The following is a 144,179-nucleotide window of genomic DNA, read 5'->3' as shown; positions in this document are numbered from 1 at the left end:
CATTTAGACATTTACCACAAACTACTGGCAGTTTGAGCTTCTTGAGTATCATTTAATAAATAAAATAAAAATAATTTCGTATTTTGGAGATTATTTTGAAAAAATTCAGTTTTTTTTACATTTACTCACCCACATGTCGTTTCAAACCTGCATGACTTTCTTTTGCAGAATGTTGGTAACCAAACTGTTTTGGGCTGTAAATATATCTAAATACATATCGATATATATTGTTGTAGCCTAAAAGTTTATGTGTAAGAAGTTCCATGTTCAATTTCTAAAGCTACTTTTTGTAATGTCTATTTGATGCTTTTCTCCATTAACACAATAACGATTTTAAATGATCTTTCGGGGATAATTTCTCTCAGCCAAATCTGGTGCGTGATTAATTAATTGCCATTAATTAATCACTATATAAAACCATTTAACTATTGTTTTTAGTTTTTGATTAAAGTCTGCTCACCCAGTATTATCACGAAATATTAATACAATAAAAACATTATTTTAAATAAAAAAAACAGCAGCCAGTCTTCAGAGTCACATGATCCTTCAGAAATCATTCTTCTAATATGCTGATTTTCTGCTCAAGAAACATTTATTAGTTATTATCAATGTTAAAACTGTTGTGCTGCTTTATAATTTTGTGGAAACAGTCACTAATTCTCTTAATGTAAAATACATTTTTGATCCAATTTATCGCATCCTGTAACACACACACAATATATGCATGTGTATGTTATGGTCGATAACTTACTAGATACTAAAATATTATTACTTTATTATACTCATACTTCATTTTTATTACAATTTTAAATACTACAATTGAAAGTAGACATTACAATATTATAATATACAGTGTGAGAAATATATTCATTTTATAATTGGTTCAGTATCTACAACATGGGATAAATAAATGTCATTCATAAACATTACAAGGCAACCAGTAGTGGTAACGCCCACTAGCGACCTCACAGCCAGCCACTGACAACAAACATCAACAAAACCACTGGCAGTGTGAATGCAGCTTGATAACAGATCTTATATTACTGAATAAATGAAAGAATACTTACAGGGAAAGCAGTTTGACTCTTCGTTTCCAATGTGTCCGATGCTTTTTTGAGCCCCTCGCCAGTGATCTGATTGGCTGATATGTCTAAAATCCTGAGTCTGGGCATAGTGGCAGCAGCAGACATCAGTTCTGGAAGCAGGTCGTCGTTCAGACGGTTGGCGGTGATGCGCAGCTCCGTGAGGGTGGCCTGCAGCTTCAGCGCTCGGAGGAGAGGAGTCAGAGACGCTGGAGGCAAACTGAGTCCACAGACGTTCACACAGGAGCTGCTGTCCTGCACCTCACACAGCCGGGACACACGCCGGTTCTCCTCTGAAACACACATAACATGAAAAATATCAGACAAGCGTGTTTTGTAAGAAAGATCCCTGACTTCTTTGAGGCTGAGAAGAAGTTTAGGAACACAGAGAGTCACTCACCCACTCCCAGACTCTGGCAGGCTTTCCTGTAGCGCTCAGGGAGAGGAGGAAGATCCCATGAACACACCTCAGCAAGAACCTGCAGCAGGTACATTGACCCAAAGATGAAAAAAGAAAAGCTTGGGGTGAAAATTAGCCTACTTTTAGCCTGTTTACCACACAAAGCTACTGTATGGATTCAGAAGACTTATAATAAAGCACTCTAGTTGTATGGACTACTTTTGTGGAATTTTAATTTTAAATTTTGGATCTTGGCTCACTTTTGTTCAAAGGTGAAAATCAGCCTGGGCAATACTGTTAATATATACCATAGATCAATAATAAAAAAAAGAAAAAGAAAAAGAGAGCAGCCAGGCCCTTTCACACTTCAAACGCATCCAGTAATATTAATAATGCATTACTGAGACTTTCTTCTTTTGAGTCTTTTGTTTTTAATATGATGGTGAAACTTCACTACCAGACTAAATCATATGTTGTGAATAATATTATATTTTGGTTTTGGGTCCATGAACTTTTCAAATAAATAAGAAAACCAAATGAGATTAAGTACAATGAAGTAAAGTATTTAAATTACTAGACTATATCATCATGATTTTGGTATGTAAGCTTGTTTCCGCCGTGGAATACAAAAATGAAAAAAATTAATTGCAACTTTTTATCTCACAATTCTGACTTATTTTTTCAGAATCGCAGGTTTATGTCTCACAATTCGGACATTATATCTCACAATTGTGAGATAAATTCTGAGGAAAAAAGTAACTCAGAATTGCGACTTTATATACTGATTTTATATATCACAATTTTGACTTTTTTCCTCATAATTGTGAGTTATAAATTTGCAATTGCGAATCGTGCAAAATATAAACTATAAAATGCAATTAGAAGAAAAAAAAAGTCAGAATAGTGAGATAAAAAGTCGCAATTACCTTTTTTTTTTTTTATACCCTGGCGGAAAACAGGCTTCCCTATTTCGGCCATAAAATATTTATTTAGTTTTATTGTGACATGGTGGACCATCAGGACCTCAAAATGAAAATATTGCTCTGAAAATGTGGTAAGAAAGAAACTTCAGAATAGTGAGAGACAATAAATTAGTTCAGTTAATATCTGTCTATTATATTATATTATATTATATTATATTATATTATATTATATTGTATATTACATTATGATTTTGATCATACCACCCAAACGAAAAAAAATATTCTTATTTATTGTTTATTATTATTATTATTACTTAATTATTAATTTATTTTCCTGGAAATTCTTTTAATCTCAACTGTGACAGTATGATTTCTTTTGCTACAATCCCAAATAAAAATCTTTTTTATTCGTAAAAAAAAAAAAAGACTTATGTTCTTAAAAGACAATAACACACAAACAACAGAAAACAGTCCACAGAAGTTTTCACACGACCTCTGACCTCTTCATTGGTGTGCAGCACAGCCAGCAGTGGATCTGTGGGTAAGAGCATAGCGCCCTCTTTCTGCAGGGACAGACGTGGCAGTAATCCACACATCTGATAGTAGCGCTGAGAGGCCTGCTCACACAACCACGCCACCGTACAGCAGTCTGCCTCACTGCAAACACAACATCTACAATAACATACACTCAGAACACACCACACACTATCTGATACATACAAAACTAGCATCAGACCTGTGAGGAACTGGAATCAGGAAGACATTGTCCTGAACTCTGACCCTCATCCTGATTGGTGCAGGCACATGGGCTGTTCGGTTCTGGAATGATGCTGAAGACTTAAAAAAAAAATTCTAATCATTGTTCAGCCAATTAATAATGCATTTATTAATCATAGCAGTCTGTAAGTATCAAAAACAATGAGCAGGCATTGTAGTGTAGAAATAGAAGTATTGGATTTCTAACCTCCATTTTAACAGATTTATTTAGTAATTGTTAGATCAAATTTGGATAAAGATGTAGAATAACTGCATTTATTTCCAAAATGATAACTTTTATACTGCAACTGCACACCATTTCACATATCATAAAGAAACATGGCAAGCACTATAAAATATAAAACCAAGTCAAGACCAAGACCAGACGATCTTAAATTCATCTAAAAGATCCACATTTACTGCCTCAGAAATGTCTAATCAATGAATAATATTAGAATAATAGCTGTTATCAATCAAATGAAATCACTAACAACTAAATCTGTCTTTGCACTGCAGAGGTGGCACAGAAACTGCATAAATAATGTTGAGATTAATGTTTTAAAAATACAATTTTGTGGACATTTGTATTAATTCTGTAGTGACATTTTTGACAATTACTCATTCATTTCTGACCCGGCACAACAGTAACAAAAGAAATCAAATTAGACTTAAGTTATTGACTGCATTTGAAGCAGGACGTTTTACATCCAATCACATTAATGATGTTAACACATAATTCTGACAATTTAGTGCAGTTGTGGTCTTGACTGGTCTTAAAATCCCGAGTCGTCTTAGTTTAAGACTGAGACTGAGTACAAATGCCGTCGAGACCTTCAAAAAATTCTCGAGAGCAGAAACACTAGAGTACAGTATGTGTTGCATTCCAAACACATCCAATGATACAGTGAGGTCTATTACCATTGACTGATGGGTCGGAGGTGCAGGGTCATGATCGGGGTCAGATTCTTCGTTCATGATGGGACTATGTGACCTGCTGACCTCTCTCCTGCCCAACATCACCATCCCGGGCAGTTGATTCATCTTCACCTGCCGAGACTTATTAGTGCCCTTCTTCAGAGACAGACCCCTACTGGAGGAACTCTGAACTGCAATGAGGAAAATCTAAGAGTCAGCTGACCTTTATCACAAAATAATTGCCAACATGGTGATTAGGACCCCAAAATGAATCAATACAATTCAATTGTGATGAAAAGAAATAAACTGCAGAAGAGTGAGAGACAAAAAACTAATTAACAAAAGGGAACCAAATATATTTTAGCATTATTAATATCTGTATATTTTTATATATATTATGTTAATATTAAATTATTAAAAACATACAAATATATTATATTATAACATATATTAAGCTGCCCATTATTACAGAATAAATGTCGATATGTTGATCAGGACCTCAAAAATACTGATCTGAAAATGTGATAAGAAAGAAACTGCTAAATAGTGAGAGATTTGACAACGGGCAAAAAAAAAAAAAAAAAAAGTTTAGTGTCATTAATATCCATCTATTAATTATATTAGTGTATTACATCAAATAACACTATATATATATATATATATATCATTCAAAAATATTTGAGTGCAGACAACAGCAACTGACCAATCAGAGTCAAGTATTTCAGAAGCCACTTATTATATGTAAACTTTAGTGTTGGGGATTATGTATGGGAATTATTTTTAAAAGTGTTTCTTGAAATGTTACATTATTGTGTTATCACTATTTTTAGGAAACTAATGTTGTAGTTACTTTTGCATTACTTTATTAAAGTGTTGCATTACTTAAGCCATTAAATAAATGTAAGGGAGTGCAAAAAAATATAAAAATATCAGTTGTTGGACATTAAATGCAGGATTTAACTCATTCACATTGTATATAATGGATGCAAGAATAGAAGAACTAAAAGTGAAGCCCCAATTCAATTAATAAAAAATCTAATCTAATCTCTAAAATCTAATATTCTGAATACATTATTGTGTGTACATTGTAATCCTCATGAAACTAATGACTGGATATGATTGCACCGGTATGGAGAAGCATCACACACCTCTAGGAGAAGCTTCAGCAGAGACTGAGAAATCATTCTGATTTCTGAAAGTTGTTTCCCGTGGGACGTTATGCTCAGAAACTCTCCGCTTCTTCTTAGGCTGCACATCACTCAGGTCATCCTCCAGCCAATCATCTGCCACATACTGCTCCTCTGGGACCAAAGCTGATCTGCTATTGGCCGACACCGCTGGCGTGCTGGTAAAGGCCGGCTCTGATAGGCTCTGAGTGAGGAGGCGGGATTTGGCACTGCCCAGGTTCTGCATGGCCTTCTGGTACTGCAGTCTGCCCGAGTCTGACTGCGGGGGCAACGCGGTCTCTCTGACGGCGTATACAGAGGGAAGATCCTGACTGGGTGGGAATTCCTGCGAGGATTGGGCCGCTGGGGAACGCGGTCTTGACCGAACAGGACGAAGAGGACTGAACGAGCAATCAGAGTCAGAATCACCCGAAGAACTGCTTTTGTTCTAAAGCAACACCAAAAAAAACCCCAAAAAACATGAGTTAAAGGACAGGTTGATGTCAGTCATCCAGATCTTGAGCATCATTGACAAATATCTTATCTTGTAAAATGTGTGGTCAGTACCACCCCTCTCTATACAGAGTACGCGTGATCGCGAATAGGAAAGTGAAAGTAAAAAGCGAGCACGCATTCAAAAGTGATTTCAATACCCCGCATATTGATAGTGGCTCCCTGATTCACGCAAATTATATACAATATAATCACACAACTATTATATATATATATATAACTGAAAGAGATCTCATATTTTTTCCCCATCACCATGTCCCTTTAGGGGCACCGTAGAGTCATTTCCTTTCCGAACATCGTATTCGGCTTCGGGCAAATCCCTAATGATTAGGATCTCAAAACAGAGAAATGGTTTAATTTAGGATTTAGGTAAAGTTTCACTGCAATAAAATGTATTTTGAAGTTGTAAATAAAATGTCGCTTGCCGTTTCTTTGTAACTATTTTTGAAATGTACTAGCAATTTGTGAAAATAGTTTTCAAAGTAAACCCTACACCAATGTTTTTTCTAGTGATGAAAAAATGCGTTTTAAAAAATATCTTTACACTTGGGTTTTCATAACCCAAATTCCCACTGTCTTTAACCAATATAATAGACTATAAAATTATTATTGTGATTATTATTATTTTTTATTTAACAATAATAAATACATTGTAATTAACACTATTTCACTTATTACAATAAAATGATTATTACTCTAATTTTTATTATAAAATCACAATAACAATATTTATGTCTTAATTTTTTCATTTTCAAACGGTAACCCATCGATCTTTTATTTTGATAGGTGGCAGGCTATTTTTACATCTTTTACATCTTACTGAGCATTCCAATATGCAAATATTTTCATAACAACATGAGCCGCCTGAAATTAAGAAAGTGATCAGAATGATTGATATTGAAAATGGTAATGGTTTACGGTTTGTATGTCTGCAGTGTTTTGGTTTCTCCTTTTGAATGACAAATATGCACTCACCTAAAGGATTATTAGGAACACCATACTAATACTGTGTTTGACCCCCTTTCGCCTTCAGAACTGCCTTAATTCTACGTGGCATTGATTCAACAAGGTGCTGAAAGCATTCTTTAGCATTCTGATATAGGATAGCATCTTGCAGTTGATGGAGATTTGTGGGATGCACATCCAGGGCACGAAGATGCTCTATTGGGTTGAGATCTGGTGACTGGGGGCCATTTTAGTACAGTGAACTCATTGTCATGTTCAAGAAACCAATTTGAAATGATTCGAGCTTTGTGACATGGTGCATTATCCTGCTGGAAGTAGCCATCAGAGGATGGGTACATGGTGGCCATAAAGGGATGGACATGGTCAGAAACTGCTCAGGTAGGCCGTGGCATTTAAACGATGCCCAATTGGCACTAAGGGGCCTAAAGTGTGCCAAGAAAACATCCCCCACACCATTACACCACCACCACTAGCCTGCACAGTGGTAACAAGGCATGATGGATCCATGTTCTCATTCTGTTCAAGCCAAATTCTGACTCTACCATCTGAATGTCTCAACAGAAATCGAGACTCATCAGACCAGGCAACATTTTTCCAGTCTTCAACTGTCCAATTTTGGTGAGCTCTTGCAAATTGTAGCCTCCTTTTCCTATTTGTAGTGGAGATGAGTGGTACCCGGTGGGGTCTTCTGCTGTTGTAGCCCATCCGCCTCAAGGTTGTGCGTGTTGTGGCTTCACAAATGCTTTTCTGCATACCTCGGTTGTAACGAGTGGTTATTTCAGTCAAAGTTGCTCTTCTATCAGCTTGAATCAGTCGGCCCATTCTCCTCTGACCTCTAGCATCAACAAGGCATTTTCGCCCACAGGACTGCCGCATACTGGATGTTTTTGCCTTTTCACACCATTCTTTGTAAACCCTAGAAATGGTTGTGCGTGAAAATCCCAGAAACTGAGCAGATTGTGAAATACTCAGACCGCCCCGTCTGGCACCAACAACCATGCCACGCTCAAAATTGCTTAAATCACCTTTCTTTCCCATTCTGACATTCAGTTTGGAGTTCAGGAGATTGTCTTGACCAGGACCACACCCCTAAATGCATTGAAGCAACTGCCATGTGATTGGTTGATTAGATAATTGCATCAATGAGAAATTCAACAGGTGTTCCTAATAATCCTTTAGGTGAGTGTAGACGATTGATACCAGCTAATATAGACAGTTATTTCCTTGAACACAGGCGCAAAACACACATGCTAGTTGACAGTCAGCAGTAGTCTTAAATATTTTCAAGCGCAGTTCTTTGGCCCAGATGAAGCCGACGCAAGGCGACAACAGTCAGCATTCATCACCGCTAGTTCTTTGACGTCGGCTTGTTGTGTCACGGCCTTTGGGTTTTGGGTCACAATTTACAGTAAATAAGCAGAGCCATTTTGAAATGATTGAACTGTGTTTAAGTGTTAAAGGCTTGCTTCATTAAAATCAGTAGTGCATATATTGATTTAAATAGCAGCCAGCGCCCAAGTCATATCACGATATCGATTTTATTTTGATATATTTTGCAGCCTTAGGAAAAACTGTTCAGAAAAGCAACTTTACCCCATACAGAACATCTACTTCCATCCCTCGTGGCCGGCGGGCTGAACCGGAGGTGCCCCTGCGTCTGGGACCCGAGTCTTTTGGAGTAGGGACAGTCGGAGCGGGACGTGGAAGGATGTGCTGGGGTGACGGCGGGGACTCCTGCAACAGTGCTTCTGAATACTCTGCATCAAACAGCTGACTGTCCTGAAGCTCCTTCTGCTGCCGTGAAGCCGTCGATATAACTGAGACTACAGCAGAATAAGAAAATGATTTTTAAGTACTGCTGCGATTTCCTTTTTGAAGTACCAACACTTCCAATTCATCTTCCTTAAATCAAGTGCTCTTGAACTTTCTGTCAATCTAATTTAGGTCAATAAATCAAGCACTGTAGTGAATTTTAAATAAAAGCTTATTTAATTTCAGTAATTTCATGTATGCCTCATTTGTTATTATTAAACGGGTCATGACATGGATTTCATTATTTTAATATGTTCCTTGAGGAACATATTAAAACATATATATATATATATATATATAATGTTCCTTTATATATATATAAACGATTATTTTCATCCTTCATTCTGACCCTCTGTCTGAATTGATGCAGTTTTTAGGGACATAAACATTATTCATATAAAACCAGAATTAACAGACAAAGCATTATGAAATCATTTACTTACAGTTTGTAACGCAGCTGCATTCAGATCCAATACAGTTGTCAACAAATGTTTCTTTGGGAACTCTCTTTATTACACTCTGCCTCCCTGACTAAACAAAATGCTCAGAGCAAACATTTAATCCTCCGGCATGATCCGGGACGCCATTAAAATAAACCACTTGTGTCCGATGCTGGGACCCTTCTGAAGTCTCTAGAGACGCAAATGAGGTGTTTAAACTGGACGAGTCAAAGCAAACGTTCTTTCACTCTTCCATTTGTCCTGTTCTCGGCAGACTCACGTGTGTAGAGTACGCCAGAAACAACAGCAACTGTTGTAAGTGTAGACACAAAGTGTAGAAAGCGTCACTGATTATAATGGGTTCTATTTGCTTTCGACTCAACGCTCACATCCAGAGTAGGCAAATGTCAGCCGTTAAGCGGGCCTATGGTGCGGTGATGTATAACTATTAGTTGATGTCTTGCTCTGGAGGCAGTCACATGTGTTTAACTATGTGACGTCACAGATCCCGCAATATCAAAACAGGCCGTTTTTGGAGCTTGATTAAATAAATGCTTTGTTTTAGGGTTTCATTGCTCAAAATGTCCTCATTATAAACAAAATAATTGATTAATCGAAATGAAACCGCACGCGATTTGGCAAAGGCTGCGATTATCTTTATGTGCAGCTTGTCAGTAACGTACAGCTCTGTGATCCGTTGTAAATGCTTCTCCATTTGAAAGCACTGGGAGTTTGAGTTACTTATAACGTGCATTTGAAAAAGCTGCGCATAAAATAATCGCAGCCTTTGCCAAATCGCATGCGGTTTCATTTCGATTAATCAATTACTATGTTTATAATGAGGACATTTTGAGCTATGAAACCAGCAAGATGTTTTAATGCTACAAAGATCAAGGCAAATATGATTTCTCATGTCATGACCCCTTTAAAACACATTATGCATAGAATCAGCTATAAATCATCGGTAAGCCATTCAAAAAAAAAACCTAGGTTGCATAATACATGAGTATCTTTGATCTCCTCACCGTCTCCTGACAGTGCTCTCTTGATGAGTTTCTCAGTCTCCAAACAATCCTGCTTTGTCTCTTGGTCCAGCTGTCGGCTGTAAGTCTTAAACCACTGACGGAGAGTGTCCAGAGGAGTAAGTCCCTATACATAAATAAATATGTACATAAGACAAATGTGGACAGAATCAGCAAAGACAGATGATGAATCAATCGGTTTTGTTCCTGAAAGGAGGATGAAAATACTAGTGTAAGTAGCCTTATATATGCTCAAAAAGCATTTAATTGATCATATACAGTAAAAACAGTAATTCTATGACACATTTAAATAACAGTTTTCTATTTGAATATATTTTAAAATGTAATTTCTTCCCGTGATGGCAAAAACTGAATTTTCAGCATCATTACTCCAGTCTTCAGTGTCACATGATCCTTCAGAAATCATTCTAAAATGCAGATTTTCTGCTCAAGAAACATTTCTTATTATTATCAATGATGAAAACAGTTGTGCTGCTTAATATTTCTGTGGAAACCATAATAAAAAAAATCAGGATTCTTTGATAAAGAGAAAGTTTAAAAGAACAGCACTTATTTGAAATAGAAATCTTTTGTAATCTTTATTGTTACTTTTGACCAATTTAATGCATCTTTTCTAAATAAAAGTTTTTAAAAAGCTAAACAAGAAAGTATATATAATATATTTACCATATTTATATAAATGCTTGCAATTTGAAATGTTTCACATTTGTGTCTATTTGTTAATAGTCAACATTCAGAAAGGTCCATTCGTGTTTTCCTGACCTTGCCATTGCGAACAGTGACTGACGCCCCTTTCTGCACCAGCAGTCGTGCTACATGGAAGTGGCCGCAGTTCAGCGTGTCATGCAGGGGTGTGACACCATCACAGTCTCGACCCCCGGGGTCATTTATATTTGCTCCACGGTCCAGCAGCAAAGCTACAATCTCTGAAAAAATTTTTTTTTTTAGATTTCAGTCTCTCTGATGAGCTATATAACTATTATGAATGTAAACCTGCAGAATACAGTACCTTGATGACCGTAGTTACAGGCTTCATGCAGAGGAGTCCACCCGCAGTAATCCCTCAAGTTAACAGGGTGACCCTGTCAGAGAACAACAAACAAACATAACAGAGAATGGTCCATTTTATCCATCATCAAATACTTCCTCAAGAAGGTCAAAGCCATTTCACTCTTAAAAAGTGAAGTACCAACACTGCAAAAAGCCAAACCCACCTGATCAATCAAACACTGAACCTGCTTTACGTTTCCCTCTATACAGGCCCTGTGGAGAACCGTCTCGCCCTTCTCATTCCTTCGGTTCCACTGCACAAGCAACACAGAACAAGATGAACAAACAATAAAACACACGAGGATGAAGCACACCATAAACCACAGTCTGTCAGATCTCACCCTCTGCGTCTTCCTCCTGCCCGTGACCATCTTATCATAACCCTCCAGATCATCATCTGCACAAACAGATTATTCACTCACTCAGATATAAATGAACATCCTGATTTATATTTTGCATCATTTAAAAAAAAAACAAAAAAAAAAAACACATTGCACATTTTGTTAATTGAACATAAAACATAGTAAGAATTACAAAGTAAATATTGGGTCCAATAATGTGATACCATGGTACATTGATATATAATATGGCACATATCATGATATTTATGCCAAGGTACTTCAATGGTCTTGCCTGTGATATATGTAAAATCAAGTAACTGTATATGCATAGAAAGTTAACATATCAAAATGGTATTACCATCTGATGCCATCACTGTACTATGGTAGCACTCAGTGTTGTTATTGTTAACAAAACAAACTATTAAAAATTGATTTTGCTAATAAAAGAAAAGCTGAAATAAAATAAAATATAAAAATTAGACTTAAAAAACATCAACGAAAATCAGAAATGTTGCCTTGGCCACAAACTTCAATAAAATGTCAAGTACTAAAATTACTAAAACTCAAATAAATAAAATAAAGCTAAATAGAAATATTAAAAAGCTAATGAAAATGACAAAAACACCCATCAAAATGAGTCAAATTAAAATTAAAAATTATTATACTGTATAAAAATCAAAGCCAACTCAAAATATTAATAAATACTATAATAGTATATAAAATACTTCATTAAGACTGATACCTCTACAGTACTCTATGTATCTTATCTGCATTGCAATAAACCTCATAAAATTCATTGTTGGTAGGTATTAGATTCTATAAACCTCTGTGTGTTATGCGTGTATTACCGGAGTCAGAGTATTGAATGTCACTGTCCTCCAGTGGTTCACTATTCTCCACCTCGTCGTCTTCATCCTCCTCTTCACTATCTTCCAGTCTCAGGCCGTCCCGCTCACACAGCTCCATCAGCCGGCCCTCTGTGTCGTCACACTGCGAGGAACCGCAGCGCCGCTGGGCCTGAACCCACGCTCTCAAAACACGCCTCTGGAATCACATCACAGATGGAATTACATCTCTCTTATCCAAAGTGACATTTCATATTTGATGAAAGGTTCAGTAACGGAGTTAAGTGTCTTCCTCAAGGGCACTATGGTTAGAATTCATGAACCGACCCTTCTGGGGTTCGAACCTCCAACTTTGGCTCAGCAGTCCAGAGTAATCTGTTCATCTCGGATTTATGAATGCAATTGTCTGCAGTCACTGGACACGTACAAAAGAATATCCTACATCGTAAAGCATTTAATCCTACATTTCAAACTTTGGTGCACTATATCCAACTCACTATTTCATATTAATGCCAGATTCCAGTGCATATGATATGTAAAATTAGCTTTATCTGGTCTTTATTTGAGAGAATGTGATTCCCAGGGCACATAGACGATACTCAACCAGAATGTGTTTTTTGCCGCCACGGGTACCGCCAACAGTCAACCATGCCATGGAGATACTATCAATACGATTTTTAAAAATCACAATCACATAACCAAATCTAGTAATCAAAAGCAGTGTTTGTTACTTTCTTTTTACTCAAACACTTATTTATTTATTTATTAATTTGTGAACAAAAATATTTTTAATAGGTTTACAGAACAGAATCAAAGAGTTAAAGAATAAATGTTTTTTTAATTGTATTTTTAAATAAATTATAATAAATGAATGTATATATTTAAATAAATGCACTTAAAAAACACTTTTAACACTTTACAATAAAGTTCCATTAGTTATTAACAATACAATTATTTCTAATGCATTTATTTAGTTACATTTTAACATTTACAAATACGTAATTAAAATCAAAAGTTGTTTAACAGACCTGAGCTAACATTAACTAACAATGAACAGTTGTATTTTTATTATTGTTAACAAAGATTAATAAATACTGTAGCAAATGTATTGCTTAGTGTTAGTTAATGCATTAACTAGCATAAACTAATAGGACCCTATTGTAAAGTAGTAGCAAAAATAAATAAAAATGTAAAAGTAAACAAACATAAATTACTATTTTTAATGTTTTTGAAAGAAGAGTCTTATGCTCATCAAGCCTGCATGTATTTGATAAAAAAAAATATAGAAAAATACTATTACAATTTAAAATAATGGTTTTCTATTTTAATATACTTTAAATTATAATTTATTCCTGTGATGCAAAGCTGAATTTACAGCACCGTTACTCCAGTCTTCAGTGTCACATGATCCTTCAGAAATGTGGAATGTGCTGATTTGATAGTTATCAATGTTGGAAACAGTTGTGCTTCTTAATATTTTGTATTAGCTATTAGCCAGGACCACTGACAAACTAAACATTTTCAGAAAGTACACCTCTTCATGAAATCATGAAAACAGTGCGTCTCCTGCTCATGAAACCAGTGTGTGAACAAGTTATTTGAACAAACCTGTAGTTTGTTTAGTCCTGATCTCTCAGCACAGCTCAGAGCAGCACTAAAACTTTGATCAATGCTCTCCATTGGCTGTCCGATCTCCTCCTGACAACTAGTTATATTTAACCATGTCTCACACTCCTGAAAAACACAATAACAAGATAAACATATTGAAAAGTGAGGATGTTTGTGCAAAGTCACTCTCAGGATGACGTACAAAACAGATTTTTCACGAAACTCTAAGTGTCTGGTAGTTAATTAGTAGGCAACTTAGCAGTTTGTGAGGAGTTCCTCATCTGTGGGGATGTTACCTCTTTAGGGTTGCCCTGCCTCAGCTTTAACTCTTGTCTGTAATGTTCCACGGCCTTGTGGTGCAGTCGCAAATCTGTGTATGTGGCCGCCAGCGACACGTAAATGACGGCTAACTCACGATCAGGCTTCCCTAAAGTCTCTGCACACGCCAGCTAATACACAAACACATGAAGAACTTTAAATACAGGTTATAGTCATATACTGAAAATTCATAAATACATTCAATTACTGTAAAAGCAAATAAAACATTTCATTTCAACTATAAAGAAACTGCTATATTAGAGTGCCCCTATTAAGCCTTTTCGGATATTCCCTTTCATGCAGTGTGTAATATAGCAGTTTGTGAATGTAAAGTGTTGGCAAAGTTTTAAAGATCAAAGTGCACGATAAATGGAGTAATTGTCTCCCAAAATAAAGAAGCGATTCTAAACCGCCTGAAACGAGTCGTGCGTAAATCCAGTCTCGCTCCCTGCACAAAACCTACGTAGATTTGTAACACATTTGCATAATGCCAGCCTATGGTCTTCATTGGCTCCCCCTGAACAACATTTACTCTGACCCGCCCACAAACACTATAGATACAGACGGTTGGTCTGGGAACGCCCCCGGGAACGCCCCGTCACGTGATGTGAATTTACCCCGTGGGGGAAAACATTGCCTTGGCGCTCATTGAAATACACGCGACAATCATGCAGAAGAGTTGTTGTGTCGTTTTCTGTACTGCCAATATAAACAAAAATTATAAATTGAAGTTCTACAAACAACAAACACGTTGGTAAAAAAGGTGTTTGTAATTTTTGAGATTATTGTCTGAGTAGATCCCTGTGTGATATAGTAGTGGGTGTTAAACTCACAAAAAAAAACAGATTTGTCTACTTCCTTTACGAAAAATAACTTTAGTAATCCTATAAGATTTGTATTATAATACTTAATAATTCCTATAAGATTTGTATTATTCTGTGATGTTCTGTAATACTAGTACTTCTATAGTTTGTCCCAAAATACTATAGTATTCCTATAGGATTACTATAATATTTTATCCTAAAATACTACAAGATTCCAATGGTTGTTTTTCATAAGGGATGTCTCATTCATATTAGCGTTATCAGCTGAAGATTGGCTTGATAGGCCAATCGCTGTAGCCGAACCTGTCAGCTCAGTCCCTCTGCAACTTCATACTACTGACTGATCACGTTTTACAAACGCATTATAGTTTGGAGTGAAGCATACGTACAATTGGTAAGTGACAAGGTTTTATGGAGTTATAGTGTGCAACATATGATTGAGTTATAGGCTAATGTTACCGATAAGTTAGCTACCGCGATGTCTTACCTGGAGATTCAACCAGATAGATAACAGAATGTATCTGGAAACGACACCTCCGGCCATTTGGTTGAGGTCATTGACCCAGTTTTTAATTAATAAGGGCAATCATATCGGTCGGCAGGCGTCAATGCCTTGCAATAAGACATTTTTGTCATTCAAATACACACAACGTTCGCGGTGTTTTCCCCCACGCCGACCACGCCCCCCAACTATGACTAGTTGCCGACTGTATGTATAGTTGTAGCTGAGGCCTGGAAGAGTTTGGTTTGTGTTGTCGACTTTACATGCACTTCTAAAGAATGAGGACTCACGCTGGAATTGATACAGTAAAACCGACACCATCATTACTGTTCATATCACTGCGTAACAACAAGTGCTGAGGAAGATCCGGAGCTGGAATTCGGATATATATGGCCGTTTTGTTTTCAACACGCGCTGTAAGCGGTAGACCAATCACAACAGACTGGGAATTCTGACCAATCAGAGCAGAGTAGCTCTCGGAGAGGTGAGGATCCTTTGATCGAACCGTTTCAGACACTGTGAGAAAAGCGGTGATGCTGCAATGTATATTTTTGACCGTGGATGCATGTAAATATTGTAGGAGACCTTCAAAACTAAATTTGGAGCCTATAAAATAGCATAAAGGGGGCACTTTAATTGTTTTTGGGTGTATTGTACATATTCTTACTTGTGTTTGATAAGCTTCCAGAGCTTTGTTATAGCAGCCCACTTTACAGTAAAGATCTCCCAACTGCTCTGACAGATCCATGGCCTCATGGGAAAACTTATCCGTCACTTCTGCTGCCGTCTGCTCCAGCTGACAGCCCCGGATCGCTGCATCAGACACATATTCAGTCAAACGCTATGCTAATACTGTCATGAGAAGCCACAGAGCTTTAACTTAGCATCGTCTAACTGAAAAATCAGCATTCAGCCATAAGCTGTGCAGCTTTAAGAGACAAACCGCTGTTAGATCTCTTGATCTGGCTTAATCTCACCATGTTTGAAATCTTTCTTGACGGCCTCACGTTCAGAAGGCTGCTGGGAGCCCAGACAGAACGCTTTCTTTAGAGAACGCCGCGCCGCCGCAAAGTCACCAAGATGAAGCAATATCTGAAAAGGTGCACAGCAAAAAATAAATATACCTGTCAAAAATCATTAGAAGGGACAGGAAATAACAAACCATGCAGGTACATGTTGATCACATTGCTGTTTGGAGATTATCCAATGGGATTAGTATGGGATCATCACCTTGCCGATACTGTGGAAGCACTCGCTCTCACAGAACTTGTCCTTCATTTTGCGGGCACATTCTTTAGACTGCTCAAAACAGCGCATGGCGCGCGAGTGCTGCCCGTTTCGGAAGTGAATGCTGCCCAGGTTGAAGTTGGCACGATACAGATCCTCTAGGAGGTTGTTTTTCCTAGAAGAAAAGACGTCAGATATCCACAAAATGGTTTTGTACCAAGACGGACGTAATGAGTTCTCTCTCTCAACTACAATATTTTGTTAAGTGGTGAAACTCAGTATTGTATTCATTTGAAAAAAAATAATAATAAAAAGTTTTATAACATTCTTAGCCTAAAAAACAAGGTTTCCCTTTAAATATTTACATGCAACATTATAAGTCACCCGGTAGTCAGTAATTATATATTTTAAACTCATCTTTGATCACCAAAATGACATATTTAAACGTTTTTTACTGTGAAAAAAAATTCTTCCTCATGCCTTTAAATAGCTTGAATTTAACTCTACACCCGTGCTTCATTTAGTATACGCATATCTATGAATATGCTAATTAGCCCCGCCTCCACTCACTCACTCACTCCAGCTCAGAGGTACACTCGCTGCACAATGGTCTCGCTCTTTATACAACGTCGGACACAACGGTAATTAATATGATTAGCCTTTTGCTTGACTACGTTATCAAACAGCTAATAATGTTTTGCTAATGTTACACAAACCATGTTCCCGTACGCCATCTCAGAGTTTCACTGCCTTCTAAAAATGAGTATCCTTAGAAACGCTTTGAACAACTCAGAACATCAGTGGAGAAAGGCATATAGTTCACCAAAACATCGTAATATACATCATTGCTAAATCTACCCGATTTTTCATATCAACAGAAAAATATCCTATAACCTGGGATAACATCTCTCTAGACTCCCCTGCTAGATCGCGGTTAATGATATGCTAAAGCCCGCCGGCACGTTGACGTGATTGGTTACAAGGTAGTTTGTGACGTCAGAAACACTGATGATTTCAAACTGCGTTTTTGAGACTGTCTTTGCAGTTTTAAAGAGAAAATACTCAGCAATGGTGCTTTATGAATTTGCACATGGTTTGTCTTAAAGCATATTAAAAAACACCACATAGACATATAAACAACATTAAAAGCTTGATTTTCCCTTTAAAATAACTTTTTATTTTTATTTTTTATAAACGCTAAATTTAAATTATTTTGAGATTCAGTGATTTGACAAACACAACATTTCATCATACAACTTGTTACTTAGTTTGTTTGTTGGTTTATAATTTAACGCCATGCCAGCTACCATGGCTTTTTCATGGGAAGAAACCGGTTAAATTGTAGCAACAACAAAAAAAGCATTTATCTTCACAAAAAAAATAATCTAAAACTAAATCTGTTGTTGCTTAGTAAAAAGAGAGAATTGGTAAAGCTTCTGAAATAAAATGAACAACATTTATTTGAAATTTTGTAACATTATAAATGTCTTTACTTTTGATCAATTTAGTGTTCTTGCTGAATAAAAGTATTTTGTGTATCACGGTTTCCATAAAAAAACCACAAAGCATTGATAATAATAATAATAAATGTTTCTTGAGCAGCAAATCAGCATATTAGAATGATTTCTGAAGGATCATGTGACACTGAAGACTGGAGTAATGATGCTGAAAATTCAGCTTTGCATCACAGGAATAAATTACATTTTAATATACTCAAATAGAAAACAGTTATTTTAAATTGTAATAATATTTCACAATCCTACTTTTTTTTTTTTTTTACTGTTTTTTAAAATAAATGCAGCTTTACTGATCATAAGAGACTTCTTTCAAAAACATAAAAAAATATTAACTTTAATATTTCCAAACCTTTTAATTCGTTTATAGACAAAAGTTTTCTTACTCTGCGATGTAGATGCTCTGTCGTATGAGGTCACTGCAGCGTTGCGGTTCCTTCATGCCATCATACACACATCCCAGATTCAGCAGGAGACGGGCCTTCATCTCACTGAGCTCTCGCGACGACACTGTACCTGCAGAAACACAGACAAAAACATCAAACGCATGGACAAAAACAACAGGTTATACAGTATACATGCAATGTTTTCTTTTTTAGGAAACTATCTACACAGATTATCACATTTCTAGTAGTATGTCATTCTGAGCAGGTTAACCATGTCATTTTAAATGTATAAAATCATGATTTAACCTTCTAGGCGCTCATCTACAATGGCCAAACTCTTCATGAACGCATCTTCAGCATGCTTCAAGCTGTCCCGTGAATGGTCCGAGTCAAAGAGGAAGAGGTATGTTCTTCCAATAGTGGCCAGTGCCCTCTGCTCCTCTGCTGCATCATGCACAGATCGAGCCAGATTCAGATGAAGCCTCTGGTGCTGTGAGAGAGAGAGAGAGAGAGAGAGAGAGAGAGAGAGAGAGAGAGAGAGAGAGAGAGAGAGTGTGAGAGAGTGTGAGAGAGAGAGAGAGAGAGAGAGAGAGAGAGAGAGAGAGAGAGAGAGAGAGAGAGAGAGAGAGAGAGAGAGAGAGAGAGAGAGAGAGAGAGAGAGAGAGATGTGTGAGTGACTGCACTTAATGCACTGACTTCCCTTCTAGCTAGTATGTATTTGCAAACCTTCAGAGCAGCTTCAATGTTCCCCAGTTCTGCATAGCACTCTCCAATCTTCCTATTGGCTACAGCAGATCCAATCACATCATGCAAAATCTCAGACAGCGCCAATTCCTGCCGATGCTCCTCAATAGCAGCTCGATAGTCACCTAGAAGAAACATGTGCCAGACTGATCATCACATAATACATTCATTCAACGAACATCTGTCGAAATAATGGTCATCATAATCATGATGATGACAGCTCAACCTTCTATGGTTCAAACCATACAGCTTTGAGTCCAGACTAAGCCACTTTTATTATAATTTTCATAATTCATAATTTTCTTCATTGTCTGTTTTACCTGTTTTAGCGTAAACTTCCCCCAGCTGATTGCACAGACTGGCTTCCTCTTTCAGGTTATTGCTGCTCTGGGCTTTACTCTTGGCCTTCTGTAGTACTGCAAACACATGAAATGAATAATGATAGTTTATTATAAGCATTCTGTATTATAGGCATGTGTGTACTGTGTATGTGTAATAACAGTCTATACTAGATCATAATTTAAGTTTAATTCATAAGTTTAAATAAATAACTAAATATACATGTGTGTGTGTGTGTGTATATATGCATCTTGTATTATATATCATATATTAAACTAACATACTAAACCGTAATTATTCAAATAAACAAATACATAATAAATAACTATATATTATAGTAAATTTATATACATGCACGCACAAACACACACACACAAATATATAAAATATAAGTCATTACATTAAAGAAATATATGTATAAATTGTATATATACATAACGTTACACATTTCTAACTGACATGTAGGCTACATATGTAAACAAACAAAAAAGCAAACTAATAAATACGTGGATGGTGTGGTTTACATTAAAATACAAATTTACAAATTTTTATTCTTACATATGACAATAAATCACAGATCTTAAAACAATGGACAGAAAATATATTATTGATGATTTTAAAGGTAATAACTTACGCTTGATTTCTTTTGTAAGGTTAGACGTCATCCTGTCCATTTACCAGGACCTCACAGCGGATTACTACAAACTTACGCGCATCTAATGAATAACCAACACTACCCGCGCGCGAACAGCTGTAATACTATAAACCACGTCCTCATTGATTGCTTTAAATCGGGTATAAAGCAGATCAATACTTATGATCGTCTATTTTCATTAATGTGTTGATTCTTTCAAAGCGGCGCGCCAAAGTTCACGGTAAGGAAACATTGAGAGACGCTGATTGGCTACTGCAAGTGACGTCAGGAGTCTCCCACAATTCTCTTTCTGAAAATGTCCATACCGAGAGGCCATCTTGATAAGGACATTGTCATTCTTTTTTTTTCAGTTAAATGTTTATTAAAAAGCCATTTATGGCGATGAATTACTCGTATAAGGTAAGAAATCTGTTCTTTCCTTTTATTTTGATTACAAGTAGTTTCAACAATATTTATTGAATATTATGAAATACTTAAACCAAGTTTATTTGAGAGTAACAGGTTTATCAATTGATGGGACTAAAGTGTCGATACTCATGTATTTCATTTTCCTTCTTCTTAAAAGTGTTTTTATGATTATAAAATCATGTTTTTTAAGCTTATAGTTTTGGGGTTAAATTTGGGGGAAACATTATTTATATTAAACGTATTTAAATTACAAATAAAATTACACAGGGCTTGCGAAATTATACCAGTTCTAGGCCTAACGTTACAAGTACAATAGTGTTCAAAGGTGATGTCCGGAGGGAATATTTGCACAATATTGGCTTTTAATGACACTTCAGGCTCTATTAAATAATCAAAATATGAGGAGTATGTTATTGGGAAGAAGAATACACTAAACTTAAGGTTAAGGTATTAAAATGACAAAATTATTTGACAAGAAAGGCTAACAGCATAAATATGGGTTTTATTGAATTATGCAAAAAAGGCATAGAAAAACAAAAAGCTCACAGTGGGGGGAAGCATTGACTACAATATAGTTGGCTGGCCAGCATCACACGCATCACACACATCACCAGCGTCGGCCAATAGTGAGCCTACGTTCTGACGCACAACACAGAAGCGCTGCGCTGTTACACTACATGAACTTACTCAGAGGCCCACACAGAAGAAAATGAATAGTTGAATAAAGACTATTTTAACAATGTTTTTACTAACTTTCTGGGCCGGCAAGTTTCAATTACAATAGAAGCCTATGGAGGAGTGAGACAGCTCTCAGATTTAATCAAACATATCTTAATTTGTGTTCCGAAGATGAACGAAAGTGTTACGGGGTTGGAACAACATGAGGGTGAGTATTTACTGACAGAATTTTTTTGGGTGAACTAACCCTTTAAGTTCTTCCCAAAGTTGAGCTTCATTAAAAGACCTGCATGACTTATCACAATTCAGCTTTGTAATTTCCTAATAGGTTTTCAATGGCTTCAAGGCCAGGAGACTGAAGACTTCAAAATGCTGAGCATGGACACTTTCATTGCGTGCAGCTTTGTTTGAGATCGTTATAAAGTTGGAAAATACACATTTGATCTCCAATATTTGGTTAGATTACAATTAGATTTTAATATAGCTAATACCTCCCACATAGTGATTTATTGAATTATAGGCTGGGAATAATGAGAGCAAGATTGGTAAAACCATTTGGCCATAAATGACGTCCACTCAATTCGGTGTTTCATTGCCTCATAACAATGATACAATTTGAATGTGGAGTGTATACATTAGTTTTACACTCCAGGCACAACTTTACAACATGAATAGAAAATATTTAAAGCAGCAGACAATTTTCCTAGGACATCACTTTGTAAACAGTTACGAAAAATCATAACACAGACTTTGAACAGATTTGAAATTTATTGAAGACTTTTAAAAGCCAAGCCATCCCAAATGTTCACAATACTGTATCTGGATAATCACCTGTTGCATTGACATTAGCTAAATTATTGCACTTTTGTTTAAATTGAAAACCTGCATTTTTTTTTTATTTAAATAAAAATCATAAACTTATTTATGCACCAGAAACAGAAAAGCCTGTGAGTGTACTTTCCAATAAAAAGTGTGTAAAACAAAACCACATGTTCACATTTTGTACATATCACCCATCAGCAATAAATATCAGCTCTACAAACAACTGTACAGTTTGTTTATTCTCATAATGATTTCTTTTGATTAAAGAAAAAAAGAAATCATCTAGTTAGAGTCTGTCAACTCTTGTAGGAAGTCCAGCATAATTTGAGCATAAGAAAGGCACTGCTGGTGAGGGTTATAGTTCACATTTTTATACCAGGTCACTTTCCAAAACTACCTGAAACCTTTTTTATATCACTGTGTAAAAGCCTGATTTGTTTTACTCCAAACTGCCGCATGCTTTGCATTAATGAGGTCAGGAAGCTAAAGAGTTCTTGCTCAAACCAGTTGGATTTGATTTTCAAGATGACGATCTTGCTTCATCGCTTCCTGTGGGAGGGTTTAGCTGATCCAGCAGCTCCAGGAAAAGGGAAACCCGCTGGGTGAGCGGGACGGACTTTTCAGCCCGTAGAAGGCAAGAATAGACGTTCTTGTAGATCTTCACCTGCTCCTCTTCTTTACCACTGCATATGAAAACACAAAACCATCACACACAGAATTAAACACTACAAATGCTATTTATTTCTGTATGATCTGTTGCAGTGATTTTAGCATTGACAAAAAAAAAAATTTGTAAAAAAAAATAATTAAAACAAATAATAATAATTTACATTACTTGGAATAAATTAAATGATCAGAAATTAAATATTTAAAAATGTTAAACTTATTTTATTCCAGTTAGTTCCAAAGGGAAAAGTTTTCATTCAAAGTTAAAGTACTAAAATGACTAAAACTGAAAAAAATAAAAAAAATAAAAAAAATTAAACAGACATAAAAAAACTAATAAAAACGACTAAACACAAAAAAATACTAAAATTAAAATGAGTAATGTTAAAATAAAAACTAATTCAAAATATTAACAGATACTAAGATTTATTTATTTTTATTTAGACAGGAAAAAATTAAAGACAATCGGGCCTGACTCAGTATAAAACTGATTTTCAGCAGGTTCCTGTTCTGCAGAACATAAATACCTCATACACAACAGAACTAAGATAGTAATGATATAGTAATGATACAGATAGTAATGATAATAAAACAACACTGATCTGTAGCATAAATTGAGATGGAATATGGTATATTGCTGGAGTATGTATATTTTTGTATCCCTCACCTGAGTTTACGTTTGCTTGCAGTGCTGAGTTTAATCAGTTGCAGCAACAGGAAGGAGAAACTGGGCTCGAAGACGCCAATTAACTTCACAACCTCTTCTGTGTTCAGCTCAGAGGAAGAGCTATCTGAACCCTCATGGAGTTCTACAGGTTTGTCAGAGTCTTCTGCCGTCAATATCTGTCAACATACGTCACAAGAGAACAATGATTATTTATAATCAAAATTATAATTATTATACAAATGAAAATCTTAAAATAATCCAAAGGGAATTACAAATAATAATAATAATAATAGTAAATATAATAATCATTAATTAATAATAATAAAAAACAATCTTAATATAATGCACTTTCATCTAAGGGACTTACAAATGAAAAAGTATTATTGTTATTATAGTAATGATTATAAATATGAACAATCTTCAAGTAATAATCTAACACTTATCTAATGAACTTACAAAGAAATTATTATTATTAATATATATATATATATATATATATATATGTCAAGCGATAAATGTGTAAATAACATGATGTGTCGATTAATTAATCGAATTAATTACAAATTAATCACACATCAATTTTGGCTAAGAAATTACTCCCCAAAACTCATTATTGGTGTTAGAGGATAAAGGCATTGATTAGACATTAGAAAAAGTAGCTTTAGAAAGAAAGATTTTGATTCAACATAGATTTTATTACACATAAACTAAACCATAATAGTAATTAACCATCTTAATATCAGAAACTTTTATCCATGTATTTAAAAATGAGTAATAATAATAATAACAATAATTTGTGTGTATGTTTGTGTATATACTTTTTCCTGTTGCTCCAGCAGCTCTTTATGAATGAGTTTGAATGCGTGACGCGTTTCACTCATGATCTCCAGAGCTCCCGTCAAAGTTTTCAGCTTCACGGCACTGCTGTTCTGACCTGGAACACACAAGAGAACATCCAGTCTGAGGTCCAACCTCTCATGGCTGATATTTCCTGCAGTGTGCGTTTCTTACCCGCCATGGTGAACTCAGCGAAGGCCACTCTCTCCAGAAGTGTGCGGAGCAGCTCACACGGAGCGTCACTCAGACTTACAAAGAGCCGCACAGCCTTACTGTAATGCTGCTCTGCCAGAGCTTTGTGCTGTTTACGAACGCTTTCGTCTCCGACCTGAGGGACAGAGAGAGAAATGGGAGGAACGGTCCATGTGGGAACATGTGTGCTGAAGGCCCGTGTTTGAGGATGATGTACCTGGTTGCGGTAGCAGCTGTGGTACATTGAAGCCAGTCTATGGTGGATGGTGGCAGCTCTGTACTGGTAGAGCGGCTGGCGAGCGGACTCCGTGTGCAGGTCGCAGTACCTCAGAGACTTCATCATGGTCTCTGTGACTTCCCTCTCGATCTGAAACGCATTAGGCTCACGTCAAGTGGATTTCATCATGTCAGCAGTGTGTACAGACTAAATAAAGTGTGTGTGTTCTACCTGTTCCTGTGCTTTACGGGATAGCGGAGCGTAGTCCTGGAGGAGTGTGGCCAACGTGAAATACGTAGTAGAGAGTTCCCAGTTCACCGAGTCCCAGACGGCTGAGTGACTCTCCCTGCAGCCCAGAGACTTCAGCGCCCTCTGATAATAATCTATCGCCTATTGAGGGAGACAGAGAGAAAAATGTTTTTTAAAATGTTCTTTGTCTTATTATGATTATGATTTTATTACATTTACATTAATTCATTTAGGAGACATTTTTAGGTACTTAAAATTATTTGCATTATTATTAATGATAATAGTAAAATTTACAACATAATTATTATTATTTATATAATTATTCTTAATATAAGACATTTTTATCCAAGTGATGTACAAATGAGAAACTATTATAATAATTATTATTAACAATCTTAATATAAGACACTTATTCACTTTTTTTCCATCTACAAGATAAATTATTAATAATTTTCATTTGTAGGCGGATGAAAGTAGATACGTGTCTTATAATTATTGCATTAAGATTACAATTTTATTTATCACAATTATTGTATTAAGATTAATATGTATTATTAGTATTACTATTGTAATATTTGATTAACAATCTTAATATAATAATCTTAACATAATACATTTATTCAAGGGATATACAAACAAGAAGTTTTTATTATTATTAATAATAATAAAATAAAAATGAATGATCTTAATATAATATAAGACACTTGTATCCACTTTTTATCCATCTACAAGATAAATTATTTTTAATAATATGTATAAAAAGTAGATGAAAGTTTTATGTAAAGAAGTAAAAAGTATTATGATTATTATATTAAGATTGTAAACATTTTACAGTATTTTTATTATTATAATATTTTAATAAATATCTTAATATATTAATCTTATTATAAGACACTTGTATCCACTTGTTATTCATGTACAAAATCAATTATTATTGATAATAATCTTAATATAATAACAATTATTATAATATATTTGATTATATATATATATATATATTATTTATTTATTTTTACAATAGGCAAATCATATCATGCATTGCAGAAGCCGTCTCATGCTGTTTTTAAGCCAACACCTGAATTGTTCAAGGCTGTATGCGCGTCTAACCTTGTTGTAGTAGAGAGCCTCTTCAGGTGAGAACTCCCCGCGGCTTTGCTCTGATGTCACGACGCAGTGAGCCTGAGCACAGATCCGCATGAGTCGGCCGATGTTACACAGCAGCAGGGCTGTGTTTATGGAGTCTGAAATCATTTTAAAATCCTGCATGCCCTTCTCAAAACATGAAAAACTCTTCTTCCACAGCTCCTGCTCGGCCACGCACACACTCCTGCGCACTGGAGGAAGAAAAAGCTCTACTTCACACACAACTCTGGGTCAAAGGTTTGTTATTTAAATCTAATAGCAAACAAAGAAGCATTCACCTCCTTCTTTCTCTGCCTGCATGGCCGCGGCCTGGTTCATGTAGAAGACGCCTATCTCGTTGCGGATGTTACCAAGCCGTTTCAGAACCTGACCCAGCTGCTCCTGTCCCAGGTCCTTCAGAACTCCTGAGGTCAAAAGGTCATGGGCGGCCTCATAACACTTGCTGCTGACGACCAGCTGGTACTCTGGGTCTGGGGCCAGGTCAGTGGCCATGCTAAAGGCTGAGAGAGGAAAGAGAAATTTCAGGTCAGTCAATGTCAATATTCAAATATTATAGACAATAACACCGACTCTTCCAGGAGTTTCAGTATCCCATCCACCCCCTGGGCACAGTGAAATCTCATTGTTCCATTAATAACAGCAGCTGTAATTATAATTCACAGGATATTATGATCTTTTCAGTGCAGAGAGTGTGTGATCTAGCGTTCAGACCTTGACAGGAGCTCTCGCGGTGCAGGCAGTGGAGGATCTCCTGGTCTTCTTTAGTCTGGTAGCTGTACTCCTCCAGATACGCAGCTCTGTTTGAGGCATTCTGGGCCAACATGAGCTGAACATCTCCACATAGAGACAGACACTGACAGTGGAACAGAAGCACCTGGGGGTGGAGACAACCACTGATGGAGCAGTACGCGTCTACAGAGAGAGAAAGCACATAGATCAGGTTTGAACGGCTCTAAATAAGCTGTTTCATTACACGCTTTAAACTATATTTTTTTAATTTAAAGGTTAAAGAGAACATATGCACATGCATAGCCTATACAATACCATTCAAAAGTTTGGGTAATATTGTTAAATATTATTACATTTTAAAATAAAAGTTTTCTAATTGAATATATTTCAAAATGTAATTTATTCCTGTGATGCAAAGCTGAATTTTCAGCATCATATCTCTAGTCTTCAGTGTCACATGATCCTTCAGAAATCATTTTAATATGCTGATTTATTATCAATGTTGGAAACAGTTGTGCTGCTTAAATATTTTTGTGGAAACCGTGATACAGTTTTCTCAGGATTCTTTGATGAATAGAAAGTTAAAAAGAACAGCATTTATTTGAAATAGAAATCTTTTGTAACATCATAAATGTCTTTACTGTTACTTTGGATCATAAATGCAGAATAAAAGTATTAATTTCTTTAAAAAAAAAAAAACTTTTGATTGGTAGTGTATGTCCTGAAGTTTCTGACAGTATTGAAAGCGGCATGTTCTAACCGTGGCACTGCAGAGCCAGTTTGATGTAGCGCAGTGCCCGGCCGTGCTTCAGCAGGTTGCTTGCTGCATCTGACAGGACGTAGTACGCTCTAGATGCTTTCAGGAATAGCTGCAGTTTTATTCGATGCTGCCATGTGCCCGGTAACATCCCGGAGCGTGTCGGCATCTTCAGTTCCTTGTTAAACGGACCGACTGTGTAACCAAGATGACGAGTAATTCCGTAAGTGCTGCTCAAATAGTGAAAAATATTTGAGTTTCTGAGTTGATGAAGGGATGGGGATTACTGACCTCTGTCCAGCAGTAGAGCAATCTCTTTCTCCACGTCTCCAGCTCCATTCTGACTTCTCTCCTCATATTTTAGAGGGATGGGTGTGCTGGGGTCGGCCGCAGGAAGGTCACTCTCTTTCTTTATGCTGTTGTCCACTGCTTTTAATCCCTACACACAGAAATGTAAAGTTTTACTTGGACGGACGGACGGACGGACAGATAGACGGATAGATAGATAGATAGATAGAACTACAGACAGACACAGAAAGACGGAACAATAAATAGAACGATAGACAGACAATTATATGGATCAAATGATGTACAGAATGGTAGAAAGAATGGTAGACAGATAGATAGCAGGACAGACAGACAGACACATACATACATACAAACAATGGTAGACAGCAAAGCAGATAGAAAGATAGATCGATGGACAGAATGATCAACAGAACAATAGATAGAAAGATAGACAGATTGATAGACGACAAATAGATAGATCAAATGAAGGACAGAATGATAGATTGAATGGTAGACCGAGATAGCACAACAGACACAGACAGACAGATACATACATACAATGGTAGACAGCAAAGCAGATAGATAGATAGATAGATAGATAGATAGATAGATAGATAGATAGATAGATAGATAGATAGATAGATAGATAGATAGATAGATAGATAGATAGATAGATAGAGATATCCATACAGAAAGTACTTGACAATGGTAGTGAACAAAGTTCCATTCACTGTCCATAGAACTGAAAAAATGAAAACAAATATGAATCTAGCGTTCTCACTTTCAGAACGTAGCTGAGAACCAGTCGGCACTTCTCCTCCTTGTCTTGTGACACAGGAAATGCACAGTTGGGCTGAAAAAGGGAAGAGGAGTGTGGAGTCAGAACATTGTTAACATAATGCTGATGCAAATTCATTAAGCAAATTTGTGCAAGGTGTACAATGACCCTAAATGAACTGTTCTAACTTCTATTCTTCAGACAGCTTATATTCCATAATATCTAACTACAAAAGAGATCTCCTACTCTGATCTGATGTGTGCTCTTATATTTCTCTGGAACCGACAGCTCCCAGACAGACTTGATGACGGCCACAGCTTTAGAGTCGTCCTGTGGCTCAGAGGAGGTCCTGTAGGAGCAGCTCTCGTCTTCATCATCATCATCATCCTCCTCCTCTTCATCACTGTAGCTGTCTTCAGATCCCCCGCCCCTCAGTGACTCCCCGTTCCCCTCGTCTTCACTCACATCGTCCAGCTGAAACAGCTCCGCCAGCATGTAGTGAGCAGACGCGATGATCTACACCAGCAAACAGAAGGAAACGCTCAGAAATCATGCACGACGACACAGGAAATATAATGAAGCTTCATACCTGTGGATGTCTCTCCTCATCCAGCAGTTTAGCACAGTTGAGCAACAGAGTTCTGATGGTCCCATAGTTCTTCCTGTTTTGGCTCTTCTTAAGCATCATGTTGCTGGCCACTCTGTTGAAAAAAACCCCACCAGATTCCTCTCTGATACTGACTGGGAAAATTAGGCAATGGAAACGGAATATGAGAAAGGTAGATATGAAGGTAAATCATACTTGTATAGAAGCACCGCTACAGGAAGCGTGAAGGGATTCTGGCATTTCTCTTCTGCCGCCTCCTCACACAGAGTAGTAAGGTCATACAGCTTCACGATGTCACTTCCGCTAGCTGGATGGAGAAACAGACAGTTTAATATATTGTTTATAAATCGTTAACCTTATATATATGTGTATATATGTGTGTGTGTGTGTGTGTGTGTGTGTGTGTGTGTGTGTGTGTGTGTGTGTGTGTGTGTGTGTGTGTGTGTGTGTGTGTGTGTGTAAAATCAAGAGCATAAGCCACCCACCCTTAAAGAGCCAGTATGTGTGTCCTTCTTTGGTACAGTTGGATTTCAGGAATGACAGGATATTCTGTGCAATGTCTTTCACAACCCGCGTTGAGAACGTAGAATTTTCCAAATCTGGGATGTCCTCTGTCTTTATCATTTCATATTTCTATAAACGAGAGTTGAACCATTAGAAAAATGAACATTATTGTACATCAATATGTGCAAAACTAACAGATGGATTTAATAATCACCAAATCATCTTACCTGCACAATGCCATTGACGTGAAAGCACATGACCAGCTCCGGTACATTACACATCAAATTATCCAGCCAGTAATCAATTCCTGTGAGAACGTTGATTGGTTTGTTGTTGTCCCTGTTAAGACAAAGCGAAATCAGGATAGTTAAACATAGGGATAGTATATATAGTGTACACTACCGTTCAAAAGTTTGGGGTCGGTAAGATTTTTTTTAAATGTTTTTGAAAGAAGTCTCTTATTCTCACCAAGACTGCATTTATTTGTTTAAAAAATATAGTAATAAATACAGTTTAAAATAACTGTTTTCTTTTTCAAAATGTAATTTATCTCTGTGATGCAAAGCTGAATTTTCAGCATCATTACTCCAGTCTTCAGTGTCACATGATCCTTCAGAAATCATTCTAATATGATGATTTGATACTCAAGAAACATTAATTATTATTATCATCAATGTTGAAAACAGTTGTGCTGCTTAATAATATGTGTAAACTATGATACCTTTTTTTCCAGGATTCATTGATGCATAGAAGGTTTTCATATTTTTTGTCATTTTTAATCAATTTAATGCATTCTTGTTGAATAAAAGTATTAAAGAAACTCAAGAAAATCTTACTGACCCCAAACTTGTGAAAGGTAGTGTATATAGAGGGTTTAGCAAAATGTAATTCATTTGTAAATAATTCATAACCAGATAAATATATCCTAAAAATAAATGAGATGACACAAAAAACATATCTAGGACACTAACCTGAGCCGTAAACTGACTGCTGGGTAGCGACCACCTCCAAATATGGGCATATTTGATCCCACAAGCATGTGGATGTCCTCAAATGTCCATAAAATATTCCGGACAAAGTCATTCTTCAAACCCTGAGAGAGTCAGAGAGATAAAGAAAAATGCCAGTTCAAAATACAAATAGATATATATTGTGCTGTACAATGTAATTGTGATGTACTTTTATCAATTGAGTAAAAAAAACAATATATAAAGTAAATGTATTAAGTAAAAGAGAAATTAAATGTTTACACAAAAAGTAAATATCTTGGGATTAATGAACCTGTGAAGTGTGATATAAATAGGAAGAGTAGATTTTTTTCAACAGTGTCATAAAGGCACAACTTGTGGGTCCACGATTTGACTTTGGATGTTAGGGAATGTTGGGTAAATACCATTACCTGGCTGTTTTCTCCTTCATTGAATAGCGTGGGTAGATTCTGTTCTTTAGGAACTGAAGACACATGACCTAAAGTATATGTATCCACCTGCTCCTGAAAGACACGAGTGGACAGGACGATTCAGCCTCAAACACACTGATAACACATGACATGAGAAGTAGAGGAAAGGCTGCCCGAACCTCCTTGGGTATCGCAGACTCCTCTGAATCGGTAGTGGAACTGTTGAAGGTGGCGGGCCAAGACGGCCCATCAGCCGCCGTCCCACAACCCTCCTCTGCCGCCTGATCTGTATCTGATGGCACAGGCACCGCAGTCCCATCACTGTTAATACTGAAACACAGGAGAGTACTGTGGGTGTAAGTCATGGATATCAGTGCTTTCATGAGATGATAACCGTGTAAAGTCAGTTCTCACCTGTAATAGAGAAACTTTGAGAGGATGGCTTTCTCATTCCAGTGCTCTTTACTTTTTTTCTTTCTCTGCCACTTTTGGTCAATGAGACGCTGGTAAAACTCCTTCAGCCACGTCCAGTCACCAGTCTACAGGACGGTTGCAATGTTGGGTTTATTTTATAGAAGTCATCTTAGGATGGCATTAACACTCTTGTCATGAACAGGATAACTAAATGTTTTACTACTATATAATTCAGTATTTAGATTTAGGGTTTGGGGAATTGCCACCAGGTGATGCGTTTAAAGGCTCCTGAACAAAAAACTAGTACAGTAGAGAGAAATAAGGTGACTATTTCCGGTTACCTGTGATGACCTCATAAAGAGTTCCTGAATGTCCAGTTCATCTAGGAGTAAAGTGCTGCCCACTCTGTGAACAGCCATACTGACATGAGACTTACTGTAGGGGATCTTCAGCAACTTCTTGATGTTCTGTAAAAAAAAAAAAAAAAAAAAGTTAAACTAATACATGTATCAATAAATCAATACATTTATTTGATCAAAAATATAGTAAAAGCGAAAAAAGTGCAATATTTCTACAATTTAAAATAACTGTTTTCTATTTTAATATATTTTAAAATGTAATTTATTCCTGTGATGCAAAGCTGAATTTTCAGCATCATTACTCCAGTCTTCAGTGTCACATGATCCTTCAGAAATCATTCTAATGTGCTGATTTTCTGCTCAATAAACTGATTATAATAATATTTTTTAGATATAATCAATGTTGAAAACATCTGTGCTGCTTAATGTTTTTGTGGAAACCGTGATTTAAAAAATGCAGGATTCTTTGATGAACAGAAAATCTTTTGTAACATTATAAAAGTCTTTACTGTCACTATTGATCATTTTAATGCATCCTTGCTGAACAAAGTATTAATTATTTCTTTCATTAAAAAAATAGTACAACATGACCACAAATTATTAAATTGAGGGAACAAATTATTTCACTGTGTGAGAGAAAAAAACGAGAGAATGAATTCTTAATTCATGACCACTATATGTACGTATATGTATATGTACGCATGTCAAGTGTACAATTACATTCTTAACATCATTAAACAAGAATATGTAAATGCCATGATCGACAAATCAGAATCAAGTGTTCTAGAAAGCCATTTAATAATTTATTGTTTCATATAAGAAAAAGAAAAAAAGAGTTTGCATTCACAACAAAACAGACTCACCTCTGAATCAGATACAACATCAACATCATCACCTATACAGTCGATGAAGTCGTACGCCATCCCAAAACTACAATTAACAAAGAAAACACAAAAAGGCATGGAAAGATCAGCTTCACTAACATTTCAATATGCAAACTCGCATTAAATATAAGGTCCTATTTTATATTAAGGCCCGGTTTCACAGACAGGGCTTAGATTGAGCCAGGATTAATTAGGACATTTAAGTTGCTTTTATAAAACGGCCTTAGAAATAAACATGGTGTAAATCTTGAGACAAAACAATGGCACTAACATATTTTAAGATATCTCAGAACAAGTTGCTTTCAGTTAAAACAGCTTAAACATGCATTTTAGTCTGGGACTAGCTTAAACCTTGTCTGTGAAACCAGGGGTAAGTGTCTTTACTATGTACTATGATTTAAAATAATAATTTGATACAATGCACTTACCAGATTGTCTTTTACATTGTACAATACCTGCATATTATTGCATCTGTAATTAATTTCCATAATGAAATCTATAATTACACTACTGACCCTTCCCTTACCCCTTAATTAACCCTTAAACCTATCCAAACCTTACCTGTATCTCACCTCACCTTTTTTTTTTATGTAAGTGTAAGTGCATAGTAGTTAAAGACACCTAATATGAAGTGTGACCAAATAACATGTTGCAGTCATACCTGGAGAAGGGTTTGCTTTTCCTGCTGGTCCCGAGTACGGTGGTCCCCGCAGGGCCCAGGTGAGCGTTCTCTCTCAGCCAGTTTGCTGGTGGGAGCTTGAGGTCGGTCTTCTCCTGCAGTAATGCATAGGAGGTGGGGGGTGGAGCGGCCGAGTACTTCACTACCGCACGACTCTTCACTTCATTGTTGCCCAGACAAATAACCGCCTCCTAGAGAACAAATGACAAATATTTCAAACACAACAATTAGGTTGCAAGTCACCATTCACCTCAATAGGACTAGACTGATTATGTTACAAACCAGCCACATTTCCATAATAAACAATATGCAACCTAAACACACACACACGTGATCAGTGCAACTGGACAGTGTGAAATTCAGCAGTCTGTCATCTTACTGTGATGACAGAGTGTTAGATTATGATGTTACAGTAAGTCTGGACCTGTTTGTTGTCTTCAGTGGCAGTGCTGCTGTGATCCTCCTCATGTCCGGGATCTGAGTCTGCCTTCTTATCCTGAGAGCTCATATTCACCACACTCATCCATCCAGAAACGACGGTTTACACGAAAGCAACGTCCAAAATACAACAATCACCGATTCTTTTCCTTATAGACTGTAAGTGATCATAAATCTGCTTTACTAAGTGCACACATCACATCTACTACAGCACCACACAGCAGACCATGTTGCTTTTTTCATCAAGTCTCTCGCTGTTTTAGCTTAAATATCGATAACACAAACATACAGAAGTCCGTCAGATTAATCGATAACTCTCAGATCACAAAAAAAAATGAAAACAAATGATGTTTTCAAGGTAAAATCTATGTCTATCATCACCTGGCAGCTTCTCAGAGATCACAAGTTACTGTACCTCTCACCCGGAAGTAGACGTGACGTCAGCGAAGCCTCTTTCTAGAAAAGAGTGGAAAGATGTAGAAATGCTCTACAAGAGTGTTTTTGACAATAACACTACATATGCCTTTAAACACAGTAATATAAATATGTTATATTTAGAATATACGGTATATATATATGTAATAAATATTCGCAGTACATATCGATTTATTTGTATTACTTTTTACATAAACAACACATTTTACGTAAACTTACATATTATTAAAATAACTACGTTAAATTTTTTGTTATGTATTCGCCCATAATAAATTATTATTTTAATCCCCGATATTATTATCGAAAGTATTGCATTTTGTATAGTGGGGCAATTAATCAAATATATTATTTTTACGTTACTTATTTTATTACAATGCTATTTTAATCCTCGATATTTCCACATATGCATATATTTGTTGTGGTTTTGATCATGAATAGCGTGTGTGTTCTGTTGCCATGGTTTCAAAATCAGTGCGCTCTCACCTGAGTTCACCTACTGAGTTCGTCTGTCACTGTGGGAATATGTAACTTTTAGTTGAGTGTTTATTTTAAATACTTGCAGTGACAATGGATAAAGGAGGCAAGAGATATTTTAATAAGAACCAGAGCGGAAACTGGGTATGATAATAATAACCACACTTGACTTTACCTCTTTACTATAAATGCGTTTGAGCTAATTTTTTTACATCGGCGACACCGAGATATTTCTTTCTTTCTTTCTTTCTTTCTTTCTTTCTTTCTTTCTTTCTTTCTTTCTTTCTTTCTTTCTTTCTTTCTTTCTTTCTTTCTTTCTTTCTTTCTTTCTTTCTTTCTTTCTTTCTTTCTTTCTTTCTTCAGTCAGTCAGTCAGTTATTCATTTGTCGGTTTTGCTGTTTTCCAGTTCGTTCACGCTGGTTTGTCTCGGACTGGATGTGGACAGTCACGTGATCTGTGTACGAGCACAGGTTCAATGTTGACACATGGAGTTCCTCAACCCCTGACTCAAACACAGGATCGATATCCCAAATTATTCATCAATCCTGAAAAGGTCAGTCATTGCTATTAAAATAGAGTGATGTTTTACACTACAATGACCATCTACAAACTTACTTGCAGATAGCAAATTCTGGAGGAAATGGATTTTTACCTCTACTGTACTCAGTGCCGTGTAATCTGGATTATGTAATCAGATTTCAAAAATATTTGTACTTGTACTTAGATTTTATTACATTTTAAAGTAGCCTACTCGTAATTACTTTTTTATTACATGGTTATTACATGGTATTCTCACAAGGGCATAATTTATTTATTCTAGTCCAGTTCTTTTTTTATCTTATAAATTTTCCTTTTTTTAAGAAGCCTATTTTCCAGGTTTTTGGAATCAAATCAGATCAGCCACTTAAAACTCAGACCCACAGCATTTGATCTCTGGAATTACACAAATCATTTCACATTTACGTAACAAGTGTTTTCTCAACATTGCATATAATCCGCTCCTCCTGCCAAACACATGAATTAGCCTATTATTTGAATTATCACTCAGTGATTCATTTAATGTATTACTTTCTTTTGGAAGGCTCTTGTCATTCAAACACATCAAAATGTACAAATTCACATCATTTCATATTTAGGCCTACATGCAATGCAGGGATTCCCCAACTTTTTTGTCAGCTGAACATCTTTGACCTAATATACTTGAAGCAAGTCATTAGTTTTTATGTTAATAAGTTAGGTCGATTATAAAATTAATTCAATAATAATAATAATAATAATACATAAAATTAGGTCCATGGTTCTCTGATGTCAGTTAATGGTCACATGACATGCAGGTAAACAAATGTTTTTAAGGTTATCTATTTATTTTAATTTGAAATTTTTATGATTTTATTACTTAATAGCTTTTCTCTAAAATCACAAACCCCCTGCAGTTCCTTCTCCTTCACGAACCTCAGTGTAATATTTAATGCACTTCATGTTGTTATGTTGTTGATAAAAAATAATGGAATATACTTTCTTTCTCTTTGTATTTGTATATCAATATTGTACATTATCCTTTACTCAAATCAATGTGGTAAATGAGTTAGGTCTAAAGTAATCTAAAAAGTAGTCAGATTATGTCACCTTAGTGTAACCAGTAACCGACTACAATTAGTATCATGCTGATCAATCCAGTCTTTCTGTTGCAGAAAACAATGGGTAGAGAATATCCATTGTCAGCGCATGATAACCGCACAGCACTGCAAAACACTATACATGTGTATGATCGGGTGAGTTCATCATTACAATAAACAGTGATTCTATCCGTTATATTTCATGTCTTTATACTCATTTCACTTTGCATGTTTTTATGTTGTGTGAAGGGTTTAGGCCGTAAGAAATGTCTTGAAGAGCATCGCCAGCATAACACTCATTACTGCCTGTGCCATCATTATGACACCTTGAGTACGGTTAGTGCAGCGCAGTGGGAGAACTCAGCTTATCGGACCGACTTCCTGCCCAAACAGGAAACAGAGGGCAGAAAGGACCCAATCAGAAGGCGCTTTCCCAGAGATCACTCGGCGAGGTCTCAGATGAACGCTACGGCTCAGGCCGGGGAGAGTTTCATGTGGTTTGGAAGGGACGACTCTAACCAGTACACTCCTCTAAGTGTACTTGCAGCCACCAACCTCTCCTTAACTCCCTAAATAAGACAATCAGAGAAGATCTGACTGTTTATGACACTAAACATGATGCTCTGGGGGAATTTCTGAGAGGCTGCTCACTGCAGAGCCATGGGTGGAGCGTGAAGTCCAGCTCCCCCTCTCTAGATGTAATTTAGGAGCTAGATGGCCAACCACACCACAACCTTACCCATAACTCTTTCCCTCCACCCATTAGATCCACAGAGGTGGAGCTGGACGTCTTTGTCTCTGCAGTGAGCAGCACCATTTTCTGCAAGTGTCATTCTCTGATTTTACCAGCAGAGGTCAGTCTCTCATTTTTCGTCTTTCTGTCTGTCTGTGCCGCTCAACTGGCATCACTCAACTTTATATTTACAGTGTTACAAATTTTGACATGTTTCATTCTGTAAAGAAGAGTATCAGTGTTAAATTCAGCATACCGTATAATAAGAAAAAATAAACATTTTCAACCCAGTCTTATAAAACAGAATTTTATTTTATTTTTTATACAATATTGCAGTATTTATTACAGTATTATAAATTCAAGTCGTAATCTTTGATCAAAATAACTCCCCTCCCGCTTTCAATGAAAATTATCAGAATTTTATCAGATCTGTTTTTTGCCGTAAAGCAATTCGTTACCTCGCGAGACCTGATATCACACGATACTTCCTAACACTGGTCGCCGGCCCAAAGTTGCAAGGGTGGTTTTGCGGCTCACAGGCACCAGGGGGGTGCGAGACGACCACCATTCAACACGAAATCAGTAATATAAACTAGGGCTGTCAAACGATTAAACGCATCCAAAATAAAAGTTTGTGTTTACATAATATATGTGTGTGTACTGTGTATAATTATTTTTAATATAAATACCCACACATGCATGTGTATTTAATAAATATTTGCATGTATATACTGTATATAGACTGAATGTAGCCTATATATAATGTATATTTTATATAAACATTTTATATATAAATAACATATTTTTCTTAAATATATACATGTGTGCATTTATATACAAAATAATTATACACAGTACACAGACACACATATATTATGTAAACACAAACTTTTATTTTGGATGCGATTAATCGTGATTAATCGTTTGACAGCCCTAATATAAACATTACAATGACTCCAAAGCTGTTCGGTTAAGGTAAAAAAGTTACTTAGTTCACCTTTAAATCCCCATGGACAAAATCAAGTCCCGCCCTACATTTTTTTCCTGTTTGAGAAGCCGTTTCACTCATATGTCACAATAGGGAAGAAAAGACTATCACAACTTCCATTTTATGCTGACTTTAACCTTTTCTTAGCCTATAAGAATTAATAATGGCTGCTATGTGAGATTACTGATGTCTCTTTTCGCTTATGACAGAAATGCTAAAGAGATCTCCTTTGTAATTTTTCTTTCTCATGGGAATATTTCAAATTAAACGGCCGTTTAAAGTGGCATCTTATTCACCTGATGTGGTTCAAAGTGAGAAACAGTGGTATTTGTGGGGATATAAGTGTAAAAAGCTCAGTGACGTTTGGGCTAAAGATTAGTATCCTGCCTTTGAAAGAGATTAAACAGTGAGCGGCGTTACATTATCTCAGCTTCAAAGAGAGACCGTAAGATTGCCATCTTGCATTTGAAACGGCAGCTGTGTTGCTATATGTGCGCACCTGGAAAAGAGCAACGAGGAGAATCCTCTGGGCTTTACAGATTTCCTTCAAAAATGTGTCCAGATAGCAGAAACACTTCGAGAGATATTGAGGGAATTGCTCTTGTTTTTAGCCCCCATTCTGAAATGCAATCCAAGAAAATGACATCTAGTAATTACGTATTTATTTATTTGATGGTAATGAAGTTTTACACATTACAGTTCTTTTATAACCTATTCATGAAAGATAAGACATGTTGCCATGGTGATGATGGCACAGAGAATTCTCTTAACATTGTCTGTTCTGTTAATATTATCTGACTTACTCTGGTTCTGGGCAAGCTGATAGCCTTGGTTTTCCAAATGTACATTGATCTTGATATTATTTGTCTCTCTGTTGCTATTTATTGAAAGCTCATTGCAATTCTCTGTTGAAAGACATATTGAAAAATAGATTGCTGGACACAAGCTGATGGATTTGAATTGAATGCAGAATAACCCGGTTGAGATCAAAGAACTGCATCTCATTGAAATTCATCTTTTATTGCACTGCCACTTTAAAGGTCCGTACACACCAACAACCATCTGAGTTGAGCTTAAAAATAAACGTGTTTCCTTCTTAACAGGAACACATTAAAGTTTTCCATATGGTTACATTTCCACTTAAACATACCATGGGAACTAATGTTTTAACGTCAAAGAATTATGAAAGGATAGTCAGGTGTCAAGGTACATTAGAATGCATTATGAGTTAATAGAGTAGATTAATCAGCATAAATCATTTCTGAATAAGAGCCTTAACTTAAGGGCATTCCAACCTAATCACTTCATTTCACTGGCCTCATTATAATTAATTTTGCCAGGTAATGAATTAATGAAACAGTCTGGCATGTTTTACACGAGAGGTCAAGACAAATAACGTGGCCCATACCGTTCTCTCTGATGAAATAATTAGTGCATCTTAACACTCTAATTAGCCTTTTTTCCCCAGACAAGTGGAAACAAATGCTTCTTTGTAATGCAGAAATGAATTCAGTCCGCTGTTACGTTACAATACGTGTGTGATCTGCTGTACACTAATATCAGAAAAAAACGGACTAAAACTATCACTGGGCTGGTACCCTTTCAAAATGTACACCTTTGTACCTATAGAGTGCATAACTCAAAGGGGCATTGGTTCCTGGTACACTGTAAAACAATTATTGTTGGTTTAACTTAAAATTAAAGTCCCCCATGTAGTCAATCATTTTATCCCTTAAAACTCATCTTTGATCACCAAAATTACATATTTAAGCGATTTCTTTTTTCCAGAGATACACTTGTTGATGATCACACGTTGACGTTATTGGTTACAAGGTAGTTTGTGACGTCAAAAACACCGACGATTTCAAACTGCTTTTTTGAGACCTTATTTTGTTCACTGCCGTTTTAAGGAGAAAATACTCAGCAATGGTGTTGACTTGTCAATTTATACATCATGATTTGTCTTAAAGCATATTAAAAACACAACATAGACATATAAACAATATTTTCACCACAGGGGGACTTTAAGTTACCTGGTTGGGTGCATTGAAATAACATTTTTTGAGTTAATACAATGAAGGAGATTGGTGTGATAAATGGAAACTCAATAAATGATGTTTGCACCACTTTAATTATCTAAAGTTTATTTTACAGAAGATAAAAAGTTGTGATAAATCATGTTTTTTTTTTTTTTACAGTGTACATTATTATAACCTTTTTAAAAGGTACCGTCTCTGACAGCTTTTGTTGCATTTTTTTCTGAGAGCGTACTTTTGATTTCCATTCATTATTATTCATATGGCATAATCCGGTTATGTTTTCTCCTAGTCGACAGCATCTTTTCCTTGACACTGTTATTGTGAGATATCACTCACTGTCGCCTCTCAGCCGCACATCCTTGTTTTTCAGCTCGGCCCTGTGATAACTCTGTCTAACCTTGAGAAATGGCTGCAGGAGACCCGGCACACACCAGAATAAACCTTCTTAGAGATGAAATATTCATTCAAATGAGGTGGAGAGGGCTGCTGCATTAGAATAAGTCATTGTTAAAAGATTGCTCACATCCGTAGAGGCGTACAGTGCATCATTGTGAATAGATCAGTCTGAGAGGATGTTATAACACACAGAAAAACTCAGTGTTCTCTGATAAAAGTCGGTACTCTGTGCTGGTTCACTCAAGTGCGTCTCGCATTTTACAATCACTGAGTCATCACTAGTGAAATGAGAAATGAAAACAGCAGTGGACTCAGCCTCTGGAAAATGTTATTGTACCACTGAAACAAATGGAAATGAATGAAGATTTAGCACATTTCACATGAAATGATTTTGTGGTTTCATTTTAGGCTTGTGAGGGTTTTGGGCTTTGTGTTTATAGGCCTTATGTAGCCCCGCCCCTTTTCAGTTTGTATTTCCACTGCATGAAGGCAAGATCTTACAGATTTATGAATGAATCTTCCCGGTCTACTGCATGTGTCATGACATCCGCTTAAAACATGTTCATGATAACTTTCGGTAACTCTATAATAAGTAAATAAACGTCACCAGCTAATTATTCTTCAAGAGCGATGCCATAGAAATATACAGAGCTACAGCAAAAACGGATGGTTTAAAGATGGTTGCGCACTTGTTTCTCTGGCACATAAGGTCTATAGCAAGGACATTTTTTGTTCATTGATCATTTTAGTGTAAGCAATAAGTGTCACACTTTAGATTAGGGTCCAATTCTCACTAGCTATTAACCAGACATCCCAAGTCTCCCGGAAGTTCCGGGAGTCTCCCGCATATCGATAGCGGCTCCCTGATGGCCGCAAATTAGTTAAAATCTCCCGGAATCAAGAGCGCGCGAGCAAGAGCGGTTAGACTGTGCTCCAAACCGTGTAGCGCGCACGACACGACAGAGAGGGAGAGAGCGAGAGACTTTGCGTGTGTGTGTGCCGCGCGTGTGTGCATCAAGAAATGCATGTAAGACAGAGAGCATCCTGATTGGTCTGTTTTGGTAAGTCAACCAATCATTGTCAGTGTGGGCGGGCTTTTATCTCTTCTCCCGCGGAACCTATCAGTTCAGTGTATCTAGACACAGGAGCGGCATCATGGCAGAGGGAGAGTGCCCCAAAAAGCGAAAAAGACACATTTTACGCCAGACTACACGAAAGTGTACCCCTGTCTTATAAGAGTGAAACATAATGACAGTCTTGCACGCTGTACAGTTTGTAACAGTGACTTCAGCATTGCCCATGGCGGGTTAAATGATTGTAAAAGACATGTTGAGGTGAGTTAAACAAGTTTCATTTCATGTGCATATTATTCAGGCCGGCTAGTTACCTAGGCTACATGAAAACAATAAACTCCTTAGACCTGTTTAAAGTTGCAATGGAATATAAATAAAAGCATTTTACATAAATAGTATGAGCAGTTTATATTAAAAGTAATCTACATAATTAACAAATAATTGCATAGACCTATAGCCTAAAGAAATGATATATTATGCTTTTATATCTTTTAGGGACCACAACATGTTAGGGAGGCTAAGCGCAGGGAAGGCTGCTCCAATATATCCCAGTTCTTCCATTCAGATAGGCAAGGTCTCACTGAGAAGGTGACTACAGCTGAGGTGTATTTCACATCTTTTATTGTGGAACATAACCTGCCGTTCCATGTGTGTAGGCACACAGGCAAGTTATTTAAGAAAATGTTTCCAGACTCTGAGATTGCAAAACATTTTGCCTGCTCTTCCACTAAGACGGCAGCTATGATGAACCTGGCACTGGAACCTGAATGTTCAGAGGATTTGTACAAGTTAATCCAGACAGAAAAAAGGCCATACAGTATTATGGTTGATGAAAGCAATGACATCATGTGTGAGAAGGAGTGTGCCATTTTAGTCAGGTACTACAGTGAAGCACAGGATAAGGTGACAGTTGGATTTGTAGACATGCCAGTGTGCAATGATGCCAAAGCTGCCAACATATTCAACTGCATTGCATCATCCATGCATGACAAAGGCCTTGAATGGTCTAATTGCGTAGGATTCAGCAGTGACAACTGCAATGTCATGATTGGTAAAAACAACTCCGTCTTATCAAGAGTGAAAGCACAGGCACCATATATATACAGTGTTGGCTGTCCAAGTCACTTGGTTAACATATGTGCCAAAACTGCTGCTAAAGAGCTCTCAATGTCACCTGAGGAATTGCTAATTGACATCTACTACTACTTTGAGAAAAGTTCAAAAAGAAGAGAAGACCTTAAGCAGTTTCAGGACTTTTGCAATGTAGCCCAGCAGAGAGTACAAAAGCACTGTCCAACACGTTGACTTTCTTTGGGAAAAGGTTTGGACCATCTGCTCAACCAATGGCCAGCCTTTAGTTCTTATTTTGAATCACATAGTGAGAATCAGAAGTCCTGTGACATTCAGAAGAGGTTGACAGACCCCACTATGAAACTTTACACTTGTTTTCTCCACAATGTCACACAGTGCTTTGATAAATTTAATTTGATTTACCTCCCTGAAATGACTTGTTGCAAGTTGGGATGTCTGTATTAACTATGACTTTTGCCTCAATAAACTCCTAATTAATAGTTAATAAGGTATTTGTTAAGTTTAGGAGTAGGATTAAAGGATGTAGAATGTGTTTTATAAGTAATAAACAGACAATATCATAATAATATGCATGCTAGCAACTAGTTAATAGTGAGAATTGGACCCTAAACTAAAGTGTTACCGCAATAGGTTATGTTGTCCTGACAAAATGCCAATAAAAAAGATTGGAAATAAATATCTAAAATAAATTTTTGTTTCACTATAAAGAATTTTGTGCGTTGGAAAGGTTCCATGAATGTTAAAGGTCCTTCATTGAACCACAGATGCCAAAAAAAGAGCATTTATTTTTAAGGGTGTAAGTATGAATCTCTATAGACAAGTTTTTAATGTAACTAAAGCACATTGAGTTATTTTGATGCATTTAATTAACTACATTCATGTATCCACTTGAGCTAATGGATAATGTGACATTAAAAGGTTAGTTCACCCAAAAATGAAAATTATCCTGTAATTGAATCACCCTCAAGCCATCCTAGGTGTATATGACTTTCTTCTTTCAGCCGCACACAATCGTTGTTAAATATATAAAAAAAATGCCCTGGCTCTTTCAAGCTTTACAATTGGATTGAATAGAGCCTGAGATTTTGAAGCCCAAAAAAGTGCATCCATCCATCATAAAAGTAACCCATTCGGCTCCATGGTATTAATAAAGGCCTCCTGAAGCAAAGGAATATGTTTTTGTAAGATATATATACATATATATTTATAATTTTGTAAACTATAATCACTGGCTTCCGGTAACGGCTTTACTCGAGTCAGTTCCGGCGGAAGAGTGACCATTTTTGGATGAACTATTCACATTAGTTAATCAAATAAACTGCTAACTTATGACTGTTGAGCAAAAAATGAAATATCAAACCTGCATCATTCCCAGCGGACATGAGCGCAATTGTTGTGAATTAATTAATTAGCTAAGTTTTTGTGAAAGTGTCATAGTTATTGACGGGCAAATCAGTCTGTATAGGCTATATGCAGGTACTGTAAAGGAAAGGGTTAAAGACAAACCTTAAGAGTAAAATGATTCTGAATTAGCATTTTGAGCTCAGAGAGGCAGAATGTAAAAGTGCTGAATTTGGGAGTTTTTGAGAATAGAGTCTGTGGATAAAACATATGCAACAATAACCCTGACGTAACACATTTGTGTTTTATTATCCAGCTTTGCATATATACATTTTCCCCCCGATGTCACTGTATTTTCATGCCGCATTTTTTTGCCCCTATATTTTTTAATTACAATATTTACACGTGCACTAGACTAGAGTATAAAAACACACATCTGATTTATTGTCAATTTGTGAAAGTGTTTGTGTTTATCGGCTACTAAAAAATGATGTCAAGGTTGCTGTCTTGTAAAATAAACTACTCTGTTTTTGACATATTCATACCTCCAATTGAGTGATGACCACTGACTTACCTCTTGATGACTTCACTGTCAGTCATGAGATGCATATTAACATTTTTAAAAATGTAAAACAAAAAAGTTTAAACAAAATGCAAATATTTCATATTTTGCACTATTTCTCAGTCACTAATCAGCTTGAGTGCTGACTAACAAATGAAGACTAACAAATTCATGTAAATTTTCACTCAAAATATTGCTCAGATATGTACTAAAAATACATATTATAATACAATATTATACTCTCCTTTCACATATATCACAATATTTTGTTAAATAATGTTGATTTAAAGTCATTTTACAGGAAACAACACAATTTTTCAAATTGAATTCAAAATAAATTCAAGTAACGTAGCCTACGGCCTATTTGACAGAAAAGGATGACAAACATTGCTGTCATACAAGTAACAACAATCTGAAAATCAATACCAAGGGTCAAAACGAGATAATTTTGACTACCGAGATAGCAATCAATGCTAGTGGTCGGACTCTGCAGGCCTTCTGTGGTCAAACTGACCAGTGCAAACGCACTCGATGTGGGCGTGGCCCTCGCGCTAACCGCCACGCTATTGGTCGGCTCAGTCCAATGCCCCTCCTCTTTCAAAAAAGATAGAGAGAAAAAAAAAAGAAAAGGAAAACAAGAGACATCTCAATCCTTGCAACTGGGGAAAAGATGAAACGTAGTGCACCATAGTCTCCGAATCACCTCCTCTTTTTTTTTTTTAAACCCAGTAAACCACCTTCTGTCGCTCTGAGCCAAACTGAACCACATCTGTAAGTTATTTCAATCACCTAAAGCCAAACATCATTATCAGATATTCAGTTTTGGGACACGCTGGATTAAGTTTGTAGCATTTTAAAGGTGAGTCATTAATCATGAACGCTTTTACGTGCATTTGAGCAGCGGATTGATTCTTACTGGATATATGAACACGATATCTTCATACACACACACACATATATATAGTCGTTTATCCAGGTAAGATATAAGATGCACTCGCCGGTTGTTGGTTTAAGGAGCCGCCGCGGCTGGTGTTGCGCGGTGTGTCCGTCCATGTGTGTGTTTATTCGCCTGCGACATGGAGGGGATGGGTGGGCTTTTCTCTCGGTGTTTCTAATATCCGAGGACATCTTGAGCCACTCAGCGACCGGAATAGTTGCAAATGGAACGTATTTGGTTGGTTATATTTCGGTTTTTGATCTCTGGCTACATTGTTTCATCTGTTTCTTCGGGGTTTGGTTACATTGTATTCGTTAGATCAAGTGAAAACAATGTTGACCATGTATAAAATAGCTTTATTAAAACTGTTGATACGTGCTATCTTAGCATATTTTCTTAATGTTGAATGTCTTTCAAGGGCACTGTAAGGAAATAGACACCTGGAGACAACATTGAAGGTAATATTTATGTATTTAGTTGGTAACTGTGATAAGGTTCCCCTAAATATGGTTTTGGCCAAGTCAACCACTATTTTGATGTAGTTGAAAAGTTTAGTCTTGTCACTCAACTTATTGCATATACATTTGTGGTGTTTTTTTGATTATCTCCTTTTTAATATCACAGAATTAAAACAAGATCTTAAGAAGTGTAGGTAGTGTGTGTGTGTGTGTTAAGGGAGATGCCCCTTTGTCTGTGTTGGAGGAGAGGGGGTGTGTACAGATGTTCACTACCAGGACATCTGCTGTTTCTAAGGGCTTTGTCAAGGGCCCTTTCAAGAAGACTCCGGGGCCCGAAAGACTTTTCCAAGCTTAACTCCGCAAACTATCAAATACAATGCAATCCTTGCTGGTTAATACCATGCAATGTAAGCATAAATAATGCATAGTGTTACTTGTGTATTCTCAGTAGGTTACATGTTTCGGTTTGATGACTAGAGACCTTGATTTCTGACACGTCCATTACATTCCCCGCTGAGAATTCTCCCTCTCTCTCTGTCTCTCTCTGTCTCTCGCCCAGGAGCGCTCACACACATCACACACTGAATCATAGTGTACATGGCAGCATATGAAGCAGGAAGACATTTATTAGAGTCAGACAGGAAAATGCAAAGGGCTTCTTTAATATTTATGGCATCCTGTTCTTCAGTTCATTTGTACTTCTGATCAGTGCTTCTCAAGTGGTTTTATATTGGATATCAAGTGGATCAAAAGTGTTAACTGTGCAAAAATGTCATTAAAATCAAACTTGGTTGCATGTCATGCCATCTAATTTGACTAGCTGATGAATTCGCCCCAAAATACTATTGAGTTAGATTGGATGCCTAACCTCTGACATCAACAACAAAAGATATGGAAACTTTGGAAATAATTTTCTCTTTCCTTGATAAGTCTATTTATTTTGCTGTCCTAACTATGCACAGGAATATGGGTCGTGAATTCCCACTTGTAAAAAGTAGAAAATGCCTTTTTTTATTCTGCTCAAGTCGTGTAAAAGCATGTTTCAGTGTTACAACCACAAAGTTGTCAGTCATCACTCAGAGATGAGTGTGTCAAATAAATGTCCATATGGTATTAATATATAAGGTAATAAAAGTTACGTGATTAGTAAACATCATTAAACTCTGACCAAATAATTTTACAAATAATTTTGTAAATTCCTTGGAACACCCCTTATGAAAACGTTATGAGATGGATATGTTTGACAACAGTAGACTTTCGTCACACCAAATATTTCACAATTATTGTAGGTGTCATACAACAATTAGGCATGTTTCATGCTATGAATCTGTTTGAAGATATGAGTCATACATGCCCTTTTAAGAAAAAAGCATGTGATGTAATGTTAAATTCTGCACATACAAATTCATACAATATTTTTTGTTCGCTTTGAATTCATTTATTATAATGTTCAAAAGCTTGTGGTCAGTAAAAGTTTTTAATGTTTTTAAAAGAAGTCTCTTCTACTCACCAAGGCTGCATTTATTTAATCAAAAATTCAGTAAAAAAACTGCAATATTTGTGAAATATTATAAAAAATTAAAATAACTTTTCTATTTGAATATACTTTTATTCCAAAGCTGAATTTTGAGCATCATTCCTCCAGTCTTCAGTGACACATGATCATTCAGAAATCATTCTAATATGCTGATTTGATACTCAAGAAACATTTCTGATTATTATCATTGTTAAAAACAATGTATAATTTGTAGAAATTGCGATACATATATATATATTTTTTACAATTCTTTGATGAATAGAAAGTTCAAACTTCAAAATAACAAAATTGATTTGAAATGGACTTTTTTGTAACAATTTTAAAAGTCTTTACTGTGACTTTTGATCATTGTAATGCATCCTTGCTGTAAAACGTATTAATTTCTTTTTAAAAACAACTTTTGAATGGTAGCGTATTTTACACATTTCAGGTAGACCATACCGTAAGTGAATCATGTTTTATTCATATTTTTCATATGAGCTGCCTTCATTGCCTTAGATGTACTGAATTGCTTGATATATGCTGAGCTGTGTGTTTTCCTGCCTTTACTTTGCCTCTGGGAATGAACGCATGCTCGCATGTAAAAGACTCAATGATAAACCAATGTGCAGAAATCCACTGTAGCTTTTTACAGTTGTGTTGAGCCCGGGAATGTTGACATTCCTCCATGAGCGGAGCACAGAAGTGAAATGTGTTTGTTTGAGTGTAGCTTGAATCTTAAACGCAGACGTTCACTTGAGCGATACACAGAGAAGATGAATATTAATGATTTCTCCTCAGTTTAATACCTTGTTTAACACACACACACTATTATGGTCTCTTCTGCGTATATGCTAGTGTAGCATTCCGGTGATTTCTCAACAGTAGGAGTTAGGAAGACTGAGAGGATGTCTGACGGTGCCTGATAGGAAGGTAATTGCTATGAAATTGGAACATGGCATCAGCCTAGAGCCGCAAAATTCAACCTTTTATTTCACTCGCCGCTCGTGTGAGAGTCTCAGGGACGTGTCTGGCTGTCAATCAGAATGTGATGAGATTCAGGCTCAAAATGTCTAAAAGAAAAGATTCATTCACTTCACTACATTTCACTAGATTCCCCTCTTTTCTATTAAAGAGCAAATTTATGAAGAGGTGTTGAAAAGAGTAACGGAATAATGTGATTTCAGGTAAAAGTTTAATAGGTTCTGTTTTCTGTGTTGTTGCTGCTATTGTCAGTGAACCTCTTCCGTTTTTTTTGTGTGTGTGTTGCCCTGCCATAAATGAGCACACACTCTTTCTCCTGCCAGAGTCAGTTGTAGAGGAAATGCTACAGGCTTTGCTTCCTGTTTTCTCTCATACAGACATGAGACCATCCATGTGCTCGGCGAGGGGGGTAATTCCTGGTGTAAAATTCGAATCTACCCCTGCAGAATTAGATTTACCCTCGCAAAATAAAATTAGGTAAAACTGAACAAGCGTTTGTTATAGTTCATTGATTATGATAATTTTGTTTGTGATGAACACATGTATAGACTTTTTGGTCAATATCCCTTTATAGGACGGTGTTGCCATATGGCAACAATTAATTTCGACTCATTTCCTTGTTATTCAGAAAAAACACAATATATTGCACTATGGGAATTAAAAGGGCAGGCCTTAATGTAGCCAATGATGTGCTGTTTTTAAATCACATGACATTTGAATGTCCCTCCAAATCTCTCTTTCCCACTGTCACCCTCATCACCTGTTGAAATGCTCCAGAAATTGCTCTATTAACCTCATTTCTAAACATCTCTTCTCAAGGGGGATTTTTTTTGCAGCATCTTTGATAAGTAAATTAGATATTTTTATTCACAAATCAACTTTATCTAACATAGTTTTATTGAGTTTATTTGAGAAAATATAAATCTTTCCAGGTTGCAACGCTATACCACTGGAAAAATAGGTATGTTGCCGTATGACAATGCTGTACCACAGTGGAATTGTAGTAATGTATTTCCCCATTGGGATTTTTTTAATAGATCATCAACAATATGATTGCAGTTATTTAATTATTTGAAGTGTTTATTGTAGTATAGTTGTATTTGTGTGTAAACAACAAATTTATTTCTTCTTTTCAGACTTTTCAGAATGAATACAGCAATATTTTACGGAAAGGTCAATAGGAAGAGTGCAGAGTTAGTCAAATGATTGGGAATGATAGGTATTACATGAAAGGGATCTACTTATTTTTGGTTTATCGTGAGTTAAAGGTATATAAATCTATCAATTTCTAAAAGAAATGTGCAATTAAATAGAAAAGAAAATCACAATTTTAGAGAAAAACTACTTTTTTGACCATTTTCCATTGTGGCACAGCCCCCCCAAAAATATATTCTTTTCAAAAATATTTTTTTATTTGTGTCATTGAAGCTATTTCATGTAATAAAAACTTATTTGAAGAAATATTTCATGGTTGGAACATAATGGATACCATAGGGATATTGATAAAGATCATGGTGGCAGGTCTATATATCCATACTGTTGTGACATTGCGTACATTGTCTAAATCTCCATTGCAGTGTTCAGATCCAGTGTTCAGATTTGCAATCAATCAAGAATAGATTTCTGCACACTGAAAATTTAAGCTTTATTAGAAAAGAGTTCATTCTTCAACTAGTTGTGTTCATTTTCAGTGTGTGAACATCATCTTTTTAATGTCGTTATTACTTAAATTTAGTTGTGTACCTGTACACAACTTGCTTTTGGATGTTTTTGCGATTTCAATGCAATATGTACATTATATGTACATGCATTATATATACAGACTTGGGTGTTGCTGACACAGAACGCACTTACAACTGCATTGCATTTCCATTATCTTTTTAAACATGCACTAGACAGATGCATTCCACCATTGCACTCACATCTCTTTGTCTTTTGCAGCGTCTCATGCATTATACGCTGTTCTAAAAACTCAACGCTCAAGTTAAAAGTAGTTCAACTTTTAAGTCAAGAAACTATAGGCAAAAGCATTTAGGTTTTTTTTTTTTCATGCACTGTTCAATTTTGAGATTTTTGGCCATTTCACTTCCATAAGAGGGGTTTGTTATTATTTAATTATTCTGGCTTCCCTGTTTTAATTTAAAGTTTGCAACAAAAGTTGCTATAGTCTTTTCTTCCCTATTTGAAGTATATGAAATGGATTGTCGAACAAGAAAAAATGTAGGACAGGACTTGATTTTGTCCATCAGGAATTGATTGGATGGTTGTGGTTTGCTATTGGTGGATCTCATGTGAGTGACAGGTTGTCCCGCCCTCTTGCCAGTAAACACATCATCAGAGAAGAGAAGAGATGACACTGCAAGAGGGAGGGAAAGTTGGGCACATGAATTAAAAAAATGATTGTTCACGTAGGGGTGGGCGATATGACCAAATCTTATATAACCTTTAATACATGCGCTTTCTTTCTCAACTGTTTACATTCACTGAAGACATTATTGACTGTGTTTATGAGGATACTTGCAAAGATGGACATTTTGACGCACAAGTGTGTGAATTTAACTGTTCAAGCCCAAGTATAGGAGGCAAAAAGAACTCAGTAGATACTCAGTAAAAGAACGGTATTTGTCCACCCCTATGTGCACAGATAAATAATTTCTAAAAAATACTGCAATATTCCATAAAAAAAAAGAAAAGAAAAGAATTGTCCATTTTGATTTCATGGTGACTAATTCTACTTCCCTGTGTTGCGTTTGAATCACCGCTTACAGTACAAGAATATACCATTTCCATTATTTTTCCATTTGAAAAATGTTAAAATACTGATGATCCATTGCGCAACTGAGTTTCCCTAAATCGTTTTTATGGATCTTTTCTTTGAGGGCCACAGCTATCTCTGTCAGATAAGGACATATTAACCCCTCACCCTCTCAGGGTGGAGCAGATGTCCCTTTAGTCAGTGTTTGGATACGAGGAAAATGGCCAAAGTGTCTGAAATTGCTGATGATTTTTCAGTATTAATCCCTGAGTTCCCTGAGCTGAAATCATGATGCATGTAGGAGGCGATGTGATCAGCCTCTTCTGCAGGTTATTAGAGTTCGTCTCCAGGAGTGAGAGTCAAAGCAGGGTCATTGAGTTCAGTGTGTTATGAAGGGGTCAGCGGGGCAAGGGGCCCCTTTATTGTGCTCAGACTGAGACGGGTCGGGACACAACGCTTAGCTTATTACAGCTGTGACTATCACAGATCAATACAGCCATCACAGAGGATTCACTCACTGTTTGTGAAGTTATATTACGAATGCCGGTTCACTTGTTTTTGTTTGTTGCAATGTATTGTGGGTTTTTTTGTGACGTATATGAGGAGGTTTCTGTCTTACACAGAGAGGAAAAAAGCAAGAGATATGACTAAGAAAGAAAGCGATGCGTTAAGAGATACAGATGCATGGGTGTGTGGTCAAGTGTTCGAGACATCGCATGAGGAGATTTCGGTCCCAGAGATTGAGATACGGAGCAACAATTTGTTGATGTTGCTCTTTTTTTTTCTTTTTTTTTTTTTAAAGCTGCGGCGACAAACATAAATGCAAAAAATAATGACCATAATGAATACTTCTCTCCTACGGATTAGAAATCTTTGAGTGAATATTAGGATCTCTGACTGGCATGTCTTAATACAGCTTGAGACATTGTTGAGATGTCTTCTGAAACTCCAGAGGAGGCTCAAGGCTAAAAAAAAAAACTTTTTTTCCTGACAAGAATATATAGGCTAGTTGAGGAAAATGAGTGTTGTTAGCATAGGCTGGAAGAATTCAATGAGAAATGTTTGGGTTCATATAGAGATCTCTGACTTTTGAGGGTAGACTTTGGCATCTTTGTAAACATGAGAATAGTTTGAGACATTACAACAATCTAGAGGAGACATGGGTCATTTCTAAGGAGAAACTGAAGATTTTGAAAATGGCTATTTGCTCTCAAACAGTAGAGCAAGAGGGGGGAGGGGGGAGAAAGTAAGATATGACTCAAACAGAAAGTGATATGTTGGGAGATATGGATTCTCACCAGTTTGAGAGCGAGGTCAAGTGTTTATGACACGGTTTCAAAACTCTGCAAAACCTTGTTTAAAACAGTAGACATGGTGGTTTATCTTTTATCACGCTTGAACAGTGACACATTGGGAGCGTTCTCGCTGTTCTTCTAAACACTTCCAGCGCCGCCTCCTCAGATAACCTTCTTGTGTGTTTCGACACTTTACTGAAGTTGATTTAAAACCTGTCTTTTCTCTTTGTGTGCGTTTCAGGAGGTGAGACAGTCCTGCTGCTTTGATGAGCACTGACATTTCTAAAGGTCTCTGGAAAAAACTATTTGTGATTGCTTGAAATTATTCAATGCCACAAATAAGTATGCAGGAAATGATCTGCATATTTAAAATGCCACCTCAACAAAGTGGTCCGGATCCTTTAAAGAATGAAACATCTTTAGAGAGAAATTCAGTGCTCGTTTTGGAGAGGATGTTTAGTTCATGTGGTAAAATAAACACCCTAAAATCAAATGGGGGAAAAATAAATTATATTTTGCCTGAAGAAATTAAAGCATGTTTTTAGGACTAGTTGGTTTTTGTTACATTATTTTCATATGGATTTTGCAGATTTTCCTAATTGCATTGTATTGAAATTCAGTATAAAAAAATAAATTCAGTGCAACAAATATAGAGAATTACAATTGTAAAATTGATGCTCCTGTTGATGGAAATAAATGTTGTTTCCATCAAGAGGTGCATACATTTTTGGTCAAGATCTTGTATTGAGAATGCAAGAGTCCAGCGCTCTGTAAAGTCTCCTTCAGCACATCCTAAAGACTTTCAATGAATTTAAGGTCTGAACTCATGTGATTCATGTGTGAAAATGATTCTTCATTCTTTCACAGTTTGAGCCTTGACATTGTCATCCTGGAATTTGGCCATGATGTGTCTTCCTCCTACATGGTTGTTTAAGAAATGAAAAGCTACACTCTCCATCAATTAGGGTTAGAAGAACTGTTGGCAAACATTATTATAAATAAGAATGCTGTCAAATCGATTAATCGTGATTAATCGCATCTAACATAAAAGTTTGTATACCGGTATATGTATATGCATGCATGTATGTGTATATATATATATACACACCTTTTTCTTTTTATGTATATGCTTTTTAAAAAAATCACAATGCAAAGGAACTTTATTGCTTAAGTTTTTCAATTTTATAGGCTAAAAAAAGTCTTTTTTTTTTTTTTTTAAATATGACCTTGGCATTGCAGTGTTCTCTGTGATTCACACTAATGAATAAACTGAGTTTAGTAGTGGAGAATCGAAACAACGTTTAATTAGTACATTCCCATAACAGCTCAGGTTTGCATAACGCTCAATGAATATTAAAATGAAGTGAGGTCAGTGTAAATGTGTCTATTGTGCAGGATAAACATGAGGGACGAAATGCGCAAACATCAATCACTAGTGAGTGATGTGGCTGTCATAACACACACACACACACACACACACGCACGCACGCGCAGGTGCAGCTGAATCAAAGCAGCAGGTTTGTGAATGGAGCAGATGTAATTCATGCTTTGTGTGAAGGAGTGCTTTTAGAAACACAAGACTTTGAAGTGGATACAGCTGATGTCTTTGTGTCGCTGATAGGTGTTTTCTCTTCCAGTTCTCTATGAACCGTATCAAGATTTACAACTCAAACTGTGTAACCACTTGTACAGCTCTTTAGATGAGTTTTTGTTAATTAAATAGAATTACATATAATAGTCTTTCTGCTTAATACTCATCTGTTGCTAATCATAAATGTATAGGCTACTGTCAGAGTTTGCTTGTGTTTGGGATTGTACTGCTCAGTGTTTCTATGGCAGGTTTGTGTCGTCCTTCTCTCTGACCTGAATACTGGTCGCAGGGAGTGACGGTTGCTTTGGGGACACGATGACCTTGCTTAATTAATAGAGCATTTTTTAACGGAATATGGAATAATGATCTTTTTGTGCTTATGATATTCTGAAATGGCACTTAAAATAATTTATTTTTACTCCAGTCTTCAGTGTCACATGATCCTTCAGGAATCTTTCTAATATGCTGATTTGCTGCTCAAGAAACACATTATCATTATCAATGGTTTCGCTTTCACCTCCTCCTGTGACACCAAAGGCAAAGAAATGTGTTCGTATTCATGCACACACTATTGTTGCTGCCTAAAAGTTCAGATCTTTCAGATTACCCGTTCAGCTGGAAAAAACTCTTTGCTGACCTCTGTGATACACAGAACAGATTGTGTGTGTGTTTAGATTTCTGTTTGTTTGAAAAAATCACAGACAACCAAGGCCAAGGTAGTGCAATGAACGCCACAGTTATGCTTGTGTATTTATAGAGATCATTGAAAGACAGATGGGGGATAAGACGGAGCGGGAGGGAGTGCTCAAAAAGATGAGGATTGTGAAATGCAGGAAGCCTTTCTTTAATTGAGAACGATCTGTTGTGAAAGAGCCTTTATGAAAAGATCCATCATACATTTTTCTCGGGGTCCTCTTCTGTCTGGAGGGTCGATATTTGTCCTTCAGCGGGATTGAAATTGAGTCATGTTTTTGTAGGATGGCTGAGTGTGTGTGTGTGTGTGTATGTGGCGCATACTCTGATCAGTTTCAGGTTGAGTGAGAGGGCACCGGTTCTTAAGTCACTGAAGCGAGATGTGTCTCGGTGAGTTTGTCTCTCAGTGTGGGACTGGAAGTCTGTTTGTGTCTCTTTCTCAGCTCTGAATCTGCTGCCGCTCGGATTGAGGGAGACTTGCAGCCCTGCGCTGACACTTTCTGATTTAAAAGACTTTTTTTTAAACCGCAAAGGGCCAACAAAACCGTAAAGTCGTACTGGTTTGAACTGAAGTTACAGACTCCAGTCACCTAGTTTTTAGAGTCTAGTCAGAATTAAATAAAACAAGAAATTGACCCTATTTTTATAGTTTTTTCTTCAGTTACTCACCCTCATGTCAGTGCAAATCTGTGTGACTTTCGTTCATCTTCGGAACACAAATGAAGATGTTTTTAATGAAGTCTGAGAGATTTCTGTCCCTTCATTGAAAGTCTGTTCACCCAAAACTCTGACGGTTCATAAAGAGATTGTAAAATAAATCTAAATGAATCATGTGATTTATTTAATCCAAGTCTTCTGAAGAGAGACTGACGTTTTCTATGATGAAACGGCTTTAATTTAGTCTATTCATCAAAGAATCCCGAAAAACAATTAACCACGGTTTCCATAAAAATATGAAGCAGCGCAACTGTTTTCAACGTTGATATTAATAAGAAATGTTTCGTGAGCAGAAAACCAGCATATTAGAATGATTCCTGAAGGATCATGTGACACTGAAGACTGGAGTAATGATGAGGATAAAAATTTAGCTTTGCATCACAGGAATAAATGACATTTTACAACATATTCAAATAGAAAACATGTCTTTTAAATTGTTATAATATTTCACAGTATTTAAGTTTTTACAGTATTTTTAATCGAATAATTGCAGCCTTGGTGAGCATAAGAGACTTCTTTTAAAAAATATAAAAAATCTTGCAAATTTTGAAAGGTAGTATTAATACATAAAAAATTTGTCCCTGCGTGCTTTAGTACCATTAATAATATCGTTGTCCAACATTGAATTTTGTGAATATTCACATTATTGAAGTTAAGGGATTTATGAATGCAGCTTTATGTTGTTTTCAAAGCTGGCAAAGAATGCAAAATTCTTTGCAGAATATTGCTTTAATATTTAAGTTATTCATTTGTTGTTTCTCCAGCCAAATGAAAGCTTGAAGCTGATTGTAATTTGAATAGTATCATGGCTCCCTCTAGTGTCTGACATGTCATTTTGCCAGTTGTCCACTGGTTTCATCTTGACTGTGTGTTTCTGTGCAGGTGTACGGTGGCGTTATGCCCACTGGAGGATTCTGGGGGCTGTAGTTTCCTGTTGCTAAGCTCAGTGAACAGCAGACGAGGAGAACAGAACTGGCATGGCTTTGATTGACAAACACAAGGTCAAACGGCAAAGACTGGACAAAATCTGTGAGGGTAAGAAGTCTTGACGTGTCCCCGAAGTACAGTACTGTCTCAGTACCATGGGGCAGTGGCTGTGATACAATGCTGCTTTGCTATATGCCATGAAACTTAATTACCATTCATATACTTACATAACCAATACTGACTTTACCATGGTTAAATAGTATTGCCAGGTACTGGGAATACCATGATTTTTCTTTATAAATAACAGCTTATGATTGGGGTCGGTACGAGTTTGTTATTGTTTTGAAAGGAGTCTCTTATGCTCACCAAGGCTTGATTTTTTTAAAAAAATTTTTTTATCAGAAATACAGTAAAAACAGTAACATTGTGAAATATTATTACAATTTAAAACAACAGTTTTCTATTTGAATTTATTTTACAATATAATTTATTCCTGTGTTGCAAAGCTGAATTTTTAGCATCATTAGTCCAGTCTTCAGCGTCACATGATCCTTAAGAAATTCTTCTAATATGATGATTTGCTGCTCAAGAAACATTTATTATTATTAATGTTGAAAACAGCTGTGCTTAATTTAAAAACATGTTATTACTGTCACTTTTGGTCAATTTAATGCATCCTTGTTGAATAAAAGTAAAAAAACAACAACATTTGATTGGTAGTATATATATACACTCACCTAAAGGATTATTAGGAACACCATACTAATACTGTGTTTGACCCCCTTTCGCCTTCAGAACTGCCTTAATTCTACGTGGCATTGATTCAACAAGGTGCTGAAAGCATTCTTTAGAAATGTTGGCCCATATTGATAGGATAGCATCTCGCAGTTGATGGAGATTTGTGGGATGCACATCCAGGGCACGAAGCTCCCGTTCCACCACATCCCAAAGATGCTCTATTGGGTTGAGATCTGGTGACTGGGGGCCATTTTAGTACAGTGAACTCATTGTCATGTTCAAGAAACCAATTTGAAATGATTCGAGCTTTGTGACATGGTGCATTATCCTGCTGGAAGTAGCCATCAGAGGATGGGTACATGGTGGCCATAAAGGGATGGACATGGTCAGAAACAATGCTCAGGTAGGCCGTGGCATTTAAACGATGCCCATTTGGCACTAAGGGGCCTAAAGTGTGCCAAGAAAACATCCATTACACCACCACCACCCCCACCAGCCTGCACAGTGGTAACAAGGCATGATGGATCCATGTTCTCATTCTGTTTACGCCAAATTCTGACTCTACCATCTGAATGTCTCAACAGAAATCGAGACTCATCAGACCAGGCAACATTTTTCCAGTCTTCAACTGTCCAATTTTGGTGAGCTCTTGCAAATTGTAGCCTCTTTTTCCTATTTGTAGTGGAGATGAGTGGTACCCGGTGGGGTCTTCTGCTGTTGTAGCCCATCCGCCTCAAGATTGTGTGTGTTGTGGCTTCACAAATGCTTTGCTGCATACCTCGGTTGTAACGAGTGGTTATTTCAGTCAAAGTTGCTCTTCTATCAGCTTGAATCAGTCGGCCCATTCTCCTCTGACCTCTAGCATCAACAAGGCATTTTCGCCCACAGGACTGCCGCATACGGGATGTTTTTTCCCTTTTCACACCATTCTTTGTAAACCCTAGAAATGGTTGTGCGTGAAAATCCCAGTAACTGAGCAGATTGTGAAATACTCAGACCATGCTCAAAATTGCTTTAATCACCTTTCTTTCCCATTCTGACATTCAGTTTGGAGTTCAGGAGATTATCTTGACCAGGACCACACCCCTAAATGCATTGAAGCAACTGCCATGTGATTGGTTGATTAGATAATTGCATTAATGAGAAATTGAACAGGTGTTCCTAATAATCCTTTAGGTGATTGTGTGTGTATGTATATATATACGTTTATATTTATACTTTTTTTTTGTTATTAGTGTGTTGTTTCTAAGCTCTACTCAACTTGAAGAACTTTAGTTGTTTGTCGAACGCTGTTAGAATCTGTGTGTTTGCGTGTGGGCATGTGTGATAAATTATGTCATCTCGGGTTTCCTGAGAAAGTTTTTCCAGCTTCCCAAAATGTTCTTATTGGTCCCATTTGAGAGTCATCAGAGGCAGATTAAAAAACCAAAAGAATAACTGGTGAAGCTAATGTACGTTTACTCCGAAACACATGAAGTTGACATCAGTCATGATGATGCAATGCTCCTCTAATGGAGCAAGAACTTAAATGACTGTTTAAACCCCATATCGCATATGCACAGACGCACACATACATGCAATCAATCCATAATCCCCAAACGCTGGGAAAGTTTTCCATCCATTCCATGGTTTGGCATCTCTCGGCTGCATGATGTTATAAGGGTATAAAAGTTTGCATTTGGCTCCCGGACCCCCTCGCTGGGACTCCTGAATGCGGTTGATCTGGCAGGCGTGCGTTTTCTTCCTCGCACATCAATTAGGCCCACAGTTAGGAAACCGAGGAGGGGAATGTGCCTCCGGGGATGTTGTAAACTACACTATGTACAAAGAGGAAGGGCCAGAGAGACATTGGTTTTTAGGTCTATAAGGGTGAAGTTTCTTAGATGTGAGATTGGCTCCACAGACCGCTGAAATGTTGCTCTATTGCTTCATATGTTTATTTGTTTTATGTTATGGTCCTTTTTAGTAGTTCTCGGTGTATAGTAAGTCTGATGTCTTAAAGTCACCATACCTCGCATGTTTCTGGTCTTATTGTTGCTGATTCATCTGTGTGGAGTATTCCAAAGAAAAGTAAAGTAGTTTGCCTTTGAAATCTTTAATCAAAACATCCCTTTGCCGTTAACATCATTGGATAATGTTAGCCAAATACCTAATTAGGCGGTGTATTCGCTCTGTCTCCATTCCGGTAAGGAATGGCCTGTTTTGACAATTGATTCGTCTCGTCCCACATTTTTTTCTTGTTGAATAATCCTGTTTCAGTGGGAAATGCACCACATTGTGCCTTTTTTCAAAGAAGCTAGGGAACAATTGAAATTGAAACACACAACTGAACCTGGAACATTCCTTTAATACTATGCAAGCTGACCTTGTTGCATTTAAAGACAAGTTCTCATGAATACTTGCTTCAGCCAATAAAGTAAGTTTGTTTGTATGTAGACGATCACAGTATGGCTGCACGATTTGGGGGGAAATCCAATTTAGGGCTGTGAAACGATTAATCGCATCCAAAATAAAAGTTTGTGTTTACATAATATATATGTGTGTACTACTTTGTATAATTGTTTTGTATAAAGAAATACACACACATGGATGTATATATATTTAAGAAATATTTGCATGTACAGTATTCTGTATATATATTTGATATTATATATAAATATAAATATTTTATATATAAATAACACATTTTTCTTAAATATATTTATGCATGTGTGTGTATTTATATATACAAAATAATTATACACAGTACACGCACATATATTATGTGAACACAAACTTTTATTTTGGATGCGATTAATCGCTTCACAGCCTTACTGATTGCGATATTTCTGATGAAACATTTCTGATGAAGCTTTTTTTTTTTCACAAATTTTATGATTTAATATATCTGTGATTTTTTTTTTATTATTATTTTTTTAAATAATATTTTTTATTATTACTTATTTTATTACATTAAATAAAATGAGAAATATTATTATGGTACTATTTTCACATTTAGTAACATTAAGCATTTAATACAAAAATATTTTACTGTACTATTGTAAAATGACAATACTAATATTTATCTTAATTTCATAATTTTCAAATATTAAACCATCAAGCTTTTTTGTTTAACAGTGCTGTACTTTACTCTGAAACAAACAGCGCATACATTTATTAAATTAAACCACTTCGCGATTTGATAAATGCACAATTAATGCCATGATTTTTTTTTTTTTTTTCGATTGATTGTGCAGCCCTAGTTCACAGATTGATGAAGTAGAGATTTTCACTAATTTTGACAGACATGCATGTAGAAAAGAGCATGATGTTCATAAAATCCCAGTTTGAGTTTCTTCTGGGAGTTGTTTGAAGATCAGTAAATGATTCTAGGTAGCGTTTCATTGAAGGATTTTTAGCTATTGTGCTGTGGTGTCCCCTATCACAGAAGTTAAACAGTGCTTCCAAGTAGTGCAAGTGTGTGACTTATTAACCACCAGGTAAAGTTTCAAAGAGATAGCTCAAGTCTGAAAGTTCAGGTGTCAGAAACTTGAGTCGTAGTAATATTCCCTCCAGCTCCGGCACAAAGACTGCAGTCATCACATCTGCAGCCGCTGGCTCGTTAAACGCCAGACTCGTTTTCCCAGAGTTGGAAAAGCCGAGTTCTTAAGTATACCTCTTATAATGAAGAAATGTCAAGTCTCCCGCTCTACTTTATAAAAAAGAGCCTTATTACAGCACTGCAATGGGATTCCCCAAGGGAATTCTGCTAGCAGAGGAGAAATCAGCAGAAGGGAGAAATGAGGAAGTCAGGTTGTGAATATGTTCTAGTGAGATGTCTGAATAGAGAGCTGTCAGCTGTCTAAGAAAAAGGCTGCTCTTTTCTGCACTAGCTGTTCAATAGTACAACAGTTTCTGAAGTGGTTATAAATTGGACTGCGCTGTTTTCCAGAATGAATGTTTTAGCTCTGTATGTGTGCATGTACCAAGGTTGCTGTGCTGCTGAGAAGAAAAGAAATACAAGGCTCGTCATCACAATAAGTAGATTTTCTTTGCAGCTCTTGTGATCATAATTGAATAACCTTATCTTCCATTATGAATCATAATGGAAGATAAGGTTATTCAATAAGATTATTACAGTATGGATGACAAGTAAATGCTTAAAGGGTTAGTTCACCCAAAAATGATAATTATCCCATAATTGACTCACCCTCAAGCCATCCTATGTGTATATGACTTTATTCTTTCAGCCGAACACGATCGGATGCATGTAAAAAAATATCCTGGCTCTTCCAAGCTTTATAATGGGAGTGAATAGAGCCTGAGTTTTTGAAGAATAAAAAAACGCATCCATCCATCATAAAAGTAATCCATACGGCTCCAGGGGTTAATAAAGGCCTTCTGAAGTGAATTATCCATATTGATCTTTTTATAAACTATAATCACTGACTTCCGGTAATGGCCGTACGCGAGTCAAGTTCCGGCGGAAGAGTGACCTCCGACCCGACGCGTGACGTATTGACAAACGCGGAAGCACAGAGGAAAGAGCGAAACAAAACACCGGTCACGAATTAGAAGAATTTTTCAAGAGAAATCTCAGAGGAGCTTGAGTTTGTTGTTTGAACCGCGAGAGGCGTCTTCTCTCACCGAAGCTTATGCAAAGCCTACATCCTACGTCATGCGTCGGGTCAGAGGTCACTCTTTCACCGGAACTAGACTCTCGTACCACCGTTACCGGAAGCCAGTGATTATAGTTTATAAAGTTATAAATATGAATATTTTTCTTTTAAAACACGCATCGCTTCGCTTCAGAAGGCCTTTGTTAACCCCTGGAGCCGTATTGATTACTTTTTGGCCTTCAAAATCTCCCATTATAAAGCTTGGAAGAGCCAGGATATTTTTTTATATAACTCCGATTGTATTCGCCTGAAAGAAGAAAGTCATATACACCTAGGATGACTTGAGGGCGAGTAATTTTTGGGTGAACTGACCCTTTAATACTAGACCAAACCAGCTTGCTCAAAAGGGTTTACCTGATCAAACTACTAGATGGTTGTCCAGCTTATCAATTATCTAGACCAGCTCAGACCAGCTAATGGCCATCTAAGACCAGTGTTGTTATTGTTATTGAAATTATCAAAACAGTTTTCTGTAATTAAAATAATTTTGAAATAATATATAAATATTAGATAAAAAAAAAAAAAACGTAAAAAACGTACTAACTGAAATAAATTATTTTACGTAAAAAGTTAAATAAATATACAATTTTATTAATAAAAATAAATTAAAGCTAATAAAAAAAACTAGTGAACTAAAATTAAAAATAAAAACGAATTCACGGAACATTTCTTTTAATCCAGGGTGAGTTGTTCTTGGTGTAACAAATTAAGGTGCATACTTGGAACAATCAGGCTATAAGCAACTTAAAAATATATGCACACAGTAATACCACATTAGGAGCTCCCAGCTGAACAAGAAAGAGAGTAAATTAGTCGAAGTAATGTTTCATTTCATCGCATTCTGCTTTTAATCACTTCATATCCTTTTTTTATGAATTCAAAGAGCTCTTGTATTAGTAGTCATGTATAAAATTGCTTACACATGTATTCCCAGATAGGCAGAGACGCTTGTTGAAGCCAAACATCCCACGGGGTTTTGTATTAGATTAGTCGCAGTCTCTCGGGCACAAAGGATTTATGAAAATTCTCTCTCTTTTCCTTTGTTTTTGTCTCCCGGTCTTTCTCTCTTTTGTTCCTTAAAGTTCTGCAGGAGGATAACTAAAAAGACACTGTTGCCATGATACTGCTCTCCTTGATTTTTCTGTTGTGATGTAACTGTACAGATCCGTGTTGTTTTTCTTTTTGGTTATTGTGTTGCAGTTAGAACCAAATATAATCCTCTCACTGCGTGTGTTAAAGCAAAAGTCACAAAGACAAGGAAAAACTCTTCCAGAGAGATTTGATTTCATTTGGCTGTATTACATACTCTCTGGTGCTCTGTTCCAAAACCAAGTGAACTTGAATGGAATCAACGCAACAAGTTTTGTCTATGTATTTTTATGCTTATTAGAGTATTCGTGCCATTATCTCAGCAACATGATAATTCTGAAATTAGTTATTAGGGTCGAATCTCCCAAGTTTAGCACTTTTTGTGTGTCGTGTCTTTGTAGAGTATACAATTGGGTCACTTATGACAAGGAAGCTATATTGGGTCTTGGGACTTGTTTGGAATCTGGAAATGGTAACGTATACCGGTGTTGTTAATTCTGAACAACAGGCTTAAAGCCAAAGTGAAATTCCCGCCATAGCTGTATTACAGGCACCAAAGTCCGTTTTATAATAGTGAAATGATCAAAACGAGGGCATAGTGCTGGAAAGTCACTTTAAAACTGCACTGCTTTAGACGAATTCAAAATGCAGGATGTATCACAATGACAAAGAATAGTTGGAGAATATGCCCTATTAATTTTATCCTCACAAGTCTTTCTCTCGCCCTCCCTCTCCATCTCTCTTTCTCTGGTGTTTGTGGGGATCAGGAAGGATTTGGGTGGAGTGTTTCAGTGGCAGGTGGGCAAAATCTGTTCACAAAAAAAGCTCTTTCTAAAGCGAAAACTCAAGATTTAACTGTTAGCATTCATATTGTTGGAATGTTTTCCATGAAACACATATTTGCAAGGCTTTTGATAATGTAGTATTATTTGATGTCCCAGATTTTCCCCTTCACCCCCTGTGGGTTTTAGAATGCTTATCTTAATAACATAGCCATGCTTTCTCAGTGGGGAATAGCAAAACATGGGGTGATGATTTCTTTGTTTTTTTAGACATTTATTCAACATAAACAGAGTCATTGTTATATTAAAGGGACATTTCACCCAAAATGCTGTCATAGTTTACGCAGCCTCATGTCATTGTAAACCTGTATGCATTTCTCTCCTTTGCAGAACACAAAAGAAGGTATTTTAAAAGAACGCTGGGGTCCAAATAACATTAGGACCTATTTTCACTTTATGGACAAAAATCCACTGAGACATTTTTTTTTTTTAAATGTCTTCTTTTGTGTTTCACAGAAAAAGAAAGTCATCCAGGTTTGGAACGGCATAAGAGTGAGTAAATTTTGATGTGTTTCTGATGTTTCTAAGAAATTATAGCATCCTTATCATGGATAAATTATATGAAAACAACACTCATTTACAGGGGATGGCAGTAACAATTGTCTATCCCAAATCTCAGAAGAAGAGAAGGCGAGGTGGATGCAGCCAGTAGAAGAGAAGTAAACACACACACACACACACACACACACACACACACACACACACACACACACACACACACACACAAGCCAAGTAGCATTAGCACTGGGACGTCTGGCAACCAAAATGTATCACCGCCCTTCCCGACGGACTATCTTAAATTGTGAAGTAAAATTCCTTCCTTGATTTGTGTTGTTCACTCTCTTGACTTATTTAAGGGAAAAATATGATCACGGAAGTTTATGATCATGGTGATTTGTCCGCAGTGCAAATGCTGCTTGGCTTGTGTGTGTGTGTGTGTGTTTACTTCTCCTCTTCCGGCTGCATCCACCTCGGCTTCTCTTCTTCTGACATTTGGGATAGACAATTGTTACTGCTATCCCCTGTAAATGAGTGTTGTTCTCATATAATTTGCTTTTGCTAAGTGATACAGATTGGATGCGCAATAGAGAAAATTGCAAAAATTGCTGACTGTGTGTGTGTGTGTATATGTTAAGAGGTGCATGGATTTATGCTAGTATTTCAGTTCTACTCAGCCAAAATAGACAGACCAGGATGGAAAAGGGAAAGCCAAAGAAAAGCAGACCGCCATTCCTATCCAAATTTCGACATCATAAATTATCTTTTTTTATTTAGTCTAGTTAAATTCATTTCGGGCTACCAAAAGCTGTGCTTATGTAATGCTCACAGAAAGCGGTATCGTAATTTGCATCAGATCTGATGTAAAGAAGCTGTTGTTTTTTTTGTGTGTGCATCAGTATTGTGATCCATAAGCTTTATGACCTCATTTTTGGTGTGCTGTGCATGGTTTTTGGAGGCAGTGGTTCATATAGCTGTGCTGGTTTCAGCTCGGGTCATAATGTAATAGATGAGTGGTGATCCTGGATCTCTGCATTTGCTTAGCTCTGCAGGCATTGCTGGTCCATCATAGGATTACTGTTCAATCAGGATTTGACGTTTCCTGACAGTGCTACACGATATTGCCCTGCTGTATTAGATCTGTACTAGTTTCACTGGTCCACCTCTTGGAGTCCAGCAAAGACCTCCTGCTCAATGTCAGCTGGCTAGGCTTTTGAATGAAACACAGACCACCTTGACCATTGGCTTCAGGTAAGTGTGTCTGCGGCAGCACGTGTTCCTGACTTCCTGTCCAAAGGGATTTCATTGTGTTCATTATCATCAGGGACACATTTTGTGTGTGTTTGTATGTGACGTCACAAGGGGGAAGAGTGGATTTAAGCTGGCTTTATTTGGTCTGTAATCCCTCATAGCAATCTGAATGAGTAAAATGTTTGGAGTTGGAGCGGATCAGCTTCGCTGGATTATCACAAACCCCTGCCTCCCCCACACCAACCCTCCCCTTGTTAAAATTTTCCTTCCTGTCTCTCCGTTTTCTTTCTTTTTCTTTCCCTCTGTCTGTTCACGCTTGTCGCTTTGCATTGCCAGAATGGAGTAGTCAGGCAGGCTTCACCTACCAACATTATTTGTGCGAGCGCTTGGTGTCCTCTTTCCTGCTTCCATCACCACCAGCAGTATTCCCCAGATTAATTATTCACCGGTCGCCAAGCAAGAGGAGCCATTTGATAGCCAGACCTTGCCACTGTGATAGAGACGGGAGACAGAAATTACAACTGGACCTCAGGTGAAAAGCAATATCTTCTGTTTTAATTTTTTCTTCCATACTCCTTCCTTTCACCACTTGACATCAGCCTGCAACTAGGAACTTAAAGGAAAACCTCTCTCATTTTTCTTCCCTGTGAGTAAGGTATATCTATTCCTCATGTTGCTCTCCAGTAAGCAGTTGCCGATCGGCCGCTCCCAGAGCTGGGACACGCTGGGTGGGAATGAGGGTCATTGGGAGCGCAGTGACAGTGTTTACGAGCAGCAGGCCCGGATGGCTGGTCGACGCAACTCGCTGAGCTATGGAGCAGATACAGGAGGGGGATGGTACGAGCCACCGCCTGGAGTGCGTCCTCCTGACCTCGATTTGAAAAGGGAGCCAGACTCCTACCAGCAATCTCTTTACAACCAAGGTTATTTGGATCGTCCGGACCCACGTAACATAAGAAAAAGCTCCGTTCCTGAGTTGAACAGCCATTATGATCGACATTCCATGGCTAACCGTGGTTCCCTGCCACACCATGACTACTATCAGCAAGACCCAGGCATGCCACCTCGGCCAACAGACGGTTTCTATCGTGGAGAGCAACCTCATTCTCTCAATAGGTCATCAACACATTATGGAATGATGGCAGGTCCTCGGCAACTGTGGGAACAGAGTTCAGGAGGTCGGCCTGGTTCTGCTGCCCCAACACCTGGCATGCCTCCTCCCCCACCTCCAAGTTCTCATGACATGGGTCGTATTTATAGGGAAACATCCCTGCCTGGACCCCCACCTGCTACTCCTGGCACAAAAATGATGCAGGATGGGCAGCGCATTCCAAGCCGAGCACCATCTCCAGCTCGCTATATAATGGAGCCAAATTCTCCCCGTTACGGTACTGAGCCACCTGCCTCTCTCACTAGCCATTACAGTGACGTTAACGGAAGGCCGATTGATCAGCCAGCAGCCACTTGCCTGGTGGTTGATCCAGCTGCTCAAGGAATGGATGGAACTGCCCGAGGTATGGTCATGCATCTGGAAAACCCCTCACCATACACCATACAGCAGCAACAGCAAGTCCAACAACAGGCTCAACAGCAAGCGCAGCAGCAAGCGCAGCAACAAATGCAACAACAAATACAGCAGCAGCAAATGCAGCAGGTTCAGCCAGTGCAGCAAATGCAGCAAGGTCAGCAAATGCAGCAGGTTCAGCCAGTGCAGCAAATGCAGCAAGTTCAGCCAATGCAGCAAATGCAACCAGTGCAGCAAGTTCAGCAAATGCAACCAGTGCAGCAAGTTCAGCAGGTACCACAGGTTCAGCCAGTGCAGCAAGTTCCACATGTGCAACCCATGGCACCTCCAAATCCTGTCTACACTCCAGTTCCCCCTACAGCCCTTGCCCCAGTAACCACTCCTGCTCTGTTACCACAACTTCCTGCTCAGCCTTTTACTCCTGCTCCTCCTCCCACTGTCCCTCAGACCCCAGTGGCTCCTGTAGACCCTAAAAAAAATGCAGACCCTGAGTTTCTGGCATTGCTGCAAAAAGAGGGCCTCTCGGAAAGCACCATCACTTCTCTGCTGCAGCAGGGCTTTGACTCCACTGCAATGTTGGCTGTTATGGAGGAAAATGATGTGCGTTCAGTGGCCCCCAACTTGGGCCAAGCCAGGGTTCTGTCTCGTGTTGTGCTTAGTTGCAAACGACCACCTGAAATCCTTCCTGCTACCCCCCTGCATCCCAGTGCTCCAGTACGTGGCAGATCCAACAGCTTTAGCCATCGTAGTGACATTTATGCGCACCAGCCGCCACCCTTGACTCCGAGCTTGGAGTCCCAATATATGCAGCCACCCTCTACCCCAATGCAGACTGTATCTGCAAGGATGGGTGAGGGCTATAGTCGGAGACCCAGCAGTGCTCCCTCCCAGCAGCTTCTAGACCAGACCAGTGGGTATCCTGGAGCCAGGTCTGCAGGAGCATACAGTGGTTCTGTGGTTCCAGTCCAGCCTCGCCCATTATCAGGCTACAATCCGCATACTGGCTTGTCCATGTCACATATGACTGCAATGTCCCAACACGTAGGCATTCCATCACATCTGCCAGTAATGCCATCACAAATGGCAATCCACGCAATGCCACAGCCTTTGCCTGCACTGCCTGCAGTTCCGCAACCAATGACCATGCCTGCTTTGGCACCCCAGCAAGCTCCGAAGGCATACACAACCAACTATACTGTACCAATGGAGTTGTTAAAGAGGGATCGAAGCTTGGCCACGATGTCTCCCATGCCCAGTCCCCATGTAAGCCCACAAGTAATGCGCAGGGCTGGAGTGTCCTCAGACGGAGCCCTAGTACCTGTTGGTAGTGCCGGTCCAGGTCAAGGTGTGAGTCTGGCTAATCAGAAGCTCAGCCGGCGTACTGGACCTCCGGTCATTGTCTCCACTATGGCATCGCCGGACACAAGTAAATCAAAGCCCTCTTCCATTACCTTTTTCACATTCTCCTATCTTCCCCTTCTCCACCCTCTCTAGTGCTTCAGCTCCTAACTGTGTCAGAGTGAGTGTGTCTGAATCATATGATTGTAGGTTCATTGATTCAAGTTACATTTTTCCCTTTGAACTTGCACTTTTTAGAAGTGCTACACAGATGCACCTCCTTTGAAGAATAAACTGTGCTGTTTGTTTTGTTGCTGAAAAAGTAGTGAATTGAGTTGCTAATGATTTTACCAGACCATCCAGTACTGAGATATCATCTCTGTTCCTTCCTTTGCCTAATGTTGAGCAAGACTCATCTTATATCATTAAATATTATTCTTTCAGATCAAAGCTTTTGTAGCTAGTTTGGCTTTGTTTTGTTCCAGATCAGATGCAGCTTTTTTTGTACATAAAGGATTAGAAAAAAATAATAATTCCCTCATTTTTTTAATACCTTGTCATTGCAGAACCGCATACCACTGAATATTGTATTTTATCTAGCACAAGCTCATTTAAAAGTAAACTTACTTTGGACTTTCTTTTTACAATGAGTGACATAGTAATTGTGCTAGAATGTGCAAGCGTGTTTTCATTATGTTGCCTTGTGGTTCAGTGGCCTGTTAAGTTATTTGTCAGTCACATTTATGCAGTATTAGCCATTATCAGCTTCAGGGTGTCACTGAATGTTAGACTGTTTTTTTTTTATGGCTTGGAATTATATATTACATTGCTTTAATATTATTTATGTTCTCTTGTAGGCGTCTCTAAATGAATTTGGAGTGACATGTCTTATTTTTTATTCTCATGGTTTGTCTTTGCTAGTTTAAACCTCTGTCACTCTCTGCCCGTCGCTGCTGATCTGTTTGACTAAGATACTGTGAGTGAAGTGTAGCCTGTCAGTTAGTGGTAGAGCCACTTGATACATGTTTGATGTGAATTGTCACTTTGAGGTGTATATAGGCAAGATCAGAATGATGGACTGAACCAGCACAAGGGAGAGAGTGACAGTTTACGGTCTTTGCCAAGCACAATCTTGAATGGGAAATTTCAATGTGAGAAATAACTGAACATGTAGTTCATCTACAGTTGAGGGACATTATTTACACGACATTTAAGCAAAGCAATTATCATAATGCAAAAAAATAGCCTTTTCATTATTGAAAAGGCTATTTGCCAAACTGTTATTATTTGCAAAACCGTTATTAAAACCGTTATTAATACGCAAAACCATTATTTTAATTGTATTTTTTTTATGTCTTGATAGTATTTGTCAATCTGCTTTTATGTTCATTTAAATAAATAAATAAATAAACATTGTGAAACAGTCATTTAATCTGAATCTATTGCAAATTTCAGAATTTAAAGGTCCAGATGCATTACATTTAAGCGGGATTTGCTTGACTACAATGAAAATAATGTCACAAAATAAAATGAAGTCTATTTCGGATTTTTGCACTATGCAGTAAATATACAGTATGTTTTGTGGGATTCATTCACATGTTGTTGCAGGACTGATGTTGATGCACATGCATTCTTTGCAGATATTGCTAAAGACTGTAAAGGGTTATGGTGTCATATTTCTGTATTCTTGAATCCCACCTGGTGCCGCTGGTGTTAGAGACAGTTTCCAGCCCACATTGGCTGTTTCAGAACGATGACCAATGACTGCACTGAGGGGGAGGGGAGGCAGCGCAGGGAGTTTTACTTTGAGTCGAAATGGAGATTCAGTGTCAGACCCTGGCAGGAAATTAAACAACACATCACCATAGTCAGGCTAATCACATTGTGGTGATAGTAATCAGAGTGTATGGATATGATTGGAGAGCCTCTGGGGTGGGAGAGAAATGAGCAGTGATAAATATTATTAAAGGCTGACTGGTTCAGTGCCTGGTTAGCAAGCAGCTTCAGTAGGGTTGGGCAGTATGGCCAAAATCTGGGGAGATGTTATTATATTCAAGGATTGACATCAATTCTTTTGCTCACCAGCCACTGTGGCTAGTGGTTTTCCAAAGTTACTAGCCACTCAGCATTTTCACTGGCCATAATTTTGACATTGATGACATGGGGATAATCTGCCATATAGATTTTTTACTGCTGCTTCAAGACCTGATTCACGGATCCATTACTCATGCATTTTATGTGTAACTGTTTATGTTCATTTAAAACATCTGACTGTGTTTACGTGTATACTCACCAAGACCAGCATTTTGACATTATTTTGTGTGTATTCGACTGTTTATGCGCAATAAGCAGCAAAAAAGACCTCAATTTAGTACTGAGAGACGGCTTTATGTGCGCGCACTTTGGGCGTGAGAACAAAATCTGCGGGAATGAGTAAAATTATGAGCAATCCCATGCCAAAATCCAAGCCCTGTAACACCAACAATATTCATCTGAAGCAAATGAAACGAGTGAGTGAAGGGAGGCGGGTTATCTCTGTCGGAGAGATGAGAAAGCGAGAAAGCGTGGTATTCTGTGGAAAATGTATATTGGAAGCGTTTCAAATATTTCAGTGTCGATGTATCAAAAAATTTATATTTTTCTATTGACACCTCTACATTGCACATTTAAAAGACTTCAGTTGAAAAAATGCATATATTATATATAAAATCCAACCAGTCTAAATGGCTAGTAGGAGTGACTGCGTTACACACCACTGCTGAAATACACCCGCATTTGGCGGGTGTTATATGTTAGATATAGCCTGGGGAAAACCCAGACAACTTCCGGCAAATTTAGATTTGCTCTGAAAGTTAGTCTGGCAAAGAGCTCATTCAAGCCCATCTCCAATCCGTCGAAATCGCGGCACCAATCAGAAACGTTGGGGCGGGCTTTACACGATGACGACAGTGCTGGGATTTTGAAGCAGATTTTGTAGCCTACATTACAAAGATGGATGCCGCCGTCGAACATCACTCGTTCGAATCAGCTATCGCGTGTGTTTTAAGCGATTTGAACGTTTACTTTTTGTTAAAAACCGAGCAAAGAACAACACTCGGAGATGTTTCTCCTCCGCTCTGCATACGTCATCTCCTTCATCGCTCTGATTGGGTTTAGGTCTATCCGCGACGTCCGTTGGTGACGCCCTCTGGAAATGATTTGTCTATGACGCTTTGCCAGACCATAACTCAGTTAAAACTGAGAATGGTCTGGTTTTAACCAGGCTATGTTAGATAACCATTATTAAGCTATTTTTTGGGATAATCCAGTGAAATAAAAACTTGGCTGATCTACTACATTATAGCGCACATGTGTTTTTTTGGTATCCATGGGCAAGTCAGTTGTTGGAGGACTGGTTGACCATCCCTAGAATAGAGGACAGATAGCATCATAATCTTTTAACTCTTCTTTTTACGACAGTCTCTAATCCACGGCTTCCTGTCTATCTCATGCATCCTCTCGTTTCGTTTCTCTTTGAAAGGCTTCCATTTTCCCTTTGTGTCTTTTTGCCTCCCTTTGCTTCTGTTACACCTCTGCCGTCTCACTTGAGTTAATGGGTTTAGCTGGCTTTCGTTCCATGTAATGAAACCATTTCTACAGTGCCCCAGTCATCTCTGACTCCAGATGTTTCAGGTTGGATAGAGTCAGAGTACATTGCTCTTGTCCTAAACATCTGTGAAAACCCCCAGTGGGCAAGCGGTCTGGAGCAGAATATGAGCGCTTCTCTTATGCACAACAAAGTCATTTGCATGTGGGTGATGGTTGTTTGTTTAGCCAGTAATTTCGTCTGCTAATGGAAAGGCTGTAGACTGTGGGCTCGCAGGGTATTCCTTAATTGTGTGTTGCTAGGTGACCTGTTTTTGGTAGCAACGACTGCTCTGATTTTTTTATTATAATTATTATTATTGTGCTCTCTCTTTTAGAAAGCATGCACATACACCATAATGTATCGTTCCTTACGGTCTAATACATCTCAATGAACTGATCTGAAAAGAGCCTGCTTCCTTATTCCTTTACCATATATGGTCATTCCAAATGCCCCCAAAGACTAATTGCGTCTATATATGGACATGCTGGGGCGACCCTGGCAAAAGACCTTCCTTTCTAGTAAGAAGGGATTATGTAGCCATGGCGATGGGTGTCACGGTCAGACCATATGACAGTGTTCCAGGTCAGGTGTGTCCATATGTTTGCGTATTGTTGTTTGTGCTTTTTTTTTGTATCTGGTGTATTATTCGATATTGATTCTTGATTCTTTTGAAGTTCTTTTTTGAACAAGAGCTCTTAGGACTGAGGCGTTTTGAGTGATCATCCTGTAGTCTGGGATAAGCCGCTCCTGGTCATGGATCAGAAGTGTTACGCTGAAAGGACGCTTCATGGTACGCTTTACTCTAGTGTAGGCTGTTAAGTTGAATTATTTAATTCTAGGCCACGGTGTTTCTTTATAGTCGCAGTAAGTGTTTATGCTAGTGCATGCTAGATTCTGTGTAATGAAATGTTGAGCCATCTTTGAGAGTCACTTTGTCATCGGCTTGACAATTAGCATGTGATTTGTTTTCAGTCTCTGAAAGAGAATCAACATAATTTCTTCTTTTTTCCCCCAGTGTAAACTAGGTGATGAGATGGTAGATTGAAGGAAATGATCAATCACAATTTAGTATGCAAATATTGTAGTGCTGTTACCACTTTTTTTTGTTTACATTTTGAATGGTCTTTAAACATGAGTCTAGCTCGGTATAACTATAAATAGATGGCACATTTAAGGCTAAAAGGACCAAAAGTTTTAATGAACACTGTGAATTTCATTTTTACTGTTTAAGCTTTTTTTTTTTAAACATGTATAATGATATTACTAAGGTTTACTTGAGTAGCTTTTTGCATATTTTGGTAGACTGATATAGAAATTATTTAGTACCATGGTATTTATCAAATTGTGGTATTTTGCCATATGGTGTATAAAATGTTAAGCAGCAAAAACTATTTTCAACATTGATAATAATCAGAAATGTTCCTTGAGCAGCAAATCGGCATATTAAAATGATTTCTGAAGGATCACGTGACACTGAAGACTGGAGTAATGATGCTGAAAATACAACTTTGCATCACAGGAATAAATTACATTTTTATATTTATTAGAAATGGAAAACAATTATTTTAGATTTTCTATTTATTTTATTTTTGATTAAATAAATGCAGCCCTGGCGATGATAATGGACTTCTTTCAAAAACGTGTGTGTGTGTGTGTGTATATTGTATTCAGTTAAATTCAAATAATCTGAAGTGGCCAAATATCAGTTTATGAATCGCCCTGTTGCTCATGGTATCTGAATTTTTTTTATAAAAATTATATAAATTATTCTCTTTTTATAGTTGCTGAACAAAAAAGGGATTTAACTGGATTTTTGACATCTTGATGTCTGGTAAAGTTTTGTTCATATTACTGGTTTATTTAGTCTTGGCAAGACTGTCCAAGAGAATAAAGGTGGTTGCTTCAACATAAAAAAGACTTGTATGCAGTCGGAGACCATTAATCTGTAGGAATTTGATCAGACTCTAATGGAAATTTGGAGGAAAATCAACATGGAGTTGGGCAAAGAGAGGAAATAATGAATGAGAATTGGGGGGCAAAAGACACTCAAAACCAAAAGTCATTTCAGTGCCCTTTTCTCCAACTCAGCATATTCATTTAATGAGGGTTTTTTAGAAATGAAAAGAGAAGACTGAGAGAGGGAATGAAAGAAAAGAGATTAGAGAGGTAAAATCCCACTAGCCATCTGTGCAGGACGGGCCCAGTGGGAAAGGACGGGGTGGGGGGTTTGGGGTTAGCGGTCTCCATCAGAACATAATCCTGCAGAAATGAATGAATGCGTGTACTGTAATCCCTGTCTGCAGTAGGACAACTCATCTGACCTATCTCTGACGTTTACATCTCTCCCACGTGGCATATTAGCATTAAAGAATCAGAAATTGGTGCGATATTGGTTTGTTTGAACGTATGAATAATCAATTTGCCCTGGTGCAGTGTGTAGACGACGAGAGCTGTATGTAAACAACTAGCGTCTGATATTTCTTCATAAAATGTTAAACAACTTGTGAATGTGAATCACTTATGCTGTTGCTTTGGATAACAACATTTGCTAGGCCTACTTGTAAATGTATACCACACATTGCATGTATGCAGTTTGTTGCAATTTGTCAACGTACTTCTTGCATGTTCAATCTGGCCCTTCCTGTGTGCGTATACTAAATGTTTGCACAAAGTCACAGAGACCAAACGTTGAATGAACAAATGAGTCATGAAAAATGTCATGCTAGTGTTCGGCAATAATGATGTGCTGATGGAGAAAGAGATTCAGGCCAGTTAACATAACGATCACTTGCTCTATTTGGCCAGTGCTGCATTGCCATTGTTTTTATGCATTGCTAATTTAAACATTTGGTTTGCCAATACACTACATTACATTGTTTGCATTGTTGTTGAAATTGCAAGAAAGATTCCCTGATAGTCTTTGAAGCATTAGTTATTGTCAATGCCAGCCATTGTCTTCCAATTGTTTATGAATTAATTGCTCCTATAGCTGTATAATTTCCAGTATTGTTATGTATGTGTGTGTGTGTACAATATATATATATATATATAATTTAATTATTCATATATTATAATATATACATTTATTTATTATCAAGTTATAAATGTAATAAATGGAAATATCATGTTCTAAAGCATAAAAGTTATTATAAATATTATTAAGATCTAAAATTATTGCTATATGATATTATTATTTATTATATTATCAATACAATTATTTAGATATTATGTTACATTAATACATTTATTATACATTAAAAACATGTTCTGAAGCATTAAAAGTAACTAAATTACATAATTTTATAATTCAATGTATTTTTATTTAAAATTCAATTTTTTTTTATATTTATAAATTAAATACAATTATATTATAATTATATATTATGTTAATAATGAATATGTAAATGCTTCAAATATATAATTTTTGTAGTGTGGTCTGAAAATATTGGGATGGCAAAGTATTCTGTAAATGTGAACAGACACTGCATGATACCACAAGAGTTTAGAAACAGAGACTTGTACAATGCAATTGAGATGGGTATCTTTGTAAAGAATGAGAGAACATGTGGATGACTACAGAAGAGAACCCTTGTTCACAATATTCTTTGTGTGTGTGTGTGTGTGTGTGTGTGTGTGTGTGTGTGTGTGTGTGTGTGTGTGTGTGTGTGTGTGTGTGTGTGTGTGTGTGTGTGTGTGTGTGTGTGTGTGTGTGTGTGTGTGTGTGTGTGTGTGTGTGTGTGTGTGTGTGTGTGTGTGTGTGTGTGTGTGTGTGTGTGTGTGTGTGTGTGTGTGTGTGTGTGTGTGTGTGTGTGTGTGTGTGTGTGTGTGTGTGTGTGTGTGTGTGTTTGAGAGAGAGTCAGTGTGAGATAGCAAACAGGTCCCGGTGAATTATTCATTGTGACAAAATGAAAAGGTCACAGAGATTGAGTTTCCTTCGTAGATGGAGAGGCAGATCTCTGTATGGACACAGACACAAGCAGATGCAGATATTGGAAGGACCAGAAATTGTTTAGCACTTCAATTCAATGCAAACTATGCATGACTAAAGACATGAAAGAATCGTCTGATGTATGAATGTCTATATACCTGCAAGGACAGACTTGTATTTGTACAAACATCTGCTCAAAGACACTTGTTCAAGTCATTGTGTAATGATGTTTGCAGCCTGTTTTGCTTCCGTAATGTGATGTCTTAACTAATGAAATGAAATGTTGGGTGGGTCTTGATTTTATCCGTCGGGAAATGATTGGATTGTGAAAAGTGGGCGTTGCATATTATCAGAACAGTGACCGTTTTGTGGTTGAAGGGGAGGAGTTGAACAGGAGCGACTGGTGACAGTAACATGCATCTTTCACGTGCATCATGCTTTCCAATTTTAAAAAAAAATTTTTTTACACTTTAACCATGTGAGTGTGTTTGTTTGTGCACGTGTGTGTGCTTTTGCTGTAACTCTTTCCCTAATGTTAAGCACTATCACCTCATAAAGAGCCTCTTGTCTCTAGTGTAACAAAACACAGCTGTGTGTGTGTGTGTGTGTGTGTGTGTGTGTGTGTGTGTGTGTGTGTGTGTGTGTGTGTGTGCGTGCGCATGCGTGCACATTGTAAACCTCTCATTCCCTGGTCCAATCTCTCGTTCAGAAGGCCAGATGGCTTCTGTCATATAGAGAACTAACAGAATGAGGGAGCGAGAGAATGTGAAACTAATGAATAGAGGGAAAAAAAGTATTTTGGGGAACGAAACGGAGTGAGAGATCACATCTGCTGTGAGTGTGTTCCCTTCAGGAGTGTAAGAATGAAGACTGAACACTGGGCTAATTATCTGTGTTAACGTGTTGTTTGTTTTCTCTTGTCTGGTCACCACAGCAGGTTTACTTACACAGCACTCTTAAGTGATAGTAGAGATTTCATGTCATTGTTTAATAATGTAGGCTACGTAAGGTGAAGGGTGTCGTTTCCGCAGCACCAAATGAAATTGCATTCTAAGTTTTGGCTGGGAGAAGTTTGTCTGAACAATTAAGGCTGGAAGAATGTACAAAACTTGTTTGAAAATGGTCATATTTTGCAATTCGGTTTTGTTTTGCACAGAAGTGACGCATTTCACTCTTAAATCAAAAAAGTATTCGAAAGGATTTAAAGAAGTCATATTGATGAAGCCACTGCATTTTGTGGTGAGAAAATCAAATGTTTTTTTCTGATATCAATTGTATTTATTTATTTATTTGATGTGTTTGTTTGTAGGACTGCACAGTTTCACCAAAAATGTTATATATATATATTAATATGTATGGGGGGGAAAGTGTGTTTTATATATGTGTATATATATATATATATATATATATAATTTCTTTTTTCCCCTATTCATATATATATACGGTATATATATATAACATTTTTGATGAAACTGTGCCGCCCTACAAACAAACACATCAAATAAATAAATACAATTGTTATCAGAAAAATCATTATTTTATATTTTATATATATATAAATATTTAACAAATGAAGAAATATTGGAGTATTTCAATGTAAAATAAAAAAATATTTAAGGAAAAATTAGCGACAATTTTGTTTTACAGTACAATTTCTTCATTTTAAAACGTTAAACCATCAAGCTTTGTTGAGTGCCACAGTGTCAAGTGCCAAGCTTCAACTCACTGCGCTTATATTTATTTCATTAAATTGTAGCCTTTGGAATTTGATAATCGCCCTAAGCCATATTGTAATTTCGGTTTGATTTTGATTCATTGTGCCGCCCTACCATATTCATGCTTTTGTATTTTTCCCCTGAAGTCCACTTATGAGGTCAGTCAAGGTTTCATGCCCCAAAAGCAGAGATAATTTAGTTTTTCATGCCACCCTCTCTCAGATGCTTTTAAAGCACCCCATAGGAAACGGGCTGTTTTTGCTACTTTGCCTGTAAAGCATTATTTAAATTACCTCTGTTATGATTGGCTAACTGGTGTACTTCATACTCTCAATCATCAAGGTGTGGCAAGTTGCTGAATACTAATCGGTAACGATATGTAAATGAGGGTGGTCACGTGTTAATGAGCTCATCAAAACCACAGATTCGTTTTTTATAAATGTTCAGTTTGAACTGGAGGAAGCTTTGTGTTGAGAATATAACAGTATGTCTGTCTGTGTGTGTACACTGTTTTCTGTGGTATGTCCCTTGTAAGGCTGATATTGTGTTATCTCAAACTAATTGTGCTGATCTGGTTCCTCTGGCCAGCTGTGTGTTATATGACCCTCCACTCATGTGGTGACTGTTCAATTCCTTTCTCGGTGTGTATTTTCTGAAAAGTGAAGCGAATGTCTTGACTTTCACTGGAAATCCTGTTAAGTGCTTTGGGACGGTGTGTATTGGCCACTGTGACAGTGTGTTCATATGGACTTAAGTAGCTTAAAATCACTTATTCAACTGTACACAACATGAGCAGCTACACATCTGTGTTGTGTCTGTCTGCACAATCCAGTGTACAATGACCCTTCCTTTCAGTCATTCTTCTTCATTTAGAGTTGATGTTCATTAATACGTTTTTTCATTTGTTGGTATATTTGTTGGTTCAAAACATTAATTTGATATTCTTTTCATTGTTTCGGTCTTGGTTCATTCATTCATTCATTCATGGACAGTAGTTTGTTCATGTTTGCTTTTTATTGTTTGTTTTTTATTTGGGTCTTCTTAGTTCTTTCATTCATTCATTCATTGTTTGGTCATTATTATGTTCTTGTTTTCTTTTTATATTTTGTTCTTTTGTTTGGGTCTTAGTTCTTTCATTCATTCATTGTTTGGTCATTAGTTTGTTGTTGTTTTCTTTTTATAGTTTTTTCGAGTCTTAGTTCGTTCGTTCGTTCGTTCATTCATTCGTCCATTCGTTCATTCATTCGTCCATTCATTCATTCATTCGTTCATTCATTCGTCCGTTCATTCATTCATTCGTCCGTTCATTCATTCATTCGTCCATTCGTTCATTCATTCATTCATTCGTCCGTTCATTCATTCATTCGTCCATTCATTCATTCGTCCATTCATTCATTCATTCGTCCATTCATTCATTCATTCGTCCGTTCATTCATTCATTCGTCCGTTCATTCATTCATTCGTCCGTTCATTCATTCATTCGTCCATTCATTCACTCATTCGTCCATTCATTCATTCATTCGTCCATTCATTCACTCATTCGTCCATTCATTCATTCATTCGTCCATTCATTCATTCATTCGTCCATTCATTCATTCATTGGTCCATTCATTCACTGATTCGTCCATTCATTCATTCATTCATTCATTCATTCATTCGTCCATTCATTCATTCATTCATTCATTCATTCATTCGTCCATTCATTCATTCATTCATTCATTCGTCCATTCATTCATTCGTCCATTCATTCATTGTTTGTTCATGTTTTCTTTTTATAATTTGTTCTTTTGTTTTGGGTCTTAGTTCGTTCATTCATCCATTGTTTGATCATTAGTTTGTTCTTGTTTTCTTTTTATAGTTTGTTCAGGTCTTAGTTCATTCATTCATTCATTCATTCATTTTTTGGTCATTAGTTTGTTTTTTGCAATGATGCTTTTTCTTTAATTATATTATTCAAATTTATGTCTGTTTTTTCTTTCATTAATTTGACGTTTGTTCATTCATTCATACATTCATTTCATTTTCGTTCATTAGTTTGTTGTCAGTGTCATTTTCTTTGATTTATTAGTTTGTTTGTTTGTTGAGGTCTTTGGTTTGTTCAGTTGTTTGTTTTTTGTCTTTGGTTGTTGAATCATTTGTTTGTTCAAACATTATTGTTTATTCATTGTCATTCAATCATTTCTTGTTTATTTTTTGGTCCTTCAGTTTTTTTCCCCCCATTCATTTATTTGTTTAATTTGTTTGTGTATTATGTATTTTCTTTAATTAGTCCATTTATTTTATTACTTTGTTCTTTCATTTGTTCTTTTGTTTGTTTTTCATTTGTTAGTTTGGTAGTTTGTTTGTTTATTTGACAGGTTTTCTTCAACCCTTCATTTTGCTTTTCACAAAGCACACACACACACACACACATACACACACACACGCACACACCACACACACACACATTAGTGTTCACATTACATAAGCCAAATAAATACCATTTTAACAGAATTAAGTGACTGTAATTTTTGAGCATAGAGGGAGGCTGAATAAAAGAGAGGTAGAAAGAGTAAGAGAAAATAAAAGAAAGAAAGGCTAAGCAGATTTGAGTGGAAGGGAGAGGCTGGCAGTCTCTAACCACTGTGGTCTCCAAATCATAAATTTGAGAGCAAGGGAGTGCGGTTGAGAAAAAAAAAGGAGTGGGTCGAAAAAAAGAGCAACAGAAGGGGGAGTGATTGGAAGCGTGAGGAGTGGAACGGCACAACTCGTTTGCACTGGCACTCGTGTGGGAATTTTTGACCCTCTCCCTCTTTCCGTGACTCTCCTCGACTCGGCCAGGCGTAATTATTCCTCTCCTTTTTAACCTTGAGAGGTCTGTTCTAAAATGAGACGAGAGGGGGGGGGATGAAAACGGCAATCAAGATGGACAAGCCGAGAGTGAGAGGCTAGAACGAGGGATGAAAACAACAGGCTCTTCTGTCCGTCTCTGAACGCTTTCCTTCCTGACCGAAGAAGAGCAGATATCTCCGCTTACCCACATATGGGGGAGTGAGCGAGCGACAGACAGGCAGCGAGAGGAGGGATACCCCCAGGACACAATCACAGGAGAACGCTTTTTCTCTGCCGCCTCCCTCCATTTTTATTTCTCCCCTGTTTTTTGGGCTGCTCTTCATGGGAGGAATGTGGAGGCAGCATTTTCCAGGCAAGACGCATGTTTCTGAAATTGGCCAAAATCAAAAGTGTGTGTTGTGTGGTGTGTGTGTGTGTGTGTGTGTGTGTGCGCGCGTATGCACGGTACTTGCTTTTTGATGGTGTCACAAGCGCATGTCTTGGCTGCTGTCTGTGACACATCTGCAAACTAGTTCGGCATGTGTGTGCACAGTGCATTGTGTTCCCGACTCCTTATCGTTAGTGAGTGTGTGTGTGCGTTTGCCAACCAAATCCCTGGCTAATAGATCAGGAGGGGTGGAGAGAAGAAAAAGTGACGCAGCACAGATACACTCTTATTAGACACTCATGCACCTGGTTTATTTCAGGACCTGGACGGTCATTCAGTGATCTGACCATTTTAACTCCTTTCCTGCAAGTGTCTATTAGCTTTGAGGCAAAAAGTGTTTTTTTGTGTGTGTGTGTGTTTGTGTGACGGTGAGAGATGAGGTTGCTTGGTAACCATAAGCAGCAGTTGACAGTGAGGTGAGGCACTTGGCTGCCAGGTTTTTTTTTAAATCCAAGATTGCTTGTAACACACACACACGTACACGTACACGTACACACTTATTAAAATCACAGCGGCACACCTAAGCAAGAAGTGTGGAAACTCACACATACGGTGTGATATACACACTGCCATATTTAACACACACACACACACACACAAGCGCACAGATCCACGTCAACGCAACTCCATGGAAAAATCTCCTCATTTCCTTTTGTTTTTACAGACTTTTATTGTTCATGGGATTTCAAAGAGAGTATTACATTTCTCTCTCTCTCTCGCTCGCTCTCTCGCTCATATTAGTTTCACATACATTAAAGTAATAGTTCACCCAAAACTAGAAATGTCATTATTTATTCACCTTCGCAACGTTACTTTGATTTTATTTAATTTCTTCTGTTGAACATAAATGGAGATGTTTGGTAAAATGTTCACCATCATATACTTTTCCAAAAAGGTCTGCACTAATTGTAAATATTCACATTTATTACGATGGCTTCGTGTGATAATCACGTGTGAATGAACGTGATTATCTTTGGTTCCCTTCCTCTGTAGATCTCAAATGAATTTTATACTTTCCGCATCAATGATTGGTCACATGACATGCAAGAACCAAAAAATATAGTACTTAGTATTTCTGTCTTGTTTTCCAATACAAATATTTGAACATTCTTGAATCTAGAAACGGTTACGTGAGAAGCAAAAGTCTTGTTTCCTGAAACATTTTAATTAAGCGAGTTAAAACAAGAAATATGCTGGTGAGGTAATAAAAATAAACTAATTTCAAAGGGAGAACTGGATTATTTTTCTCATCCCATGGGCAGATATATTATAATTATATATAAAATGTTTAGATATTTGTAATGGAAAACAAGACGAAAAATACAGAGTAAGAAAATCATTCTTTGCACTGTTGATATTACGATGCGCCATATTTGAAAGTATGTGATCGCAAATTCAAGATTCAAACGCTTTCTTCAAAAGCGGAAGAAAATAATATATTTTAAATGACTTATGAACCACATGAACTACATTTTATGATGCTCTTGTTTGTCATATTTGCAGCTTGATGGTCACCATATGTTTACATTGGATGAAAAAACAATGTTAAAATTCTTAGAAATATTACTGTGTTTCAAGGAAGAGAGAAAGTCATATTGGTTTTGAAACAACATGAGGGATATGCAAAAGATTTTCATTTTTTTTAGGTGAATGATCCCTGCTCGGAGAAAACTTCAAAGACTGAGAGAAATTGTGATGGCAAGTCAAATAAAAAGCCTCACATCTCTGAAATCGATGTTTTGTCGGGATCTTTTGTGCACTATGATCATCAGAGTAAATGTGGAGAATGGCTGAAGGGTAGGGCTGAGATTTTCCCCAGCTGCTCTCTGATTGGATAATTCCCCATTCTGGCCTCTGATTGGATAATGGCCGTGTACTGCTGTACTGCTCGGACTCTGTTTGTTTAAAAATCACCGAGTTTAAGTTTGCCTTCACTGTTCATGTCCAAAAAAGCTTTTAGAGCAGGCTGTCTGAGCTCTGAAATTGTTTATGGGTTGGAAAATGAACAGTCGGCACGGTTTCGTGAACATTGATTGGTCGAGCACCTACATGAAGGGGATTGTGTGTGTGTGTGTGTGTGTGTGTGTGAGAGAGCCCCATCAGTCTGTCCTTCCCCCTCTGGTTTCTCCCGCTCTGATGTAGTGATGGCTCCACCATGTCATTTGTGTTTCTGTTTGATGTGTCCACTGCTCATTTAAAGCGTGCCAAACCCCTGATCTCCCGCATCCACTCCGTTTCCCTCGGAGAGACCCAACGCTGCCTTAATATCTCCCACACAATTATTTTTTAATAATACCGTGGTAAATAATTCTCATTTGAAGTCCTTTTTAAATGGATGGTGGAGAGTGAAAAGAGAGAAACAAGAGAACAAGATGTTTCCCCCAAAGGCTATTAAATAAAATGTATTCATAACTCTGCCCAAATGCTGCAATCTCCATGACAACAAGACACATGGCGGGAGGGTGATTGGGAAGTTGACGTTCCTCTCTGTGTTTGGCAGGTATAAGGCCTCAGATCATGAACGGCCCGATGCACCCTCGGCCGCTGGTCGCTCTGCTGGACGGGAGGGACTGTACCGTAGAGATGCCCATCCTGAAGGATTTGGCCACGGTGGCGTTCTGTGATGCGCAGTCAACGCAGGAGATCCATGAGAAGGTCTGTTTGCCCTATTTCCTTTCAACCTTCCTTTCTTCCTTTCTTCCTTCCCTATTTTTTTTTCCTTCCTTCCCTCCTTTTAACCTTCCTTCCTTCCCTCCTTTTAACCTTCCTTCCTTCCCTATTTTTCCTTCTTTCCTTCCCTCCTTTCAACCAACCTTCCTTCCCTCCCTCTTTTTAACCTTCCATTCTTCTTTCCCTATTTTCCTTCCTTCCTTTCATCCTTCCTTTCATCCTTCCTTCCTTCCTTCCTTCCCTATTTTTCCTACCTTCCTTCCCTCCTTTTAACCTTCCTTCCTTCCCTATTTTTCCTACCTTCCTTCCCTCCTTTTAACCTTCCTTCCTTCCCTATTTTTCCTTCCTTCCCTCCTTTTAGCCTTCCTTCCTTCCCTATTTTTCCTTTTTCCTTCCCTCCTTTCAACCAACCTTCCTTTCCTCCCTCTTTTTAACCTTCCGTTCTTCTTTCCCTATTTTCCTTCCTTCCTTCCCTCCATTTAACCTTCCATTCTTTCTTCCCTATTTTCCTTCCTTCCTTCTTTCCCTCCCTCCTTTTAACCTTCCGTTCTTTCTTCCCTATTTTCCTTCCTTCCTTCCTTCCTTTCAACCTTCCTCCTTTCCTTCCTTCCCATTTTTTTCTTTCCATCGTTCCTTCATTCCAACCTTCCTTCTTCCCTTCCCTTCCTTTCCTCTTTTTCCTTCTTCCCTCCCTTCCCTATTTTTCCTTCCTTCCATCCCTCCTTTCAACCTTCCTTCCTTCCTTCCCTCCGAACTTCCGAGGAACCAAATCATTTTAACCAAACAGATTTTGCTGCTTTTATGTACCCAAAATATTCATCTTGTTGAAAATAATGAAGGCTTTTTTTGTTTGTTTTTCACATTTAATTTTTTTTTTTATATTTAATAATTGTCCTTTAATAACAATAAATATCAATTTTATATTTCATTTAACTTAAAAATTGTATATGTAAAATGAATAATTATGAGTGATGACACAAGCTACTTGTTTTGAATTGGTTCACTGAAAAAAATGTTTGCTGCTGATGTTTAAATCAGACAATAAATAAATACATAACAAATATACAGTATAACATGTTTTATTGCATTGTTTTCACTGACTGCATGTCAGTTGTTTTCACAAACTCCTATGATTCACTTTATTTTAATGAATTGATAGAAGACCCACAAATGCACAAGCTATTAAATCAGTTTGAATCAGTCAACAAATTACTTAGTGAATCTGTTACTGACTGACTCACTCACTGACTGGATGTGACAATGTGCTGTCAAAGATTTTGTTGTAATAAATTGTATGCTTGTTTTTTATAAAAAAAGAACATTCAAATATTTTCATAAAAAAGATTTGTTTAGTATGTACAATATGCATGCATAGTAAACAAAAGCAGAATTCTGCCGGAAACACTAGTTCATTTAAAAACACACAGGCTGTGATTCATTTTATAGTGACCCAATTATCAGACCCAGTTACGAAGGTGTAGAATTTCATTGCATTGAATTGAATTACCCTGTTAAGTTTAATATTATGTTTTATAGGGGCAGTCGTGGCCTAACGGTTAGAGTCAGACTGGTAACCCGAAGGTCACAGGTTCGATTCTCAATACCGACAGGAAATGACAGAGGTGCCCTTGAGCAAGGCATCTAACCCCAAATCACTCCCCGGGCGCCACAGCAAAATGGCTGCCCACTGCTCCGGGTGTGTGTGTCCATGGCTTGCAGTGTGTGTGTGTGTGTGTGTGTTCACTACTCACTGCTCCTAATGTGTGTATGCACTAACTTGGATCGGTTAAATGCAGAGGACAAATTCAAAGTATTGGTTACCATACCTGGCCGTCACGTCACTTCAATTTTTGCTATTTGATTCAGAATATGGTTTTGTAAAGAGTAAAAAACAAATAATTATCAAACTGGGAGGAAATGCATTAAATGACATGTACACGAACATGGCAAACTCATCATGAGAAATGCATTACACCCACATACTCCTCCCAGGCCCAGGATGCTACAAAGAAATGATTTATGTGTGCTTAATAAACATCCCCCAGTTTTGTGCCCTGATGTTTATAGTGTGGTGTAAATGTGTCTCTGGCAGGTGTTGAACGAGGCGGTGGGGGCGATGATGTACCACACCATTACTCTGACCAGAGAAGATCTGGAGAAATTTAAAGCCCTCCGAATCATAATCCGCATCGGTAGTGGATATGACAATATCGACATTAAAGCGGCTGGAGAGATGGGTAAGAGCATTGGGCGACAAATGCTAAGACATGTTTCCTGCTCACGACTTTTGGTCTTAATAGACATTGGTAGAATAAGAAGTTGATACCTGACATACAAATGTAGATTTGCCCCATTATTATTATTTTATCTAGATAATGAGAATAATAAGAATAAAAACGTTATCTAAAAATCACATGGACTATGTGACAACACTGTCTTTGTGTTGCTTTCAACAGCTTTCTGGACAATAATATACACCTGAAAAATGAGCAGTGGGAAACTTAAAACATTGATAATATTGTGAAAAGCTGGAGCAAATGAAATGTAGAATGCATAAAGATGTTGAGTTTATATAGTGTGATACTTGGCATCACAGAGAACACACGTCTGACATCGAATACTGCTCAGCTGAGAATCTAGGTTCAATCTTTGTTCAGAAAAACAAAGTTCTCTCCATGTAGTGAGGAAAAGTTGGATGAAGTCTTTCAGAGACAGAAGAAGGTATAGAAGGACTAATTGTTCCTCTGGGACAGACAGTTTATATGGTTAGAGTTAAAGAAAGAAGGTGTTCTGGCTGGATAATGATCTCCATTTCTCCTTTTAATGATGGCTGGAGAAACTTACAGGTCAAATCCATGAACGGATAGAAGACAGGATCAGGGTTAAATTGACTATCAGTATGAATGGACCATCTGAGGCATTGTCTTGTTTATTGAATGTTCAGATATGTAAATATCAACCTTTCTATGAATCAGACTGAGCATTTGTGCATGTCTGCAGGTATTGCAGTGTGTAATATCCCATCAGCCGCTGTGGAGGAGACGGCAGACTCCACGCTTTGCCACATCCTGAACCTGTACAGGAGGAACACGTGGCTGTACCAGGCCATGCGGGAGGGCACACGGGTCCAGAGCGTGGAGCAGATCCGAGAGGTGGCGTCAGGGGCCGCCCGCATCAGAGGGGAAACACTCGGACTTATTGGCTTTGGTGAGAGACAGAAACGGAGAAACACTTCATCAACAAACATAAGAACATTACACAATTGTGTTAAGCATTATAATAATGCTGGTTAATGCCATTAAGTTTAATTTATTTACATTAGTTGTTTGTTCTGTATTATACATTGAAATACACATTTGAGATATAAGTCGCTTTGGATAAAAGCATATATATGCATTTATATGTATGCACTATTTAACATTTTACATCAATTTTCAGTCATAAATTGAAGTATGAGAATTATGTAGTGATTAAAACATAAAGTGAATAAAAATCATAATTTTTTTTTTTAAAAAAGTACAATTTTAGTATTGAAATTCTTAGGTAAGCACAATCTAACCTTAACCCTTATAAGACTAAATTCAAGCATTTAACTAAAAAATATAATATTATAATAAATAATATCATTTAAAGTGGCTGCAGACTTTTGACTGGTAGTGTACATGAAAATATTATATTTACATATTAAAAATCACAGGAACCTTAAAGGAATGGTTCAAATGAATTATGTCTGGTCATCCATGTATAATTTTTGTTTTCATATAACTAAAGTCAGTGGTGACTAGAGTTAGTTAAGCTCCAAGAAGGACAAACAAGCACTATAGTTGTCATACAAGTTATATAAGCAATCCTAAAGTCATTTCTACTGGATGGGTTTGTGTGTCTATATATTTATGTATATGTGTGTTATAGGCCGATCAGGACAGGCAGTGGCTGTTCGAGCAAAAGCGTTTGGCTTCAATGTGATCTTTTACGACCCATACTTGCAAGACGGTTTAGAGCGATCGCTGGGCGTTCAGAGAGTTTACACATTACAGGACCTCCTGTACCAGAGCGACTGTGTGTCTCTCCACTGCAACCTAAACGAACACAATCACCACCTCATTAACGACTTCACCATCAAACAGGTAGACTACACACAAACAGTCCATTATCACGAGCGCCATCTAGTGGCTGTGGCCTGAACATGACTTTGAGGACTTGTGAAATATCATGTATGGTGTTTTCGTAGATGCGACAGGGAGCGTTTCTAGTCAACACAGCCCGAGGGGGTCTGGTCGATGAAAAAGCCCTGGCTCAGGCTCTAAAAGAGGGCAGGATACGAGGGGCCGCCCTGGACGTTCACGAATCTGAACCCTTCAGGTAACATTCGTAATGACATACTAATTAGAACAATCTCCATGTTGCTGTACACCACAATTTGACTCCAAACATCTCTTCAGCTGCACCTAAACTTGCATGCTATTACTTCTATATAATTTGTAATATTAGGATTAGTGGATCCCAGATTATAGTACATTGACAATGGTGTGTTATTTCAGATGTACAAACATAGCAACGTTTTCTGCTCCGGCATTTTACTTTTCTAGAACATAATGGAAATTTGTTATGGGAGCACAACATTAATTTATTTATTTCGCTTGTATTATTCTCATTTGATTATTATCACAATGTATTGCAATGTATCCAACGTTGAGTGATAATGAATTTTCAAAAGTTTGCATTTGGGAATTAATAAATTAATTCATAAAAAATATTTAAAAAAAAATAATAAAACAATTAAAAAAGATTTTATAACATTATACTTTTTTAGTTTTTTTACCGTTTCAAATAAATGCTTTTCTTTTGAACTTTCTATTCATCAAAGAAATGCTGAAAAAAATACATCATGGTTTCGCCTAAAATGTTTAGCACAATGATAATTATAAAAAAATGTTTTTCAAGCAGCAAATCATCATATTAGAATGATTTCTGAAAGATCATGTGACACTGAAGATTGGAGTAATGATGCTGAAAATTCAGCTTTGCATCACAGGAATAAATTACATTTTAGAATATATTAAAATGGAAACAGTTTTAAATGTAAATACATTTTACAGTAGTGTATGTACTTTCACATCACCAGCGAAGTACATCCTTTCAATGTGTTGTAAAAGTATGCAAATCAGGATATAGTCTCATTCTGTCTCCCTATGCTATGGTTTTCTCTCAGTTTTACTCAGGGTCCTCTGAAGGATGCGCCCAATCTGATCTGCACCCCTCACACGGCGTGGTACAGTGAGCAGGCCTCACTAGAGATGAGAGAGGCCGCGGCCACTGAGATCCGCAGGGCCATCACTGGTATGAAAGCTCCCATTGACCTCTTTCTTAAAATGTTTTCTTTTCAAAATGTAACCGCTTCTGATGATGTCATTGTAGAATTGGCATACGATATTGTGATTATCATAGGGTTGCATGGTTCATTTATTATGGTAAAGTTAATTATGGTTAAAGCTCCAGTCCGTAACTTTTCCTCTTTGTCGCCATCTCTCTGTTCGAAATCTGTAACTGCAGTGATTCGCGGAATTATCATCTTTACGTGGGTTGTAAATCGGCATGAAACAGCGCGGATGAACACAGTGCTTTGAGGCGAGTGCTGCTGTCAGTCACCGCGCTGTGTGGATAGCCTACTGTCATACAGAATCACAGATTCACTTTTTGAAAGTTTGACCAACATAAGAATTTTCATAAGAAAATGTCTTCTGAACAAGTAAGTAACATCCATTTTTGTTCTGACCAACTAAGGGGGAAAAAGCATTCGCCATGATAAGCTTCGTTAGATTTAATCAACGCGATTTACAGCAACCGTGCAAATTATAGCCTACTTTGTTCTCAAATTCATGTTAACAACATCAGCATTGCGTGACTAATGTTAAATTTAATGTGTTTTATGGTTACCTGTGTAGTTCAGAATTCATATTCTCCATAATAGCAAAACGAGAAAGGCACAACAAAGGAAACTCCATAACTGTGTGAATTAAGAAAACGTACTGTTACACGATTGAACTATTGAAATGTCTTACTTGTTCAGCAGAAAAAAGCCGTCTCTTCTTCCGTTTTGAGCCCCTTCAAAACACGGAGTTCACGCACTTTTCAAAAGCCCCGCCGATGTTAAATCCTTGTGTTCGCATGAGACGGTTTCTTTCTCTTTCTCTAGCCACCTTAAATCCGAAGTACGAAGTCTTTTGGGTTTTATAACTGCTGAATCTCCAGTTGACACTGATGATTGTTGTTTGGATCTTTCTGGATGCCATAAGTTTAATAATGTAAAGTGCTGCGAGAAAAGCCTATACATCTAAACATCTCGTCACGCGCCGTATAGCCGAAGGAGCCGAAACTCCTTCTTTATGTGTACGGGTGTGACGTAATTACGCAAAGACATGCTCGAATTTCCCGCGGAAACCCACCAGTACCACTGGAATTAAAATCATTATTACAAGCTAACCGTTTTGAATCTAGCTATGGCAGAATAAGTTTTTTTTAATATACCGTATTTTCCGCACTATAAGGCGCACTTAAAAGCCTTTAATTTTCTCAAAAAACGACAGTGCGCCTTATAATCCGGAGCGCCTTATATATGGATGGTGAACACACGTTCACCAAGACGGGGAGACAGCGCCGGGCGACTTACGCCACTATCTGCCAATGGATCGTGGATGCCTGGGCTGATATATCAGTCTCAACTGTGATCCGAGCTTTCACGAAGGCAGGAATAATCTCTTTATTCAGCCAGCTCACATACCCGTATTTACTTCCTGTTTTCGGCCGAAGTCCACAGTAGTTGATTGTCGAGTTCGCGCGCGCGCGATCAAACCTCCTCCGTGTGTTCAACATCTGATTCGGATGAACTATCCGAACTATCCATTTGAGCTGATATTCTCAGAACGCCACACAGCACCGTCATCGTCTCCACTGTTGCTTAGTTACCAATGATCGCGCACGCGCACTCGACAATCGCCTACTGTGGACTTCGACCGAAAACAGGAAGAAAATACGGGTATGTGAGATGGCTGAATAAACATCATTTTTATTCATATCTTTCACATTTACTGGAGTCAGATTCACCGTGTTCACTTACATGGCTGTGCACTTGTAATGACACATTAAGGTTGTTAAGAGGCTAAAAGCAGGTTTAAAACTTTACCCGTTTAAGTCAACAGGGTGCAAATTTTAAAAAGAGGATAACACGGTGTAGGCAACACCGGTTTTTGTCGTTGTTATCTGTACTGACAGCACTCCAAATTTACAAAAAATGAGCTCAATGTTAAAATTGACCGGAGTTTTCCTTTAACGTTTGAACAACGTTACCATGGGAGTGAACGACGGAGTTGTCAGTAAGCTTAATAAAGTTTGACTTTTTTGTTGACATTTGTTGACATCTAGTGGATGCATTCGCAAACCCAGTCAAACGTTTGACTGCAGTATCTTATGCGCCTTATAATCCGGTGCGCCCTATATATGAAAAATGTTCTAAAATAGGTCATTCATTGAAGGTGCGCCTTAAAATCCGGTGCGCCGTATAGTGCGGAAAAATACGGTAATTATTTTGGATTATTTTTAACTTAAAAAAGTTACGGACTGGAGCTTTAACTGGAGTGTATGTGAACTGTGAAGGGAAGGGGGTCCTGATTTACCTCTCTTTCTCTCACTCCTATCTATATATATATATATATATATATAGCATAACTTTTCAAACTGCTATTTTAACATTCTTATGCTGCCTAGCAAGCACTTGTATTTCCTTCAGGGAATGTAAATCTAGTTCTTTATATAAACTCTGTCTCCCTCAAAGGATCCGTTCTGTTGTACATCAGTCATCATGTCTCGGGGTTTGTTCTGGTTTTCAGGTCGTATTCCAGACAGTCTCAGAAACTGCGTCAACAAAGAGTTTTTTGTTACCACGGCGCCGTGGGGGATGATGGAGCAGCAGGTACACCCGGAGCTCAACGGAGGAGCTTACAGGTGAGAAAAGAGATTTTAAACAGAACCAAACATACATTACCTTTCATATCATACTAACCTTTATTCCATCCACCCTTGAGTTTGTTAACATCTCAAACACCCTTGTTTCTGGGATTGAGAATCGAGAACCGGTTCTCATTTAGAACCAGACCCAAATGATTTTCATTGCATTCAGTTCTATTAATCTCCCAGTCTTAACAATAATTGTTAATATCAGATTTAACATTATAAAAAAAACTTGAAAGAATTGTTTTTAATTTATATATATATATATATATATATATATATAAAATATATATTCTGTATATATACAAACATTCTTACAACTATAGATATACTTAGAAGTAAAACTGAACATCTTGAATATATCTAGAATATATGTTGAATTAAATGTATTTTTCTTACCACATTGGCAAATAGTTTTCTTCTTGTTTTCAGTATAAATCTACTAGCATAATTTAGTGATATTTATGAGCTAGATTCAGAAAAATGTTTAATAAATAGTATAATAATAATTAATAGTTTAATATATATATATATATATTTATTAAACTTTGTTAATAATGGATCAATAAATGGTTTAATATATATATTATTTGTTAACTAAAATATTTTTATTATAGTATTTACTAAAATATGTTAATAATAGTATAATAATAATATAATAAATAGAATTGGTTAATTAATTATAAATGGTATTAAAAACATCAAAATATGTTACAAAAAATTAAAGGTGCAGTAAGCGATTTCTGAGAAACGCTGTTGATATTTGAAACCACCCAAATAAACACGCCCCTACCCAAAAGGATCACACCCCTATCTTGATTACTCTGCCCCAAATCCCTCCCCCCCTCATGATTGTATACTCCCCTTACTGCTGATTGGCTACAAGTGTGTTTTGGTGCTCGGCCCGATCCACTTTTAACAGCATTTCTGAGAATTTCACTTACAAAAGTACTAAATCCTTAATCAAATCGCTGAGGGACCTGTATTGTCAAATAAAATCTGAATCAAAACCAGATTCATAAAATTCCCTCTAATCGCCATCCCTGCTCTTTTCCCCACTCTACTCAAGATCACTCCTTCCTCGCAGTGAGATGAAATACTCAACAAATTCATTCATTCTGATGTATGAGCAGCCAACCAGCACAGCGGCTGTGTTCAGCAATGCAAACAAGCTTCATTAGTTCATCCCTGTGTAGTGAGTGTAATCCCTCCAGATCGCAATATGCAAATAGACTTAAAGGTTACTGCCGTCTGTCCCTGTGGCAAACATAAATTAACTTCGCTCTACATCGACAGCATCACCTCTAGCTTTACCCGCTATGACCCTTCTGAACGTTTCCCTCAACTAACACCTCATTTTTATGCATTTAACTCTCCAACCCACACATATAAACACACACACACACACACACAATGTGTGTTGCTCAGTCTGATTGCTTCTCTCGCTCAGCAGAGTGGCCCAACCGCTACCAGCCGTTTCTCCTGGTGGCCTGCAAGACAAAATGTATACCTAAACAATGACAGGTAAATATTCACAGAGTACTGCAACACAGCCGTCGCCTGATATCAAGATAACAGCCCAAATAGCTCTGTGAAAGACATTGATGAGGTCTGAAACATCAAGCATATCCTTACTTTGATTTGACAACTTTTGTTTTTACATTTCTCATTCCCATGTGCAATGGAACATGCCATCATGTGATACCTTCCTATTTATGGAAATGTTACATAAAGGCTGAACAGCAATTTTTACTTACTAATTGGTTTTTTTTATTGGTTCTAGAATTATTTTAATTGCACATAATTTTTTATTGTATGTATTTTGCTGTGTTGTTATGAGCATTTGTTAAATTAGATTGTGGCACAAATGGCCCTCCATACAAAAATCACAAAGTATTTGAGCATTCAACAAATAACCTGAGGAATCAATAAATCAGATAATAAAACGATTAAATGCATACCTTAAATACCATATATTTATTTTAAGCAATAAATACCTTAATAAAGAATTATCGGTAGCACTTTACAATAAGGTTCATTTGTTAAAATGAATGTATTAGCTAACATGAACTAACTATGATCAATACTTTTTTTTACAGTATTTATTCATCTTTGTTAACGTTAGTTAATAAAAATACATCTGTTCATTGTTTCTTGTTAGTTCACTCACAGTGCATTAACTAATTTGAACAGATACAACATTTGATTTTAATAATGTATTAGTAAATGTTGAAATTAAAATGAACAAAGATTAATATATGCTGTAGAAGTATTGTTCATTATTAGTTCATGTTAACTAATGAAACCTTATTGTAAAGTGTTACCAATTTTGACTGCTAAGTGTATAAATAAGGTTTTTCAGCCAAAATGAAGCTTTGAGTCTGTAAGCAATTTGTTGTAGTCAAAGAGTGTAGCATTAAACCAGTGACCTCACCGTAACTCTGTATTCTCTGTCTTTTCTCCAGGTTCCCCCCTGGTGCAGTGGGTGTGTCTCCTGGTGGCATGGGTGGACAAATAGAGGGCATGATGCCTGGCGGGGTGCCCAGTGCCCACCCCCTGCCGCCGGGCACCCAGCCCAGCCTCGCCCCCTCCCCCACCCAGCTCCTCAAACACAACGACCATAGAGAACACCTGGCCAAGTCATAACCACACACCTGACCGCTGACCAACTGCAAATCGTAGAGACTAAGAGACAGTGAACGGGTGAACAAGCAATCAGCTGCCAGCGCCAGCTGCACCAGAGACATGCTTCACGGACGTCTACCACTGTCTTGTTTTTCAGTTTGAGTGTTTTTCCGTTCATTTACGTTTTAACCTAGGAAGTTCGGTGGTTTTGTTTCTGTTGTTTTTGCGAGGGGCGGACATCATTTCCACCTGTTCGAATGCAGGTGGGCAGTGCTTTCTTGTCAGGAGGCGTGGTATCACGTGATGGCCACGCCTCTTTCCTCGTGCACCAGTTTGAAACATTGACTGATAACCCACATGTCATGCACTTCTCTTCTTCCTCCTCACCTTATTTGGGCACGTAACAGAACTCAACGCAGTTATACGTTTCCACATCGTTTCTATCTTTACATCCACGGAATTAGTGCTCGTCTTTGTTTCAGTGTTAAAAGTGCTTGATGATAAAACATATATATACAGTGTATCTATTAAGAGAACAGAGAGGGAAAGGCTGTTCTTGGGCAAAAATAAAGATGATAGAGAAATGATTAGCATTTGTTTTGTTTTTTTCCAGAACATTTAGAGTAGCTGACCTCTTGTTTACAGAATTGCACAAATTGAACAAGCACCAGCTCAGAAACCACCCCTCTTTAAGACCCAAGAGCACACTATTTTACTAATATATATATATATATATATATAAATTAATTTAGATTAAAAATGTTTTTGTTTTTTTCAGGATTTGTTCGATTCTCTGTCAGGTTTTTAAATATCAGTTCCCCAAAACGGCAATTTGGATTTGAGTGAACGTCACCGTGAGGAACATTTTGATTTTGTGTTTGCTATGAGTTCTGTAAAACTCCAAAAATAGATGGCAGCTCACACAGAAAAAAAGGGACTGGAGTGAAAAACCGCCCCTGTCTCAGGAAGAACATTTACTCCAAAACACACGACAACCCGGTGGTCTAAATACTCGCTCCTTCCCATCAGCCTCTTCGAGGTATTTTTATAGATCTGACATCCAGTGCGTTTTTTTGGTGTTGAATGTATGGCAGTTAAATTAGATTTGTATTGTCTAGTTTAATGTTTTTGTAACCATACTTTCCTGTGATCCTCTCCCTGATCCTTTTCTTTTGGGTTCTTTATGTGGAAGCGCACTGTTCGGAGCTCATTGTGTTGTTTATATGCAATATCCTGAGGTCCTCGGCCAACTCCGGTCAGGTTGGTTCCAGAACTGTAGGTTTGGTTTTTAGTGTGAGTATTTGTATTTGTTTATTGTACCGAGGTGAACATTTAGCATACAGTACAGTTCAAATAAAAAAAAAAATACCGTTCTGACTTTCTATACTGTGCTCGTGTGTTTGTCTCACTTTACACACGCATTTCTGAAGGTCAGACAGGATTGGCAGCATCTGCTGTGCTGTGACCTTCAGATGCCCCTGCATGATTCTGGAGGCCACGAGGGGTCGCTGTGGCTCTGGCTTAATATGTTGCTTGATGCAGCGATCATTGTAAATACTTGCGTGCTAATTTTTGGTAAAGAAATAATAAGAGGGGAACTATACTTTTGCAAAAAAAAAAAAGAAATCACAGCAAAATTTACAAATCACACTAAATTTTGGGGGGTCTTAATAGTTTATTTTAGAATATAATAGTTTTATTATATAATTATATTATATAATAAAATTGTGAAGGGCTAGTTTCCCTCTTGTTATTTCTTCACCACAAAAATGAGACCCCCCAAAAATTAAATATTGCATTAGATACAAAATATCAAAGCCAGTGGCATCTGGCATCATTATGGATTGTGTTATGATTTTTTTCTCAACTTTGAACAATAAATCTATTTTATAATTTAAAACTTAATACATTTAATGTTGTGAAATGTTTTGCTTGAAAAATATAAAATAGGCTTGTGCTATCTTTTCTTAAAATAATTGCTGCTTGTTTATATATATATATATATATATATATATATATATATATATATATATATATATATATATATATATATATTAGGGCTGTCAAATGATTAATCGCGATTAATCGCATCCAAAATAAAAGTTTGTGTTTGTTTACATAATATATGTGTGTGTCGTGTGTATAATTATTTTGTATATATAAATACACACACATGCATGTATATATTTAAGAAATATTTGCATGTATATATTTTATATATATTTATACATAATTAATATTATATATAAATATAAATATTCTATATATTAATAACACATTTTTCTTAAATATATACATGCATGTGTGTGTATTTATATATACAAAATAATTATACACACTACACACACATATATTATGTAAACACAAACTTTTATTTTGGATGCGATTAATTGCGATTAATCGTTTGACAGCCCTAATAAATAAATATATCTATATATATATATATATATATATATATATATATATGTGCGCTTAAAAAGTTATCACTATTTAAAAGTTATTTTGAAATGACTTTACTTAATCGTGAAAAGTATATTTTGGCAAATTATAAACTGTTTGGTCAGGGTTTCAACGCTTTGATCAATTTAATGCAAGACCGTTAAAATATGTGACGTTCTGATATCATCTGACAATAAAATTGTATGTTTTCTGTAAATGTCCTCTTCATTCTGATATTAATCTCTATCTTGTTTTGCTGATGTGCCGTTGCATTGCTCCCACTTGTTTTTATTTGCTTAGTGCTGATAATGTGGGTGTGTCGCTGAAATATGACAGGACTTTGGACACTGGCATTGTTTTATGCGTCTCAGTAGATCAGCGCTATCATTGTTTGAATAGTTGGCATGGGCAGACAGATGCCAGACAGTGTTTGAGTGCTACAGTGAACCTCGTGAAACTAAATACTGCATATATTTGGATATTCTTGGATTAAGTACTAATACAGTCTGACTGTAACAATCATAAGAGGTGCATCGAAGCACGTGAACATATGGGAAAAGCTAGAATATTCCCGGATGGCAGTGTGCAGTGCGGTGCAATGCAAAAAAAGAAAGAAAGAAGCATACGTTAATATATATATATATATATATATATATATATATATATATATATATATATATATATATATAATATCATAGTATTATATATTGATTAGCCATTTCAAAAGTTTATCAAGTGCATAATCAAATCCAGTAATGAATCAATTTTATTTTTTGATTTGCAAAATGTAATAATTAAAATTAAGATAGTTACAGAGGATTAAAGAGAAAACTAAAAAAAATCTGACAACTAAATATAGGTCAATAATGTCTAACAATAACAACAGGTTTTATTTGTGCTCTTCTGAATTCGCATTGAGTGACCTTTGTATTGTGGCTCCTCCCACTTCCGCTGCACAGGTGAGGTGTGCGTGACGTCGTCGAGCATGACGGGAGGAACCTGCGTTTGATATCCATGAAGTTTTTCTTTCTAAACTAAGAGCTCAAATACACAGGTACAGATATGTGTGATTTCGGTAAGTGACTCATTTATTTCTTTTTTATTGCACGTACGAGAATTATAGTTGATTTATAGTTTAATTGAAGACATAAAAAGAGGGTTTCTAGAGAGGAAATAATCCTCCGACATCAGTTATTTGTTCTTTAGAAGTGCGCGTCTGTTGTTATATTTGCATTTTTCTCGTTTTTTATTCACTGTAGAAAAGACTATTCAGCAGCTGGATGAACCCTTAGACACATTATTTTACACTAAATCCTGCGAAAGTAGGCCTAAATCAGCGCAGTTTCAGTAATAGTAGTAGTTTCATAGTAGACACAAATGTCATTTGTGTCACGCTATAAATATACACAACTATAAACATTATGAACTATATAAAAAAATTGTATTGAAGCAACACATAAAATGTATGCCGCTGCATTAGAATTTAAAATATCAAAACAAGTATATTTCAGTAATATAATAAGCACAAAAGCACTGGTCAACTAGTTAAAACTCATGGGAAAATGTTTACTAAACGTAGCATTATTTGTATAGGCTATCTAATGCAATGACTTTTGTAATTGTGAGTTTTGAGAGCACTGCATGAAATTACATTATATTAATCTAGACAAGCAGAAGGGTCCTGGGCGGCTGATGAAGAAAGGATTGACTCTCATCGTCATTGGTCATGTTAATTTCATCCTGAGCGCTATTCTTCATGGCAGCGTGTTACGCCACGTATCCAAACCCAGCAATGAGATCTCAACGGAGTATACCATATCAAACATCATCTCTGTCTCCTCAGGACTGCTGGTGAGTGATTATGCGTTCACTTACGTCCCATCTTTAGCTCCTAAACTCCCAGTGAGTCTGAATCCTGAGAATATTCCCTCAAAAAGGGCATAATCACATCATGTCACATCTACTGCTTATAATTTGGGTGTGCTGTGGTTTTCTTGTTCACCCAAATTAAGTCTGCTGTTTTTACATATATTTAACACATTCAATTTGTTAGGCTTCCTGAGCAGTTTTAACATTTCTACGTTTTCCCACAGAGCCAGAAAAATGAAAGGGTGCTTTCCACTAGCACTTTTGGTACGCCCACGGGTTCGATTGACGTCAGAGTTCGCTTCGTTTGATGATGTGAACGCTGCTTTCAGAGTGTGTTCACACTTGTAATTCGGTTCTTTTGGTCTGGAGTGGACCAAAAAAGAAAATTACACATTTAGTCCTGGTTCGATTAGCATTTACACTGTCATTTTTTAACACCGAACCTAAAGATACAAAACAAAAAAAGCTGCTTTTATGACACAGCCTATATTTTGCGACAGAACGTGTCAAACATCCAGAACAATGCCTTGTCAGCACATAATGAAGCTGAGAACTCTTGAAGAGCTTATAAAATGTGTAAAGGAGTTAAAACAGCGACAGGAATCCCTCCGTTGTCACACACACAAATAAAGATCTGCTGTGAAGAGAAGCGGTTCTGATGCTTGTATCAAACTGTGATGGGCAACATCGTGACTATGATGAGAAAAAACAGCTAAGCCTGAGCATTCTGTCCTTTTTAGGGTCGGTTTTTGGTTCGTTTACATGTCTTTGGCCCATGTTGCGTTCATATTTCAGTGGAACCACATCGGAGTTTGTAGACCCACCTTTTCTCGGTCCACTTGTTTGGTTTTGCACCAGGGTTCGGATGGCAGCGTTCACACTTATTCAAATGAACCGTACGAAAAGAGCAGTCTCCCAGAGTTCGTTTTAATCTAATCGAACCAAACCTGACAAGTGTGAACACACACCCTAAGAAATCAGGTGCGAACCGTACCCGGGTCCGAATAAAAAGGGTGGTCTGGGATACGGTTCATGTCATCTCTGGTACGGTTCGCTGCTGATATGAACGCAATTGTACTTACTCGCGGAGGTGAAGCGCTATTGATGACGTAGACTGTGATTTTATAAAACTGTGTGTTTGTGTGTGTTCTCCCTTCTTTTCTTGACAAGAAAACACGCACTGCTAGCAGAAAATGTATGTCTCAATTCTGCTGGACTTCCACGTTCTTCAGAACATTTGCAGTACATTCGTGGCAGAAGCAAGTGCCATTTATGTGCAGACGCTTTGAAAAACAAAACCAAGTGTTCAAAAATCTAAATATTAAAGTGAGGCGAGCAACTATAGTATGCATTTTGTCAATACCATGTAACTGGGGGTGAACAGCTGCTGCTTTGATGACGCAAGCCTACCACGGTTAGGACCCAAATAATAGAATTAGTGCTTTTGAATCGATTAATCGCATCTAACATAACATTTTGTGTGTATATATATATATATATATATATATATTTTTTTTTATACACACATATATTTATCAACTTTTTTGTTAGAAGCAATTAATTGTGATTAATTGATTTATCAGCACTAAATATAATGTGAACACAAACCAGCGGGGGAAGAAGGAGGGGGGAAGCAATCGAACTCTGGTTCGAACCAGGTAATCAAAGCAAGTGTGAAAGCACCCTAAAATTCCACTTATGTCCTCTAACGTTTTAAAAAATATGTTTTTCTCAGAGCATCGCAAGTGGAATTGTTGCAATATTGGTGTCGCGGAATATTACCTACTGGAAACTAGTAAGTAACCTTTTCTCTGTTTTAGTGTTATATTTCTAAGGCCTTATCGCGATTGTTCTGTATACCACTACAAAAATACAATGTTCTTTCCCTGTGTTATTTATAGTCAGCATGAAACAGAAGTTACGATAAGTCTTAATTGTGACGTACTGTGCAAAAGTCTTAGGCACGTTAGTATTTTCACCCCAATAAAATGGTTTTAAGCCAGTTATTTATTTATTTAGCTATAATGTGTCAGTGGGAAATATCAGTTTACATTTCCAAACATTAATTTTGCCATTAATTGTAATAATCCAGTGAGATTTCTGTATGCACGAGGAGTCTGACAACAGCCGGTATGATCTGATCTCACCATCACTTGAGTCTGTCTGTGATTACATGAAGAAACAGAAAAAACTGAGACAGATTGAATCCAGAAGAACTGCGGCAACGTCTCCAAGACACTTGAAGAAACCTTCCCGCCAAGCTACAGTACTGTGAAAAGTTGTAGGCACTTGTGTAAAAATGTGAGGATGCTTTCAAAAATAATGTCATAAATGGATTTTATTTATCAATTAACTTCTATAACGAAATTAAATCAATATTTGGTGTGACCACCCTTTGTGTTAAAAACAGCTTATGTCCGGGTACACTTGCACATAGTTTTTCAGGTAGTTTTGTAGGAAGGTTGTCACAGTTCTGGATTTAATCTGTCTCAGTTTTTTCTGTTTCTTCATGTAATCCTTCATGTAATCACAGACAGACTCGGTGATGGTGAGATCAGATCATACTGGCTGTTGTCAGACAAAAATCACACTGGATTATTACAATTATGGCTAAATGAATGTTTGGAAATGGAAACTGATATTTCCTATTGACACTGCAGAAAAAGATATAAATAACTGGCTTAAAACCATTTTTTTTTTTGGAGTAAAAATACTAATGTGCCTAAAACTTTTGCAAAGTACTGTTACTGTATATCCGAGTGAAACGGCTTCTCTAACAAGAAAAGATGTAAACACCTTTTTTAATGCCAGTAAACACGACGTCATCAGAGAAGAGATGTCACTGCAAGAGGAAGGGGAAGTTATTTTGATTCCGAGGGCACATAAAAAAAAAAAAGAGGTGCACGGAAAAATTGTTTATAATAAATATGGCGATATTCCATAATAAAGCAAGAATTGTCCATTTTGATTTTATGGTGACATTAACACGGCTCTGTTCTTCTGCTTCCTGTAGCACATCGGTCTGTTAGTGAGTTCCTTTCTGAACACCCTGCTCACGCTGGCATGTTTATTGGGGTTGATTTTGGCTATCAGTCTGACCATTTCAACCGACGGGAGCGGCCTCATGAAAGGATGCAATTCCACTAATAATGCACGTTCTCCGGTTATCGTCGACTGCCCTTTTGATGCCACTCGCATCTACGTGAGTCTTTCTACTGGAAAATATTATCAGAAATGCATCTGTATATACACATCAGCCTATTAGAATGATTTCTGAAAGATCACGTGACACTGAAGCCTGAAGTGATGATGCTGAAAATTCAGCTTTGCATCACAGGAAGAAATTACATTTTAAAATATATTCATATAGAGAGCATTTATTTTAAAATGTAATAATATATCACAATGTTGCTGTTTTATTGTATTTTTGATCTAATAAATTTAGCCTTGATGAACAAAGGAGACTTTTTTTAAATGTTAATTATTCCAAATGTCTTACCCCCAGTGTAAATACTTGAATTGAGAGTCTTGCATATGAAGACTGAACTTGTTTCTCGTCCAGGACACAACCCTTGCTCTGTGGTTCACCTGTGCTGCGTTTACTTCACTGGAGGCTGGACTGTCTGTGTGGTGCTTTATTGTGGGTCTCCAATTAAGAGGCATCGGACCCTGTGCTCAAAACTACATCAGAGAGCAGGTACACCTCTGAATATTCATGCAGACGACTCCGCTGAATTAACCTGCTGTGTGTAAAACCAAAATCATTTTCCTAGGGATTTTCTATGGACTGATTATGGAAATGATTTTGCAGGGTTCAGAGCTCTTTACATTTAATGCATTTAAGCAGGTGGTTTTATTCAAAGCTTCTTACATTGCATTAATCTATACATTTCAAAATGCTAGTTTTTGAAAACGATACCGTTATTATATCCATGTGAACTACAAAAAAACTGAAACATCATGCACATGTGTATTATGTGTTCAGTTTATTGGCGCCTAGTGTTTCTTTACAAAGTGACATCGCCAACTACTGGCCTGGCGGCAGAATACAAAATTTTTCGCGGATCCGTGTGAACGGAGATTGTTTTAACAACATTGTCATCGTGAAAAAAGCAAAGGTAAAACTATTTTGTTTTTAGTACATAGTTGTCATGTAACCGTACCCTGAATCTTCGAACAAACTGTTTTCAGACTCTTTGAGATGAGGTGATGTGCAATGTTTTATTATGAGAAAATTAAACTTTTTTTATTTTTATTTTTTACCTTTGATGCATGTAAATCTATTGTTTGAGACCACAACAAAATGAGAAACCTTTAAAATAGCATAATTTGGGCACTTTAATTCTAAAAAGGTCATGTAGAACTGTAATTAAAGCTGCAGTCCGTAGCTTTTTTTGGGGTTAAAAATTATCCATAATACATTTTTGAGCAAATACATAACCAGCCAGTGTTCAAATCTCTCTGCTTGCCTTAGCTCGATTCAAAGCGGTAATTTTGTAAAAATGTTTTTAATTTCAGTGGTACTGGTTGATTTCCGCGGGAGATTCGAGCATGTCTTTGAGTCATTACGTCACATCTGTACACATAAAGAAGGAGTCTCGGCTAGTCCGCTATATTGCGTGTGAGGATGCTGGAGGTGGAGATTTATAGCCTTTTCTCACTGCACTTGATATAATTAAACATCAATTTGATGGCAGATCCAGAAAGGTTCAAATGACAATCACCAGCGACAACTAGAGATTCACCACTTGTAAAACGCAAAAGACTTCGTTCAGACTTCGGAGTATACAGAAAAAAAAGAGACTGCAACCGGCCCATGCGAAAACAAGGATACATATCGGAAGGACATTATATGTAGTCACGCAATGCTGACGTTGTTAATATTAACAATTTGAGAACAAAGTATAATTTGCATGGTTTTGCGTGATAAGATAAGCGATTTTTAGATTTAATCAGCGTGATTTACTGCAATGTCAAAACCAGAACAAAAGTGGATGTTACTTACTTGTTCAGATGACATTTTCCGGTGAAAAGTCTTATGTTGGTCATACTTCCAAAATGAATAATCTGTGATTCTGAATGCCAGTATCCACACCGGCGCGGCGACTGACAGCCGCACAGTCTCCTCAAACATTGTGTTCATCCGCGCTGTGCCGTGTCGAAGTACAACTGACGTAAAGCTGATATTTCCGCGAATAACTGCAATTGCAGATTTCAAACAGAGATGGCGACAAAGAGGAAAAACTGCGGACATTAAAAAACATAGGGATTAAAAAGAGATATAATATGAGCTCTTTTTAATCAATGTGATTGTCTTTCATAACAGCTGGAAGAGGAGGCCCTGGCGTCAGCATCAAAGATGGACCAACACCACACAACTCAAGGAGAGCGTCTCATTGCACATCAGTCCGCCAGCGCTTAGAGAGGTGGGACATTTACTGTGGTGAAACAGAACATAATGCAAGTTTTCATTCATCTGGAGTTACATTCTGCATTTGTATTAATTAATAATGTAAATTGTTCTGTAGATGATTTGAAGCACTGAGGTTGTGAAGCAGATTTTTTGCCACTTGAACTCAAGTCAGTTGAGGATGTTTGGTCTGAATGTGTTCAGTCTACTCATATAGATTGTAATTAAACCCAAAACATATTCATAGTCATTTTCTGAAACTGTATATGGAGTTACATGTTGTGCAGTTATGGTTTACATGGAAACTAAACACCCAACTTAATTTCAAAATTATGATTTTTTTTAAAGTGACCACTTGTATTCTTTTTTTATATCATGTTATGTTATTGCGCTCCCAATGTCAAATATACCAAATGCTGTTTTATTTTACTTTAAAGGAAAGCAACTGTTTTACTATCTAATGTGCCACACAGTGAGCTCTCTATAGCCGGTTGTCATACAAAGTCCAGTATGCAGTATAGGGAGTGTGCCAGAGCGCCGTCAGAGACGTTAATCTGGGGTGGATTCAATGATGCAGAGAAAATCTCACACTCACAGATAATCTAGTGTGATTACAGTAGTTAAATATTGACAGAGACATGACTGAAACTGTCAAAACAAAGAGATTTCCCTCAGCTTGATGCATTAAATTTCATTTCAAAAGACTGTTTGTTTAGAGAGCTGTAATATACTTTCATTCCTGACACGTTACTCAAAATCCCTCATCTCGATGCAGAAAAGTGAACCTTTGCTTTTACATTTAATTTAATTATTTGTAACATTGTGGTGTGTTGTTATCAATGTGCATCATATTTGAATATACATTTTCATATTAAAAAAACGAGTTTTCAGAAATCTAACTGCTCCATAATGAATTTTTTTTTACATTAGGCTGTGAAATGTTTTTCAGATATAATAATTTCATTTTAGATTCCATAACTAGAGTTGAAATGGTGAACATTGTTCTTTTATATCTACAGTTTAAAATGTTTTAAATATTTGCTATAATGTTTTAGTAGTTTTATGAACAATTATCTAAAATGCAATTAACATGGCATGAAAAGTATGTTGAAGAGGATGAACAACATTTTCTGAAGACCTACTTTCACTGATCCTTTGTTAGATCGGAAAAATAGTTTTCAAAGACCTGTTTTGTGCCCTTGTGCCTCCTGTGATCTCACACTGGCCCTGTTTAATTCCATATGTAAGTTGATGATGTGTTCTCAGTGTTGGTAAAGCTGACCTCATTCACTTCACTGCACCTGTTGAATTGCTGGACATCTGCTGTTCACTCAATGCATCAGAGTGTCAGAGACAAAAACCTCTACAATCTAGATTATCAGACTCCCAACTATATGGTTATTACTTTATCATTTAATCAAGATAAAGAGAAAAATGCATAATAAAATAACCTGTTCCCCTGTTTTTTTGAGGTCATTGTGAAATTTAGTTTGAGAGTTATTTATCGTTTTTTACCGTATATACATATATATTTTTCCCATTATCTTTTATTTGTCACTGCTTTGATTCCTGTGCAATATTGTACACAAAACAAGTTCCTCTGTAACTGAAGACAAAATATTAGTGCTGTCAAATCGATTAATCGCGATTAATAGCATCTAACATAAAACTTTGAGTTTATTTAATGTTATATAAACACGTCTTTAAACTCAAACTTTTATGTTAGATGCGATTAATTTCGATTAATCTATTTGACAGTACGATACCTTTTTAAAATATTTTTTCGAAATAATTTTTAAAACTTAAAAATATATAAAATATAAGTCAGTTATAAAATAATTCACTTAATTTTCGTTTCGAAACGACTTAATTAAAAATGCACCGTTACTTTGTGCCAGAGATGCACATGCGCAGTTTCTGGCTGTCTTGAGGACCGGTGTTCTGACGATTCATGCTACCCATCGAGATTTGCTACTTAATGGTTATGCGCATGTGCAGACGCACAGTTTTTTTTAACAAAAGGTACATTTTCATGTGTTATATTGTAATTTCCCTTTAAAAATGCTAACTAGCATATGAATATGTGTACGGTCAGCCAGATGAACAATAATAACTGAAATTTTCAGTTACTAAGGAAAAGTGTGCTTTGACAAGTCAAAGATGAATATTTGATGATAATTTTTAATTTTCACACCGTTTTAAAAATAAAAACAGTAGTCTACAGTATACAGTAGCTACTCATAACTTAGAATTGTATTATAATTGTATTTCATACAATATTAATCGACATTCAGTGATCGATTCGCGTTACGGTAGCATTTTTCGACAAGGCAGCACAAATCGTCAGAACACCGGGCATAGAAATACAATAAGCTGTAAGAAAGTAAATTACAATGAAACTTCATAAAATGGGCGGGTATATCTGCCGGGAGGTTGTTTATATCTTGCCAGGTAGGTTGTGTCTGAACATTAACAATCATAGTTTAAGTTTTCACTGTGTATTTTCAAATTAAGCAGTTATTAAAGTTTCTGAGTACTGTTATTAGGATGTAACTAGTGATTGTGTCGACCGCATGCAGAGCTGTTTTGGTCACAAGGTGCGTGTTACTTTTCTCAGCGCTTGTGAGTGTGGACTAATCACAATCGTTAGTGGTTATAGATTTTAGATGCATTATATTTGAGAGAGCTATGGTAGATTTTTAATTTCTTTGTTAGATATTAATCCTTCGAATTAAGGTACTTAAACGATTATACATATTATTACAAAATCTTTTCTGACGAGACAAAAAACGTCGTGGGATTTGAATGCGGCTCAATAGCGGTCTGTGCTGTTGAGCCTCCAAGCGCCCCCTGGGGGAATGAAGGTGTATGTCTCGTTGGAAACAGCTGAAGGTGGGGCGAATCGGGAGTTTCGTTGCGATTGTGAATATGCAAAGCCACCGGGCAGCCGTCCGTGACGCTCTTCATGTGCTCGTTTCGGGTAGTTTACGATTTTTGTATCCATCAGCGTCTCAATGCAAATAAGCAGCCGGAGCGAGTGTTTTCATGCGGTGTGAGTGTCTGAGTGAAACTGCAGCACGGACTTCAGTGTGTTGCATGATTGTAGGTGCTGAAATCAAACCTGCAGCGTAAATCTACACCGAGAGACACGCTGTATAGTGTCATATGGAGAAAACCAGATGATCTTTGCCAGGGAAAGGTAAAGTTTCATATGCATAATATTGCACGCACTGTTCAGCTGTTTTAACCCACATAAATATGTGGTTTTTAGCATATTTTATATAATAATGTATGTGTGTAATATATATATATATATATATATATATGGTCTACTGTTTCTGTCTGGAAATGCATGTTGATTAATTTTCAGACACGAGTAATCCCATCATATGTTACACTGCTGACACCGCAGACCTGTGTGAAATATCGGAAATGATTTATATATTTATAACACGAGTAATGCAATCTAAGGTGTGCGTAGGTTTGTCTATAATTAAATTATTTGAAGAATAATGATTAATTTGACATGTCTAGTAATTTGTGGTGTTTTAGATAATTCATGAAGACTTTCTTCAGATTTTTAATGTCTGGTTACTGTGTTTCGAAAAAGGTTGTGTGTTTGTAGACTCACACAAACGTGTTGTAAGGGGGATGGGATGTTTACACTGGCTCCTGTTAATTCAGATTCAACACAATCGGGATTAAGAAGGGCTGATGAAGTGACATGAGAAAGTGTTACGTATTACTCACTGCCCATATTACTTGCCTTTCTCACAAATCGATTTGAATTAAATGCATTTCTGTTTAAAATGCACAGTTGAATTCGATGTGTGAACTCATAAAGAACAGTACAATTTCAGCTGAATATTCAAAGAATAAAATATGACATTATATTTTGCATAATGAACAAACTATTTTTAGCAAGGTTTTTAAATTAAATATATATAATATAATTAACTATAGAATTAATAATATTTTCACGAGAATTAAGCACATTTCTCCCCAAAATACACAATACTGTACATCTTCTCAATACAGTAATACAGTAATGAATGTCTGGACACAGTGATTTTTTAAAATTATAATAAGAAATAATAGTCATTCTTTAGTTTACGGTCCAATTCTCACTATTAACTACAACTTTTGCCTCAATAATCTCCTAATTAATGTTTATTAATTTAAGTATGGATTAGGATTAGGGTATGTAGAATATGGTCATGCAAAATAAGGCATTAATATACTGTACTATAAACAGCCAGTATCAGTAATATGCATGCTAATCAGCAACTATACTTAATAGAGAGAATTGGACCCTTAACTAAAGTGTTACAGAAATAATTAAATTCACCACAGCAAATACTACTATAATGTACGAGTTCTTTTAAAAAAAAATATAATACTTCAACACAATTTAAATATTTTCTTTTGCATGCACTAATGCATTTTTTAAATTGTTTTATTGTTAAAGAAATGTGCTTAATTGTCATGAAAATAATGAAGAAATGCTTGGTCCTAAAATAGGCTTGATTTTCTTAATGCAAAATATAATTGTGTACATTTTCTCCATTTTGGAGCTGAAATATGACCTTGCATGCTCTTGAACCGGCGGTTTTGTGAGGTTCACCTAGATAATGGATTGTTGGTTTTGGTTTACGGCTGTTATAACAGCTGTTTAACTGGTCTTTCCTAGTATAGTGACTGTTTACAAGCTGGGGTTTACATAAGCTTGCTTTGCCAGACACAAAACTAATGAAGTTAACCAGTTAAAATGGATAATTAATTTGCTTAATTGCACACACTGGCTTCAAATGAGTCTGGGAGCATCTGTATTTTATATATGTATTTTTAAATGTTGTTCCAGGTATCCAGTAGCAGTTGTCGTAGCCACATCCTAGAGCCCCGTTTGAAGGATCCATTGAAGACCACCCTGACCAAAGACAGTTTCTCATTCATTCTGTAGTCTTGTATGCATGTGAGAGGATGCATAAGACTGCGGAGGGGTCTGATCAAAGCGTGCACTGACCCCAGACGCCGGTCAACAGACGGGTATCCATGAGGACCATCTGACAGAACAGGAAGAGCATGGAAGCAGTCGATCGTAGCGGTTTACCTTACACACTATGGGTGTGGCGGATCCCTGCGTAGAGAAGAAACCCTTGTGCTCGTGTTCCTGCCATTCAAACATGGATTCACCTTCCCGAGGGATGTGGCTCTTCGGGGCTCTGCTGCTCTTGTCCCTGTTCACGAGCAGCCTGGGCATCCACATGGACTCGGCGGTGGGCGCTCACAGCATGTTCACCTGCGAGTCGATCGGTCTGCGTATGTGCCAGGATCTACCCTACAACACCACCTTCATGCCCAACCTCCTGAACCACTACGACCAGCAGACGGCCGCGCTGGCCATGGAGGTACGAGCCGCTCCTTCCCTCTCTTAAACTGCTGGGATTTAGAGAAGGTGCCGCAGAAACCAGGGTTGCCATGGAGCTTGTTGTTGTGGAAGCTTGTGGTTTGTGGTTGGTGCTTTGATGAACTTGAATAATTTAGACTGTTGCAAGTGAAATAAGCTTTATGTCATATTTTTAAACCTGAGTGTGAGAGCTGCAGGATTATAGGTGCTATTTTTGGGGGGGGGTTTGTTCTTGTTTTTCTTTTTCATCTTAAGGGTTGTAAGGTACTGTTATTCTGACTACAGCTTGATCTGAACGTTGTCTAAATTGCGTCTGTGACGTCCAGATAAAATATCTTCAGGTTTTGAGATACAATATGCCCTTTTTCCTGACTATTCACTGGGTGGTGTTGCTCCCTTATGGACATTGTGTATGAGAACCCTAAAAGGTGATTACATAATGATTTCTAAATATTTATCCATTTGGATAGGAATCTATTTTTGTATTTACTGAATATATTGAAAACAGATTGTCATTATATTACAACCAGTGTTGGCTTGGGTAAGTTAATTTAAAAAAAAAAGTAATTAATTACTAGCTACTAAACATTAGGGGTGGGAATCTTTTACCATCTCACGATTCAATTCGATTCCGATTCTTGAGGCCACGATTCGATTCAAAATCGATTTTCGATTCAAAAAGATTTTCGATTTAAAACGATTCGATATTATCCATAATGATTTCTAATCAGGTTTCTGATCATGATCTACTCTCATCTGCTTTGCTATACAGAATGACAAATGGAGACCAGTGTTTCCTCTAGGATTTTTTCCAGCTGTGGTGTAGGGCTGTTGGAACGAATTCCGAAATTCGAATATAATTCGAATATTAAAAAAATCAATACTATTCGAATGCTGAAGTTACTATTCGAATATTGTTTTTTTATGTATATTTTAATTTTTTTATATATATAAACAGGAAAGAGGCCGCATTATGCATAAATTGTTTTATTTGCACAAACGCGTTTCAAGAAGGCACGCGCCGAAACGCGTTTGTGCAAATAAAACAATTTATGCATAGTGCAGCCTCTTTCCTGTTTAACGTTATATATTCTAATCATCAGGCCAGCATTCTTAAAGTTTAAGTTTAATCATTGAGTGAAGCCTGCTCCTATTCCCATTCATTAATTTTTTTTTATATGGAATCTTGCCTTTCTCGCCACCTTGACTTACACACATGTGAAAATGAAATGCTTTTGTTTCGTCTGATGAACAATAGGCTAACGTTTTTGAATCGTAACACAATTGTGCACGTTATCCACGCTGTATCATCATAACAATACTGTCAAAAATGGTAAATGTTTAACAACGTAAAAAAGCGCCCGTGAAGCGCAAATATCTTGGTGAAAACTCAACGGATTCGGCGAGCACCAAACTCGTTGGAACCGTCTAGTCGAACTGAAAAGAACGATATAAGTTTCAGAATTTTTGGTGGTGTTTTCGCGGAGATATTAGCCGAAAACCATCGGTAGCGCTTCAGCCATATTCAGCACGAATAAAATGTTTATTGTAATGTTAGATGTCCCTCTAGTAGACAGAACGTGTAACAACAACCACATGCTATAGTGGCATTGGCGATCCATAAGCCTGAGTAATGTCGTAAATATTAATAATAGGATGAATTTGAGCATTTATTATTCGAATATTAAATAAAATAAGGAATGGAATTCGAATAGTATTATAGAGGAAGATTGACAGCCCTACTGTGGTGGCAGGCCCATTTCGCCAGGGGGAAGGGGCGTGGCCCATGAGTGATATTCCCATTGGCCACGCCCCCTTACCCCAGGTGTTTAAACCTCCCCTAAGTATTATAACATTATAACATGAAAGGCTCGAATAAGAGCGGCAAAGCGATTATGCGCATACCGCGCGCAGAATGATGCACTTGAAGCAACGCGAAGTCACAGCACGCAGCGCTCCGGATTGAAAAGTTCAAAGCACAAAACGAAGAGATTATATCTGTCTATCTATGCTTAATGTATTATATATATGCAACAGTTTATTGAGCATTTTCTTTTAACAGTTTTAAATTTCAGTTACAGTGCGCATGAAGAACAATTCATAGCGCTCTCCAGTGCTGTAATCTAACAGACACCCGGGAGAAAGGATTATGATTTAGAAAACGCTATAACGCGACGCGCTGTGTGAATGCTGAATGGAGAATGACTGAGGAGAGATGAGTTTCTATTAACTTTAACTAACGACTTAAATATAAATTTTTACCTCACATTATGCTATTGAATGACTTTAGAAGTCTTGGAATATAGTGCGAACACTTTATGGTGCTTTACAATGTTTTTTTATGCCTTTAGCTTAACAATAACACAATAGTATACACATTAATATCGGACCTCACTGAGAAGCTGCAGCCGTGGCGGGATTATTTTAGGTGTGGCGGCCGGCCACGGCAGAATGAATGTAGAAGCATCATATTTAGAAGCATCAGAAGCTTCATAGAAGCATCCACATTTGCTTCCTCTGATTTGCCGCTCACGTTCAAAAACCGGCTGCGTGCATGACGTCCGGACGTCCCGTACAGGCTATAGTTACAAAAATGGAGGCGAATAGCCAGCTGATTTTATTTATTTATTAAATCGATTCTTGGACATTTCAGATCGATTCTGAATCGTTGCAAATGAGAATCTAGATTCTTCTGTGAATTGATTTTTTGGCACACCCCTACTAAACATCTTCAACAGTGTAATTGGATTACTGTATTGTATTAATTAGATTACTTTAGTGTAATTAGATTTCTCTCGAAAAAGTATTGCATTACATACTACTAATTACTTTCTAAATCCCATATTATCTCAACCAACCTTGACCAGTTGAACAATACAAGGATAGACACGAAACTGCTCTTTTAATTCTTCCAAATAAATAATATAAAATTGCGTAAATTATTCTTGAACTGACCAAAGTGTTTAAAGGGAGAAGGTTACATTAAAAACAGGCATTTTGTGTTTTAATCCACTCTAGAATTGTTCTATTGTCTATACAGTTTTTAATACAATTACATCAGAAGAAACTGTAATTAAATTACAGAAAACTTAAGACTAATCACTTACTTTAATTTTTTTAGGGAAACGTAATTAAATTACAAAAAAATAACAGTAATTCCTTACTTTAGCTTTTTAAGGGAAAATTAATTAATTTACAGAAAAATAAGAGTAATCCCCTACTTACTTTTTAAGTGAAAAGTAGCCTAATTACAAAAATAGAGTAATCCCTTACTTTACCTTTTTAAGTGAAAAGTAATTCAATTACAGTAATTAATTACTTAGTAATGTACACTCTAAACGATGCTGGGTTGTTTTAACCCAAATTTGGGTCAAATATGGACAAACCCAAATGTTGGGTTAAAAATGTAATTTAAAATTTTAACCCAACTTCAACTTTCACTTTCAACTGTAAATGTTTTGGGTTTGTCCATATTTGACCCAAATTTGGGTTGAAACAACCCAGCATTTTTTAGAGTGTATACACCTAACACTGAGTACAACACTCCAAATTTGTTAATGAAAAACAATTAGATTGTTTCAAACAGTTTATAGCGAAATTTAATTCTACAAACATTTTCATTTTCTCTTTTTCCCATTTGTGTGATGCAGATTGTGCTTGCTCAGGATTTCTGCCACGGCCATTTTGATGAATCATATCCATATGAAACACAATGAGATCATTTTGGCCCAGAGGTTTTTTTTGCGTAATGGATCTGTTATTCATCATGAAAGTAAACTTAAGTGCTGTTAAGTCTGTTGTCAAAGATAGTAGATATGATCCTGTTTTAATAAAAAAGCTAAATATTTACAAGTAAATAAAATATATATTTAACACAATTAATGTAATAACGTTATAGGTTAAACATTCACCGCATTTGAGAGACGTTGGATATGGTTTCATTTGACTCAAACATTTCTTCCTGCTAAATAATTAGACTTTTAGATATTGATTATATAGATATGAGAAGTAAAAATTGTTCACTCTAAATTATTTGTTTCTAAAATAGCTAATCTGTTACAGAAATATCTGTGGAATGTCAAACAGCCCAATAGTGAAACGCTTCTGTTCCGTGTCAGGAATGGCATGTTTGTAGCCATCTTACATTTTTCCCCAGTTCTAACGGCCTCATAATCTCTGCTGAGATCCATAAAGGCTGGATTGATTTGAAGCGTGGAATAATGCTCTTTCTCCCATTGTTTCAGTCAATTAAACACGGTGAAGAGCATAAGCGTCCATCTGTGCTCTGAGATCACAACAGGGCAGCCAGTGTCAGTCGCCTGCTGTAGGTCTGGGGGTCACGTGACCCGGGCGGCACTGAGGTTCAGGGTGGTTCATCTGTCAGGGGTGTACAGTTAGTATCCCCTGTGGTCCTGTATTACATCACCCCGAGATGCCCTGCTGGTGAACCAGAGCCAAAGTCCTTAAAACAAGCCTTACCCCCCTCTGTGTTTGCCCCAGTGCTGCGATGATGTAAGGTGGATGAATTGATGAATCAATGGGATATGGAATTGTGATTTGTTCCAACATTACTTTCACAACGTCAGTATATTTTTGCTAATATTATTTTCCCCCAAATTGTTTACTTCTTTACAGATTCATCCCTTTACAAATGTTATGTGATTGTGAATTTATTCAAACAAAATCGGTTCAAAAGAATGTGTTCTCCGATCGGACATGGCTGGCTGTGACTGTTGCACAAGGGCTTTATGTTTTTTTTTCTTCTTTTTTATCAGCTCTGTTAGAGATCGGATGGGATTATGTGGAAATCTGGTGTGTATATGTTAACTGAAGTTTTCTCTGTTGTGAATGAGGCCAGGCGATTAGTGCTGACCCTGATAAAAACCATAAATATAGGTTATCCATGTATTATGTGCTTATGTTGAGCTGGATTCTGTGCTTGTGAATCAAATCCAAGCAGAATGATATTATGCTTTTTACAGTTAAAGCTAAATGTTAAGTTTGAACTTACAGAAGTTTGATGAATGTCACACAATTCTTTAAAAATGTCAAATAAAATTCTATATATTTTTTTTGTAATTTCACCCCAAAATTAAACTTATTTGCTTATTTTTCTATATGAAATTATATATATATATATTTTTTTTGCATTGTCACATTATTTTCATTATTTACGCACAGATATTTCCCTCCCAAATTACTGTAAAATAAAATGTTATTTTAAATGTTTATACAGAAATGAAAAATCATCCTGTTACACTGATTTAAAAAAAAAATCATAAAATTAAAAAATTCATAAAGAATGCATTAAATTCAGTATAAAAACACTACCATTAGGCCTATTTATAAATACTTTACAGTTAAAATAATATGTAATTATTTTTTCACTTTACAATACAATTATAATTTGGGAGTAAATGTGCTTTATTGCCATGGAAATAACTTTACAATGCAAAAATATTTTTATGGTAGTATTAAAACAGGCTCAGGTTGTACTTTTAATACTTTTAATTTTAGGGTGAAATTTGACCCACTCATGTTCTAGACAGGTTTCATGAGATTAACCCGGTTTTCAACAGCCGTAACCAATGGGTAATTACAAATTAACCAGAATAAGATGTGACTGTGGGTTTCCTTGACGTTTCACCAAAACCACTCACCCTTCCCGCCCTGTGCTGATTAAAGATCTCCAGAGGAATTTACTGTCTGGTTGGTTTTGGGGTCTAGACGCCCTCATTGTGATGCGAGCAGTGATGCTGTAAGTGGGCGGAGTCTGGGCGGTAATGACAGACCTGTGTGTGAGATCATCAGTAACTGATGCTGCATCCCAGTTTGTCTGTACTATGCCTTAAAAGTACTGTTTTTGTGAAGAAAAACACACTTTTGTGTGTGTAGCAGAATAATAAGCAAGCTTTGGGACATGCTTCATCACAACTGCCTATAACGGACAGCTCTGTCGCTTAGTAACACGCATTCTGTCAGCGTTTAAACTGCCCTGTCAATCATCCTGTCACAGTTAAAATCCTCCACATTCAATTTAATATTTAATTTCCTACCGTTTCGGAAATGTAGTCGCGATCTGCCAGTCGTGTGTCACACATTGCCATGTTTGTAGTTTTTCTAATTTCGAATACTATTCAGGACGGATAGCATGTGAAATTTGCATAGTATGTGATGCTAAATTCTTGTCACATGAACTAGTATTGCATGTTTCATCCAGCAAGGGACGTCCAAGCATGTATAAAAAAACATTTCACATTTTGATCAAATAATGATTCAAGAAAGATATTATAACTTGTTATTTCCGGTTTCATTTGTTACTGTGGAAATGCAAGTCAAGTCGACACTAAATCACGCATTCTGTTTAATATGGCACGTTTTGGCAAATGTAAAAGGTCATCTCCAGGCATACAGAACATTTGCATACTACAACCTTCATATGCAGCAATAGCACAAGTAGTATGTTAATGTGCTAAAACGTGGATCTGGGATAGAAAAGCTATTTTGATAAGCTTTGTTTTTCCATTGCTGGCATATATTTTGATGAAAGATAAGGCATAGAAAATACAGAGAACTCGCTGGTTGGTAAGTTTTTAGCATCTCTAGTGTTTTGTTTTTCAGAGGGAGCATCAAATTAAAAGTAGTTAAGATCGGAAAAAAACACGCTTTGAGTCCTTGAGGGCTCTTGCTGTTTTTTTCAAGAATGGATCTTGTTGTGAACGGCCCCTAATTCTGCACATTTTTGTGTGCATTCAGATTGAAATAATCATAATGGTGTGTTGTTTTTCTGTAAGACCCCCTGTAGTTTCTACAGAACTGCTCTTTTTGAGATGGACTCAAATCTAGAGGCGTCACCATGGCCACAAACCTTAATTGTACGGCCTCAAAAGGACAAGCTTTAGTGTTCCCAGGAGGCGGTCTCTCGCTCTGACCTTTGACCCCTGAGGATGAAGAGTTGTCAAAAGCCCTCCACTTCAGATGGGCCTGTTCCTTCTTCAGGGTTACCATGGTATGGCTTTTAAAAATGTAGGGAAAGAACGCTTGGATGAGTGAAACCTAGGAAAGACGCTGCCAGGGCGAGTAGTGATATTGATTCAGGGCTGGTTGAATGACAGGACAGAAGGAGTGTGGGAGCGAGCTGTCCTTTCTTTCTTCTGTTTTTCTTCCAGAGCTCAGATGAAGGAAATAACTCCGCGTTTGGCCAATTTTCCCATTCAAGGCCCTTGAGTCTTTCACGTCTGTGTGAAAGTGGAGGGCCGCCCACAGCCAATTGGTGACTGCAGAAGGAGTTTATCTTTGTTGTTGTTCTAGGAGAGACAGGATGTGTTTTATTCTCCGTGTGCCCCTGAACACCACAATTTATTCACCCCGTTCAGAGCGGCCAGCGTGTTGCCGTGTCACTCACATGGACGATTCACTTCTTGTTTTGTGTCCTCATTTATAAGCACTCAATCAGCGTCTCTTTATAACCGTGATCTCAAAATTCAGAGTATGGCCTGGAATATTTGACACCATTTTGAATAATGCATAAATGTTGCAAAGTCTACTTTTCATAAATGTATGTTTTTCTGCAAGGCTGTATTACATTGATCAAAATTAAAGACTTTTACACTGTGACAAAATGATTTCTATGCTAAATAAATAAATAAATCTAAATAAATCTCGGTTTTCACAAATATTTTAAGCAGCGCAATTGTTTTCAACATTGATAATGAGCAGCAAATCAGCATATTAGAATGATTTTTGGAGGATCATGTGACACTGGAGTAATGATGCTGAAAATTCAGCTTTGCATCACAGGAATAAATTACATTTAAAAATATATTCAAATATAATTTAAAGTTGTAAAATTTAAATGACTGTTTTTCTGTATTTTTTATCAAATAATTGCAGCTTTGTTTGATTAAATATTCAACACTTAAATGCATGATTGTTTCGCCAATCATTATTACATATTTGGGTCTTTAGCGACCCAGATCTATATCTAACATGAATGGATCTCTCACTGCTGCTATAGTATAAAACCTACCTGATATTTTAGTAACAATTACAAAAGAATTAAATGAAGCATATTTCGTTACCTTTTGAAACTTGGAAATTTGGAACTTAGTTAAATTTGAGCAGATCCTTATTACCATCATCACTGTCATTATCAGAGCTCATTTCCCCAGTACATTCAGCATCTGGCTCATATTCACAATCTCATATTCTCAAAACTATAATTTTCATAGTCTTCAAAATCAATTATTATGATCGCTGATAGCGTCTTCACCAGATCCACCATCAGTGACAGTGTGACACTAATATTTCATTGCATACAGTACTTGCTCTGCAGTAAATCACTGAGCCAAGTTTTGCTGATGACGTTTTCTTTTGTTTTATGTGAAACATCATGTCATTGTGTCTCCGACATTTCCACCTTGAGGAATAGGCTAAGCACTTATTGAGTCAGAGATTCAATTGTTGTGCAGAATAAATATGCACTATTACATAGTATACCTGGGGTCGCTATACTGTTTTACAACAATTATTTATAAAACGGATATTCGTTTTCTTTTCTTGTTATATTGTTTATAATGAATAGATTGAGGAATACTAAGAAGTTGATGTCTAATTTTGTGCAACTCTATCTGTGATATTTTGGTCTGGATGTGTTGAAGGAGGGATCTTATTCATAAGTCTGAGAGATTTAAAATGAACTTTAATTTCCTTAGCTGACAGTGATAATGTAGTGATAATGTAGTGTAGTGTCACTCATATATCAGCAGATTTGATTGATTAATGCAGCACACCTTTTCTGTGTTCAAAACCATAAGTTTGCTATTTACTGCCAAAAACACTTGATCTTTATCAGGAATGGTGGAGCTGATGTGAGCGGCAGGCAGACTGATGGTAGGTCACTGTTGATGGGAAACGTCCTGATAGTATCTGACAGTATTCTGGGCTGGAGGGAAGAATCTCTTACGTAAAAGACTCTACAACTCTTCAGTTCAGAATATCTAGTGCACAGCAGTTAGTCAGAGCTTGTTAACTTGAGATTTGAGCTGCCAAGAGCGTATACAGCAAGAGATGGATATTTGTGTTTGAATGGGTTCTGTGTCCTCCAAGACTTCAGTGTTGACTGGCTTTTATTAGTAAGGTTTGAGAAGACAAGCATCACTTATTATTGCTAATACTTGGGGTTTGTGATTGGATTGGACAACAATGTTGCACAATAATGTTCTGCACGATAAAATAATAGGCACAAAATTTCCACAGATTTACATAGGATGAGGGACCAGAATTTCACAGAGGGTTGGGGATTTCAGTCAAATGTAGGATTAAATGAATGTAAGATGATGATCTGTCATTTGCAGTAATTAAATGACTAATGACAGCTTAAGGAAGTGTTTTGAGCAGAAACGCAGTCATTCAGAACTCAGCATGGCACACACACCGACCCAGTAGGGAAAAGGTGACCGATTCTCGCATTAGACTCAAATCCTTTGACTTTCTAATCCTGAGAGAATGCAACTCTCCGTCTCCACTCTCTGGAAAGCTGGCAAACTGGATTTTCCACTCGCACAAGGCATGTTTGCTCGGCCGATTCCACCTGCTCCGTGAGCGAAGGGGGGAGTGAGGGGGTTTTCCTGTTCGGATCTGATTTCACTCTTCATCCATGCTCAAATCTGCCAGAAAACACTGTCAGTCAGGATCCCAGTCTAGACGCCTGCATTACCCTGCAGTCATCCATTATTATACCTCTAACACTGTTGTTATGGACCACTTGGTTAAAAAAAAAAATATAACTGCACTGCACACTCGCTTACAAGTTTATTTCTACAAATAATTTGGCAATGTTACATTGATAAAGGCTTGTTGCCGAAACATTGGTAGAAATAAACTAATAAGTGAGTGTTCAGTTATATTATTCTTTACAAATTTCTTTTCCCCTAACTTGCACCTCCATAAGGTGCGTGTCTCCTTTAATGCTTTGCTAAATGTACTATGGTACTACCATGTTTTTTTTGTTCTGTATCATAGAAATACCAATTTTAAAAAAAATAATTTTTAGTACCTGGTAAATAATGTATTATGTAGAAATTAATATGGTAATCATTCAGTTGTACTCTATACTAGGTGTGTCACGATTCTCCAAATCTTCAATTCGATTGAATTTTCGATTCTAAGGTCACGGTTCGATTCTCGATTTTTACTTTTTTTTTTTAAAAGCACAGGTTGCTATGCCATTTTTAGAATATACTTTTATGCAATATAATATTTGACCTTTGTTCGACACTACACTCCACACTACATACATACACTACATTGTCAAATTTAAAAAAATTATTAACAACATAAAGTGCTTATAATACATATAATATAATATATTGCATCGTGAGTAACTAAAGTTTACCATTTGCACATCTTTTTAAGTCTCACCAGTTTGAACATTCAAGCGTTTTTAAACTATTCAGTACTCGCGTGCTCTCTTAGAGATGGTTTTGTTTGCACAGCACATAGGCCTACATAAAGCCGCCTCGCAAACAGGCAGATGACGACATTCAAGTTCACAAAACAAACAAACAGTTGTTGATTTAACAGATAAATCTATGTTTTTGTGGAGATGCCCTGCCATGTTAGTCGTGCTGCCAGTGGAAGAATATGGTACACGCACATAGCAGAGCTTGCAAACTGTGGCTTTTTTGATGCGCGAACGCTGACAACATAACTAACTGGAAATCCAAAATACTTCCACACCGGTGACTTCAATGAAAGAGTAGACGGTTCAAGTTCTGTCGTTGGGTCTCCTGCATCTGCAGTTGCCATGCTATCTTTTGACTGGCTGTAGCTAAGTTAGAGGTTGACTCGAAGCACTTCTTCAACAAGCGTGTTTTTTTCCGTGACATGGGGGCGTGGCAGCATCGACAATTCCATTTTTTAATTCGAAGTTCGAGATTGTGACTTAATTTCGATCAATTTCGATTTAAAATCGATTTGCATAGTTTGAGATATCCATTTAATAATCATTTGAAACTTTGCAAACTGGCAGCTCAGTAGTAATGAAAATATTGATCTTGAACTCTGTCATGGAAACTAGCCTGCATAAACCTTAATTAAACAAGTTAATAACAATTAAAAAGGAATGTATACCTGTATGATATTACGCTGTAGCCACATTGGACCAGTGTTTGGGAAAATGGATCGATGGATGATTCAGCACGGGAATTAATTCGGCACAACCCTTACACTGCATAATGGGTATTCTTTACACTCGTTTTTGCAGTGCATTGTGGGATTGAATGAATGCACCCGATATCGTCACGTCCACAATGGTTTGAACACCACTACAAATGGCTGTACTCTTAAATAGTGCCCAATTTAAGGGTATAGAAGGCAATTTCGGACACAGCCCATGTTTTGGGTTAGGTATCATGGTAATGGCGTGATATTCTTTAAAAAAGTTAGTTACCATGGGGAGCCAAGCAAACCATGGTATTTCCACAGGGCTTTTAAGTAAAGGAAATTCTTGCTGTTTGTCTCTTTCTGCAAAACTCAATATGGTGCCAACCCTTGTCCAGATATATGCCTCCTTTTCAACCAAATCCACACTGAAATACAGTAGATAAACTTTGTGTTATTTTTCTCACCAAAGTTCTCAAGTAGCCCAGGAAGCCGTACAAGCATGCGGTCGTACTCTGAAAGCTCAAGGCTTTCAAAGGTAACCTCTATTCATCGATTCTTTAAATGAATCATGAGCCTGACAAAAGAAAAAACAGGAAGAAACTTAATCCATCCATTGAAGTGTTAGAGGAGTGGCGGTTGGCGACTGTGAGAGACAAATGTGCAGTTTTGCACCGCTGCCAGAAACCCCTCTGGTTCCTCGGGCTGTCTGGGCTCGCTGGCACGACGGCGCGGCATTCACATCAACCCCGCAATGTTTTAATTACCATTACCGTCTTAGACATGGAGATTAGGCTAAATAATATGTATGAATCTCTCGTTCGGGAATTAATTACACCTTCACGTCTCAATGACAGACGGACAAAAAGATCTTTTCGCAGCAAATTCATCTCTTACGTGCATTAGTCTTGCTTTATTTTTAGCTGGTCACAGTGTGAAAGGTGTAAGTGAAATCTGTAGAAAAGTAACGTTATACTTATAGCCAGTCCAATTTTTTTTTTTAAATTGTCCTGGATGATGATTGAGCAATGCAGTGTTCCACTAGCCCAGGAATATAAATGAATATTGGATGTATGAATACACTGGTTGCCCAAATAAAAGTCGCTGTTTGGATTTTAATAGGCAAATGCTTAAGAGTCTATTTTTTGGATCACTATTGCATTGTTATACTTATGTTTCTAGCATGTGTTTGGCAACAGTTATTGTAGCTTATTCAGTTTGTAGCTTTTCATTTCTTGAGCAACCATGTAGACACATCATGGCCATATTCCAGGATGGTAATGTCAAGATTAATCAGGCTCAAACTGTGAAAGAATGGTTGGGAGAGAGCATGAAGAATCATTTTCACACATGAATCCAGACCTTAAATTCAATTAAGTCTCTGGGATGTGCTGGAGGAGACTTTACAGAGTGCTGGACTCTTGCATTATCAATATGATTGGAAATAACATCTCAACATGTGTCTCCATCAAGAGGTGCATACATTTTTGGTCAAGATCTTGTATTGAGAATGCAAGAGTCCAGCACTCTGTAAAGTCTCCTTCAGCACATCCCAAAGACTATAATAAACATAAAAACAAATATAATAACCATTGCAATAATGATCCAATCCTTGACTCTTGAGCATTTGCCTATTTAAATCCAATTTTGGCTGGGCAGTGTGTGTGTGTGTGCGTGTGTATTTATTTTTATATTATTGGGGCTCCAAACCTTCAAATTTTTTCGTTTTCTTAAAACATTATAATAACCTTGATACATCAGATTACACGTATTGTAATGTATTTTATCTGTTTAGAAATAATTTTAATAGCTAAATAATTTTAAATATTAAATAAAATATTTTTTTTATTTTTTTTTTATTCCTTGTTACACCTTGAAGATGTATTACATTCATCATAATATGTTATAATGAATAATATAACACTTGATATCTACAGTCAATGCTTAATGAATTATATGCCATTTAAAGGTATGAATATGTAACCCTTATAATTAAATGAATCAAATATACAGGCTTCAAATAAAGTGCTAGTCCTCAGCCAGTAGCAGGCGTGTCACCAGCTCTGTACACTCAAGTAGAGAGATATATATGAGCTAATGTAATTATGCAGCATGAGTTACATATTTCAAAACACTGTCACATAGGATCAGGCATATACTCTGATGAGCTGAATTTTTAGGCCGTCCGTGCAGAATGAGATATATGCTTTTAAGTTAGTGATGTGAAAGGGATGGTGATTTGTTCAGCGTGCCCTGCAGAACCTGTAAGGTGATGGAGACCTACGAGAAGCTGTTAGAGGAGGAATCGTCTCTGAGAGTGGGGTCAGTGGGGGCAAAGCCCTCGGGGAGAGATGGATAGATGGAGAGAGAGCTATCCGGATGCTCTTCCCGCTGGGAAGTTTGTGCTGAACATCTAAGTGCACACGCTTGAAGACACACGCTATGTGAGTGTTTACAACACACGCGTGTTACCATACATACAGTATGGCCTGCATGCTGAAATATTGAGAGCAATTGTGCCTGTTAAAAGCATGTGAGTAATGGAGGCTGAACACGCTTCAGTGAAGTTTCTCCTGGTGGGACGCTTAGATGCTAGCGGTGGGCGGTAGGAACTAAATCTTACAGTTGTTTTATTTCATTGTAAATGACTTGATATCACAGAATAGATATTTTTGCTATAAATATAACCCAAAAGCGTTTTTATATGTTAGCCTGTGAATGAATATTCTGTGAATTAATACTTGGACTGTTGGACAATGGTTTTTTTAAACATGGTACCATGGTAAAACCACATTTGAAGTATCTTGATACATATGGCATTAGCATGTTTTTGGACATAGTATCATAGTTTTACTATGTTTTTGGACATGTTAATGTTAATACCATTCATTTCAGACAGAATATTGCTTGGCAAACCTAAGAAACTTATGGTTACACTGCGTCTGCATTATAATAAATAAAGCTGTCAACGCTGGAACAATCTGTGAGACTTTGGAAAAGTAGGCTATATCGTTTCTACTTTGAGTCTGATTTTTTTGTTGTTAAAAAATAGTGCTGCTGTGATATGAACAGCATAGCAGAATCTTTAATGCTTGACACATTTCTGCCGTCACTTAGTATATGGTGTACAGCCCAGCCCGATTAGACAGCAGAAAATTCCCTTTATATATCCGTGTCATTTTAATCCAGCTTTCTTCATTTTAAAGTAGTTCATCATTTCCCAAATGTCTGTTGCTTGATGGATGTGCGGCGCTCTTTTCCTCTTCAGAAGGCATCAACCCTCAGGATTGTCGGTCTAAATTTGGCAGCGCTCTTTTTTTTTTTTTTTTTTTTTTTTTTTTCAGTGTGCGTTCTTTAGGGCCTTCTTTCACGCTCACAAAATAAAGGCTGTGATCTCCATTCTGGATTCAGAGTAAGCCTGCAAACCGGCATTTCACGCTCTGACAGGGAGAAGATTCATGGCGTTCTTGTGGCATCTCTATCTGCTCGACAGATCCAGAGATTGTTCTGTGTTGTGTTCAGAGACGGAGACGGTCTGAGCTGCCGTTTGATGTTACACCCCTGTCATTCACATGCTTTTAGAGAATTACTTGGGCTTTTGGGGTGATTTATGAAAAACAAGTTTTGACATTTCAAAGCAGGGATTTTCAAACTCTCTCTATGTTGTTGATGCAATTGTTTTGATAGAGGGGAAACAAGATCCATTTCTAGTTTTAACATTATTTATTTATTCAGACATTTCACTTTAAATACAACAAGAAGGCTATCAGCTGTTTGAAAAGGCACCCACATTTATTTTTCGAACAATGAAAATGGGTAAAATACAACAATTTAGACATGGAGTCACATTGGGATCCCCATATCTATGGGATTGAACCATATAGGGTCTTAAAAATTTATTAGGAATGAGAATCTAATAGGATATTGAGATCTTTAATACTTTTAGAGTTACAGCCACGTAAACTTTGTAAAAAATAATATTTATGACATTTAGACGGGCATTTTCTAAGCAAATTGCATTGATAGAAAAAATGAGATATTTCTAGTTTCAAAATTATTTGTTCTTCAGATATTCCTCTTTAAAAGAAAAAGTATCATCAGCTGTGTAAAAACCCACAATTGGTTTTTGACCACTGAAAAAGTGTACTAACAATTTACGCACATTGAAATCCCAATATCTCTGGAAATGCACCATATTGAGCCTTAAAAATTGAAGATCTCACAGAAAAGTTTAAGAACCAGAATCTAAAAGGATAATTAGAGATCTTTACTTCTTGAGTTACAGGCATGCAAACTTCGGGCAAAAAACACAAGTCGTGCTTTTTCCCATTTTTGAACTGTATTGAACTGAACTGCATTATGGATTATGATGCAAGGTTGCGAAAGTCAACAGATTTTACTAATAGATCTACCAATCTCTGTGTAAAAAAATAACGATGCTGCCATATTTCTAAAGTCATTTTTACCCCCCTGTAATTTGTTTGTCTTTCTATAGAAAAAATATATATAAAGAATGACCCTGCTCACAAACACTGAAATGACTTTATACGATGCACTGTGTTTCTGTGACTGATCAAAGTATGTAAATATGAGGCACACGATTGGTTGTCGGTTGCTAGGCATCTAGTCTTAACATTCTAACATCGCATCATTTCACACTGCGCATGTTTGGCAGCGCAATACAGGGTTAACGCTGCAAAAGCGTGGCTCCAGAGCAGGGTTTCATGACCCCGGGTAAAAAGCGGTGCTAACCCCACTTCTAAATTACAAGGGTGAAACGTTCCTTTACCCGGGGTTAAAACTAAAAGCAAGGTTTAGAATAACGATAACCCGGGGTTAAACAGTGTGAAAAGCCCTATATGTTTAATATGAGGTTGAGACTATGCTGATAGTATGGAAGCTTGTTTCCTCCACTGAATAAAAATAAATAATTGCAACTTTTTATCTCACAATTCCGAGATATAAAGTCACAGTTATGAGAAATAAAGTCGCAATTGCGAGATATAAAGTCGCAATTCTGAGAAATAAAGTCGCAATTGCGAGATATAAAGTCGCAATTCTGATGAATAAAGTCGCAATTGCAAGATATAAAGTCGCAATTATGAGAAATAAAGTCGCAATTGCAAGATATAAAGTCGCAATTATGAGAAATAAAGTCGCAATTGCGAGAAAAAAAGACAGAATTGCGACTTTTTATCTCACAATTGCGAGTTTACATCTCGAAATTCTGACATCTTTTCTCAGAATTGTGAGATATAAACTCGCAATTGCGAGTTATCAGGCCAATTCTAAGGGGGAAAAAATACTAACTTTTTTCCCTTCAGAATAGTTTATATCTCACAATTCTGACTTTACAACACGCAATTTCGACTTTATATCAATCAATTCTGAGTGACTATATCTCGCAATTCTGACTTTATAACACGCAATTGCGACTTTATTTTGCGCAATTCTGACTTTACAACACGCAACTGCGACTTTATATCACGCAATTCTGACTTTATATCTCGCAATTCTGAGAAATAAAGTCAGAATTGTGAGATAAAAAGTCGCAATTACCTTTTTTTATTTTTTAAACAAGCTTCCATATGATAGAGAATATTTTAAGTAAATATAAACTTAAATTTCTGTCTGTTTCTCACACAAAGCTATCGTATGACTTTGTGGAATTTAGAGCGAGTTGTTTGGACTACATCAGTTGAAAGAAAATCATACGGCTTTGCAACAACATTAAAGTTCATAAATACATTGTGTATTTTTGCACTGTTTATGTATTGAATGTTGTGTGTTTTCTTCAGCTTGTAGTACGTGTGCCGCTGCTGTAAGGCGTCCTGTCGCGTACGTCTGCACTATCGTGTCTGATCCACATAAATAATAAAGACCTCTGGTGTAATTCAGTTCCTCTGTTGTACCTGAACCCGACTCCCACAAGACGACCCTGTTATCTCCTTCTGCACGTGTCCGTGTGTAACAGTAAACCAGGGAGTTATGAGGAGGACACTCAAAATCAATAAAATGTCCAGTTCAGCGTCTACAGGGAGGGAAACATGTCAAGAGCGATGCAAATTCTGTTCGTACAGCTCAATTACTCAAGCGTATGTGGTTTCCATACGGGAGGCCAATAGAAGCTGCTCGTGTTTCTTTTGATGTTGCTTTAATTCACTCGCTCCAGAGGCAGGGTAAATATTTCATAACCTTCTTCAAATATTGATAAAGCTTTTATTCACGGCTCATTTGCTTCATGTGAATTTTGAGAGTTATTTTGGAACTTTTTTAAGGCACGCTAGAGCTCCTCTGTGATGTTCCCAGTACTAAGCTGGTCTTTTTCTTGGTGGGAAAACCGTAATTCATGCAAATTATCTGTAAATATTGTCCTACTTGGGGATTAAGTTCACTCGAGCAATCCATGCAGGAATGAAGCGCAAATGCTGCGGTGTGTCAATCTCCCAGTTCCTTCCAAAAAGCGCGGCGGTCACAAAGGGCCAGTCCTCAGCAGGAAGTGCATATGTATTGGCTAACCCCAGGTGGAGGCTCATTGTCTGTTCCTTCGAAGATTTAAATTTAAATGCCCAGCTCTGCAGCTGCTCTCTCTCCCAGCATGCACTGGGCCCCTTCAGGGCACAAAAGCGTCCTTGGAGCTGCCAAACTGGCCTGTAATCCTCCTGAAGGGGCTTTAGGTTACTGTACCCAGACAACTTTATGCCTGTCTTTTTGCACCTTAATTTTAGGAGGCAGGGGCCGGATTCACGAAAATCTTCTTAAAGGACAACTCCGGTGCAAAATGAACCTCGGGTGTAATAACACATTGATACAGACTAAATCGTTCCCTGAGATTTGTTTTCATGATAATCGAATGTAAAGAGTTTTATCTCTAAAAACAGTTTAGCTTATAACGCTAGTATATTGGGCATCGAGTAAGCAAAAAGAGATCGCTAGTTAATACCATTAACAAGGCTCAAATTAGCCCCACACTAACACGGCAGCATAATGAGTGTCCTTACATGCAAACCGAAGCATTGAGAACTTTGTAAGTGTATAGACAGTTTAATAAGAAGATACTTTACACAGACAGTACAGCTAGCGCATACAGACAGGAGCCATCTTGGAAAACAGTCTCGATCAGTCAAACCACGAACACGGTGATACGTGAGCTGAACTGTGACTTGGAATCTCATATGGTCCGTTGTTTCCGGAAGAAAGCACTGAGCCGTAAGAGAAGCACTGAACGCAACAGAGAAAATAAAAAAATAAATATAATTTATCTTATCTTCAATATCTACACATACTGTTCGCTCACCTTCGTGGTTCGATTGGTCGAGACTGTTTTCCAAGATGGCTCCTGTCTGTATGCGCTAACTGTACTGTCTGTGTAAAGTATCTTCTTATTAAACTGTCTATACACTTACAAAGTTCTCAATGCTTCGGTTTGCATGTAAGGACACTCATTATGCTGCCGTGTTAGTGTGGGGCTAATTTGAGCCTTGTTAATGGTATTAACTAGCGATCTCTTTTTGCTTACTCGATGCCCAATATACTAGCGTTATAAGCTAAACTGTTTTTAGAGATAAAACTCTTTACATTCGATTATCATGAAAACAAATCTCAGGGAACGATTTAGTCTGTACCAATGTGTTATTACACCCGAGGTTCATTTTGCGCCGGAGTTGTCCTTTAAGGAAGATTCATTCTAAGAAGTTCGTAAGAATATTCTTAGGTGCAATTCTTGACAAGTTTTCATACCTTTTCTAACAATAAGCTCATACTCTTATTGTTGCAACTGGCTTGATGGGATGGAGCAGTCTGTTGCATTCAGTTGCGATAGTCAAGTAAAGGATGATCTGTGAACCGTACGGACCAGGCACCACGGTTCGAAACGCAAGTGATTCTCTGATTAATTGCAAGGTAGTTGCATAGAGTGAAAGTTTATCTTGGAGTTTTAGGTCCTGTCATTTTAAACATTAAGCGATTTAAAAAAAATTCAAGTGCAAGAAGACAAAATAAGTTTGAACATGAACATGCACATACACGCAGAAGTGTCAAAATGCCCATCTTGGTGAATATCATCATAAACAGTCTTGTCTTATGGCTTACGTGAACGTAAACGCATGAGAAAGAAAACGCATCATTATATTGGATCTGTGCATTTGCTCTTAAAGTGACAGCAACCTAATAACCCTGTTATTAGGCTTAATATTAATCAAACAACAGAAGATTTTTGTAGCTTTAACAAAGATTGATTATATTTATACAGTGAAGACTACGCAGTGCTATTTTAGATTTGACTATTCAATTTCTGTACTTGAATACTGTTAGACTTAGGCTACCTGAAAAACATAAAGCACTGTTTATTTAATTTGTATCTTTGTTCTACTGTATTTATCTATGCTTGTAATTTGCTTATTATTTTCTATGCATATTCACTCCCCTACAAAATCACCCCAATCTTTCTAGAATGATTAAATCTTTACAAATAGAGCTGGTGAAATTGTTTTCATATCGCAATATATATAGTAGAAAAACTAAATATTGCAATGCCCATATTTTAAAGTAAATGTATCGTGTGTGTGCACATTCCTAATAATTTGTTTTATATGTGCTATGTTGTAATGCTTAATATTAAAAAAAACCATTAAATTCATTAAACATCTTTTCTTTGGGGATTTAAGGCAAGCTAAAGGTCCTAACTTAAAGAGGCTGATTTACAGTGATTTTTAAGAAAACTCTTTTTAAGAATTCAAATACTTAGCAAGTTTTGTGTTTAGAATAATCTTAAGAAAAAGGATAAGAACATTCTTAAGAAATGTTTTGGAAATATTGTTATCTTTATACATATGTTGGAAAATTAAAAAGATTTTCATTTTTAAGAATGTAGGCTATTGTGAATACGCCCCTGCGTCTGTTTTCTTAATGAATCTAATTTTTTTTTTTTTTTTTTAAATGTTCGCAACCCCTTTTACTTCCATAACACATTTCAGAGTAGAACAGGCTATTTATTGGGAAAAAATGCGGGCTGGGACTTCACTTTATCCATCGGGATGGTGAAAATATATGTTGAAAAATAAGAGGTCTTGATGACATCATCTAAAAAGTAAAGTTGTTTCAAAAGCAGAGCAAGTTTTATTTTGATTCCACAGACAAAAATCTTTGTTCAATGAATCACTCACATTTTTAAAGTGAATTTTGAAGGCGTCAGTTTTGATTTCATGTTGACTTCTGCCTGAGGAGTTTTCTTGCACTTCTACTTAAATCCTTACTCGTAATCATAACACTTGCCAAAGGTCCAGTGGGGTTAATTTTCCTGCCAAACTGCTTCCAGAGCCAAGCTGTGTGTTTTTATGAGATCTGTCATAAACTCTCAGGGCTCTTGGCATTTCTAACTCTCTGTTCTCCCTCCCCACCAGCCCTTCCACCCCATGGTGAACCTGCAGTGCTCTCCAGACCTCCGGCCGTTCCTGTGCGCCCTGTATGCCCCCGTGTGTATGGAGTACGGACGGGTGTCTTTGCCCTGCCGGAGCCTGTGTGACCATGCCAAGAGAGACTGCCAGAAGCTCATGGATATGTTTGGAGTCACCTGGCCGGAAGAGATGGACTGCAGCAGGTACCGATTCAACAGCTCGAGTTTTTTTAAATAGAAATTGTAGATCATTTTTGAGAAAAGGAACAAAGTGTACATGTCCCTGTTTCAGATATAATTGCCACATAATTGCTCAGCATTTCTGAGGTAAATTGCTGTAATGGTTGAACACGTTTCTTCTTAGACATCTTTTCTTTTTTTTTTATGGAAAAAATGTTTTTTGACTAAAATGGTTTAACCAAACACAGATGTCCCAGGGAAACCTTTTAATCTCCAATGAAAAACAACCATTCTGATAAGGGAAAATATGCTCACAATTTAAACCAGCTTGAAATAATTTCAATTTAATGTTAGCAGCAGTCAAAAACAAACAAACAGTGGTAATAAGGAAACACTTTGAAAGCTATAGAAGCTTGTTTCAGTCACAGAATAAAAAATAAAAAAGGTAATTGCAACTTTTTAATCTCAAATTTCTGTCTTTTTTTCCCTCACATTTGCGAGTTTACATCTCAGAATTTGCCTTTGGCTAAGCCACACCCTAGAATGTAGATTCACCAATCACAGCGCAGCCAAGAACGAGCTCCCACAGAGGTCCGACACTTTTTCACAGCGCTCCATTGACTTTAACACAGGCGTCTCATATTTTTGGTCTCGGCAGGCTATTACCGTCGTAGTTTTATCAAAAATATGGTTAAACGTTGTGCCTGGGGCATTTGTAACACAGATACGCGTTTCCCAGAGAGGTTGGAGGGGGGTGAGCGTTTTTTTCCCTTCCCAAAACCGAAGTCAAATCCTGACAAGTGTCGTCTAGCTAGCACACGCTGCTAATAAATACAACGTTATACTCGCGTAGTTCGTTTGCTTTGTAATAACGATTATAGAAGTGAATAGAGACCTACCCAGCTTTGCATGAACAGTGTTGCTCCTTGATATTGTTAGTCCCAGCCTCCGTCTCGATTAGTAGGATATGCGGTGGTTCATTTTTTGACCGGTATGCTTTTGCCTCTATTTGGATGCCTTGTTGTTCCTTGCGTTTCACCTGAATGTCGTGAATATAGCCTTCGAACGTATATTGCAGCCCCTTTTGCCTACTTCTATCGGACACTTTATTTTCTGTTTTATAAAAGTTTGATAAAATTTCAGCAGGAAGAGCTGTCACAGCATAAGCCATGTTGATACCAGAGCCCAGATGAAGTTTGTTTGTCGGACGTAGCAACAGTAACTAAGGGGGGCGTGTTTGTAACACGCTATTGGGAGATATAAAGTCACAATTGCGTGTTTATATCTCACAATTCTGAGAAAAGATGTCAGAATTGCGAGATATAAACTCGCAATTGCAAGGAAAAAAAGTCTGAATTGCGAGTTAATTTCTCGCAATTGTTCGTTTATATCACGCAATTCTGACTTTATTTCTCGCAATTGTGAGATAAAGTCGGAATTATCTTTTAAAATGTTTTATTCTGTGTCGGAAACAAGCTTCCATAGAAAGCAGTAGTTTTGTGTATGTGTGTATATCTCTTTGTGTGTTACCTGCAGGTTCCCGGACTGTGACGAGTCTTACCCTCGCGCTGTGGATCTGCTGGTGAACGAGGAGCCCACTGACCAGTCGCCCATGTCGGTGCAGCGTGACTATGGTTTCTGGTGCCCCCGCGAGCTCAAAGTGGAACCCGAGCTCGGCTACACCTTTCTAGGTGTGCGCGACTGCTCCCCTCCCTGTCCCAACATGTATTTCCGGCGCGAAGAGCTCACCTTCGCCCGCTACTTCATTGGCGTCGTCTCCATCGTCTGCCTCTCCGCTACGCTCTTCACCTTCCTCACCTTCCTCATCGACGTTACACGCTTCCGCTACCCGGAGCGGCCCATCATCTTCTACGCTGTCTGCTACATGATGGTGTCGTTGGTGTTTTTCATAGGCTTCCTGTTGGAGGACCGCGTGGCGTGTAACGCGGCCAATCCTGCCCAGTTTAAAACATCCACAGTGACTCAAGGCTCGCATAACAAGGCCTGCACACTGCTTTTTATGGTGTTGTACTTCTTCACCATGGCAGGCAGTGTGTGGTGGGTCATTCTTACCATAACCTGGTTCTTGGCCGCTGTGCCCAAATGGGGCAGCGAAGCCATCGAGAAGAAGGCCTTGCTCTTCCACGCCAGCGCGTGGGGAATACCTGGCATGCTAACCATAACCCTGCTGGCTCTGAATAAAATCGAGGGCGACAACATCAGCGGCGTGTGTTTCGTGGGCCTATATGACGTTCACACTCTTCGCTGGTTTGTGCTGGCGCCGCTGTGTCTGGATGTCCTGGTGGGAGTTTCGCTGCTGCTGGCCGGGATCGTAGCGCTCAACAGAGTCCGGATGGAAATTCCCCTGGAGAAGGAGAATCAGGACAAGCTGGTGAAGTTTATGATCCGGATCGGCGTGTTCTCAGTGCTGTATCTGGTGCCGCTGCTGACCGTGGTGGGGTGTTACCTGTACGAGCAGACGTACCGCGCCGTTTGGGAGATCACATGGGTGCAGGAGCGCTGCAGAGAGTACCACATACCCTGCCCTTTCCAGGTAAATATCGATCGATCGATCTGTCTATTGCCTGTAACAACATACATTTTTTTTTTTATGTTTTACTTTGACGTTTTGTAAATTACACACACCCATACCAAAAACGTGAATTTTGAAGCTGTTATGTTTATTTTTGAAAACGTATGTTTCTAATAATAAATAACTAGACAATTTGGGGTGTGAGTGTGTGCAGTTTACTTTGTAGAACAAAACGTCAAAATATCGTCAAGTTATGTTCGCCACAGGCTTTATTTTACTCATAAATTGAAAAAACCCCATAGGAAAATCTTGAGGGAACCAGTGGTGAATTAGTCTCCCGTGTTCTGACGTCATTCCTGCACCAAAATTAATACTTAAAAGTATTAAATTCGAAATAAAAACGTACTCACCCCAGAGAAATACATAATGGATATTTAGTTGTTCATACTCATTTTCCTTATTTTTCCATTTATATTACCTTTGACATCATCTAATGCTCACTTAAATGAATCCTTAAAAACATTAATAATTTAACACTATAGTATTAAATTTAATCTATTAAATCTCAAAATTAATATCTGTTTTTATACTGTACATATTATAATGTTATGATGCCGATATTTTTATTTTATTTTTTATTTTTAGATAAATACCTTAACCAAGTTTAGTGTTTTGTTCTTCCCTCATATTTAAAACACTTATAAAAAATAAAATATTTCACTTGTATTTTGATGGTTTAATCAAACTTAAAGGGCCATTAAAACCAAACATCACTTTTGCCCACTACTGTATTACTATAAGAGATATTGTATGTCTTTTTTATATTCAGAGTTGTGGCAACAATGCTTTGACTTTATAACAAAATTACGACTGGTTTTTCTGGAAAGTTTAGTCTTTAAAAAGACACCTTTTGAGGGCTTAGTGTTTCTAGCAACAAGGTATAGCCTATAAAACTGTCCTACATGAGCAGATTTAGAATATGTACCTCCCACCTTTCCTATTATTTTTTCTCCCCTGATCGTAGCTATTATCCTCCTCCAAGTGTTACACCAGTATGTCTTGTTGCTTTCTTTAAGATGGAGACATCAGAAGTGTTGGACTGATTTACTATACAACTGGTTTGATTTGACTGACTGACTGAATAAAGATGATTGTAATAATCGCAAGACCCACATTTGTTGAAAATATCCATCGTAATGGTTCTTTTGTGTTGGGGGTTGAATGGATGGTGAGATACGATCCAGTGCAGTGATGCATGAGGCATTTTTATTACAGTGTAACCGTAGACGCTCGGCCTCTCCCTCCACACAATAATGAACGGATCCGAGCATCACGTGGTGTAGTGATTCTCTCCCCTCCCCTCCGGCATATATCTCTGTGTTCACCATCACTGGCTCTCTCGCTTTGGCTCGTAAGAAGAATGCCTACATTCATCTCACACATTTAACCGTCGAGGACGTTTAGTTAGAGGCTCAACTAATGGAAGCCAGTTGGCACAGCAACAGTCCAGAATATGATTGGTTAGGACTAGGTGATTGACCTTGATTAGTTGTTAGGTTTTATTGACATTATATGTATGTATATATATTTACAAATATATTTTTTATATAAAAGATTATTTAAAAATATATTACAAAGTGTAAAAAGGCTAATATATATATATATGTGTGTGTATGTGTGTATCTATAAAATAAATACAATTAAAAAGGTTTAAAAAAAATCAAGCATAAAAGATAATTAATAAAATATGTTTTAAACTAATTTTAAAACATGCCTTGATCTTTTAAGTAATGAAAATTAATTAAAACAAAAATATTGTTAAATTAATTTAAAGGAAATATATTATTTATTAGTATTATTTATATATTAAATATAAGAGTATATTAAAGTAAAATATGTATTTATTGTAAAGCAGTATTTACAAATAAATAAATTTTGTTTTTGTAATTATGTTTTATATAAAAGATTATTTACAAATATATTTTTAAAAATATCAAAAGGCTTTAATAAATATTTATATGTGTGTATATCTAAAATAATATACAGTAGATTTTCAATGTATATACAAATCAAAAAGGCTAAAAAATAATCAAGTTCAATGTACTTTTTCTAAAAAAAATTCAGAACAAGACCCAATATTAAATTATTATTTGTATGTATAATAATAAACATTTTGTATGTATAATAATAAACATTTTGTACAAAATGTTGTATTTGTACTAAATTAATAAAAGCATGGAAAATGCCACTTGGGGATATGATAATTTTTTGAAGAGTTATTAAACTTAACTTAATAAAATATTTGAATATGCTATATTTGTAATATTTTAATATTCACAGCGTTGTCTCATTTTTATCGGTAGTAAAATCATTTGATTGAATTTGTGCACTTGATATGTATTGCCTGTTGCCCAGCCCTGTGCAGATATATTTTTGCAGGATTCTTTCTTGCTCCTCTTGGTGCGTTTCATCATTGGGCTTGTTGCGTCCCGCGTCCTGTAGTGAAGGACTGACCCCCTCCCCGTCCCGCTGTGATTTAAAGGTGCTCAAGCCTGTCATTACCTCAGCCGCTCCAACAAAGAGCACAGATACTGACTCACTAAAGCTCAGGGGCTGAGCAGGGCCGTGATTGGCTCTACATGAGAGACACGCTCTAGCTCAGTGTGTGAGGTCGAACGCACTGAATCTGATGACGCGTGTGTTATTCACTAATTAGGGAGGGTTCTTTAGTATGTGGAAGTAATGCACTTGAAGGATTGAGGATGCGTGTCATTCACCTGTTGATGTGAAGACGTCTTAGTTTATGCCAATGAAGTCTTTAAATAATGAATGTGGAACTATAATTCCAAAGTGTCACTGAGCAGAATTAAAAGAATAGTTCACCTAAAAATTAGTTCATTATTAGTTCATTACTACTAATAATAAGTTGAACACAAAAAAAGATATTTGGAAGAATGTCGGTAACCAGACAGTTGATTGACTTCCATAGTATTTTTTTTTTCTACTATGGAAGTCAATGGGGTGCAACTGTTTGGTTATTCATATTCTTCAAAATATATATTTTTTTGTGTTCAGAAGAAGAAAGAAATTCATACAGGTTTGGAACAACTTGAGGGTGAGTAAATGATGACAGAATTTTCATTTTTGGGTGAACTATTCCTTTAATAAACTTGACAGACTGATTTATCCTTACTTTCTTGTAGATATATCTTGAAGGCAGCATACATTAGTATTTTTCTATGAATATGTATCCTTGTATGTTAACGTGTGCTTTAAAGACGTAACATTTCATCCCATGTAATCATCTGAAAACACCCTCCAGAGTTTTTCCATATTCACTTCCTCTGCGGTGTGTGTGTTGTGTTGTGACATATGCATGAATGCAGCATCCAGGCGCTTTGACAGAGGAAGAGGAGGAGAACAGGCTGTTGTTGTGGCTGGTGCTCAGGATAAAGCAGGATTGTCCGTGAGCAGCGAGCTGTGCAGCCTGAAGGAGTGAACGCTTAAACACACACTGGTACAGGAAGGAAGTGTGTCCATGCACACACTGCAGAGATTTGAGAGTGAAGATGAAGCGGTTGGATGAGATGGCATATCCGTAAATGACTAAAGCTAATAGTGTAATGTGAAAGTGTTGTGGTAAAGAAGGATGCAGTGAATGTGTGGAGTATCAGAGACGGACTAATGTGTGAACATCTCTCTCTCTCTCTGTGTGTGTGTGTGTGTAGGTGGAGAAAACCAGCAGGCCTGACCTCGTCCTGTTCCTGATGAAGTACCTGATGGTGCTGGTGGTGGGCATCCCGTCCGTGTTCTGGGTGGGCAGTAAGAAGACCTGTTTCGAGTGGGCCGGCTTCTTCCACGGGCGTAGGCGTAAAGAGTGAGTTACCTTCCTCATTCGGCTTTAGTTTGCAGGAGAAACGACTCGGGTGTTCATTTAAAACTAGACATGATCTAGTGGTGTATATTTGCAAGAGGGTGTTGATGATGGACAGAGAACAATAAACAACTGTAATGCTTTTAATGTCATCAATAGTGTTATTCAGAAAGCTCTCTAAAGCTGGGACTATTTCTAAAATATAAAGACAGATAAATATTTTCATGAATAAAGCAGCATTAATACTGTAAAAAATATGACCGTTTTTTTTTTTTTTTGCTTTTATAACTGTAATGTTTAAGTCATTCTACATTTTCAGATTTAACAACTCTGATCTAATTATATAGGTATTTTTGATTTTATATGGGCCTAAAATGAACTCGCCAAGCGCTAAATATTAGTAAAAATCGGTTGGTGAGTATATGAAACAATGAACAATGCAATGTTGTGTGAGAACATGAATGTGAACAACGCTTGGGACAGTTGACGTGCCAGTGCTGCATCCTCACGAAACTTTAAGCCTTGACAATTGAAATATTCAAGACGCGAAAGGGAACTCAATTCGTTACTCGTTACCGAAGCGTGCGCCCAGAAATCCACGTCTCAGTCTTAAATCGAGTCCTGTCTTCCTGCACTTGAATAGACATTGTCAAAATGCCGGTCTTGGCAAGTATCCTCGTAAACAGTCGTGTCTTAAGTGAATGTAAACCGTTGAGAATGAAAACACAGACAGCAGGAATATCAGGCTACTGTCACTTTAAGACCTGCACGATTCGAATATACTGATACACGTGTGTTTTCAATGTTAATCAATCAGCAAACAACAATCACTTCTCAGAAAGATAAAATCTATATATAACACGGTTTTCAATGTAAATAATTTATTCTGCTTGTCTATCCTTTATCTCTGTTTATTTGCCTATATTTGAACTGGTTTTACCCTGTTGTTGCCATGAAAATAGCATAAATCAAGCAAGTCCATTTGTTTCTCCCGTATCCAGCAGCGGCGCAGTGAACGAGAGCCGGCAGGTTCTGCAGGAGCCCGACTTTGCTCAGTCTCTGCTGCGTGACCCCAACACACCCATCATCCGCAAGTCCCGCGGGACCTCCACTCAGGGCACGTCCACCCACGCCTCCTCCACACACCTGGCCATGCTGGACGACGTGCGGAGCAAAGCCAGCAGCGTCCACAGCAAGATCAGCAGCTACCATGACAGAGACGGCAGGCGAGTTCTACCGCATCCCGACAAGCGTGATGATACACTTGTGCTTATATAGAGAGAGAGAGAGATATGCTATATAGCACATATCAACTGCTTGACTGTTTATATTGTCACAAAATGTAACTATATAGATCAGGGTCATAATATAAAGTTGGATATCTATGTCCAACTTTATTCGTATTCATACAGTACACTCACCGTAAAGTGACACATACCATATAGCAAATCTCAACTGCTTGTTTGCTTGTATCATTGATGAATGTATCCAGCTAATCCAGTGAATCCAGCTATAAGCCATGAAGATGTTAAGATATTGAAGCTGTTTAGAAACAATGTGTATTGCCAAAAGCGATATACAAATGAAGAGTTTGGTTCCAAAACGCAATAAATCCATTTAGATTAATTTGAGTAAAAATGTGTTTTCTCTACCAAGAAAGTGGAAAGATGAAAACCACTATTTTCTGTTTCAAACTTTCACATAGCATTTGTAGGTCATAATTAAAAAAAATAAAAAAATTAAATCCAGGTTCTGATTTTCAAAGATTTATTATAAAAACGGATTATTTTTTCCCCCAAAATGCAATAAATCCATTCCATTGAATCAATATAAACGTTTTTTTTCATATTGAAACTGTTGAAAATACACAACAACGCAAGTTTATAGTATAATATTTTTATTAAGAACTGTAAAGATTGAAAACATTTTTCCTCCTCCCGAGTGCCTCATCTTCTTAATCTCCTCACATCAATGATTCGATTTCGATGCCTTACGTTTCTTACCCACCGCAGAAACAACCACAGGTTCATCAATGCCGTCAAAATTATTCATTTTTTTGTTTGTTTGTTGATCGAAAAGTACAAAATAGATAAGAAAAACTAGGAAGCCGGGTGTATTTACTGATGATTACTGTTTACATTGCGTGGAATGGTGCGTTGTGATTGGTTGAGAGCGGATATATCGCATTTTACTTAAAATTAAACATTGACTTTTCAATACCAACCAGATACAATACTGATTTTTGCAGTAACAATTTTTTTTTTTTTAAATGGCGTTTATCGCGTTTTGGAACCAAACTCTTCAAATAAAATGTACTTGATTTGATAAAAGATCCCCTGCCTAAAAAAATCAAAGCTGCTATGTATTTTCATGTATAAAGGAACATTTACTGTGAAAAAATATATAAATGTGTGTAAAATATCTGGAAAATATTTAGGTTCTATTTAAGTTGAATATTTTTTCCTATCTATCTTTAGTCTACCTATGCTGTAAATTAAGTTATGTATACAAAAGTATATATTATACATTTTTTAAATAACAATTAAAATGTATGTAATTGTATTTTATATATTTCACTCCTCAAGTAAAAATAATGTGTATATATATATATATAATTATTATATATATTTTTTCATCTTTTCCCCCCATCTTTTTTTCTGAACCTTTCCTTGGGTCCCCTGGATCCCGAGTTTGAAACCTCTGATCTAATGCAAGTGTATCAGTTGAGCTTCCTCTAAGAGTTTAATATAGTTGTGCATGTGCAGACATGTCGAAGCTACGTGTTCAAAGAAGCCTGAACTTAATTAACCTGCCGATTTTCCTTCTGAACACAGGTTCACCCCCACCAGCCACAGAGGCATGGAGGAACGCCCGGCGTACGGGAGCATGCCTCGACTCAACGAGCAGCTGTCCCATCACGGAAGCCTTCATCGCCTCGACAGCCAACCCAGACACGGCAGCTTGCGGGACCTGAGCAACGCACCGGCCACTAGCATAACGCACGGATCCAGTATGAACCGCGTGGTGGAGGAGGACGGGGCAAGTGCGTAACCCAGAGACCTGTCCTCAGATTTGAGCCTCCAACTGAAACGAGAGGCGTATATCTGTTGGCGCGGGAGAGTCCCTGTCCCGTGGGAGCCTGGGAAGCTGTTGACGGACAGACATGTGCTTTGGCAGCAGCAGGGGAATCTGAAACTTGATGCATGCGCGTTGACAGAGCCGTCCTCAGGATTTGGCCCATCGGCGGCGCACCTGAGTAACAAGATATGTTTTCTTTGATACTGTGAAGTTCTGTTGGATGAAGTTTACTGCATGTTTCGCAGCGTCAGGATGAAGCAGGACCGGCCGAGGGGATATTTCCCATTACATCCATCGCACAACCTCGTTTAAAGAGTTAATGGATCAACGACGCTTGAAGACTGATGATATCAGGTTTCAGACCCTTGCCGATTCAGAGAGAGGGAGTATCAGTGGTTTTGTTTCTCGTGGGTAGTTTGGTTGAGAAGGATCGCATGGAGAAACGATGTACCAGAATCCTCCCCCAACACCTGATGTGCTTTGTCCCAGCCGCTCTACCTCATCACACCGGATCGCTCATTACACTTGATATCGCTTCACTCGTCACATTACAGAGTTCAAATGGATTGAAAGCGGCGAGCTGTTTTTCCCGAAGAGTCTTAAGCTTTGTAAATGGTGCTTCTTTCTCATGAATATTTCAGCAGGCCATTTCCTCATGTGCTATACTAAGGCCGTTTGAAACACACGTTTCATGGAACATAAAAATGCGTTCTTTTGAATTTCCGACACGCTTTAAAAGTGAAGTTCTGAGTGTTTTTGTTTACGTGTTGGATGAGATTACAGTGGTACTCAGTGCCTAAACGTGACTTAGGACCCGAGCTTTGTAAAAGCTGTTTTTCTGATCGCTATTACCGCTTCTGCTGTAGCTTTGCCTTCGGTTTCCCGATTACACTTGATCTTCATGCTCTATTCGTCTGTCCACGTTACTAATGAGGAACTATACAGCACTTTAACCGCAGCTATCTGTTGAATGTGTAGAGACAGTAGATCCACTCGTAGCGTCATTCAAGATTTCAAATAAAGCTTTTGTTAAAAAACTAAAAAAACTTGGTGTGTTTTGTAGTTCCCCATTTTATTGAAATAGTCAGATAATGAGCTTTCCATGTGAAAAGTGGTGTCCAAACCAATACAAATAACAGTATTCCACCTTAAATACATTTGTGCAAAGGAAGAAGAAAAGAAATTGGAGAAAGGTCTACATTGCAGTATGGGGTAATTCATTTTCACATCCCAACCATTCACGCCACACAGGTCAATAAAATACAATAAAAATAAAACGAAACAATCCAGCCGTACAGTCCTTAAAACAAGTGATTACACCTATGACATGCAAATCTGTACATAGTCTTACAAAAGTCGAAATCAAGAAGAAACAACTATATGATATGAAGCAGCAATTCACTAACAAGGCAAACAAAATCCTCACGTGAAATGCATGTGAACGTGTCTTAAAAATCTCCAGCCGTCTCCTCTCATTCTAGTCCATTCTACCTACATTGACCAGTTCGCACCGATCTAAGAAAACTAAGGCACCTCCCGCTCTAACATTGATCTATTCATTGCTAAGTAACAGTCCTAAATATCAAACAGCCGACAGATCTGGATGTGTCATTTCTACAATCTTAATCCTCCAAACATATAATCATTGGTTCTGACATACCTGAGATCATTTCAAACAGGTTTCCTGTTCATGTTAATACCATAACCCTGGCAAATTGTTTCTAACCCGTTACAGCCTTTTTAGAGAACGAAAAACAACCTGTATTATGAATATTAGTTTCTGTTTAGAAATGAACATGATCATGGAATAGAGCAAATGCATAACTAAGGTCCCGAGCAATACCACAGAGTGAGCGCTTCAATTAAAAATACAACATGTGCCGAGTTTGCTGGACTGGTCCACAGTGAAGGTTTCAACAGTGCTTGCATATAATGGAACATACAAAATGCTGGCAATAGTAGAATTAATAAAACCACAGGTACATATGCACAAACTTTCACTATTTCTGTACTTGGGTGTGCTTCAATACTGAAAGTTCATTCGTGTTTATCAGCAAACAAAAGCTCACTCAAAAAATGAAGCTGTCCTTACAAACCTATATGATTTTTTTTAGCATTACATTGAGAAACTGTGAACTGCAATGTGTGCAGTTCTGTAATGTCAGCAATCTTAACATCAGACATTGACAATGCAAGTGTAAATATGTATATACACATACATATATCATTCTTGCATTGCATGGAAAAGAACTGCGTCAACATTCTGCCTAAACATCACTTTCCCAGGAGAAGTTCAATCAAAGCTTGAGAACAACATGCGGGCGATATGCATTTTTATATTCGAGTGAGCTTTTCCAAGGAATAACCTGGAATATTTGGGAATTCTGAACAGCGTACAGATGTACAATCATCTGCAAAATTAGTTTTAAAGAAATGTCTGAAATCCATTTCTCAATTGATCAAATCTGACATAAATCTGCTTAGCAAAAGCGAGCGGTAGTGGACGTGAACACGTCACACACGCCCGTTAGTGTATGGAAGCGGACTGATGAGGTTCTGTTGGAGTCGTAATGGCTTGGCTCTCTAATCTGAGCTATTTCGAGGTTCAGGGATGTTTGATAGATCACCACAGCAGCTTTACTGTACGCACTTGCTGAATTGGTTTCAATATCAAATGACCTAATCTGCGGTGTCATTATGAGCTGCAAAGCGTTGAAGCCCTTTGAATGCTTTTTCCATGTCACACAAACATTAAATGCTCTGGTATAGCTTTCACTACATGTTATATTCACATGTACACTTTAGGCAAAATTTGGTTCTTGCGAGTTGTGAAACAAAACCTCAAAACGCTGAAAATAAAAACAAGATACTAAAAGAATAAAAACTCTTTGGAAACAGCATTATTGCTTCTGTAACAGAAGCGTGAAGCACAGATGTAGGCAAGAGTAACATAAACAAGGCTGCAGTGAATCGGTTACATTCAGCACAACAGATCGCGTATGAATGTGTGTGTTTTGAGAGTTTGTGTTTAGTGATTTACACACATCTTGAGTTCTCTTAACGCTGGATTCATGAAACAAAAGCAGTTCTTTGAAAACATTCATACATCAGCTTTGTTAAATATTTTCAATTCAAACATTTACACAAGAATGATGTCAAATGTTTTTGTATAATTTCAGTGTGCCCTGATGAACCCTGCACTCAATGCAACAATTCACACAGTGGTTTTATGAAGTGGCCTTGTGAGTGTTAAATGCGACAGTTTAACCATGAATCGTTTTGAAATTCACAGCACACGTGTGAATCTCGCATTCAACTAAATTTGTGCATGACTGTCTACACCAATGATTTCACTGCAAGCTTGTTAATGTTATATTCCATGGATTAAATATACATAAGAATGGCTTTACGAACGATTTACACAAAAATATTGTTCTCCTTGTGTTTCATGAATGAGGCCCAATACTTTTTTGTAGTGTTCCCTTGCGAATCTTTTCATCTCGACAATGGAATTAGTGGAATTACTAAAAACTAGCGTATCTTGACAAAATAATGCTTCGATTTACATAAAAAGAATTGACGCGGAAAATCAAAAGGAAAGAAGACTCTCTCGAAGCCAATTCACTTATTTAACAACAGAATAGTGTTATGATTTCATTATATATTATACTCTACTTAAACTCTATTTACATTATTGAACTCAGAATCTATGTTGAACTCTGACCTCTGAAGGTCGGCATGGCACTGGAGGGTAGAGGCTGAGTTATACAGTAGTGCCACAGCTGGGGGCGCTCTATCTATTGGGGCTTGTTTTATCACACACTGATTGGAATGCCAGGAACAGTTTTCCGTGTTAGTGTTATGTGTTTAAAGTAACATCCCACCCTGTCCATTAAGACTTTTGAATGCATATTTTTTCCCTTGCGTTAGATGAGGCACACTTGACAACAAACACTGATAAATTCACGTTAAAGCTGTGTGTTTGTCTTTTTGGCCCCCCTCCACACCTGTGGCGGTGAGAGATGAGCTACTCTCAGTGGACTGTTCCCCATCCAACAGAGGAACAGAAACAGTGGTGATGGGTCCACTCAAAAGGGATGTAAGGTGCGTGTCAAACAATCACGTGTGTAATGCATATGCACACAAACACACACCTGGCCCCGACGGCGTGTTTGGGAATATGACGTGTGAGGAGTGGGTGACTGAGCTCATGTCTCCCAGCCCAGGTGCTGGCCGCGCTCCAGAGACTGAGTCTTGCTCTTGTGTGGGGGTGAAGGGCTCGGTGGGCTGCTCAGGTTGGAGCTGTTGGAGGCCGTGGAGTGACGTGGCGAATCTGAATCCTAAAAGCAGGACAC

General features: G+C 37.3%; 7 protein-coding genes across 24 annotated transcripts in view; 4 read left to right on the top strand and 3 right to left on the bottom strand.

The window, feature by feature from the left end:
• tonsl (tonsoku-like, DNA repair protein) overlaps nt 1-20,603 on the bottom strand; it is a 28,361-nt gene extending 7,758 nt beyond the window's left edge. Inside the window, exons 1-23 of the mRNA XM_056256061.1 lie at nt 20,349-20,603; nt 19,696-19,791; nt 19,358-19,500; nt 18,938-19,121; nt 18,632-18,761; nt 16,735-16,906; nt 16,482-16,596; nt 16,172-16,317; nt 14,157-14,309; nt 13,861-13,986; nt 12,256-12,451; nt 11,408-11,463; nt 11,231-11,320; nt 11,026-11,098; nt 10,779-10,942; nt 9,999-10,122; nt 8,315-8,544; nt 5,225-5,690; nt 4,080-4,267; nt 3,142-3,242; nt 2,906-3,062; nt 1,483-1,561; nt 1,068-1,375 (exon numbers count right to left, since the gene is read on the bottom strand). Of these exons, the coding sequence (XP_056112036.1) occupies nt 1,068-1,375; nt 1,483-1,561; nt 2,906-3,062; nt 3,142-3,242; nt 4,080-4,267; nt 5,225-5,690; nt 8,315-8,544; nt 9,999-10,122; nt 10,779-10,942; nt 11,026-11,098; nt 11,231-11,320; nt 11,408-11,463; nt 12,256-12,451; nt 13,861-13,986; nt 14,157-14,309; nt 16,172-16,317; nt 16,482-16,596; nt 16,735-16,906; nt 18,632-18,761; nt 18,938-19,121; nt 19,358-19,500; nt 19,696-19,791; nt 20,349-20,388 (3,537 nt within the window). The 5' untranslated portion in view covers nt 20,389-20,603. The remainder of the gene's footprint in view (nt 1-1,067; nt 1,376-1,482; nt 1,562-2,905; nt 3,063-3,141; nt 3,243-4,079; nt 4,268-5,224; nt 5,691-8,314; nt 8,545-9,998; nt 10,123-10,778; nt 10,943-11,025; nt 11,099-11,230; nt 11,321-11,407; nt 11,464-12,255; nt 12,452-13,860; nt 13,987-14,156; nt 14,310-16,171; nt 16,318-16,481; nt 16,597-16,734; nt 16,907-18,631; nt 18,762-18,937; nt 19,122-19,357; nt 19,501-19,695; nt 19,792-20,348) is intronic.
• Nucleotides 20,604-22,201: 1,598 nt separating this feature from the next.
• Nucleotides 22,202-34,461, bottom strand: edrf1 (erythroid differentiation regulatory factor 1). The gene is made up of 25 exons (XM_056256062.1): nt 34,071-34,461; nt 33,629-33,837; nt 32,947-33,013; nt 32,066-32,191; nt 31,725-31,849; nt 31,490-31,640; nt 31,311-31,403; nt 30,883-31,004; nt 30,139-30,250; nt 29,893-30,040; nt 29,603-29,714; nt 29,390-29,501; nt 29,047-29,316; nt 28,804-28,875; nt 28,026-28,173; nt 27,738-27,929; nt 26,960-27,160; nt 26,527-26,748; nt 26,213-26,439; nt 25,088-25,246; nt 24,857-25,006; nt 24,622-24,775; nt 24,429-24,544; nt 23,611-23,786; nt 22,202-22,960 (listed from the first exon to the last, which is right to left on the bottom strand). Exons 1-25 carry the CDS (start codon nt 34,167-34,169, stop codon nt 22,798-22,800), a joined length of 3,726 nt encoding a protein of 1,241 aa, XP_056112037.1. The 5' UTR covers nt 34,170-34,461; the 3' UTR covers nt 22,202-22,797.
• Nucleotides 34,462-35,040: 579 nt separating this feature from the next.
• On the top strand, nt 35,041-37,422 carry tex36 (testis expressed 36). The gene is made up of 4 exons (XM_056256078.1): nt 35,041-35,137; nt 35,400-35,546; nt 36,685-36,765; nt 36,859-37,422. The coding sequence occupies exons 1-4, from the start codon at nt 35,087-35,089 to the stop codon at nt 37,180-37,182; spliced, it is 603 nt and encodes a 200-aa protein (XP_056112053.1). The 5' UTR covers nt 35,041-35,086; the 3' UTR covers nt 37,183-37,422.
• An 8,050-nt stretch (nt 37,423-45,472) lies between these two features.
• On the top strand, nt 45,473-95,859 carry ctbp2a (C-terminal binding protein 2a). Of its 12 annotated transcripts, none has more exons than XM_056256069.1 (11): nt 45,473-45,604; nt 56,662-56,814; nt 64,490-64,525; nt 83,676-83,830; nt 85,938-86,082; nt 86,846-87,052; nt 87,758-87,972; nt 88,077-88,207; nt 89,058-89,185; nt 91,732-91,846; nt 94,318-95,859. In XM_056256069.1, the coding sequence occupies exons 2-11, from the start codon at nt 56,757-56,759 to the stop codon at nt 94,496-94,498; spliced, it is 1,371 nt and encodes a 456-aa protein (XP_056112044.1). In that variant the 5' UTR covers nt 45,473-45,604; nt 56,662-56,756; the 3' UTR covers nt 94,499-95,859. The 12 variants fall into 12 exon arrangements, with proteins under 12 accessions (XP_056112044.1, XP_056112043.1, XP_056112047.1 ...); XM_056256068.1 differs by having other exon boundaries at nt 45,477-45,692; XM_056256071.1 differs by lacking the exon at nt 45,473-45,604 and adding an exon at nt 45,893-46,007.
• Nucleotides 95,860-97,884: 2,025 nt separating this feature from the next.
• On the top strand, nt 97,885-104,900 carry LOC130088993 (keratinocyte-associated protein 3). Its single transcript, XM_056256060.1, has 6 exons — nt 97,885-97,991; nt 98,583-98,767; nt 100,521-100,580; nt 101,799-101,987; nt 102,348-102,482; nt 104,112-104,900. Exons 1-6 carry the CDS (start codon nt 97,979-97,981, stop codon nt 104,205-104,207), a joined length of 678 nt encoding a protein of 225 aa, XP_056112035.1. The 5' UTR covers nt 97,885-97,978; the 3' UTR covers nt 104,208-104,900.
• Nucleotides 104,901-107,065: 2,165 nt separating this feature from the next.
• Nucleotides 107,066-140,403, top strand: fzd3b (frizzled class receptor 3b). The gene is made up of 7 exons (XM_056256059.1): nt 107,066-107,394; nt 109,057-109,603; nt 130,167-130,363; nt 131,876-132,893; nt 136,601-136,749; nt 137,748-137,972; nt 139,581-140,403. The coding sequence occupies exons 2-7, from the start codon at nt 109,316-109,318 to the stop codon at nt 139,795-139,797; spliced, it is 2,094 nt and encodes a 697-aa protein (XP_056112034.1). The 5' UTR covers nt 107,066-107,394; nt 109,057-109,315; the 3' UTR covers nt 139,798-140,403.
• A 3,239-nt stretch (nt 140,404-143,642) lies between these two features.
• cdc42bpaa (CDC42 binding protein kinase alpha (DMPK-like) a) overlaps nt 143,643-144,179 on the bottom strand; it is a 96,540-nt gene continuing 96,003 nt past the window's right edge. For all 7 annotated transcript variants that reach the window (XM_056256052.1, XM_056256058.1, XM_056256057.1 and 4 more), the window contains one exon: nt 143,643-144,164. In XM_056256052.1, the coding sequence (XP_056112027.1) occupies nt 144,033-144,164 (132 nt within the window). In that variant the 3' untranslated portion in view covers nt 143,643-144,032. The remainder of the gene's footprint in view (nt 144,165-144,179) is intronic.

The sequence above is a fragment of the Rhinichthys klamathensis genome, unplaced genomic scaffold, assembly GCF_029890125.1.
Source record: "Rhinichthys klamathensis goyatoka isolate OS25496 unplaced genomic scaffold, OSU_Roscu_1.1 h1tg000123l_1, whole genome shotgun sequence".
Lineage (NCBI taxonomy): Eukaryota > Metazoa > Chordata > Actinopteri > Cypriniformes > Leuciscidae > Rhinichthys > Rhinichthys klamathensis.
The sequence above is the reverse complement of the archived record's forward strand: the minus strand, read 5'-3'. Positions and strand labels throughout refer to the sequence as shown.

Bases quoted from the DNA above. Each gene is read 5' to 3' on its own strand.
- edrf1 (XM_056256062.1), bottom strand. From the start codon at position 34,169: ATGAGTGTGGTGAATATGAGCTCTCAGGATAAGAAGGCAGACTCAGAT. The intron at 24,776-24,856 runs GTACATCATCCT...TCTGTCCCTCAG, and splicing joins ACAGCTGCTACCGCAACCAG to GTCGGAGACGAAAGCGTTCG. The intron at 24,545-24,621 runs GTAAGAAACGCA...TGTGTGTTCCAG, and splicing joins CGCTGAGTTCACCATGGCGG to GTCAGAACAGCAGTGCCGTG.
- tex36 (XM_056256078.1), top strand. From the start codon at position 35,087: ATGGATAAAGGAGGCAAGAGATATTTTAATAAGAACCAGAGCGGAAAC. The intron at 35,138-35,399 runs GTATGATAATAA...GCTGTTTTCCAG, and splicing joins AGAACCAGAGCGGAAACTGG to TTCGTTCACGCTGGTTTGTC. The intron at 36,766-36,858 runs GTGAGTTCATCA...TGTTGTGTGAAG, and splicing joins CTATACATGTGTATGATCGG to GGTTTAGGCCGTAAGAAATG.
- ctbp2a (XM_056256063.1), top strand. From the start codon at position 66,453: ATGTTGCTCTCCAGTAAGCAGTTGCCGATCGGCCGCTCCCAGAGCTGG. The intron at 68,734-83,675 runs GTAAATCAAAGC...TGTGTTTGGCAG, and splicing joins TATGGCATCGCCGGACACAA to GTATAAGGCCTCAGATCATG. The intron at 87,053-87,757 runs GTGAGAGACAGA...TGTGTGTTATAG, and splicing joins ACTCGGACTTATTGGCTTTG to GCCGATCAGGACAGGCAGTG.
- LOC130088993 (XM_056256060.1), top strand. The intron at 100,581-101,798 runs GTAAGTAACCTT...TGCTTCCTGTAG, and splicing joins ATATTACCTACTGGAAACTA to CACATCGGTCTGTTAGTGAG. The intron at 101,988-102,347 runs GTGAGTCTTTCT...TTTCTCGTCCAG, and splicing joins TTGATGCCACTCGCATCTAC to GACACAACCCTTGCTCTGTG.
- fzd3b (XM_056256059.1), top strand. From the start codon at position 109,316: ATGGGTGTGGCGGATCCCTGCGTAGAGAAGAAACCCTTGTGCTCGTGT. The intron at 136,750-137,747 runs GTGAGTTACCTT...TCCCGTATCCAG, and splicing joins CACGGGCGTAGGCGTAAAGA to CAGCGGCGCAGTGAACGAGA. The intron at 137,973-139,580 runs GCGAGTTCTACC...TTCTGAACACAG, and splicing joins TACCATGACAGAGACGGCAG to GTTCACCCCCACCAGCCACA.